Source organism: Pinus tabuliformis, chromosome 6, assembly GCF_031772625.1.
Source record: "Pinus tabuliformis cultivar Carrire ecotype Pingquan chromosome 6, CPIR1, whole genome shotgun sequence".
In the NCBI taxonomy this organism is placed as follows: Eukaryota; Viridiplantae; Streptophyta; class Pinopsida; order Pinales; family Pinaceae; genus Pinus; species Pinus tabuliformis.
This window is the reverse complement of record NC_142292.1, coordinates 1,998,097,887-1,998,242,065: the sequence shown is the minus strand read 5'-3', so window position 1 is coordinate 1,998,242,065 and position 144,179 is coordinate 1,998,097,887. Positions and strand designations below refer to the sequence as shown.

The following is a 144,179-nucleotide window of genomic DNA, read 5'->3' as shown; positions in this document are numbered from 1 at the left end:
GAGATTCCCTTTTGCACTATTAGTTACTTCAATAATCAATACATCTATTGGTCACCTATTTTTTTAATTCAATGGTAGGATTTTGGTCAAAGCTTTGCAATTGTTTTCCTTAAGGCTATTTAGAGTGGATATCCATTCAACCAATGATATTTTTTATTCTAGTCATGTAAACAACTTTCCTAGTCTGATGTTTATTAGAAATTTACTTTTCACAAGACAGACAAGTTCATTTTAGAAGCTATTATAGGCTTCATCTTCAATGATCTCATAGCTAGATATTGAACTCCCAACACCTCAGTGTTGGTCGTGACACTAGCAATGGAGAAGGGCCACAACATTTTTAGGGTACAAGTCAACAATGGGTTACAAGTGGATTACTCTTGGACATTCCTTCAAAGTCGATTAAACAAATTTTTTCATATAAATTTAGTAAAGATGTAAAATTACTTTACTAAAATATATTTTATCAAAAAAAATTTTGAATAATAATTCTTTCTTTTAATATTAACTTTAAAAAAATAACATCAAAATTCTTTAAAATCAATAATAAAATTACAAAATTACATTTTTTTAAAGATAATAAATCATAAAAGTGGTTGTTAAATTTAATCAAATTATAACCTTCTTTCCATGAGAGATTAAATAAAAATGATCTGAATGGGATCATTGCATTATTTGTTAGATATCTCAATGCTTACAGAGTGAAACAAATTGGAGGAATAAGCTTGCAGGGTCATTTTAATGGCAAATTCCAACTTTGAGAATTTGAGTCTGTTAGCACTCCATTAATTCTTAAGGCTGCGAAAGAAACCCAAAGGTAACCATAGAACCACTTTCAAGCCTAGAATCTAGCCCTTGTAAACTAAGAGAGGGATCTCTCTATTGGATTTAGATTTGTTGTAGTGGAATTTTAGGCTAGTTATTAGGTCCAGAGTTTGGTTTTTTGAAATGTTTGGTTGAAATTGCAAAGAAAGGCCATTGGGAAATGGAGTCAAGGTCTTAGGGTGATCAGATGTAGAAATATCAGAATAGATTGAAACAGGGCAAGGTAGGCAGGATGCTGGATCTTTAAATATTTGTGGAGTGAAAGGGGGGGATAGATTCAGATTTCATTGAGCATAGAGAATTTTAACATTAATTATATATTTAACCTCAGTTTGAAAAAATATAAATTTCTTATAATCCAGGACAGAGAGTGATTAAACAAGTTCAACCCTTCATCTTCTTTTAAACAATTCAGATAAGAAAACATATGAAACAAAGATATAACAACTTTAGAAAAGGAAAGATACCACCAATTAGCCTAACACATGAATCCTAGAATAGTCTTCTGTATTAATGAATTTATCACTTTCAACTCAGTGAACAACTTTACATAAAAATGTTCTTTCTTGATACAAGTCCCAACCTTTTTTTATTACAAATGAAACAATATATAGAATAAATTTCTCCTAAATTGTTACAATACTTTTGGAATAAAATCCTGAATAATAACTAAAAATAAATTAATATCTCCAATTTATCTACTGGAAATATTGAACTATTCATGTCATGCGGAAAGAGTCAATAATGCGGACAAAACCGACCTCCCTAGAAGCAAAGGCTTTCTAGTGACAAACAAGACAAATAAACACTACCTTTCTCTAAACATGCATTTAGAATACAAGTAATCAGGTGATTTTAACATACCTTTAGTCCAACGCTTTGTAGTAGTCCAGCCTCGCCGATCCGAATGAGCTCCTCCTTCTCTTCGAAACCTGCATTCACTAACAAGCCAAAAGATTAAATAGCACCTGATAAACTCATAAAATAATACATATCCATCATACAGACCAAGGAGTATATGAAACAAATCATGAATAACAATCTGTTGAGAAAAATGAGTTCATTTGTATTAAGTGGAAACAAAAGAAACCATTACAACCTGAGCCTTGGTGTTGTGCAGGTCCCTCCTAGGGTCCAGCAAGAGTTTTCCTTTACTTTGATCAGCTCACCCACTCTCCAATAAGGCTAGGAAAGGATGGGAATCTCTCCTCTCAAGCTTTACAAGGGAGTCCTAATTCCAGCAGCATCTACCCTTAGGAATGTTCAGCTTTCAACATCCCCTCCCTCTGGCCCAATGCCTGTATTTATAGTGCTCTAGAGGAAGTTATTCAGGTCCACCATCAATGGGATAAGCCCCTCTTTGGATGGGATAGCTCCCCTCTTGATGGGATAATTTCCTCTTTGATAGGGATACATGAACCATCTGGAGGCGCTCCATACACGTCAAACAAGCTTCTAGAAATGACCACAAGTAACTTTTTTGGAGTGAAACTTGCGCCTTTTGACCTTTACAGGAGTACGCACCCTCCCCTTTACAGAAAGAGCGTACAAGTACACAGGTATTGTGAACTTGGGGTGCGTACACGCAGGTAAGGCTAAGAGAAACTGCGTACCCAGAGATATATAGATTTTTAAAGACTTTCTCTCTTTCTTGGAGTTTGACATGGAGAGCAGAGGTATAAGACTTGCCAAGGAGGATAGTATGACAGTTGATGGAGCCATACTAACTGCAAAAAATCATGGTGACAAATTTTAGTGTAACAGTTCATTAAACTCTAGAATTGGTTAACTGAATGCTGGAAATTAGCAAAATGATCCTCAATCTGTTGATTTTTTGCTGCTAGGTGTCTTAGACTGATGATGTCTTCATGCCCTTGAAATATAGAGCTGCTAATTTTATTCCTTGGATTCTGGAAAGGTTGAAGTTGTCTTCACAAAACCTGCTAGTTGCCCTCTCAAATCTGATTAATTCTGCCACCTGTATCAACTCGCTGTCCATTTGAGTTTTATTTCTGTCATTTTTTGGCTTTCATCATCTTTTGAATACTTTATTATTGTCACAAAATATTTGGGGAAAAAAATATATTTTGAATAGTATTTTCCAAATATTTTGATTAATTTTATAAATGAATTCCATAATTAAAATTTCAACATATTTTCTTGACTGATTTAATAAAACATCTTTTTTTGAAATCCATGCGTTATTTTTCCTTCCCATGGATTTCCAAAAATATGTGTTGTTTTGCCTTCCTATGGATTTTTAAAAACCATTTGTTGTTTTGCCTACTTCCCCTTTTACTTTCACCTGTAACCTCATTTCACACCTGTAAATATCCTTACCTGTAATTCCTTTCACCTGCCCCAGTAAATTTATTTCACTTATACCTGTAATTCAACATTTACCTTAGCCTCCCATGCGTAAACTCTTTTCATAAATGTATGAAATATTTCATTTACATGAGTCTCATTTTACTAAACCTCCCATCCATAAAATTATTTCATAAATCTATGAAATTTTCCTTTCCTTCCATATTTTAATAAAATTTGAATTAATACAGATAGTGGTTTTTCGGGGAGGGGGTACGTAGTAAGTGGTTTAGGAGGGGACGGTCTGAAATGAAGGTGAAGAGGACAACTGTAAAATATGGTAAAAATGAGAACAACTTTTTGGACCCCCCTTTGGTTAAATGTCAGAGGGGTTGGGGGGTTCGAAATATATCAATAACAATTGATTTAACTTTGCACATATCTAGAGGCATGAAATATTAGGGTGATTTAATATTTAAGTGCAGGGTGGGGACATAAAGGTGATTTGACTTTTTGAATTTGACTTTGGCTGACACATGAAATTAAATGTGGTTCTAATGTTTTAGAAATTAGGTTGCAAAGTTATTTTTGAATTAATTTTAATAATTCAAACAAATAATTTCACACTTAGGCCTTTTTCTTTGTTTTTTGGTTTTGAGGAGTGTTTCGGGAATATTTAGTGTTCTTGGACAAACACCTAACCCTCTAGATCTAGTAGCGGATCTAGAAACAACAGACAAAGTAATCTTAACCTTTTCTATAATTAACAGATAAGACAAAAGAGAGGAGAAACCTACTTGTAGTTTTTGCTAGCTCCTTGTCTCCCTTGACTGATCTTGCTGCTCCTTTCCATACTTAAGTCGCTTGGAAAGTACCTGCACAATCACAGAAACAAAAACCCCTCAAATCATAATGATCTATTGCTTCTAAATAACATGGAATCGAAAACATGATATACATAAGAAAGCATTAACATATAACACAAGCATAAGGAAAAAGTCTTGAGAACTTTATTGATAAGAGGAAAGATTACAACCCATATGAGCTCGATCCAACGTCATCCTTCCAATTCAATCCTTCATCACCTCATGAAAAGCAAGACACTCCAACACTATTACAATAATTGCACTCAATTCTAATCTCATATCACCAACATCTCCTTACAACTCAATATTTTTTAGCCCTGATCTCTTAGATGAGTGATCTATTTATAGGTGAGTGAAGGAGGTTATGCCATCAATGGTGACAATGAATGCCTTTCTAAATTTAGAAATCAGTTCCATAGAAGAAGGGATAGGGGATTGATGTTTCCTAATTCCCTTTCTCATCCAAAGGCAAACTCAAAGGTGTAGGTGGCACTTGAGAAACTTCTAGAGGCTTCCAATGGATAAGGAATCTTCAAACCCTCATAGAAATTTGCTCAAATTCGCTCAGCATAGGCCAAAGAGGGACCAAGTGCGCTACATAGCACCCTGTCAGTGTATGGTTTGCATTGCAGCGCACCCTAATGAAGGCCTACCTGCGCTGATCTTCTTAGAGGTAGTTTTTGGATGTTTTCAGTGATGGAACTTCTTTGGAAGTACGGAATTCTGATGACTAACTTCTTTAGGGCATGTAACAACTTGTATTAGGGGTTGATGGGCCCTAATAGCATCGATCTATAAGTTGGGGTTGATGTGCCCAAATGGATCTACAATAGTTTCCCCCTAAAGCATGAAGTCGTAAATATATATGTCGAGTGAAATGCTTTGTCGCTAGGAGAGGAGGTTTTGAACTGGAAGGTGACCTACATCAATTACAATACATATATCATGATGATTTGCTTTTTCTCATGAACTAGCTGAGGGAGGCATTCCCATGCTCAACTTATAAACTTTCATTACATGTACAAATATAGTCATCTACAGATATAGACCCATGAATGGTTGACCATGAATGTAAGGCCATTGTACATTTGATTTAGTACTCCTGAAAATATCACAACGTGGATGGATGAAACCAGATTTGGGGTCTTCAATCTCTTCCAACATTTCGCTCAAGTACAAGTCGTAACCATGTGAATAGATGTTCTAAAGTCGAACATGGAAAGACATCGTCTGATTACCAACCTAATCACCGATAATGATGATGACCCTCAAGGTAGTACAGTACATTTTGCATGGTGTGAATACATGATTTGATGTTGAACACCATACAAAGTCTTTCGGTCAAAGGCCATTGATGTTAACCTATCGCGGGAAGCAAGAAACCTGCCATTGATGTATGCAAGCTTCAAGGCACTGAAGGGGTGTTTCTAAGTTAACTTCTTGAATGATGTGTTGATGTCGACAAGAAGCAACTGGTCGTAGGAGGGCCTTGATTGATCCCACATCTACGACATGAAATGAGGTAAATGATTTTGGAGATGAGAATCGACTGACGACACAAGGTTCAAGAATGGTGGCCATGAAAATGAAGGTTTACGGTATTGCAAAGGATGAGGTTTGAACTGAATGACTTCTCTTAAACATATCGGTGACACTGAGATGAATTGGTAGAGTTGACCCAAAAGAAATTAATGGATGGTATGATAGACCAACAGTGTGATAACCATCAAGCTAAATGACCCAACCCACATAGTCATGGTGATGAGGTGAAAGTGTCATGTTCAAGAGCGACTCGCTACCATAAAGTTTTCTCGACTTTTTCCCATTTTCCCCAGTCATTGTTGCCTAGTACCTCTTTATTTTTTATCAATCTTGAGGAGGATAACATATGATTGTTGTATAATTCACCCTTTGGGCGAACCCATCGCTATTTGGTGCTTTAACGAGTCTAGCGAAGGTGAAATTCGGCCTTGTCTAGATGGACAAGTTTGTTTCTATTTGATGTTTTTAACGAGTTTAACGACAAATATAACTCGGTCCTTTTCATGTTTAGAGAGTTTGAAAAGGGATGAAAAGGAAACTCCACAAGTTCTTTTTCGTAAAATAATCTCTCAAGTCTGAAAAAGCGTAAAATAATACAAGAGAGATGTCATTTCCAATCCTTTAACGAGCTAGAATAGACAAGCGCTCGACAATCTTTTCATATTTAGAGAGTCTAAAAAGAGTTTAAAGAGGACTCTATGGGGGTTTCTTTTTGTTTTTAACAAAGCTCGAAAAAGAAACAAAAGTTTGCTTTGTGGTTAAAGATGCTCAATTTACACTTAAGCACGTCGAATTCTTCTTTCAGTTGTTAGACCTGCTTAAAAACTCCATCAAAGAGGATTAAAAATACATGTTCATGGATAAAATGAATAAAAAACTAACATTTACTCGATCAATGTGCAAGTAATAAACATAAAAACAAGTTTTATTATTCATTTTCACCATTTCACTTTTACCCTTTGATTTGGTGCTCTGGAGCAGTTTTTTACCTCAAAGTTCACCAGCTGATTATGGAGGATTCTGTGGATCGTTTCTCGTGCCGTCTAGACCAAGTAGGAGCTATCCCTGTTTTCTTCCATTTCATTCCATTTATTTTCAGTTTTGAGAAAAAATGTTTTGGTTTTTGAGGCCCCTAGGGTTTCATTTTGCGCTCTCTGGATCAACGCACCCTTCCAATATCGAAAGGTGCGCTGCATTACATACACCTAGAAGATAGTATGCATTGCAGTGCACTGTCTCTAATGGTGGGGTGCAATGGGCGCAAAAACCAAATTTTGACAGTTGTTTTCTCCCAAATTTTCAACTGTTTTTTGCAAAAAATGGATCCTAATTTGTCTAATGGTTTCATTTCAGACATTCATCGGATCAAAATGGTCATTATATGGAGAGAACGAGAGCATGAAGAACAGGACATCATTTCCATAAATGATCAGGGAACTGTTGATGCCCTAAGGAACTGTGGGTTGCTGAAGTATTTTCGATTATCCAGCATGCGGCAACAAATTGAACTGTTACAGTACCTTATTCGTTCTTGGGATCCTACAGATCAGGGGTTTCATATTATGGGCAAAGTGATCCCCTTTACCATCGAGGATATTTACTTTTTTATAAGACTGTTGAGGCGAGGTGCCCCCATCTCATTATCAGGATTTACTAGAGGAGGTGAATCAGTGAGAGATTATATTCGACAGTTCTGTGGGGAAGGATCCCAACCTAGCAGAGACAGAAAGATCAATATCAGGAATGTTGAAGATTTACCATTGAGAACAATCCTTTTTACCCTCGCCAAACTGGTTGGCAGCGCAACTTTACATTTAGCAAACAGGTCATATATGCAATATGCTTTAGAGTGCTTAGAGCCAAAGGTATTCAACTGGTGTGATGTTGTTCTTTCATTGATGAGGGAACAACTGACCAAGGTAAAGAATGGAAAGACAAAAAATTTTGGTTATGGGTCTATCTTGATTTCTTTTGCCTTGGAGAGAATCCCACTCATGCAGCCACAACACATCTCACTGAGAGTACCTGGACCTAGAGACCCACGGATGCAGAGGTGGGTGGATCTTATGGCTAGGAATGCTAGCTAGTAATTGATCTGATTTTCCTCTACTTTCTTTGAGTGGTTCAACCGTCAGGAGATAGCCTTCGCAGAATATCCATATTCTGGGATGGATTTCCATGGTGATCCAGATCTGATTTTGCCAGTTGGAATGCAGTGGAGTGCTATTGGTAAATTGTTTGACCAAAATGTTTTTTCTTTTTAAAAGTTTCTACTTTTTTTGTGTTTTTTTTATTATTGCCAAGACTAAACAAACAATTTTATATGCATGCAAATGTTGGATCTATTCGACCTGTGGGACACCAACAGGAGGCATGTGCGCTAGTACAGAGAGTTGTTGGGAGGGCAGTTCTCCGAGACTTGGATTTAGCAGAGACATTGGCCGAGCTGCAGGATCACATAAAGGGTTTGACCCTCGGTATTCCAAATGTCCAGAATGAGGAGTTACCTATGCGATTGCAGTGCCACACCATTGGCATGCCGAGTCATTGGATGAGACTCCTACGCATGATAGCTACTAGGATGGAAAATCTGTCGCCAATGGAGTCACCAATTTGTTTTGGGAATATTTAGTGTTCTTGGACAAATGCCTAACCCTCTAGATATAGTAGCGGATCTAGAAACAACAGACAAAGTAATCTTAACCTTTTCTATAATCAACAGATAAAACAAAGAGAAGAGAAACCTACTTGTGGTTTGCGCTTGCTCCTTGTCTCCCTTGACTGATCTTTTTGCTCCTTTCCGTACTTAAATTGCCTAGAATGTACTTGCACAATCACAAAAACAAAAACCCGTCAAAGAATAATGATCTATTGCTTATAAATAACATGGAATCAAAAACATCATATACATATGAAAGCATTAATATGTAATACTAACACAAGCATAAGGAAAAATTCTTGAAAAACTTTATTGATAAGAGGAAAGATTACAACCCATATGAGCTCGATCCAGTGTCATCCTTCCAATTCAATCCTTCATCACCTCATGACAAGCAAGACACTCCAACACTATTACAATACTTGCACTCAATTCTAATCTCATATCACCAACATCTCCTTACAACTCAATATTTTTCAGCCTAGATCTCTTAGATGAGTGATCTATTTATAGGTGAGTGAAGGAGTTTATGCCATCAATGGTGATGATGAATGCCTTTCTAAATTTAGAAATCAGTTCCATGGAAGAAGGGATAGGGGATTGATGTTTTCTAATTCCCTTTCTCATCCAAAGGCGAACTCAAAGGTGAATGACACTCATTAAAAGCTTTTTCGGCCTCCTCATGAGTAAGGCACCTACGTAAGATTGTAATGACACCACGACGATAAAGTGTATCACCAATGATCAGATAATCTTTGGCTTGGTATCGGGTACGCCGTTGTTCAGAGCGAGAATTTAGAGTGAGAGGTATTAGGCCAAAAAGCTTGGGTCTGGAGGTAGACCAGTATATCTCCATACCATGGATCACTTGACGAGATCAGAAATAGAGACTCATCCAAGATTGATGCTTCTGATGTTAAATCATTGGAGGATGAGGGAAGATCGCAAAGTAACTCAACAAAGACAAGAGATTTCTTTGATTTAGATTTGATGAATTCCAAATCAAACTCCTGTAAGATAACTATCCATTTAGAATACTTGCCCCCCAGCAATTAACGTGACAAGATGTATGTCATAGGGTTGCAATCTCATATAATGGTAGTTTTGCGAAGGAGGATGTAATGACGAAATCTCTGCACAGCTTGAACTGCTGCCAAGGCTAACTTTTCGACATATGAATACTTACTTTCTACATCATTGAGATTATGACTCAAATAGTAAATAGGATGTTCAGTTCCACTTTCTTCTTGAACTAAAGCCATACCAATGGTTGTATCTGCAACGGTGAGATACATGCAAATGTATTTTTGATAGTTTGGGGAATACATTAATGATGCTCTAATAAGAGAATCTTTGAGAGCATAAAAAAAAGCTTGAGCAACTTGGTCCCAATGGAAGGGTACCCCTTTCTTCAATAGACGTGTATACCTTTAGCTAATTTAGCATAGTTTGGAATGAACCTCCTCAGAAAGTTTGCCTTCCCTTGAAGTCTCTGTACCTGTAACTAGTTTGAAGGTGGAGGCAAGTCAAGGATTGCCTGAACCTTAATGGGATCAAGTTGAATTCCATCTTTCGAAACTACGAATCCAAGCAATCGAATAGAGCCAACACAAAACACACATTTGTGTGGATTCAATCTTATCTTGTGGTGTCGACATTGTAAGAATATTGCTCTAAAATGTTGCGGGTGATTAGTCCATTTTCGCGAATGAGCAAATCATCAAGATAAGGTTGAACAATGTGCTTGATGTCATGGAAGGCATAATTCATCGCCCTCTGAAATGTTGCCCTTGCATTCTTCAAACCAAAAGGTAGATTTCGATAAGCAAATGTGCCCCACAGGCATATAAAAGCGGTTTTCGATTGGTACTGTGGGCGGATATTGATTTGATTGTAGCCAAAAAATCCATCCATGAATGAAAAGATTTCACATCTGGCACATTTTCCAATAATCTGGTCGATAAAAGGTGTAGGATAATTGTCCTTTGGACATGCTTGGTTTACATCCCTATAATCGACGCACACTCGAATTGTCCCTTATTTTTTCATCACTGGAACAATATTAGATACCTAATCAGTAAGAGGTACAGGGAAAATGAATCCAACACGCAAAAGTTTTTCAACCTTTGCTTTAATGGCAACAACTTTCTTAGGATGAATAGGTCGAAGCCACTTTCGCACTGGTTTGACATCAGGGTACATTTTAATCTCATGTTCAACAATACTTGAGTCAATGCCTGGAATCTCCTTATAAGACCATGCAAAGATATCTCGAAATTCGCAAAAAAGAGCACAGTAGTTATCAAGTTCCAATGGAGAATAGGATTTGCCAACATGAATGTTTTCTACAGTGTTAGGCTTGGTTGAAATGTTGATATAAATCGTTTCTTCTATGTTGGACAAATTACACTCAGAAGCTACAGTATTTACAGAATTTGACAAAAAATCAACGATCGATGGGTGTTTTAGTTCATTTGAATAATCTTCATTGTCATCTATAAGGTTGGAACGATGATGATAATCCTCCCACGGTGCCTCTCCTATCATCATTGATTGGAAGATTCCATCATCCGTAGAATGTATATGTGAAAAAGGATCTGAAGAGGTACCATATTCTAACGATCTATCTACCCATACAATTGATGAGTGCAGATTAGGGTTTGCCGCACAAGCCCAAAAAATTGATTGCTATGAGGATTCAATGGGGCTTAGCGGCAACGCCTCGCTATGACCATTAGTTTCAAAGTAGTTGGAAATCTTCGTAAAATCAGATGATGTAGAAGAAATCATGTTGCAAGTCTCCACTCTTGCCACTTCTGCCAAACCAGATGGTGACAGGAGGGCAAAAGTGCCCATTAAAGAAGGATCTTTAAGGAGACCTACTCCAATAGTTTGAAGTGACAGTGGGTTTCCGTGTATCAATGGAATGCTTCTCGTAGCCTGTGAACTATTGGCAAAGAAGACTATCTAATCAGTCACTGTGATTCCACCCTTGAAAGGGAAATTGTACGAAAGTACGTGGAAATGACAACAGCCATAGTATATACCCAAGGCCTTCCCAGTAAAATGTTGTAATCAAGGAGTTCGTCAACTACCTCAACGTCAATAGTTACTATCTTGCCCCCTAGTTTGATTTGCAGGTTACTCAAAATCCCATATGGAGTGTATGTTCTTCTATCAAATGCTTTTAATGTAGTTGGTGATCATGACAAGGGCGGTGAACCAAGTGTTTTCCAACAGCTCATGGACATAATGCAAGTAGATGACCCCTCATCAATAATAGTTTGGTGAACATTTTTATTGAGAGATTTTACTTGTATTAGGAAAGCTAATTGCGTCGGTAACTGTGGTGAATATCCCGCATGGTTAAAAACCACAAGATTTGAATCCATAGGATCTATTCCACCTATTGCTGACAATAAAGCTTGTTTCTGGGAGGGACAATTTTGCAACACCTCGAGTGTCGACATAGCGGAAGGTGATTGAGCCAGATCTTCCACTATATTATAGTTTTGAGCTGCTCGAGCACAAGGATTAAATTTTGATTTGTGCACAACTACCTTTGGTGGCTTTATCGTCAATTTAGGTACAATTGGTGGAACAACTTCTGATGAAGTTGAGGTCGAAGTACTAGGTTGATCAGTGGCCTAGTTATTCGATGACGATGGATTTCCATAATCTTTGTTCCTTGTTGACACCAAAACATCGTTTTTTGGATTTTTGATGGATAACATGAGTACTTGGGATGTGGAAGCATGATCAGTTGCAACCAAATGTGTCTCCGGGGTTGGAAACGGATCTGTCAACACTGTTGATGTGGTTGAAGTCTTTAAAAGTTTAGAGACCTTAGAGCGATGTGGACAATCTCTTGTATAATGCTCGTCATTACATATCAAACATGGATAACGAGGTTTCCTAGCCGCGGTAGGGGAATCAGATGATTTCTCAGGAGTGGAATTTTCCTGTTTCTTTTTGTTATTCTTCCCCTTTTTCTTACCTCCTGGTTGCTTTGGATTTTTGCCTTTGTCAGATGACATGACATTAATCTTAGAGGCATGAGTGTTTTCTGATGCATTTGCAGCTTGATTGGAAATGGCAAGAGTCTGACTAGATGGTCTTCCCGTTGCCTGTGTGCTTGAAGAACTGATCACACCGTCGTCGACATGAGAGTCCTTACTGAATTGTGGAGGTGGTGGAATAGTGTAAGCTGGTCTAGGTGCATTGGGAATTTTGTCATAGAGCGTGCCAGATTGTGTGTAAATCAAATCCAAGTATTGGGCACGAGCGATAACTTTCTCTTCTGTGACAACTCCACCTTTTGCCACATCCTCGGTGATTGATGGCAATAAGGACTTTATGAAACAATCAGCTAAAATCTGATCAGGAACGTAAGTCTTAACCATTCGACGATGACGTCGCCACTCATGTATATGATCTGATATATGGGTAGAGGTAGTCTATTTAAAGTTGGTCAAGAGTTATGTTCTAGTCTCGTACCTGATAGGTAACTGGAAGTGGGTCAAAAAGGTAATGGCTAAAGTGGTGAAGTTATTAAAAGAAGCTCTTGGTAATTCAATGTACCATTTAGTAGCTGGACTAGTAAGTGTTCTTTGGAAAAGACGAAGTCTGATCGAATCATCATTCAAAGTGTTGGATGAGCACCATAAATGAAAGGTCATAACATGATTCGATGCGTCTTCTCCAGGATTTCCGTTAAACTTCGGAATATCGGATGGTAATTTATGCGGAATTATCGGTAACCAAGGTACATATGCAATTGGATCATTGGTGAGCCAGTTTAAATATGGTAATTCTAAAGTTGCTACGAATGGAAACTGTCAATTCAAGTCAGGTTGAGCACACCTAGGATATGATGGAATTGCCTATGCAATAGGTATTTGCAGACCAACATAGGGCATCTACATTTGGTATGGTTGTTGGAAAAAACTAGTATAAGGTGGTTGTTGCTAACCATATTGAAATTGTGGTTGTCCATAACCTGCAAAGCCTTGTTGTCTAGGTCCTTCGTAAGCTTGATATTGACAAAAACCAGGTTAATCTTGTGAACCAAGTCGAAACTTAGGTTGGAACTGTTGAAATTGGGGTTGTTGGTATTGTGGCAGCCACGGTTGTTGAGCCAACTGTTGTTGCCCAGCAATGAAAGGTTGACCAAGTTGTGAATCAACTATACCGATGTAAGCCTGGGTCAATCAAAATAAAGGTATACTAACCTGATGTTGTTGCTAAGCTCCAAAAACAAGTTGTTGTTGTATAAGAACTTGAGAAACTTGAACCTCTTGACTTGAAACTTGTGGTTGCAAGGAAGAAGGATCAGTTTGTACCAGTTGAGATACAATAGTTTGAGCTTGTGTCTGTGGCACAGTAGTAACAGCAGGTGTAGTAGGAATATTTGACACAATTTGCATTGGTTGTGTTGGATACATAAGCCTTGGTTGAGGTGGTATTGCTAGTTGCCATTGAAAAACTCTAATTCCAGGTTGACTTGAATATTGTGGGAAATTACCATATGATTGTCCTCCGGAATAAGGAGGATACGGTGAATAAGAATATTACTCTCCATATGGTGGCAATCTAGTATTTAATGGATATATAGGTCTTTGTTGACTAGATTGCCCAGCTTGATACTGATGTGTAGGATCAAACTGTTGAGTTTCCATTAGAGAAGAACCAAGTAGAATTCTGGATGAGGACATGGGTGATGACCATGGTGTAGAAGCAACCCCTGAGTGGGTTCTATACAATGATTGGTAACCAATCGGGACGGACGATTCACCATATAGGTGCAACTCAGGTGTGGTGGAAAACATTGAAGGGGTTACAACAGAAGATTCTGCTGTAGCTGCATCAAATGATACAGTCCGAGATGTTGACAGTTTCTCAGCCATAGTTAACTAGCCCAAAAGTTGTCCTAAAGATTTGACGGGAACTTGCAAGGAAGCAGGATCAGATGAAGAAAAGTAATTAGGAGTAGTAGGATAAAGATTAAGCCCAGTTCCAAAGTGAAATGAGGTTTCAGGTGTTGTTGGGAAAAGTATCTATTCAGAACGCCCCTATCCCACTCTAAGGTGTGATAGTGCCTTAGCAAAAAACAAGGAAAACTACTTGAGTATTCTTCTTTATGAAATGTAAATGAGGAGAAAGGATGTAACTAACCTATGTCTTTCGCTAGTTTGTTGATCCAATCGCTCCTCTCTTCAATAGATCCCAGCTCCGTGCTCCCTTACCGGCCCAGCTTCACTAAATTCCTGCAAGATCACAAGAGAGAGAAACTACACGAAGATATAGATATACATTCATAAAAAGCTCAAGATCAGATTAAGCTAAACATGCAAATATAACAAAACATCATTGATACACAGCATGTAGGAGAAACTCAAATAATTTTATTGATATGATAAGAAAGTCCAAGAGGAGATACAACCAAGTGAGTTCCGATCCAGCATCTACCTCCCAGCAAAGGAATCCCTTCCTCTCCTCCAACAAAGCATAAATCACCCATTGTACTAATCTCAATCTCAAACCAACAACAATTCTCTGCAAAGTACAAAATTCCAGCCTCTGGATCTCTGGGATGAGGGATCCATATATAGATGTAAGCAGAGAGGATGAGTCAGCTTATGTTTTGACTTGTGGCTTCTCTCTGTCAGTTCTTGTTTCCACTTGGAGACTGAGAGCCTCTTACTCATCACTTGGTCAAATTCAGTGAGGCAAGTATCATTGGAGAAGATTCTGGAAGCTTCCATGGTCTTTCCACCTCGTTGAATGACTCTGCCACTTGTCATTTCCCGCTCAACGCACCTGGGTAGTGCATTCAAGTGCGTTGCAACGCACCTAGCCAGTGTATTTGGGTGCTTTGCAATGCAGGCAGCTAGTGGAGCTTCTGAATTGATCCTGATTTGACTAGTTCTGAGTGGTTTTTGGTGGAGAACTTCCGGGAGAAGCTGTCATTGGTTGACCTTGTTCCTTTAGGAGCTGTAACAACATCTTTAGGGACTTTGGATCACTTGGATTATGGACATTTCATGCTTATAGCTGTAAGGCACAAAAATGTCTATAACAGTTGCCCCCTAAAGTATGAGGCCGTTTATCGGGTGAAATGCTTTATTAGGAGGATCCGAAGTTCTTTCAATGCTGGGAGGAGACCTGTAATAAGATACAATACAATACATTATTTTTCATACTGTTTTCATGATCTAGCTGAGGCGGGCATTCCCATGCTCAGCTTTATAAATTCATTTTTATGTACATAGGACAGACAATCATCTGATGGTAGACTGATGATTCTGATGAAATCATCATCCTTTTGGTAGGATGATTATCTGTTTTGCAGTGCTGTACATGTCAATGTCTTTATTTTTCCTGAATATATATCGCAGCCCGGATGGATGAAACTAGATCCGGGGTCTTCAATCTCGTCCGATCTTCACTCTAAGTACAAGTCGATCCATGTGAGAAATGTTTTGAAGTCGAACATGGAAAGACATCGCTTGATTACCAGTCAATGATGTAAACTGTTAACAAGCGCGAGAGGAATCACCGATAATGATAATGACCCTCAAGGTATTGCAGTACAATTCACGTGGTGTGAATAAAGGACTTGGCGTCGAACACCACGCAAAATATTTCGGTCGAAGGTCATTGATGTATACCTGTTGCCGGAAGTGAGAAACTTGCCATTGAGGCATGCAAGCTTCAAAGTACTGAAGGGGGTTTTCCTAGATCAACTTCTTGGATAATGAGCTGATGTCGACAAGAAGCGATCCGTCAAAGGAGGGCCTTGATGAATCCCACATCAGTGACACGGAACGGAGCAAATGATTTTGATGGAGGTGAAAACGATCTGATGATATATGGTTCAGGGTGGCGGTCATGAAAGAATGAAGTATAATGTATGGTAGAGGATGGGACACGGTTGACTTCTCTGGATGACTTCTCTTGAACATATCGGCGACACTTATATGATGGATTGGTAGCATTTACCCCAAAGGTGGATGGTATGGCGAGACCATGGTGATGTGACTGGTGAATGAAACAACCCAACCCGACTCAGGCATGGAGTGGAAGTGTCATGTTCAAGAGCAACTTGCTACCAATAAAGGTTCTTTGAGTTTCTTCCCAATTTTTCCCCAGTCATTGCTGACCAGTACCTCTTTATTTTTGTCAAGCTTGAGGAGGATAACATATGCTTGTTCTATAATTTTCCCTTCGGGCAAACCCATCGCTATGTTTTAACGAGCCTAGCGATAGTGAAACTCGTTCTCGTCTAAAGACAAGTTTGTCACTATTAATGTTTTTAACGAGTCTAACGACAAAGATAACTCGGTCCTTTTAATTTTTAGAGAGCCTGAAAAGGTACGTAAAGTTAACTCCGGAAGTCCTTTTTCGTCATCTAATCCCTTAAGTCCGAAAAAGTATAAAACAATACAGAAGGGATGAATTTTTGATAGTTTTAATGAGCCGAACAAAACAAGCGCTCGATCTTTTTGTGCAATAATCCCTCAGGTCCAAAAAGATTAAAATCTAGAGGAGGGATAGCACTTCTGGTCGCTTTAACGAGCTGGAAGGCCAAAACTCGGCAATCTTTTCATATTTTACGAGTCAGATGAAAAGAACTTAAAGAAGACTCATCTTTTGAGGAACGAGTGATGAAATGGGTAGCAGCTGATTCCAGGTAAGGGTTGGAATTTTCCAAGCACGGCAGTGTCACAAGGATGGCTAGTGAAATCACTCTTCGCAGCTGTTCCTCAAAATGGGTAAACAATCATATGGAGGTGAATGATCGGCCAATGGAAAAGTGGAGGTGACGGTGCAAACACGACCAAGGCTTTAATGGCTGAAAAAGAAAAGGGCAGTTGTTTCACTAGTGTTATCTAATGTAGGCATCGGCTCAGCCCATTTGGTAAAATAGTCAACTACGACTATGATATACCCATGCCCCCCGGTCGAGGTGGGGTTACATGTCATCAAATCGATGCCCCATTTGGCGAATGGCCCAACAACAACTATTGGCTGTAGAGGTGCGGGTGGTCTTCTGGTTTTGCTATCAAAAATTTGACAAGCATGGCAACTTCTGACTGCGGTTATGAAATCTTTGAACATTGTTGGCCAGAAGTATCCTGCTCGTAAGATTTTTTGTGCTGTAGCATATCCAGATTGATGCCCCCCACAAGCTCCTGAATGACACTCATTCAGGGCTTTTTCGGCCTCCTCGTGGGTGAGGCACCTTCTCAGAACTGTATCGATACCATGACGGTAAAGTGTATCACCGACAATCATGTAGTCTTTTGCTTGGTATCGTATACGTTTCTGTTCAGAGTGAGAGGTGTTAGGCCTAAACTTTTGGGTTTGGAGATAAATTATTATATCTCCATACCACTCATTGCTTGTGGATATCATAAACAAATTCTCGTCCACGATTGATTCTTCGGATGTTTCATCGTTGGATGACGATGGGAGATCGCATAATAATTCTGCAAAAACTAGAGCTTTCTTTGATTTGGATTTTACGAATTCCAGATCAAACTCTTGAAGGATTGCTATCCATTTTGAATATTTGCCCCCCAGCAACTGTCGCGACAATATATAAGTCATGGGGTTGCAATCAGACAGAATGGTAGTTTTCCGAAAGAGGACATAGTGTCGAAATCTTTGTATCGCTTGAACAGCTGCAAGCGCTAGTTTTTCAACATAAGAATATTTACTTTCTGTATCATTTAAGTTTTTACTTAAATAATATATAGGGTGCTCAATTCCATCGACTTCTTGAACTAAAACCATTGCGATGGTCGTATTTGCTGCAGCTAGATATAGGTTAAAATCTCTTTGATAATCGGGGGCGTACATTAATGATGCTTTCATTAAGGAATCTTTTAAAGCATCAAAGGAAGCTTGCGCAACCTGATCCCAGACGAAGGGTACCTCCTTTTTCAAAAGACATGTATAACCTTTAGCAAGTTCGGCATAATTTGGAATGAACCTCCTCAGAAAGTTTGCTTTCCCTTGGAGTTTCTGAATCTGAAGCAAATTTGAAGGTGGAGGCAAATTTATGATTGCCTGTACCTTGCACGGGTCGAGACGAATCCCATCCTTGGAGACTACAAAGCCAAGTAAACGACCAGAACTAACGCAAAATACACATTTGTGTGGATTGAGTCGTATCTTGTAGTGTCGGCAACGTAGAAATATCGCTCTTAAATGATGCGGATGATCAGTCCGCTTTCGCGAATGAGCCGGAAGGTCGTCAAGGTATGGTTGAACGATGTTCTTGATGTCATGGAAGGCATAATTCATTGCCCTCTGAAAGGTCGCCCCTGCGTTCTTTAAACCAAAGGGTAATTTTCGATATGCGAATGTGCCCCACGGACAAATGAATGCAGTCTTTCACTGGTCCTGTGGGCAGATATTTATTTGATTATACCCGGAAAATCCATCCATGAATGAAAAGATTTCGCATCCGGCGCATTCATCAATTATCTGGTCGATGAAGGGTGTAGGGTAGTTGTCTTTCGGACAAGCTTGATTTACATCCCTATAATCGACACACACTCTAATTGTCCCTTGTTTCTTCATAACAGGGACAATATTTGATACCCAATCGGTTAGAGGAACTGGGTAGATGAAACCAGCATGGAGAAGTTTTTCAACTTCTGCCTTAATTGCAGCGGCTTTCTTGGGGTGCACCTGCCTAAGCCGTTGTCGTACCGGTTTGACATCTGGATACATCTTAATTTCGTGTTCAACGATACTCGAGTCGATGCCTGGCATTTCACTATATGACCAAGCAAAGACATCTCTGAATTCGCGAAAAAGAGCGTTATATATTTCCAGTTCTGAAGGAGAACAACATTTGCCAACATAAATATTCTCTACAACATCTGTTTTAGTCGAGATATTTATGGCTATAGTCTCTTCAATGTTGGATAAGTTTCACTCGGAATCCACCATATTTACAGTATTTGAAAGGAATTCAAAAACTGAAGGATGATAAAGGTCGTCTTGAGTATCTTCTTCATAATCCAGAAGAAGGGAACGATGGTGGCAATCATTCCATGGTGCCCCTTCAATCAACATTGATTGTACGATTCCTTCGTCGGTTCCACGCACTCGCGACCAAGGATCTGAAGGGGTACCAAATTCTCTAGACCTATCTACCCAAACGCTTGACGAGCGTTGATTTGGGTTTGCCTCCCATGCTAGAAACATTGATTGCTACAATATTTCTATTGGGCTTGGGGGCAAAACCATTGCATGATCCATGTTGATATCGTTTTCTGAAATCTTTGTGGAAGATATCATATTGCAGGTTCCTATCGACGCTACTTCCGCCAGATTGATTGGAGGTGGAAGAGCGAAAGTTCCCATTAGTATAGGATCTTTCAATAGGCCTACTCCGATATTTTGAAGCGAATGGGGGCTTCCATGGATCATGGGAATGCTTCCTGTAACTTGAGAACCATTAGGGAGGAAGTTTTGTTGGTCGACGATTGAAATCCCCCCTGAAAGGGAAATGCAATCTTTCGAAAATAGGTCGACACAACAGCTGCCATGGCATATATCCACGGTCTTCCTAGTAGGATGTTGTAATCAAGATTTCCATCGATGAATTCAACATCTATTTCTACTGTTTTTTGCCCTAGTTCAACCTTAAAGTTATTTAGGATACCATATGGGGTATATGACCTTCCGTCGAATGCTTTTAATGTCGTCGAAGATCGCGACAAGGTTGGAGATCCTAAAGTTTTCCAGCAACTCATTGACATAATACATATAGATGCCCCCTCATCAATAATTGTTCGATGAAAAGTTTTGTTGAGGGCTTTCACTTGAATAAGGAAAGCTAATTGGGCTGGTAACTGAGGATCATATCCTTTATGGTCAAAGGATACAAGATTGGAATCCTTAGGATCAACCCCACCAATGGCTGATAACAAAGCCTGCCTTTGGGATGGGCAATTTTGTAGCACCTCAAGAGTCGACATAGCGGATGGTGATTGGGCCAAATATTCCACTATGTTATAATGCTGTGCTGCTCTAGCACGGGGATTAAACGTCGACTTGTGTACTACTCCCTTTGGCGGTTTTATTGTTAATTCAGGAATGATGGGTGGTACAACTTCTGTCGAAGTTGTTGTCGAACTACTCGGTTGATCTTTATCCTTGTTGTTCGACAGCTGCGGATTTGTTATAGACATTTTTGTGCCTTACAGCTATAAGCATGAAATGTCCATAATCTATGGGATCCAAAGTCCCTAAACATGTTGTTCCTACCCCTAGAGGAACGAGGCTAACAAACCACAACAATTCACAGAAGTTCTCCACCAGAAACTGCTCAAAAACAAGTCAATTCAGGATCAATTCAGTGGCTCCACTAGCTGTCTGCGCTGAATGTCAAAGCCAACACTGGCTACCTGCGCTGAATGTCAAAGCCAACACTGGCTACCTGCGCTGAGCAAGAGTTGACATGTGGCAAGTTCATTCCACGAGGTGTCAAGACCCAGGAAGCTTCCAGAATCTTCCTCAATGACACTTGCCTCAGTGAATTCAACTGGTGATGAGTAAGAGGTTCCTAATCTCCAAGTGGAAGCAAGAACCTCCAAGTGGAATCAAGAACAGACAGAGGGAGAGGACACTAGTCAGATCTCAAGCTGACTCATCCTCTCTCCAAACATCTATATATGGATCTCTCCTCCATGAGATCCGGGGGTTGGAATTTTTTTATTGCAAAGAATTGCTGTTGGTTTGAGATTGGAATCATTGGGTGCTTAATGCTTTGAAGGGGGTGAAGATAGGAATTCCATTTGCTGGGAAGGAGATGCTGGATTGGAGCCCTCTGGGTTGTATCTCTTCCTGAACCTTGTTATTCATCAATAAAGCTATCTTGCTTTCTCCTATATACTGATGTATCTTTGATGTATGATTGCATTAGTATGTTTAGTTTATTTATAATCTTGAACTAGTTATGAATATGAATCCATGTCTTGTGTAGTCTTCTCTTCTTGTGATCTTGCAGAAACCTCTTGAAGCTGGGCGAGCGAGGAGGCAAGTAGCTGGGAACTCTCCAAGAGAAGAGAAACCAGATCGAGGGACAAACGGAAGACACCGGTTAGTCCATCCATCTCTCTTCATTCTTAATTCATAAAGGAAGAATACTAGAATAGCTGTCTCTGTTTGTTGATAAGGCACTGTCACACCTTAGGTGGATAGGATTGTCCTGCATAGGCATTTTTCCCCACAACAAATTGGCGACTCCACTGGGGAGATCTGTTTAGTCATTTTATTTGTGTCTCTATCATTGTTTGTTTCATAGACTCAACAGCAACAATCGAACTGCATCTGCTATTCTCAGATGCAAAGTAGAGAGCTGCTGCTTTGATCCAATCACTGGATTTGTCTATGATCTGAACAATGGACTCACAAATGATTTGATGATCCTTTGTGATAGATCTTAGTACTCCCTCAAAACATCCCTTTGATTGTACCTTGCTTGTTGCTTTGATTTGGCCTGAAACTGTAGATTAAATAGCAATCTGTGACCCAGAACCCAGTGAGAAACTCTCGTTTCTCCTCTACTGCAAACCTTGTGAAGAGGTTCTGCATTTCAACGTAGGTCCCGTGAAGGCTACCTGCGCTGAATGTCAAAACCCCTGTGTTGAGGTTGCGCTGATCCAGTTAGGCCTTGTGTAGCTGGGGTTCTCTGCTCTGTTTTGCCTTGTTTTGATCTCTAATTTTTGCAGCCTGTAACCAGCATAGGTACCTGTCTGATAACTCCTTTTCTCTGCTTAAATTCTGCCTCCTTTTGTAAAAAAAGACTGTGAGTGTTTTTATGTGTTTGTGGCGTCATTTACAGTTTTCCTTTGCAAGAGTGAAATAGTCATCCTGTAGCCCTTGATTCAGATCTGTTGATTGTGATCTTAGGAGAGAGTTCATTGGCTGTTTACAGTTGATTATACATTTACTCTTGCTTATTGGTTTGAGTTTGTCTCTTTTAAGTGTCGAAACAAGTATTCATTTCGAAAATCGTTAAGTGTTGTAATCTCTTCTACCCTCTCTGATTTCGAAAAAGTAAACTTGTTTGTATTTGTCATTTAAAAGCAAATTCAAAGTTGTACAAAAAGCTTTCTTTGTAGGCATCAATACTAAGAAAGCGGAAAACAAACACCTGCATTGTGCATTTGCATTTTGATAGTTTGCATGTTTGATTTAGGAAAAGTGCATTAGAGTGTGTTGATTTCTCTTTGAGAAAAGATGGTGTCTTTCTTTTCCCTTAGTAGCTAGGATTTTCAAAGTTGAAAAGATATAAAGCTTGCTTATCATCTTTAGACTGCATTTAGGAATTGTATCATACATCTCGTGGTGAACCTCAAAAGGCAAACTTCTAAAAAGATCAACCTAAAATAAATTGAATGAACTTAACAACGCTTTGCAACATAACGCACAACATAGAGGTCTAGGCTAGAGACGTGTTCCGGCGTCGTAAAGCCTGGTGACTGTCGATCTCATGGATGGTGGGTGATTCCTCCTGAGGGACGATAGCACCAGTACGGATTGTGCTCCCACGTACCATCGCGTATATATTGGGAGACCCTTATAGGCATAAAACCTTTATCCTTAGGAAGCCGTGTCGGCCGCCCTACTGATCGCAATGCACTGAACACAGCATTCAGGAAGATTGACCACCCGTACCTTAAAAAGTATTCTGCGGTTTTGTGAAAAGTTTGGCACCCCCTCTACCTAGAACTCTAGAGTAGTTCCTTTTGGCCTTTTTCAGACTCTATAACGGAAAAAGTCCATCCGAGCATTTCTCACTTCGGGCTCGTTAAAACATCGAAGGAGACTAGAGTCATCTTTAGCTTTTTCTCGACTCTTTAAAATTGAAAAAGCAAGTTGTGTCTTAAGCGTCGTTAAAATTTATTTTAAATGGAATAATCATCACCGTTCCCTCGTTGATCTTCGAAGTTAGTCTCTTTTCATCGTAAGTTCTTGTAGAATCGCTAGAAAATCTTTTGGATAGACTAGATATGTCTGAACAACCGTCGACATCCAGGACTGTGTCATCCGACACAGCAGCGACAAAGCCTCCTGCTACTACCCCAACGATGTTCGATGGTATACCATCTGTCCCTGCAAGTCATCAACAACAAGCCGAAGTCCCATAAGGGACTGCTTCGACGAAATGGTTAGTTCCTATTTCTTCATCTGGATTATCATCTGGTATTTCTTATGTTGAAACTCAACAAATTGATCCAATGTGTCTTCAAAGGTCAATATACCCTTTAAGTACTGGATTGCCACCATATGGAGGGCAGTATGCCTTTTCATTGTTCCCTCCCGGAGAACAACCATATGGGAGTTTACAACAAAGTTCAGGTCAAACTGGAATTACATCCAGCAGTTGGGTACCAATACTGCCTCAGCAACCAAGGGTTGTATATTCAATGCAACCAGTCCACCCTGTGTCGAATATTCCCACTATATCTGCTATGGTAACTGCATCGCAAGTACAAGCGCTACCTGTTGTATGTCAACCCCAACAGCCTCAGGTTGCGATACAACAGCCTCTTGTCTCAACGACTCAATCACAACCTCAGGTTAGTGCCTCCTTATCTGGAGCGACTCAGGATCAAACAAGTATTGTGACTCCTCATCTTGGTCAATCATCCAGTATTGGTCAACAGCAAATGGTTCAACAACCAGAGCTGGTTCAAACTCAACAACCCCTATTCCAGCAATCATATCAAGGACCTGAGCAACAAGTCTTTGTAAGTAATGGGCAATCGCATTATAATGGTTATGCCCATCAACCTTGTCAAAGTTGCCAGCATCAAATACATTATGCTGGTATGCAAAGACCCACTGCTCAGGCGATTCCATCTTATCCTGGGTATGCTTCACCTAACCTGAATCAACAGTTTCCCTTTGTAGCAACTCTAGAATTACCAGATCTAAACTGGCTAACGAATGATCCAATTGCTTATGCCCCTTGGTGGCCAGCGATTCCGCATAAACTTCCGTCAGGTATTCCTAAATTTAATGGAAATCCAGGTGAAGATCCGTCGAATCATGTGATGACATTTCATCTTTGGTGTTCATCAAACACCCTAAACGATGATTCGATTAGGCTTCGCCTTTTTCAGAGGACGTTAACTGGTCTAGCGGCAAAATGGTATATTGAATTGCCTAGAACTTCGTTCAACAACTTCAGTACCTTAGCCACGACTTTCTTAACCCATTTTCAATTACCGATAAGGTATGAAACGGGAACGGAACTCCTAACCAACTTCAAACAGACAACGGCCACTCACATATCTGATCATATACATGAGTGGCGACGTCGTCGTAGGATGGTAAAAACGTACGTTCCCGATCAGCTATTAGCTGAATGGTTTATCAAATCCTTACTTCCTACAATCATGGAAGATGTGGCAAAGGGGGGAGTCGTAACGGAAGAGCAAGTCATCACTCATGCGCAATATCTGGACTTGGTCTATACTCAGTCTGGCACACTCTACGACAAAATACCTGACGCCCCTAGACCGGAATTCTCAATTCCTCCTCCTCCTAAATCAAACAATGACTCTCATGCCGTCGATGGCGTGATTGGCGTGACAGACACGAAATCGACAAAGGATACATCTAAAAAGGCCCGTAAGATTTCCAGTCAAAATGCAAATGAGGAACTTCTTGCCTCGGAAGTAAATGCCGTGTCGACCGACAAGGGCAAACAACTCAAGCAACCAGGGGGCAAGAAGAAAAAGAAAGGGAGAAAAAGGAAACCCCCTGCGGGGTGTCATATATGCGATGAGGATCATTGGACGAGAGATTGTCCACATATAGCTGAAGTTAAGAAACTCTTTAAGAGTTCAAAACCCTCAGCAGTATTGACTGATCCGTTTCCAAACCCGGGAACCAAACTGGTTGCTAATCAAAATGCTTCCCGATCCCAAGTGCTTATGTTGTCTATCTCAAAGCAGCAAAATGATGCTGTGACAAGGAATAAAGATTACGGGAATCCACAGCTGTCGAATAACAAGGCTAATGAACAACCTAGTAGTTCAACGACAACTTTGACCGAAGTTGTGCCACCCATCATTCCTGAACAAATGATAAAGTCGCCAAAGGGAATAGTACACAAATCGACATTTAATCCTCGTGCAAAAATAGCACAAAATTATAATATAATAGAGGACTTGGCCCAATCGTCATCCGCTATGTCGACACTTGAGGTACCGCAAATTGCCCCTCCCAAGGGCGAGCTTTATTATCAGCAATAGGTGGGATTGGCCCAAGGGATTCCAATCTTGTGGCCTTTGATCATAAAGGATATGACCCTCAATTACCAGCTCAACCCGCTTTCCCTATTCAAGTGAAAGCCCTCAACAAAACTGTTCATCGAACAATTATTGATGAGGGGGCATCTACGTGTATTATGTCGATGATTTGCTGGAAGAATTTAGGCTCACCACCCTTGTCGAGATTGTCAACGACGTTAAAAGCATTTGATGGACGATCATACACTCCATACGGGATTTTAAGTAACTTGCAAGTTGAACTAGGGGGCAAAATAGTAGGAATTGATGTTGAAGTAATTGATGGAAACCTCGATTACAACATCCTACTGGGAAGGCCCTGGATATATTCCATGGCCGCAGTTGTGTCGACCTACTTCAGGAAGATTGCATTTCCCTTTCAAGGAGGAATTACAGTCGTCGACCAACAAACTTTCCTCCCCGACAGTTCACAAGTTACGGGAAGCATTCCAATGATCCATGGAAGCAATCATTCACTTCAAAATATTGGAGTAGGTCTCCTAAAAGACCCTGCCTTAATGGGTACTTTTGCCCTACCGCCTGCAAGTAATCTGGCAGAAGTGGCCACAGTAAAAACCTACAATATGAAATCTTCTATATCTAATGGATTCAGAAGATTCCTAAACATTTTGTCAGCGTGGATCATCGCCCTAATAGAAATACTATAAATACAGTGGGCTCCAAGGACGGTTCTAATCTCGTGTCAACCTCGTTAAAAAATGAAACAAGGAGTCATGAGGATAGTTCTTTTACTGTGTCAACCTCATTAAAAAATGAAACAATCTCCCTTCCAAATATCAAAGGTAAACCTTCATTCCAACCACCAAGTTGAATGCAATGAAGCTTGGGGGGCATGCACCTCGATTTGCGTTATTATGCTGGGGGCATGCAAACTTATATCGAGCAGTTTTAGCACACAGTTCATGCTCGTTAAAAAATAAACGCAAGATCCGAGCAGTTTTAGCGCATAGTTCATGCTCGTTAAAAAATAAACATAAGATCGAGCAAATGTTTCCACCCGCGTTTAAGCTCATTAAAAAATGAACTATCCCGGTAAATAACCACAGTGAATGTAATATCATCAGCCATTAAAGCCTTGGTCGTGTTTGCACCATCACCTCCACTTTTCCATTGGCCGATCGTTCACCTCCATATGATTGTTTACCCATTTTGAGGAACAGCTGCGAAGAGTGATTTCACTAGCCATCCTTGTGACACTGTCGTGATTGGAAAATTCCAACCTGTACCTGGAATCAGCTGCTAACCCGTTTTATCACTCGTTCCTCAAAAGACGAGTCTTCTTTAAGCTCTTTTCATCTGACTCGTAAAATATGAAAAGATTGCCGAGTTTTGGCCTTCCAGCTCGTTAAAGCGACCGGAAGAGCTATCCCTCCTCTAGATTTTAATCTTTTTGGACCTGAGGGATTATTGCACAAAAAGATCGAGCGCTTGTTTTGTTCGGCTCGTTAAAACTATCGAAAACTCATCCCTTCTGTATTGTTTTATACTTTTTCAGACTTAAGGGATTAGATGACGAAAAAGGACTTTCGGAGTTGACTTTACGTACCTTTTCAGACTCTCTAAAAATGAAAAGGACCGAGTTATCTTTGTCATTAGACTCGTTAAAAGCATTAAATAGCAACAAACTTGTCTTTAGACGAGAACGAGTTTCACTATCGCTAGGCTCGTTAAAACATAGCGATGGGCTTGCCCGAAGGACAAGTTATAGAACAAGCATATGTTATCCTCCTCAAGCTTGAAAAAAATAAAGAGGTACTGGTCAGCAATGACTGGGGAAAAATTGGGAGAAACTCAAGAAAAATTTGATGGTAGCAAGTCGCTCTTGAACATGACACTTTTCCTCCGTACCACAATCGGGTTGGGTTGTTTCATTCACTGGTCACATCACCATGGTCTCGCCATACCATCCATATTTGGGGTAATGCTACCAATCCATCGCATCAGTGTCGCCATATGTTCAAGAGAAGTCGTTCAGAAAAGTCAACCGTGTCCCATCCACTGCTGTACATTATCCTTCATCCTTTCATGACCGCCACCCTGAATCATATGTCACAGATCGTTTTCACCTCCATCAAAATCATTAGCTCCGTTCCGTGTCACTGATGTGGGATTCATTAAGGCCCTCCTTTGATGGATCGCTTCTTGTCGACATCAGCTCATTATCCAAGAAGTTGATCTAGGAACAACCCATTCAGTACTTTGAAGCTTGCATGCCTCAATGGCAAGTTTCTCACTTCCGGCGACAGGTATACATCAATGACCTTCGACCAAAAGATTTTGCGTGGTGTTCGACGCCAAGTCCTTTATTCACACCACGTGAATTGTACTGCAGTACCTTGAGGGTCATTATCATTATCGGTGATTCCTCTCGCGCTTGTTAACGGTTTACCTCATTGACCGGTAATCAAGCGATGTCTTTCCATGTTCGACTTCAGAACATTTCTCACATGGATCGACTTGTACTTAGAGTGAAGATCGAACGAGTTTGAAGACCCCGGATCTAGTTTCATCCATCCGGGCTACGATATATATTCAGGAAAGATAAAGGCATTGACATGTACATCATTGCAGCAGATAATCATCCTACCCCAAAGGATGATAATTTCATCAAAATTATTAGTCTACCACCAAACGATTGTCTGTTCTATGTACAGAAAAATGAATTTATAAAGCTGAGCATGGGAACGCCCGCCTCAGCTAGATCATGAAAGCAGTATGAAAAATAATGTATTGTATTGTATCTTATTACAGGTTTCCTCCCAGCATTGGATGAACTTCGGATCCTCCTGATAAAGCATTTCACCCGATAAACGGCCTCATACTTTAGGGGGCAACTGTTATAGACATTTTTGTGCCTTACAGCTATAAGCATGAAATGTCCATAATCTAAGGGATCCAAAGTCCCTAAACATGTTGTTCCTACCCCTAGAGGAACAAGGCTAACAAAGCACAGCAATTCACAGAAGTTCTCCACCAGAAACTGCTCAAAAACAAGTCAATTCAGGATCAATTCAGTGGCTCCACTAGCTGTCTGCGCTGAATGTCAAAGCCAACACTGGCTACCTGCGCTGAATGTCAAAGCCAACACTGGCTACTTGCGCTGAGCGAGAGTTGACATGTGGCAAGTTCATTCCACGAGGTGTCAAGACCCAGGAAGCTTCCAGAATCTTCCTCAATGACACCTGCCTAAGTGAATTCAACTGGTGATGAGTAAGAGGTTCCTAATCTCCAAGTGGAAGCAAGAACCTCCAAGTGGAATCAAGAACTGACAAAGGGAGAGGACACTAGTCAGATCTCAAGCTGACTCATCCTCTCTCCAAACATCTATATATGGATCTCTCCTCCATGAGATCCGGGGGCTAGAATTTTGTTATTGCAAAGAATTGCTGTTGGTTTAACATTGGAATCATTGGGTGCTTAATGCTTTGAAGGGGGTGAAGATAGGAATTCCATTTGCTGGGAAGGAGATGCTGGATTGGAGCCCTCTGGGTTGTATCTCTTCCTGAACCTTGTTATTCATCAATAAAGCTATCTTGTTTTCTCCTATATACTGATCTATCTTTGATGTATGATTGCATTAGTATGTTTAGTTTATTTCTAATCCTGAACTAGTTATGAATATGAATCCATGTCTTGTGTAGTGTTCTCTTCTTGTGATCTTGCAAAAACCTCTTGAAGCTGGGCAAGCGAGGAGGCAAGTAGCTGGGAACTCTCCAAGAGAAGAGAAACCGGATCGAGGGACAAACGGAAGACACCGGTTAGTCCATCCATCTCTCTTCATTCTTAATTCATAAAGGAAGAATACTAGAATAGCTGTCTCTGTTTGTTGCTAAGGCACTGTCACACCTTAGGTGGATAGGATTGTCCTGCATAGGCATTTTTCCCCACAACAGGATTCCCGTAATCTTTGTTCCTTGTCGAAATCAAAGCATCATTTTGTTGCTTCGAAATCGACAACATTAGCACTTGAGACGGAGAAGCATTTCCACTATCAACCAGATTTGTTCCTGGATTTGGAAATGGATCAGTTAACACAACTGAGGTTTTCAAACTCTTAAAGAATCTTTTAAGCTCAGCTTTGTATGGAAATTCTTTCGTCCAATGATCCTCGTCACATATCTGACACCCGAAGGGGGGTTTCCTATTTCCAGGAGGGTCTGAAGAAGTTTTTTCAGGAGATGACTCACCCTGTTTCTTCTTCTTCCCTTTGCCTTGTTTCTTCTTGCTTCCTGGTTGTTTGGTTTCTTTGCCTTTATCTGCTGATACGGCATTTACTTCCGAAGCAAGAATTTCGTCTTTTTCATTTTGATCTGAAATATTACGGGCCTTCTTAGACGTAGCCTTTTTCGATTTCGCGTTTGTCGTGCCAATCACACCATCGCCGGCGTGAGAGTCAATGTTTGATTTAGGAGGAGGAGGAATTGAGAATTCCGGTCTAGGGCCGTCAGGTATTTTGTCGTAGAGCGTGCCAGACTGAGTATAGACCAAGTCCAGATATTGCGCACGAGCGATAACTTGCTCTTCCGTTACGACTCCCCCCTTTGCCACATCTTCCGTGATGGTAGGAAGTAAAGACTTGATAAACCATTCAGCTAATAGCTGATCGGGAACGTACGTTTTTACCATCCTACGACGACATCGCCACTCATGTATATGATCAGATATGTGAGTGGCCGTTGTCTGTTTGAAGTTGGTTAAGATTTCCGTTCCCGTTTCATACCTTATCGGTAATTGAAAATGGGTTAAAAAGGTTGTGGCTAAGGTACTGAAGTTGTCGAACGAAGCTCTAGGCAATTCAATATACCATTTTGCCGCTGGACCCGTTAACGTCCTCTGAAAAAGGCGAAGCCTTATCGAATCATCGTTTAGGGTGTTTGATGAACACCATAGATGAAATGTCATCACGTGATTCGATGGATCTTCACCTGGATTTCCATTAAATTTAGGAATATCTGATGGAAGTTTGTGTGGAATTACTGGCCACCAAGGGGCGTAAGCAATTGGATCGTTTGTTAACTGGTGTAAATCAGGTAACTCTAAGGTTGCCACGAATGGTAACTGCTGATTCAGGTTAGGTGAAGCATACCCAGGATATGATGGAATTTCCTGAGCAGTTGGCCTTTGCATACCAGCATAATGTAGTTGATGCTGGTATGACTGATACGGTTGGTGGACATGACCATTGTAAAGTGGTTGATTTTGACCGTTTTGAATGTACGACTGTCCACTGTTCGCAAAGATCTGCTGCTCAGAACCTTGGTATACTTGTTGGAATTGTGGTTGTTGGTATTGCACCAGCCACGGTTGTGAAGCCATGTTCTGTTGCGCTATACTAACCGTTGGACCAAGGTGTGGGGTAATTGTACCCGTTTGGACCTGTGTCGTCCCACCAGTTGGTGATTGTGGTTGAGTCACAGGGTCAAAGGGCTGTTGCATTACAACCTGAGAAATCTGAGGTTGACATACAACAGGCAACGTTTGAACTTGTGACACTGTCACAATAGCTGGCGTAGTCGGGATGTTCGACATAGGTACACATTGTTGCATAGAATACACAACCCTTGGTTGTTGGGGTAGTATAGGTACCCAACCACTTGATGTAACTCCAGTATAACCTGAATACTGTTGTGAACTCCCGTATGGATATCCTCCTGGAGGGGATAATGAAAGGGAATACTGCCCCCCATACGGTGGTAACCCGGAACTCAAGGGGATTGTCTGCCCTTGGGGACTGGATTGCCCAAATTGACCTCCAAATGGATCAATTTGTCGAGTCTCAACATAAGAGTTGCCGGATATTATTCCGAAGGAACAAACAGGAACGGACCATACTGTCGAAATAGCCCCTGGATGGACTCTTTCTAGCGGTTGTGAGCTAGTCGGGACAGATGGTACGCCGGCAAACATTGTCGGAGTGACGGCAGGGAGTTCTGCTGTCGCTGTGTCTGTCGACACAGTCCTAGATGTTGACGGTTGTTCAGACATTTTGAGTCTATCGAAAAGATTACCTAGCGATTCTACAGGAACTTCCACTGGTGGTAGACTAACTTCTGATGTCGAAGGAAATAGAGTGACCCCGACTCCAAAATGTGTTGGAGTACTTGCTTGTGGATCTTCTACAATTTCCTCTATCGCAATCAAACTAGGTGGAAGGGGAAGACCATCAGGTCCGTAAAATATTTCTGGTTCCGAAGAAGGGGTTGAATCGACAGCGACAGATGTTTGAGGAGCAAGACTCTCCGAACTGGTTCAGTAACACAAGTGTTTGCTCTCAGACTAGGATCAGTATCACACTCCCTTTGTGGTTGTTAAACTTCTTCTGTAGAGGCAGGGTTTCCAGAAATGTTTGGAGTAACCGAAATCTCGGATGTTGTTGGAACACTTGTTCTAACTTTAATAGGAGATTTCGAACCGGTTAAACGAGTTCGCTTTGTCCGTACTGTTTTCGATTTCGGAGACAAAGACGGTTGACTCGTAAGTCTCCGCGAACGACGGGGTTTCAATTGACTTTTTTCCACGATTGCGGATTACTCGATCAACTAAAATACAAAAGGGGAAATATGTTTCTGAATTAAATGAATTTTAGACGCTTTGGACACAACTTTCTTTTTCAATTTTAAAGAGTCGAGAAAAAGCAAAAGATGACTCTAGTCTCCTTCGATTTTTAATGAGCCTGAAGTGACAAGTGCTCAGATGGACCTTTTCTGTTAAGGAGTCTGAAAAGGAATGAAAGTGACTGCTCTGGAGTTCTAGGTAGAGGGTGTGTCAAACCTTTCGCAAAACCGCAAAATACTTTTTAAGGTACGGGCGGTCAATCTTCCCGAATGCTGTGTTCAATGCATTGCGATCAGTAGGGCGGCCGACATGGCTTCCTATGGATAAAGGTTTTATGCCTATAGGGGTCTCCCAATATATACTCGACGGTACGTGGGAGCACAATCCGTACTGGCACTTATCGTCTCTCAGGAGGAATCACCCAACCATCAGTGAGGCCGACAGTCACCAGGTTTTACGACGCCGGAACACGTCTCTAGCCTAGACCTCTATGTTGTGCGTTAAGTTACAAAGCGTTGTTAAGTTCATTGAATTTATTTTAGGTTGATCTTTCTTAGAAGTTTTCCTTTTTGGATCACCACGAGATGTATATACAATTCCTAAATGCAGTCTAAAGATGATAAGCAAGCTTTTATCTCTTTTCAACAATGAAAATCCTAACTACAAGGGGAAAAGAAAGACACAATCTTTTCTCAAAGAGCATAGAGCACACTGTAAATGCACTTTTCCTAAATCAAACCATACAAACTATCAATATGAAAATGCACAAATGCATGTATTTGTTTTCACTTTCTTAATATTGATGCCTAAAAAGAAAGCTGTTGTACAAATTTGAATTCGATTTCAAGTGAAAACACAAACAAGTTTCTTTTTGAAATCAAAAGACGATTACGACACTTTATGATTTTGAAGTAAACACTTGTTTCGACACTAGAAATTCACAAATTCAAACCAAAAGACAAAAGTAAAAGTGCAATCAACTGTCAACAGCAAACAAACTTACTCCTAACATCAAAACGACACTTACGACAGGTGTAGATCTAAGGGCGACAGTATGACTAGTTTACTTTTGTAATGGGAAACTGCAAATGATGTAACAAATACACAAAAAAAAATACAGTTTCTTTTATACAACTGAGGTGGAATTAAGGCAGAGAAAAGGGGTTTTCAGATAGGTACACACACTGATAACAGGCTGCAAAAAACAGAGATAAAACTGAACACAAGGATGCAAAGAACCACAGCTGCACAGGGAAAAGGATGATTAGCGCACCTGTTGCACAGAGAAACTGAATTGCAGCGCAGGTATCCCTCTCGGGACCTGCGTTGAAATGCAGAGTCTCTTCACAGAGCTTGCGCTGAAGCAGAAACGAGAATTGTCTCTGGGTTCTGGGTCACGGTTTGCAGTTTGATCTGAGGTTTTTGGCCGGATAAAAGCTATCAATAAGGTACAATTAGAAGTATGATTTAAAGGAGGACTAAGAGCTATCACAAAGGGCAGTTAGAGCATTTGTGGATCAGCTTGTTCAGATCATAAACAGGCCCAGTGAGTGGACTAGAGTGGCAGATCTCTACTTTGCATTTGTAAATGGCAAATGCAGTTCGATTCTCCACTCCTAAATTTATGAGATGAACAACAATAGAAACACAAATAAACTAACTAGATACGTTCCCCAGCGGAGTCACCAATTTGTTGTTGGGAAAAGTATCTATTCAGAACACCCCTATCCCACTCTAAGGTGTGATAGTGCCTTAGCAACAAACAAGGAAAACTACTTGAGTATTCTTCTTTATGAAATGTAAATGAGGAGAAAGGATGTAACTAACCTGTGTCTTTCGCTAGTTTGTTGATCCAATCGCTCCTCTCTTCAATAGCTCCCAGCTCCCTGCTCCCTTACCGGCCCAGCTTCACCGAATTCCTGCAAGATCACAAGAGAGAGAAACTACACGAAGATATAGATATACATTCATAAAAAGCTCAAGATCAGATTAAGCTAAACATGCAAATATAACAAAACATCATTCATACACAGCATGTACGAGAAACTCAAATAATTTTATTGATATGATAAGAAAGTCCAAGAGAAGATACACCCAAGTGAGTTTTGATCCAGCATCTACCTCCCAGCAAAGGAATCCCTTCCTCTCCTCCAAAAAAGCATAAATCACCCAATGTACTAATCTCAATCTCAAACCAACAACAATTCTCTGCAAAGTACAAAATTCCAGCCTCTGGATCTCTGGGATGAGGGATCCATATATAGATGTAAGCAGAGAGGATGAGTCAGCTTATGTTTTGACTTGTGGCTTCTCTCTGTCAGTTCTTGCTTCCACTTGGAGACTGAGAGCCTCTTACTCATCACTTGGTCGAATTCAGTGAGGCAAGTGTCATTGGAGAAGATTCTGGAAGCTTCCATGGTCTTTCCACCTCGTTGAATGACTCTGCCACTTGTCATTTCCCGCTCAACGCACCTGGGTAGTGCATTCAAGTGCGTTGCAACGCACCTAGCCAGTGTATTTGGGTGCTTTGCAACGCAGGCAGCTAGTGGAGCTTCTGAATTGATCCTGATTTGACTAGTTCTGAGTGGTTTTTGGTGGAGAACTTCTGGGAGAAGCTGTCATTGGTTGACCTTGTTCCTTTAGGAGCTGTAACAACATCTTTAGGGACTTTGGATCCCTTGGATTATGGAAATTTCATGCTTATAGCTGTAAGGCACAAAAATGTCTATAACACCAGGTGTGGAATCTTCTACTAATTCCTCTTCTATGGCAATCAAATACGGTGGAAGAACTTGACCGTTAGGTCCGTAAAAGATTTCTGGTGTTGATGAAAGAGTAGTTTCAACAGTAACTAATTTCTGAGGGGTAACAAATTCTGAATGTTGAAATTCGAAGTCCAGATGTTCAGGTAAATGAACAACAGTTTCAAAGGGAGGTTCTTAAACAACTTCTGGTTCAGATGTAACTTCTGTTGGAACTAGGATAGATTCTGGACCAACTCCTGGTTGAGCTGTTTCAAGTTCAGAAGCACTTTCTGGTTGAACAATTTCAAGTTGAATATCAACTTGTTGTTGGAAAACTTCGGTTACTGTTACACTAGGATCAGTGTTAATGTCCTCAGGTAATTGTGAAACTTCTTCTTTAGGAACGGATGTACTAGAAAAAGTTGGAGTAACTGGAGTCTTTGTAGCCACTAAAACAAATGTTTTAGGTAACACAGATGAAGAACTAGGAGTTCTTGATGTACTAGATTCAGTTAAATGAGACCTCTTTGTCCGAATTGGTGTCACTTCGGGAGGCAAAGGCAGTTGACTCGTTGTTCTCCGCAAACGACGGGGTTTGGGTTGATTTTCCTCCACGATTGCTGATTAACTTTATCAACTTAAAATCAACTAAGGAATGAGGATGTTATTCGTGGTCAATTAATTTTTACGACACTGAAACACAACTTTGCTTTTTCATTTTTAAAGAGTCGAGAAAAAACAAAAGATGACTCTAGTCGCCTTCGATTTTTAATGAGCCTGAAAGGACAAGTGCTCAGATGATCCTTTTACTTTTAAAGAGTCGAAAGGGAATGAAAGTGACTGCTCTAGAGATTCTAGACAAGAGGGTTTACTAGAAAAATTGCAAAACTACAATATACACCTTGGTGATAAATGTAACAAAATTGACCAAGGATTTTACGTACGACAATAAATCTTCCCAAACGCTGTGTTCGGTGCGTCGCAATTGGTAAGGAAACAAAATTGACTTCCTAGGGATAAAATATTTCAACCTATTGGGGTCTCCCACTATATACTCGACAGTACATGGAGCACAAGTCTGTACTAGCACTTATCGAATCAGAGAGGAGGAATCACCCAACCTTCAGTGAAAACGAAAACCACTAGGTTTAAAGACGCCGGAACACATCTCTAGCCTAGACCTCTTGGTATTTTTCGTTAAGTTCCAATGCGTTGTTAGATTAATTGATGTTCATTTTAAGTTGATCTTTCATAGAAATTTTCCTTTGAAGTTCACCGCCTAATGTATTATGAAATTCCTAGGAATGCAACTAGAATGAGAAGCACTCTTTTCATTTAATTTCAACAATGAAAATCCTAACTATGAGGGATAGAGCATACAAGTACTTTTTGAACAAGCAACAAAGAGCACAAACTAATGCAATTCCCTAAACCATTCCTTTTAAACACACAAACTCAAGCTCTAAAATGTAAATTGCATGTATTTCTTTTTAGTTTCTCTTAATGTGAATGATGCAATAAGAAAAACTAATGCACAAACGATTCATAATTATTTTCATATAAAAATGATGATTGATGACAATTTATTTTAAAAGGGAAAGGAAGAATGTACGACACTTTCGACTTTAAAGAAATGAAGATTTTCGACACTTTAAATGAAAATAAAAATCAAATGAACAAGTAAATCAATCAATTATTTATGAAGGAAGACTTTACGACACTTCAATTTTTCGAAGAAAATGACAAATTTACAACACTTTTCTATCGATAAAACAATCGATGAAAACTACGTTTCGACAGTGAATTGCAAATGATAAAAAAATACATAAAAAGCATCTAACAATCCAGTCTAAATAGGGCGAAATTAAGGAGATGAAAAACTGATTTCAAAGACAAGACATCATTGACATTCAGTAACTCATTCAAACCACAAAAAATTGGCAAAAACTTTCATTTCCTAGACGAGAAACTAATCCTCAAGGGATCAGCACAGGAAACAGTTAGAGACAGTGTGATGAATCACACTGAACCTATGCAGGAAGTGCACTGTAGTGCACTATGTCCCTCATCAGACTGCGCTGATGACAGTAAGCAATTCTGAAGGCTATTTTGTCACAGTTTCGATTCAATTTTCAATGAAAGAGGACTGAAATCAATAAACGACCACAAGTACAGTATGTATAAATGTCTTAAGAGGATGATAAGCTACTAGGATGGACAATCTGTCCCCAGTGGAGTCACCAATTTTTTTTGGGAATATTTAGTGTTCTTGGACAAACGCCTAACCCTCTAGATCTAGTAGCAGATCTAGAAACAATAGACAAAGTAATCTTAACCTTTTCTATAATTAATAGATAAAACAAAAGAGAAGAGAAACCTACTTGTAGTTTTCGCTAGCTCCTTGTCTCCCTTGACCGATCTTGCTGCTCCTTTCCATACTTAAGTTGCTTGGAAAGTACCTACACAATCACAGAAACAAAAACCCGTCAAAGCATAATGATCTATTGCTTATAAATAACATGGAATCAAAAACATGATATACATATGAAAGCATTAATATATAACACAAGCATAAGGAAAAAGTCTTGAGAACTTTATTGATAAGAGGAAAGATTACAACCCATATGAGCTCGATCCAGTGTCATCCTTCCAATTCAATCCTTCATCACCTCATGAAAAGTAAGACACTCCAACATTATTACAATACTTGCACTCAATTATAATCTCATATCACCAACATCTCCTTACAACTCAATATTTTTCAGCCCTGATCTCTTAGATGAGTGATCTATTTATAGGTGAGTGAAGGAGGTTATGCCATCAATGGTGATAATGAATGCATTTCTAAATTTAGAAATCAGTCCCATAGAAGAAGGGATAGGGGATTGATGTTTCCTAATTCCCTTTCTCATCCAAAGGCGAACTCAAAGGTGTAGGTGGCACTTGAGAAACTTCTAGAGGCTTCCAATGGACAAGGAATTTTCAAACCCTCATGGAAATTTTCTCAAATTCGCTCAGTGCAGGCCAAAGAGGGACCAAGTGTACTACATAGCACCCTCTCAGTGTATGGTTTAGAACAGTCTTACCAATCTAATGTGAAATCTCGTCTCTCAAACTCGCGATTGACCTGCTACCTGATACTTCTGAAGAAGAAGCATGTTTCTTAGAGTTAATCCATCTGGATTAAACCCGTCGTGATGGCACAGTGGCTAACGAGGCGCATAAAAAACGCATCAAGGCACAATATGACAAAAATGTTAAGCCTCGTGTCTTCTCTGAAGGTGACCTGGTCTTGCTTTATGATCAGGATTCTGATAAACTTGGAGCGGGAAAATTTGAACCATTATGGATGGGCCCTTATATTGTTAAACATGGTTTGATGAAAGGTGCCTACGAGTTAGTGGACTATGATGGGATTCCATTGTCGCAGCCCAGAAACGGGTTGTACCTTAAATGTTACTATGCTTAGTTAAGTGTAGTAAGACTCACTGTATATATGCTTTGATTGCATTTGTGTGTGTTAGTTTCTTTTAGAGTTTTTATTTGGTTAGGTAGTCCACTTCGCATTTGTTGCAGATGTAGAACTTTTCGGAACCATTTGTTGGGTATGCCGATGGAGCTAGTTGTAGTACGCATAATTTATCTTCTGTAGCATGGGCCAATTTCGCACCAAGCGGCGACTTAGTGAGTTTTAGAGGGATATGTATTTTGAACTTCTTTGGAAGTAAGACATTCTGATGACTAACTTCTTTAGGGCATGTAACAACTTGTATTAGGGGTTGATGGGCCCTAATAGCATCGATCTGTAAGTTAGGGTTGATGTGCCCAAATGGATCTATAAGAAGGAGAAGACTTCGACTTGCTCTATCTTTTGATCTGAATGTCAGTTTGAAGCACCAGATATACCGTTGGAAATATTCTTCTGAGCACTTTACCATGAAAAAAACTTGCAACATGATATGAACAAGACTTTATATGCAAAAAATATCCCAAACATTCAGAATTGTCTTGACCACAAGACTTTAGGAATTAAATGGTTCCTTGGACAAGAAAACCTTTAGGCTATGACACCTAATGAGTCATAGGCTAAATTTTATCAATAGATTCCCCAAAATAAATAACCAGATAATCATCAATTGATCCTATAAATTATAGGACCCTAACATTGGCTCCAATGGGGATGGCATCCTCCCTGTGAGGTGCTAATAACACCATAGACTAGTAGCCTGATCCATTGGGTTGATCCCAAACCTACAACTTGTAACCTGTTATGAAACTCAAACCTTTGTACAAACTGAAAATGATACTGAATACTACAAATTGTAAACTAAATGTTGAAAAAGATGCTTGCCTAGTAAGCTTATTTATGTATAGACAATCCTATTCTAACAACTGAGAACCAAATGCTTGATTTCAAGCAATGTAAAACCTCCAATATAACCAATCAAAATGTTGATCTAATACCTGGGCTCCTTGACTATTTGTAAGAAGAATCAAAACTAGAACTTGTAAGGGCATTGGAAATTGATTGTAAGCTTGATCTTTAGAACATTAATCAGAACTCCGTAGTGAACAATTCCTCTATGTAGACAGCTATAGGATCGTGAAAGACATGAATTATTGTTTGATTTTCAAAGTATTCTGCAAATTTATCCTCATGATTTGGAAGTTCATATATGTTTTCTTTACCATCATACAGTTTCAGCTGTGAGTCATCAGATCTATTCTCAAAACAATCCTCAACCTCAATATCAAAATGCAGCACTACCACTTCTTGTTTTGGCTGACAAAGGTTCTTAAAGAAATGATTTTGACATTGTAAATTGTGGCCTTGAATTTGAACTTCTAAGGCCTGAAGATCCTTCTCAATTTGTTCAACAAACTCTGCTAAAAATATGGTCTTGGCTTCATAGCTACATTTTCATTTCTCTAGATAAATAGGAAAAAAAAATGAGAAAGCCTCATCAATTTGATCATCATCAAAATTATCCTAGTATTCCTTGAAACCTTCAATAGAGATAGGGTCTTCCACATACCCTGTCATATTGTTTAGCAAACAACCTAATCAGTGTGTAGTGGATTCACCCTGAGTGTTTTTCAATATAGATTCTTTGACAATGGAGTCTTTGGATCAAGTTGAAACTTGATTGGAGTCACCAGGTGAATGGTTCAGCCTTGTTGTGTCTAATCACTGTCCACCATCAGCAATTACATTTGAAACTTGATACTCTTTCCTGAGGATGATGAAACCATCCCCAGTATGGTTGCGAGGATGTTAGCACTCCGTAATTTCTTAAAGATGTGAAAGAAATCTAGAGTTAACCACAAACCATTTTCAAGCTTAGAAGCTAGCGCTTGTAAACTTAGAGAGGGATCTCTCTATTTGATTTATATTTGTTGTGGTGGGATTTTAGGCTAGTTATTAGGTCGAGATTTTGGTATTTTGAAATGTTTGGTTGAACCTACAAAGAAAGGCCATTGGGCAATGGAGTCAAGGTATTAGGGTGATTAGATGCAGAAATACCAGAATAGATGGAAACAGGGCAAGGTAGGCAGGTTGTTGGATCTTTGGATCTTTGTGGAGTGAAAGGGAGGAATACATTCAAATTTAATTAAACATAAATAATTTTAACATGAATTCTATATTTAATCTTAGTTTGAAAACATATAAATTACTTATAAGCCAAGACATAGTGTGATTAAACAAGTTCAACCCTTCATCTTCTTTTAAACAATTCAGATAAGAAAACATATGAAACAGAGATATACCAAGTTTAGAAAAGGAAAGACGCCACCAATTAGCCTCACACATGAATCTTGGAACAAAATTTTGTATTAATGAAATGATCACTTTCAGCTCAGTGAACAACTTTACATCAAAATGTGCTTTCTTGATACAAGTCCCAAACTTTGTTTATTACAAATGAAACAATATATAGAATAAAACTCTCCTAAACTGTTACAATAATTCTGGAATAAAATCTTGAATAATAACTAAAAATAAAATAATATCTCCAATTAATTTGCTAGAAATAGTGAACTATTCATTAACCTATGGAATTGGTTGACTGAATGCTGGAAATATGTAAAATGATCCTCAATTTGCTGAACTTCTGCTGCAAGGTGTCTTAGAATGATTAGGAGAATTTTGAGGTCTAAAATGGGTCTCCTAAGGAAATTATAAAATAATGGTGGAAATAATAAAATAAGATTACATTACATCATCAAATCTTAGAGGGGAAAAAGAAAAAATTATTTTTTCAACTCATTTTTTCAACTTATCTCCCTATGGATTTACTCAAATTTCGAGAGGGAACACTCTTTGGATGTAGAATTTGATTCCTCATCCAAGAAGTACCCATGTGGCATACTTTTAATGGACCTTTCTACACGAAAAATGAGAAATACATGAAAAACATGATTGCACTCATGTTTTTTCATGTATTTCTCATTTTTCGTGTAGCAGGGTCCACCGAAAGTATGCAACATGGGTACGCCATGGATGAGGAATTAAATTTTTCATCCAATGAGTAATCCCACTCGAAATTTGAGTAAAACCTTAGAGAGATAAGTTGAAAATGCAAGTTGAAAAAGTAGTTTTATTATTTTATTATTTTTTAATCTTTTTACTTTTTTATCCCAAAAATGGTGAATCATCCCCCATGGTTGACATCATCATCTTGAATCCTATTGTTTCTTATAAAGTTTATTTTGTTTGTACATATTTCTTAGGAGGCCCATTTTAGACCTCAAAAGTTCTCCAATGTTCATGCCCTTGAAATCTAGAGCTGCTGATTTTCTGCCTTGGATTCTGGAAAGGTTAAAGTTGTCTTCACAAAACCTGTTAGCTACCTTCTCAAATTTGATTAACTTTGCCACCTATATCAACTAGCTATCCCTTTCAGTTCTATTTCTGTCATTTTTTGACTTTCATCATCTTTTGAATACTTCATTATTGTCACAAAGTGTTTGGGGAGAAAAATATATTTTGAATAATATTTTCTAGATATTTTGATTAAACCTGAAAATGAATTTCATAATTAAAATTTCAATAGGCATTGATTTAACTTTGCACATATCTCGAGGCATGAAAGATTAGGGTGATTTAGTATTTAAGTGTAGGGTGAGGACATAAAGGTGATTTGAATTTTTGATTTTGAATTTTGACGCATGAAATTAAATGTGTTTCTAATGTTTTATACATTAGGATGCAAATTTATTTTTGAATTAATTTTAATAATTCAAACAAATAATTTCACACTTAGGCCTTTTTCTTTCTTTTTTGTGGTTTTGAGGAACAAACTTCAACTTGCTCTATCTTTTGATCTAGATGTCAATTTGAAGCACCAAATATACCATTGGAAAGCTGCTTCTGAGCAATTTACAATGAAAACACCTGTAACATGATCTGAACTAGACTTTATATGCAAACAATCTCCCAAATATTCAGACTTGTCTTGACCACATTACTTCAAGAACTAAATGGCTCCTTGGACAAGCAAACCTTTAGGTTATGACACCTAGTGATTCATAGGCTAAAATTTATCAACAGATTCCCCAAACTGAATAACCAGATAATCATCAATTGATCTTATAAATTATAGGACCCTAACAAAGCCAAAAAAAAATTAGAGCCATTTTGAGGCATTGAATAACATCTTTCGAGGGACAAAATTTTCCCTCTTTAACTCTATAAAATGGGTTATTGATCTGAAACTCTAAGCCTTTCCAATTGTGTGAGGATCATGTCAATCAAAGCTCATATGCAAATTTATGAATCTCGTAGGTTGACCTACATTATTGAGCACCATGACATAAGCGGACATCACATAAACCCTCATTACTAATGGTAATGAGGGTAGCCACGTGTGCAATTCAAGAAGCCTAGAATGTCGAAAACCATAATTGTACTTGAGGGTTGAGGGAGTCAAATCTTATCACTAATTATTGAACTATGTTAAATACAAAACCACTAGGAGTAGGAGTTCCATTGTATGCTATTTTATTTTGTTCCATAGTTGAGTAGAAAAATAGGAGTCGAGAATTAAAGAGAAAAACATGGAAGGTTAAGGCTATATAGTATCCCTATTGTCCATCGATAATAGGAAACTCCGTGGAGACTCAACTTGTCCCTTCGTGCTTGCATATTTCATGGTTATCTCCCATGAGGGTTTCCTAAGGTAAAAATTGTATCTAATGTGGATGGTGTGTGTGTGTGTGTGTTTATTTTTTGTTTGTTTCTCACATTTAAGCTATTTCATTAATTTAAGAATAAAACTAGCTATTAAAGAATCTATGATCGAAAGGAAAATTAGCCTTCACAGTATATATTTTAGTTATTTTATCATATATAATTTGATGAACTATTCTAATGGAATATCTATGATAATTTACATATCATTTGGTATCATAGCATGTTTCATAAAGGTATTATGAGGGAATTTGTAGGTATTTCGGAATCATTTTAAGAAGAAAGTTGTAGAACCCCAGCCATGACCAACAAGTCTATTCATAAAGACCTTGAAGTCTTGATAAAAGAGATATTTGTGAGGTTGGAAGTGCAAGTCACTGAAATCAATTGGAATATGAACCTCCTCATAATGACTCTAGAAAGAAAACTTGGACCGTTTGGAGAGGATGGATACTCTAACTCAAAGGTAATATCAAAGGGGAAATTGGGAGATCAAGAAGGCCTAGAAAAGGACTCAGAGAAGTTCCCAAGAAAGGGTAGTTGAGTTCAAATGTCGTTAACCCTTCATAGTCCCCATTCAAGTTGGAAAAAAAATTGGACATAAATCCATACCAAAGTGAGATCAACATAGTAAAAGTGGATCATTGGTTGTATACATTAGAATTTTATTTCAAATGTTCACTATATAAATGAAGAGAAAAAGATTTTATTTTCTAGACTAAAGTTAGAGGGACATGCTTTAACCTAGTGGGAGAGCCATATAAAATAAATTAGATTGGAGGGTGATCTTCTAGTAACTAGGTGGGAGGAATTCAAAACCCACATTAAGTCCCAATTTTACTCTATTAGGTATGTAGAGGACCAATGGATCCGCTGGCACTACTTTAAGTAGAGGCAAGGGAAATATGTATAGGATTATACCACATAGTTTAGAAAGATGGTCATCATGATGGGTATCTCCCCTAAGAACTTGGATGTACTTCTCAAGTATCTTAGGGGTCTACATATCCATTTATGAATTCAAGTTATGTTTTTCAGGCCAAGGATAGTGGATGAGGCATGCATATGGACATAATATCGAGAAAACATAGGCCACAAGATAGGACTTGACCAAGATGGATTTAAAATATGGACACCATTATCTTAGAGTCAGAGAAGAAGACATATAGAATACCATCTTCAAAACAAGGAAAGGATTGTATGAATGGTTTTTTATGCCATTTGGTTTATGCAATGCAACATCTATGTTTATAAAACTTATGAATGATGTATTATGCCAGGCTAATTTAGATGTATAAATTAGGACATAATATTTATATCAATTCATGTGTTCATAAAATTAGAAGAACAATACAATATGTAGAGATATAGGCTAGATTGGTTTTCATGTCTAAATTAAGTACTAAAGTTAGCTAATGAAGGTCAAGCTCTAGAATTCTATTTTAACAAAATTTAAAGGGCTAAGCTAAGAAAGCATGAAAAAAAACTTAATCTAATCACACTGCTTGAAATGTAAAGAACACACACTTGAATCATGAACACTTTGGATTGAACATACCTCTCACATATTTCATAGTCTTCTATGCAATCATGTTCAAGAATGTCAAGTTTTCACACTCAAATGTTTGTAAATGACTGAAATTGAAACAATGATAAAAGGGGTTTTGGTTTAATAGATTGGTAATTCACTAGAGCTTCTCTTGTTGATAGAAGTAAGTGGACACTCTGGTAGTCATTTAGTCAATCTAATAGAATTTAACCCAATACCAATTGAAAATATGAGAATGCATTACGACCTTCTCCATTTATGAGAGTGAAAATGGTGGTCACTCATAGTCTTCTACTCATCTTCTTAACTAATATGTACCCAAATCATTTATCTACTTTAAGGAAGAAATAAATGACTGAAAGCAATGAACTATGGTGCTAATGAATATAATTCTAAGTGAAAATTTGTCAAAAGGGTTGGGGGCTTTTCCACAGAGAAGAGTGATGAATGGCACTCCTGGTGCTTTGCTCAACCTTGTCAATTAGATTATTCTCATAAGAAAAAACTACCTTGTGATAAATAAAGCTCATAAATCATACTTAAAATCGACAAATGTAAACAACCATATAAACTATAGACAATAGTATGGCAGTGAATATACTAGTGAGCTCACACAAGTATAAACGAGAAATTAAAATTATATAAGAGTATGAACATAAAAGAGCATATATACATAGGTCATACTAACATATACTAAATGAATGAACAACACATGGAACACATTGCACAAGCTTTGGTTTTTGTGGGCCCTCCACACCTCAACAAGCACACTAGTTTTTCTACTAGAAGTTGAAAATCAAAACAACATCATATATTAAGTAAAATAAGCTTAGATAAAGCTCCAAAATATTGAAGTATTGACTACAAAGATAATTCTCTAAGTATTCTAATTATAAAATCTAAATCTCCCTTCTTGAAATGGAGAAGGAATTCTAATTTATACATAACTTTGTTTTGAGAATAAGATAAGAGGCTAATCAATTCATATCCACATACTTCTCAGGTGGTTAAAATAATTTACTAATAATTAGAAGATAACTATTTCTAAATATCTTCTCATAAATATATCCAAGATATTTGATAACAAATCTTCCATGATTTTTCTTTATCCAAGATGCTTGAGTAATCATCCCAAATCCATTATAAATCTCCAAATATTGAAGAAGAATTTGAATTTGAGCGTCAATACTAAAATTTAGCATTGTTGGAATCCCCAATTTTACATATACACATATCCAAACTCACCCATATTTCAAGTATAAGTTAGAATATATTATTTTTCTAATATTTAGTCATAAAGTCACTTAAATACCAAATAAAGTGCATTGGAAAATATTAAGCCTAACCCCACATATAAAGATTAAAATGGAATAAAACACGGTTATGGAAAATCAGAAAAAGGATTAAAATTCATAGGAAAGGTAATTATGAAACTATGCCAAAAAGGATGTGAAAAGATGAAAATGATGAGACTCAAGTATGAAAGCAAGTTATGTTTGTGATGTTAATGAATGTGGATGAGGAATGTGTATATGCATAGTATCTAGAAATCATCAGCCACGAGAAAGGATTTCACCAAGATGGATCTAAAATCAAGATGCCAATAGGTTTAAGTCAAAGAAGAAGACATCTAGAATACCATCTTCAAAACTTGGAAAGGATTGTATGAATGGTTTTCCATGCCATTTGGTTCATGGAATGAAACATATATGTTTATAACACTGATGAATTATGTATTGCACCCATATCTGAATTCATTTGTTATAGTCTATTTGGAGAATATACTATTTTTTAATGCTAATTTGGAGGAGCATATCTCACATCTTATGCAGGTGTCAAATACTTTGAAGAAGCACTAGCTACTAGCTAACCTTAACAAATGTGAGTTTTCCTAATAGTCTTTGGTGTATTTGGGGTATGCAATTAGTGAAGGGGAGCTTAAGATAGATCCTGCAAAGATGCATATCGTCATTAAGTGGTCAATTCCTACAAATTTCTCTGAAGTTAGGATTTCGTTTGGGGCAACACAATACCTACAAAAGTTCATAGCTTCATTTTCAACAATAACTACACCATTCCAAGCCATAATAGTGGGTGGAAAAGGTTTGCAATGGGGGAAGAATAAACCAAAATATTTTGATGAAATGAAAAGACAAACAAAGCAAGAACTAGTTCTCACATTACCAAACTTGCACAAGCCTTTGGAAGTGGGTTTCCATGGGAACAATCTTGATGCAAGGAAGAAGGCTTGTATGCTATAATTATGGAGTATTTCATGGGGAAATTATCAACTACCCTACCTATGACAACTATGCCCTATTAAAAGTTGTTAAAAAGTGGAAAAAATATTTTATGGGCAAGGAGACCATTATCTACATAAATCATTAACCATTATAATATCTTTAGACCCATAGTAAGTTACAATAGACCATAAATTACAAGTGGATGTGGTTCTTGTAGTAGTTTCATATTGTCATCAAGTACAATAAGGGAAACAAAAATAGGTTGAAAAACATGCTTCCAAGGCCACCCACATCCAAAATTATACCTTTGGGAACTTTGATGGACATGGATCCTTTCACCCATGATGTACATAGAGAGACATACAAAAAAGATGAGGAATTCAAGGAGGTGGTTCAATAGCTAGAGGTCTAGAGTCATGTTGAGGATGGTGACAAAAAAGTACCTATCATCTACTGATTGGTTTACCTCACAAGCTATACAAGCTTTGTATTTTTAAAGGTTATTAATTGTAGCTTATTAGGTAGGCTCACACCTCCAACTTTATAGGATGTTTTGGTGTTGGTAAGTTAGTTTCGAACTTATAGACGTACATGTACTAGTCTATAATATACGAAGATGCAACAAAGTACTCTAGAGGATATACTTTGTTGTATTAACAAGCCTAGTAATAAGAAACAAGGTATATACCATCCCTTATTGGTACCCACTAGACCTTGGGAAAGCATTTCCATAGATTTTGTGGGAGGTTTACTAACAAACATGAAGGCACATGGCTACCTACTTGTGGTAATTGAAAGTTTTAGAATATGTGCATTCTTATGTCTTGTAAAAAGACCATCAAAAGACAAGAAGTAGCGAACTTGTTCTTTAATAGGTCTGGGTGCACTTTGGGGTTTCACAGATAGGCACTAGATTTCTCAGTACATTTTGCATTATGTTATGTGAGAAGATGAACTTGAAGTTAAACTACATGTATTGGTTTAGCCACAAGTTTCCCAAATTCTAGAGTTTAAATCTTAAGGGCAATATCCAATTGCAAACGAGATTCCTATCAGGGTTAGATTTTGCAAAAATTTCTATAGATCTGTAGAATTTTTGCTGATTTCATAGAAACAACTACTAATTATGCAGAAATTGTGCAATAACCTCTACACACACCTAGAAGCAAAGAACATGGGCCAAGAAAGTACATAAATGAAAATAACATCAATCACACTTCAATTAAACACAATGTGAAAATCAATTCTATTGATCCTAATCTAATGAAAAGTTAAAGAGACATATAGTGCAAGAAAGAAACACATATATAAATTATTAGAAAGGAAATGTATGTAGGACCTCACTTCATGTGGTCCCAACTTAGGGTTTGGCTTGCGCCTAATACTCAAATTTATGTAGACAAGCTCAACATATCAAGTGTGCATCCATCGGAATTTTCATTATCAAGAAAAATTATAATAGAGTTTAGTAGTGACGTGCCTGTTGTCGCTCTGTATTTTTGAGGTTGAGGGAGTAAACACATAGGAAAACATCAGAACCACTTTGGAAGCTAGGATCTAGCCCTGCCAGCTTTAGAGAGGGATCTCTCTGTTTAATTTAGCTTTCTTTTAGTGTAAATTTTAGGCTAGTTATGATTGTACTTTTTTGTTTTGTTTGAAAGGTTTGGTTGATTTGAGTGTTATAATTCCATTGGGCTATGGTGTCTCTAAATTAAACTAGATTTTGCATCAATTTTTAGAGAAGTTCTCACAGGGCAAGCTAGGTTGCACTATTTGGATCTTTTTAGAATTTAAATGGATGGTGGAATAATAGAAGTGTAAGGTTCCGTAGAAATTAAGGAGCAATTAAGAATTCCTTAATTTGACTTCAGCATAAAACATGAAAATTACCAACAACCAAAATAGGGTGCTCTAAGTAACAAATCCTATTTATCACAATTTATATTAAGTAATTAAGATATTTTTGGCTTATAGGGGCTTGACGCAGGTTCAGAAGAGTTATTTAGCCAAACAAATCCCACAGCTATCGGCCCTTTCGGCCACAGCCCACAGAGTGTGGACTGAGGTCTCACCTGAGGTAGCAGGGGAGGGTGTTGGAACCAGGTTTCGACACCCTTGGGATGTCTTAATGTGGTATGGAGGTTACGTGCACCGTTCCGTGGCTTCGCGCCACTCTGCTTCGTGCAGATCCAGACCAAAATTACTCCTTAATACTTATTAATGCCCTGTTTATAGATTTAATCTATTTTTTATGGTATTTAAGCAAACATTTACCAGAATTAACCAGTTCGCATACTTATAACATATACAAATTCACATATATTCATATCATAAGCATACGCGCATAGATCAAATAGTTATATTAACCATACATTATCCAGATCCGCAATAATTCAGTTTTAACACAGAATTTCAGAATCAACTTATCTTTATTCAATTTCTTCACCAATACATCCAGATCTGTCTTGTGCACTCAGTTGCAGGGGTCTGCGCACACAACTGTGGACTCTTCCAGGCCTCTGCGCACACAGCTGCAGAGCCTCTATCCACTACCCAATACCCTCGACTCAGACTTACAGACGCTTCAATACTTTTCTTCTCACAAACCCATTACATATTAGATCCAAGATTACATATCCACGATATAGCTACCCCTAACCATAGAGCCTCGCTCTATTTATGGCGGGCTGACTCAACTTACATTCCTTCACATCATCTTTGGGTGGACAACCCTTTGACTTGACTTATTATAATTAGCACTCTGCACATTCCGCGGAGCCTTTACCCTATCTCTATCCAAAATTTCGGGCCTTGTGCCCCATGACCATTATGCGGGGCTTCTACTACCCAACAGTCCCCCAACACAATCATCGTGACTCATCTCGAGTCACTCAGTTGGTGCGGGAATCTTCGCGCGGAGGTCGGTCAGCAACTTCTGCATGTCATGTGTCCCTTCAACAAATTCTGTTGCGAGCCTTTGTACCTGTTCCAAGTGAGCTGCTGATGCATCCCTATCACTTGTAGTTGCTTGCTCGGTATCACATACTACCTGCATATGTGCTAACTTGCCTTCAATAGTTGTAGAGATGCTAAACGCTTCATCGAGCCAGGGCTGGATGCGTTCTTTAAGTACTGCCTCCTATTGCCACACCGTGTCAACTTGGGCCTTGAGAGCCTGGGCCTCCTTCATTTTGGCCAACCGCTGTGTGATAGCGACCATTTGTGCAGCCCCTCAAGCGGTGTCATAGGCCTGCTGTAACTCACGTGCCTCGGTTTCCACTTGCTGTATGGTTGGGTCCTCTTGGAGGGATGTGAGCATAATGAGAGATTGATCTAGTAGTCCCAAGCATTCGCGGACAACGCTCCTCATTGTTTCCAATCCGGCTTGAATTTCACCACGGCACCGTTCTCGTTCTGTTGGAGGTGTGGGTGGCTGTGCCTTGAGGTAGAGCTCTGCAATTTGTAACGTTAGTTCCCCCTGGGCTCTTGTGGCCTCCTCTTGGGTCGTACAAAATCCAGCTGCCATGTGCTAGATCTTGGTAGCTGTTGGGAGGTCTTCGAGGATGGCTAGCTCCAGTACCGTGCTACACGCCTCCATCATAGCTTGTTCTACTTCTTGGTACTGTGCGGCCAAGTCATCATGCTAGAGAGTGACCTGTTCTAACTTTGCCTTCTGCTCTATCAAGGTGTGGAAGGCGTGACCTTCCCTGGCACGAAGCTCATTAGTTACCCCCTCTTGTAGTTGGTATAGTATTTCCTTGGAAAGGGCGGCCAAATTTAATCCCCAACTACGTTCTTCGCCTGCGGCTTCGGCTAGGACAATGCCTGCTGGAAACGGTAGGGTGTTCGGTGTGTGCGTGCATACCATCTGCTCGGTGGCAGCTGTATCTTCTGTTGGCTGTAGGGTGACCCTACCCGGGGGTCACACCTGTAATTCCTGCAACTGTGCTTGGATCTCCCCCAACACAGTTGTCTGTTCGGTGATTAGCTCAGTCAACGCACTGGTGGGAACATTGCTTGCTGGCTGGCTGTTGTTAATGAATTCTTTTTCCAGAGCCTTCGCTGTTTTGGACTTTTTTCGTGTGGCCGGTGATTTCTTACCGCGCGACCACTTAAGATGGTCCTGCGTCTCCGTTTCCTGTTGCGAGTCCTATTCCAAGTCCATTTCCTGATCTTCCTGGTTCTCTTCTGTTGTCGGGCTCTTGGTAGCCTCCTGCTGCGAAGCGGCCTGTTGTTCCTAACATGTTTTTTCTGCCAATTGAGTGAGTCGCTGCTGGCGTTCCTTCTTCTGCTGTTGTGCTGCCATCCTGTCAAGAATGGCCTTTTCTGGGGTGCGCCATTCTAGAGGCCATGCTGCTAATACCACGTAAATGGCATCATCTGTTGCAATGAATGGAAGTGTGACCCATGATCACTTTGGATCCTTTTGTGCCCGGATATACAAGTGATGCATGTCCGCTTTGAACTCGACCATGCTTTGGAAATTATTGTAGATCGTGGGGGACATCTGCGGTCTTCAAGCAATCCGTGTCTGTATATTCCCTTCCATGGAGGTCCAAAAAGCCTGGATTTCAGAAACCCTTGTTGCATCCTTTGTAGCCCAGAGCAAAATATACGCACTGCTTCGGGTAGGCTATCTTCAATGCTGGGAAACTGGCTCTCCTATGGTAGTTCGCCTGTAACCAGAAGGATTGATAAGAGCAACCATGCATAATGAAATGTCTTACCTTTGTCCTGTGCTTCTTGACAATTGGTCAGAAATTCGTTGCATAAAAACTGTGCCTAATTGAACTGAACCCCTTCGGCGCACTGCCTCGCCAGCGCAATGACAGGAGCTGGCACCTCATCTGCGCGACACTTCCTCATGAGTTTACTAGCTAGTAGCTGAGTGGTGACTCGTACTGCGCGGTCGTTGATGCTTGCTATGACATACCCACGCTTTCCTTTTTCCAGCTGGTATTTCGCCTTCATTGTTTCAGCGAGGCCTACCTCGCTACTTGTTCCTGCTATGTCTATGGGGTTGTTCCCTTTAAGTGGCAGGTGCGTAATTCGGTGGATTAAGTCGGTTGTGATCAGAATCGGCTCTTCCAACCAGAGATATCCATCATGTATGAGACAGAGCAGCTGTCGGATCACAAATATGGTGATGGTCATGCGGTGATAGTGAGGTATCCACCTGAGATTTAGTAATCCCACCTTCTCCACACCTAGTAACCACTTCTACGGCAATAACTTGTCTTCGGCCAATTCGGGGAACTTTTCACTGTCTGCAAGGTCCCAATCTTCGAACTTGATGCTTGGAACGTGCCCCATCGGCAACCCTTCGAACCTTATTTCATCCGGAAGAAGCGGGATCTGGAGCGTAGTCTTTGCAGCGTCCAAGTCCTTCGGTATCTTGGTCGTCCCAGTCCATGGAGAAATATATGAAGGTAGTGACGGAAGTTGGAATGCAACGTCTTCTTCCTCAGCTTGTGCGTCGATCTGATCAATCAGGGCTTGCAAATTGTCATCATCCTCAGCAGGTTCGGTGGTGACTGCTTTGCCTTTGTCAATTGCTAACCACTTGTTAAATCTTGGTGAGGCCCGAATTGTTCCTACCATCTGCTTGTTCTTCCTGGGTCACGGTGTGCGTGGAGACTTTGGAACTTTGGGAACCTCAGTCACGTCCTTGGGCTCTTCCTGATTTAGTTCCAGTTCCTCCGTGAACCGTGCTTGGGTTTTGGCCATGGTACTCATGGGGTGCCTAGTAGTTGAGTACTCGCTGCTCTTCACTAGTTCAAAGTGCCAATATTCCAATGCCATCCACAGATTATGAGATTTGAAAAAATCCCTTCCCTCCTTTTCTAGTTTATTAGTGGCATTTAGTCGGCAGATCTTTGTGTATCTAGTCTAGAACTCTCGTCTTAATGTCCTGCTGCCCGCTCCTCTCTGACGTAACCTAACTTTCTTGTCATGAATAATGTTGCTAACAATCATCTTTCGACTTCTCCCCGCAGTAGCGTAATCCTTCGAGTGCAACTACGATATTTTGGACTGAATGACTTGGTAGAGAATATTTTTGTCGTGTCGGCTTCCTGCAAACTTGTTTATAGTCCCACGACTTCTTTCAACTGCTTGGGGTGCTGAGACTGTAGTTTCTACTGCTAGTCAGGTGTTTGCACCTTTGGTACGATTTCTCAACTTCCCTGCTAACCCGGGCTGCGAGCACCTCTCGAGCGTCTGGGTAGTCATTCTGTCGGTAAGTGCCATTATGGGGGTTGTGTTCTTCCGTAAGTGTGGGTGCAGCCATGATAGCAGGGTCACAACTCGTTCTTGTGCTGCGGGATACCCGACTTGGCCTAATCTCTTTATGTGCAGACTGGCACGGCTTTCGTGGGCACCGCGACATGCTACTCTGCTGAATCCGTCCCTTCTTAGTGCACTTTGCTTCCTTGGCCGTACCCATAGTTTATTGATGTTGCGGGGCCTGCAGCTACCCTATCTTTTCTAGGCTCCCTTCTATCATCTATTACAGGCCCATCGAACCCACGGTATCTGCAACTTCCCATTGGGTTGTTTTATCGGGCGGCCGCTATGAGTGCTTCTCCCTGATTCCCTACTGACCTTGGCGCCGACTACTGGCGAACCAGTTTGTTGTGGTGGCTTTGGGCTACTAATTCTAAGCTGGTTGGGTGTCTGCACATCATACACTGCAGCCTATGTTGGCGAGGGATGCTTACCTTGTTTCACTCTCCCATTCGTGTGCGCACCTGCCTCCGACATCCGCGCCATTTCCTTCACATCTTTGGAACTGCACCCTTTCCTGAAGCAATGGTTGCGCGTGGTGCCTCCACAGATACTTCTGGTGGGTTTGTTCTCCCCTTTGTCGATTCATACTGATCAGCTGGCTGCTCCTTTTCCCCTATTGTCACCATCCTGTTACAATTTAGTGTGGTTACTTCATGCAGTCGGTTCTACCATCGTTCAATCTCTTCATCTGAGTCCAATGTGCAAGAACTATCACAGTCCCATGAGAGTCTACCGTTCGCTGTTGGATTTACCCTGTCCTGATCTTGCACTGTAATCTGGTAGATATAGTCCAATTCACCATCACTATCTTCGTCGCGCACTGGCTCAGTATAGCGTGCCCCTTCAGCTGGATCCAACGGAACCACTATGCGGAGAGATTTCTTTTCGAATATCATTTTTCGTTTCTTGAGGTTGATGACTCCATTCATATCCATTGCCCAATCTATCCCTAACAATGCAGGATATGGGTTACTATCATCCACAATTTCTATGACCTCAAAATCGATTTGTGTGCTAGCACCATCGATGTCTACTGTAACCCCGTGCAGTCTTCCCATGGGCAGGATCTTTTGTTGGTTAGCCATCCATAACTGGATCGGGGACCATTGTAGTGTGGGCCTACCCATGTGCTCCCAAGTCTGTTTCGGTAGGACATTCGCGTCAGACCCCAAATCCAAAATGACCTGGTCCATCTCATAGTCTCCAATCTGGACAGTCAATCGCATTTCCCACCCAGTGCGCAAAGCATGTTTGCCTAACTTCCGAACCATTCATGGTTCGTCCACTCCCACGCATCGAGTTATCAATTCTTGCAGTCCCTTCACCACTTTAGCATCCCTGAGTAACTTCATGCATGTTTCCAAGAAGGTGGTTAGCATAGAAGTATCCTTCTCTGGTCCGAATTGATCCTTACTGTCTGAAGTAGAAGCTTCCGCGAAGTTCTTCTTGGCTTCCATAAAGGTTTCCTTCACACGCTCCAAGTCAAATTCTGGTTGTTTTGAGGGGGCCTTATGGACCCATGTATCCGCCTCTAGCTGCTTCCCCTTATCTTCCCCTGTAGCAGCGCCACTTCTAAGCATCATATTTACGTTAGGATCTTCCATGCGTGGTTCAGCCTTCATCATTTGTACGTTCTAAGTAGGGTTAGCCAGAAGCACCCCCTTTTCCCGCATCTGAGCAATTAGCGTGGGGAAATCGACTGCTTCGTGATCAAATTAGTAACAGTAAGGGCAACAGGCTTTGGTAGGGTTCGTGAAATCACACGCGTAATGCCCCGGTCCTCCACAATTATAGAAAATTAATTGTCCTCGTCCCTGTCCAGGTCCCATTCCCCTGCGGCCCCATTCTTGTCCTTGGTATCCTCCCCGCACGAGTGGTGTAGCGGGATCCTATCTGCATGCCTCCATCTACATCCTATAAGCAGGTTTTCGATCGATCAACATCTCGTTCTTTCATCGTGGCCCACCATCCTACAAAAGTTACAAAATAATTGTTGAGGGGGGGTTGTCTTAGGTTCAGCAATAGATGACAATTATCCGTGGCATGCTTTCCTCCCACCTGACAGATTGCACACTAGAGTGTGGGTGCCATGCTTGGCCTAGCCTGTAGCTCTGGTCGCAATGATATTGGTCCCCCTGCTGCCACATAGTTCATGAAGATCGAACAGTGGTCCTTATCGTGGCCCTGGCCCTTACATTTGATACACCACACCTCTTCTCGTACTTCTGTCCGAGGCGCCTGCCCTTGTTTCAAACTTCACATTTCTAGACATAGGTTTTGTATTTGCACTTGGATTTGCTGTACTCCCAACCCTGGATCCTGTATTGGGGTTTCGTGCAACCGCATTGCTGTCTCCAACGCTTCAGCTTGGGTTGAGATCTTTTGTTGTGACAGAGCCATCCTCAGATATGGTGTTAATGACGCGACAAACCAAGTGCAGTGTTGTGCATCTGACAGTGTCATGTTTGCCTCGTGGATGGTGCTTTTCAATCTCTGATCCAGATCCCACGGGGTTTCACCAGGCAACATTACAATTTCCTTGAACCCAATAACCAATTGTGCTTCTGACTTTGGTCGACCAAATTCCTTGTTTAGTGCCTCCTGGATTACTGCTATTCCCTCATTTGGATGATCACTTGAGTATTTCATGTACCAGGTCAACGCGTGGTCCTGCAGCGTGCTAACTAAGGTAGCCTTCTTGATGTTATCATCTGTGATGCCTTGAGTGTCCCATACAGACTTTATCACAAACCAGAACCGGCCTGGTTCCTCATTTCCTACACCCTTAAATATCGGCAGCTCGACTGCACTTGCCATACCAACTTTTGGTGGTGGAGGAGGTGGGGTTGGTGTCAATGTGGATGGGTTTGATGTAGGTGAAGCTTGTGGTGGCGTGCACGGAGGTGGTATCAGTGGGAAGCACTTCATAATCAATCAGACTGCACTTCTCGGTGAGAACCTTGCAAGCTCTTCCTCGCTACTCTCTACCCCTCCCGTTCTTTAGTAACCTCTTCTGCTCCACATTACTCTAGACATCAATAGACATGCATAATCTATTTTTCACACAAAAGCATCTTAATCCAAGTATTCAATGATTTGATATACTTACCCTGTAGTCCTTGGAGAAATCGCCTTTCCACTTCACTATAACTCATAGTTGTATCTATTGCGAACTCAGTGATAAATCCTCCTATTACCTGATCCAGCCAATGATCTACTACGCGTGCGATTTTATCCTCGGTGGCTTCTAGCTTGTGCACTAGTTCTGGGGTCCACACAATAGGCTGATCTAATTTGCACCTTCCCACACTATCAGCTAACCTCGCGATCCACTCATATAGCTCTATAGGAAATGTCGCGAAGAAGATCTTGTGGATATCTGTGTATATATAGCGGTCCAACCAATCTTCCTCCAATATCTGCATGTTTCTATTTTCCTGAACCGCAAACTTGTGGAGCTTCAAATCCCACCACTCTTCAAGCTCTTTCTTTGTAGGGTTCCAGTGTTCCAACATCAGACACCCCTTAGGCAGATCCCGGTCCCGGAAACGGAACCATTTGTTGGCTTATAGGGGCTTGACCCATGTTCGGAAGAGTTATTTAGCCAAAAAAATCTCGTAGCTACCAGCCCTTTCGGCAACAGCCCGTGGAACGCGGATTGAGGTCTCACCCGATGTAGCAGGGGAGGGTGCTGGAAGCAGGTTTCCGCATCCTTGGGATGTCTTGATGTTGTATGGAGGTTACGCGCACCGTTTCGTGGCTTCGGGCATTTCCTGACCCAAAATACTCATTAATACTTATTAATGCATTGTTTATAGATTTAATCTACTTTTTATGGTCTTTAAACAAACATTTATCAGAATTAACCAGTTCGCGTACTTAGAACATATACAGATTCACATATATTCATATCATAAGCATACACACATAGATAAAAAAGTTATATTAACCATACATTAGCTAGATCTGTAATAATTCAGTTTTAACACAAAATTTCAGAATCAACTTATCTTTATTCAATTTCTTCACCAATACATCCAGATCCGTCCTGCACACTCAGCTGCAGGGGTCTACGCACACAGCTGCGGACTCTTCCAAGCCTCTGTGTACACAGCTGTAGAGCCTCTATCCACTACGCAATACCCTCCACTCGGACTTACAGATGCTTCAAGACTTTTCTTCTCACAAACCCATTACATATCAGATCCAAGATTACATATCAACGAACTAGCTACCCCTAACCATAGAGCCTTGCTCTATTTATACATTTCCATGGTCTACGGACCATGGGTGGGCTGACTCAACTTACATTCCTTTACATCATCTTTGGGCGGACAACCATTTGACTTGACTTATTATAATTCATGCTCCGCACATTCCACGGAGTCTTTACCCTATCTCTATCCAAAATTTCAGGCTTTGTGCCCCATGACCATTACGCAGGGCTTCTGCTACCCAACAAATATGCACGATAATAGAGAAAGAAAAACAATGTTTAAACAGATAAAGAAAAGGAACACATCACACTTTGGTACACCACATGAATCCTATCAAAGGTTCTTGTATTATTGATGCTCCAGTGCTTTGAAAATTACAATATGCAGAAGAAATTAGATTTAGAAATCAACCCTTAATACTTCAAAAAGTGAAGCATTTATAATGAAAATTACAAAAATCCTTTACAAAATCATTGTCAAACCGATAGTGTATTATTAACTTAATTAGAAATAATATGATCTAATCCTAGCATACAAATAGGCCACGTAGGCAATTGAAAGGAAAGGTGGCCCTGTTTTAATGGTTTCGGTTGCTGAGTCAACCCAAAACTATGCTGCGTTGCTGAACCAATCGTCATGCTGGCTGCTGCACTGGTAATTGTTTTACTGTTTCTGAATTATCCTTCAATCCAGTAAATCGACCAATTATTCCCATCTCTTTTCATCTGGTATAGTCAATTTTGTTACCCTGGGGTAAATTTCACCTGCCTCTGTTTATTTGGAAAAAGTTGGCTTCACAGTAAAAATGTGTTTTACCTCATTCGGTACATAGAAATCATTTGACATGGTTTCCAAAAACGCCTTTGCTATCATACTACCCTTAATCCCATTGAACTTGATGCTTCTTTTGTCCATTTATTTCATCTTTAGGATATAGTCTTCCTAAGTGATTAATTTTTCATTTATTACATAAATGTTGGGCAATCCCTTTTGGATCAATGCTTCAATTTTGTTAGTGAACCTGTTTACTTGCAGCTCCAAGGTTTCACATATTTCTTCCAACTGATCAATAGGTTCCTCTTTATCAATACTTTCTTGACTTCTAGAATGGTGGCAGTTCTATCAATGATCCCTACTTCTTCAAGTTCATACTTGGACTTTGAGTTCAAGAACTTGATAATGTTGGAGCCTTCTGTGGGCATCTCTCCCAACTTCTCTCTTCCCTGCACAATAGTTTCTGTAGCCTTTTCTATCAGCTCTTTCTACTCAAATATGATTTGGATAGAAGGCCAAATCTCATTCATAGAGTCTAGTATATTCATCCAAATGGTTTCCTTGGCTTGGGCCAAGGTCTGACTAATTGTAGTGTCTCTCTCTACCTTCTGCAACTTCTCCAACAATCTCTAGGATTTTTGCATTTCAGTAACCTGAGAAGCTTCAAATTTGGCCTTTTACACTTCTAAAGATTTGAGTTGGCCCTGCAGAGTCTCAATTTTCTTTGACTGGAGTGACATGTTCTCCAGTGCCTTTGTTACTTGTTCAACACTCACCGTCTGAGTGGAAGAAGTCGCTGCAGTGGTTGTTCATGTTGCTGGAAGCTGAGAAATGGGTATGGCATCTAGGGGGACAATGATCATATTCTAGCTCTCTTCTTTCTCCTTTATCACTTTATCCATTTTTGCATCCATCTACCTAATCTGTATATTCTTCTCTATGATTGGCTTCATCATGTCTGCTTTTTTTGCTTCACTTTCTTCAATATCCTTGGTCAATGGGTCCTCAGTGGCTGGCTACTTGAGATGCTTTCTCAAGGTTGCAATGTCTAGGTTCTTCTTTTTAATAATCTCCTCAGCAACATTAACATCTTTGGGATCATATCCTATCTTAACCACCAAGTCTTCCAAAGACTTGATCCTGTTATCTTTGGCTAAGGAGGACACTTTCTCCATCTTCAATTGTGATTGAACATTGACAAATGAAAATTGCAATTTCGATAGTGACATAGCAGTGTTAGTCAAAGTGGAGGATATCATTTCACCAGTTTTCTTGTGCATCTACATTTGATCAATGGGATGTATGTCTTTAGTGCTAAATTCAAAACTAGTGCTCTTGTAGTCGGCTACTGATTTTGGCTGTGGAATTTGGGCCTCAAGAAAGGCCATCTGCATTTTTCCATGCTCTGTGTCAAAGACTAACAACAACCTACTCTGTGAGCTGGAGGTATGCTTCCAGAATTGATTATAAGTACTATTTTTTAGAATCTCATTTCTGAGCTTAATCTCCCTGTACCTATCAAAAACTATCTTCTCCTTTTCTGTTTGGACATTCTGTGATTCTAGCTCAGTTTCCTTGTGACCTTGTGAAGATGAAGGTCCAGTAGGAGATGTTGTGAATTTGCTAGTTGCAGGTGGTGAATCTATGATTATGATGGCAACCTGCTCCTCAGTCTCTTTGTCCAACTCTACTCTAGGAGTTAACTTTGTTCTCTTCCTGTAGCTGATCCTGAACTCTTTAGCTTCACTCCCAATTGTTGATGAAGATCCTTCCTCCCTCTGTATTTTGCTTGATTTTTCTTGAGGAGTAGGAGTCTGAAAACTGGAAGTGGAAAAGAGCTATTCTTCAGCTTCCTGCAAAGTGTTTTTTTTCCATTCCAGCTGATTGGCATATTGCTCTATTTCTAGCCTTGAAGTATGAATGTAAGGAGTGCTTTTATTCTCCACTCTGAGCTTTGAAATGATGCCACAGGGGTCATAAGACCATGTAAAGCTCAAACTTAACTTCATTTCTTTAACCATCTTGTCTGCTTCTTCACCTGCTATTCTTGTGTTACATACAAAAGGGCCTACTTGTGTCTTGATTCTGAACTGTGATTTCTTCTTGGCTACTATAAAATGGATGTCATCCGAATTCAACATTTTTCGAATATACTCCAAGGAAAAAATCCTAATTGGGAGGTATTTGTGGAGTTTATAGGGTGCCAATTCATAACCATACACCCTGATTTCTGTGTAATTTTGGTATAAATACCAATCCCCAGTCTTTTCCTGATCTGTCAGGTGCAAAATTCTCTTGATTTCCTCACTGATCTTCGGTTGAATTTCACTATTAAGAATGTTCATTACTGGGTGAACAAAATCTTCAATGAACTGCTTATAAGAGAACTCTTGTTGTTCTTTCATGACCAATGAGGACCAAAACATCACCGACTGTTGGTTTCCTAAATCATCAAGCTTCTGCAATGCAAAATTAAATTTGTCTGCCTGATAGTAGAGGAACATATAAATCAAAATGGAGGTGTAATTGAGCCCCTGTTCCATGGGAAACTTTATGAACTATTCATGAATACTGTCAGCCAAGAATTGATTGAAATTGAACACCAAGGAGGGCTTGCTGTCTATGGAAAATATGGAGAGGACTCCTAAAATGGGCTCATCTACCCACTGATCAGAATAATAACCTAAAATGTAGGAAATCATGGATATAATTTGCTTGGCCTAATCAGGGAAGATGGAGGAAGGATATGGAGGATTCGTTTTAGAAAATTGGGCATTCTCGGGCAAGAATATCTCAAATATTCTGGCTCTGGTGGTGAAATCTAGCTTCTAATAAAACTGGGTGAGGGTTTCTAAGGAGAAATGAGTATTATTTTCCACAGTGGGAGCCAACATCATTTGGTCAATGGATTGGGTAGTAATTGTGAAAAGAATGTCACCTGTAGGGGCAATGACAACTCTTTGAGCAGGGACATAACATGCTTGACACCTTTTGGTAAACTCTGGGGCTTGGAATGTCAGGGGGAAAATGTAACGGGGGAGGTTGGACTCCCAGAGCCCAATTTCATCGGTCTTATCTGCATGTTTATCTTCTAACCAGCAATATAACTCAAGAAAATCATAGTCACATTGGGCTTCATTAATCCTGTAATCCCTATCGGCTAAAGGTATATGATCTAAATCTACAGAAGGGGGAATCAAAGGATTAACAAGATTATCTTGAGTCTTTGTCTTCAGAGGCATGACTGTAAGAATCTAAGAACAAGAGGAATTTACAAAAGAGCTTATTGATGAAAGTGCTTGAGTAACAAATTGTTAGGTAAAATAAATAGGGAATTGTTAGGTTTCTGTCGTGGTCTAGTCGCGGAATAGATCTGATAGTAATCGCTGTCGAAAAATTTCAATAACAGATTACAAACAGTAAAAAGAAAGAGAGTGATAGGATCAACAGTAAAGAAAGGAGATTGATGGGTTCAGCAGGTTTTAAACGTCGGGAAGGTCCCGTTCAAAATGGCGCGGGACCGTTAGTTTTCGAATGGTTACCTGGGAGAATCAAATTAATGGGAACTATTATTTTTTGGGATGGCATTCAATAGGCCAATGGTTATACAATGTGGCTGGAGGAGAGTGGTGGAGTAGTTGTGGTGGGGCGTGGTAAAGCGGGCAAGGGAAAGGTGGTTTTCAGAGGGGGTAACTGGCAGTATATGTGGTGAGCTCCAGTATTGTAGCAATAATGCTACAACTCCTGGGGCTTCCTGTCTCTCATTTTATCAACCCGGTAGTTCGTACAAACTTGGAAGCGACGGTGCTATATGCACAAGTACTAGCTCTTGTCGCAGCTGTCACTTGGTCAGCTGGCACAAGTCCGCTAGGGCTCAAGCCAACTTCTATAGGCTCTCAGAAGAAGCTTGCTAATTGATGGACGAAAGCTATTCTCAAAGGAAAACTACTCTACTTGACAAAATGGACTGAAAGCAAATCAAAGCATGTAAACCTAGGAAACCCTAATTTAACTAGTCTAACCTCTACAATGCAAGAAATGTGAATGAAACTTCTACCAATGCTGCTGTTACCTCTAATAAGTGCAAATGCATGGATCTAAACTACTTGCATCATGAAAGATATGTTTTTGTATTTTTTCCCTTAAGTGTGTGGAATGATTGTGATTTTGTGCTAACTAGGGTTTGATTGTGCAGATGGGATGGAGAAGGAAGGAAAGCGTGGGACAGGTTGGGGAGGCTAGGAGAGGTCCCTAGGGATCCTTAGCATCCATCCACAGAGGTTCCTCGCATTCAGAAGCTCGGCAACCGAGTGAGTGGCCTCCTACAGGAAGTCTGCAGGGGATCCTACAGGATACTCTGGTTTCTACAGGATGTCTACAAACGGCTACAGGATGACCTACCGTGAGTGTTTGGCGTGATGGAGGAGTGATGAAATGGTAGGGGGAGATGTGTAAGGTAGGAATGAGGCTGGTGATGGCTGTAGAAGTGGAGGAATAGGATAGGGAGTGAATGTAGGGAGTAGGTTGGAAGATGGAGGGCTAGGTCAATGAAAGGGCTAGAGAATGGAAGTACGTGAGGAGTGAAAGACTTTGGGAGACAACAGAGTGGAGCAGAGGTCAAAGATGTGTTTGCATGTGTGATCAAGATGGAGGACGAAGTAATGGAATGAGAGAAAGCAGTGTAAATGGAACAAATGCTTGTGACTATCACCAAACCGAAAATGCATTAACTTAGACTACCTGTGCTTATAAATTCAATGAACAGCAATCTAAACGCGAAGGAGAATGTGCATGAAGCTGTGGTAAAGGAGTGTGGTGCAGGTGTGAATCATGTGGAAGAATCTAACATAACGTGACTGTGTTTGCAGCAATCATGGAACAAAGAAATGCGTATTTTTGGTGGCTAGTCATGGACTGCACTCCAATCCCAGATGAGACGGCAGTGAGCCTTAAAAACCTTTTTGTTGGAGCTCCAATCGATTATATCTATCCTCTGCTACACTAAGAAAGTGGAAACAAATTCATCATAAGCAACTCCTATCTAACTCATGAAAAAGACCAACTTAACAACCTGTAATTCGAATTGCATGTGCAAATGAAAAGCTCAAAGTGCTGAAATGAAATGGAAACAACACTACAGCAGAGGGGACCTATGGCTCTCAGGTTGGGCCCTAACCTGAGAGCTATAGTCTCCTTAAGAAAACTCAGAACTAGATCAGAATCTGTCTTCTTTATTCATAATCTGATATCATGCCAAATTGGCTTACAAAAAGGAACAAAAACTGGGCTGTGCTCGAAAATTACAATAGCAAGACGAGAGTTTCAACAACCTATCCAAGGCTAAGGCCTCTACACTTATACAAAAACGATGATCCAACAAGTGTCCTTGATTTTAGGAGCTCGGCTGTCCAACTAGAGTTTAACTGCTGATCCTGTAGGACGGTCATAACTGCTGTTCCTGTAGAGCAGTTTAAAACTGTTGTTCCTGTAGAACAGCTGGCTGCTTCTAAGCTCGGAGGGGAGATGGATTGGAGCTCAGAGTTCTTGGTGGGAATCACGAGGAATGTCCCCAAGACCGTGGACATCCTCTCCTAAAAGTCAACAGTGCCACCTCATTGTCTCCTTGTCTCCTTTTTCGTTGTCTTTTGCTCCCTTTTAATGCCAAAACCTGGAATCACAATGCATTAGTCACGTAGATAGAGTGCCTACCCTTCTTCCTACAAACAACATGAATAAACTAAGAAATGCATGCATAAGCAATAAAAAATGAATGGTTTGAGCAAGTAGAATAGGCCAAAATGAGCCCAAATTGTACCAAAATTGGGGCTCATCATCACCCCCCAGCTGAACCATTTGCTCATCCTTGAGCAACTTAGTCAAGATCCTCATCCTTCATGGCTTTCACTGCTCCCCTTACATCCCAAGCTTCTGTGGTGATGTCTTCTTGGTCGATATGAAACCCTGTTGTGTTTTCCACTTTTTCCCATTGTGCCTGGTCATCCTTTCCTGTACTTCCTTCAACCAATCCTAGCAGCAATGGAGGGCTGAGTTTAAGGCCAATCCAGCTGGCCTGAATTCTTTGCACAGATTTCCTGTAAGGGTCCACTCTTGCCAATGCTTCCCTCATTCTGGTCGGGGTATGGTATTCCCGGATCTTCAAACTATGTGCCAAGGCATGCCACCTACGTGCACAAGCCTGGGCAACAGTTTCTCCCAATAATCTGTCCATGTCTTCAAAGTGGGCTATTGCTTGGGCTTGCTGGTCCATAAATTTCAAGGAAGCTGTGGGATCATTGGATAACTGTTGGCGGGCTGAGATGAGGGCAACCGGATCCTCTGGTTCTGCCCGAATGTACAGTGGCTCACTCACTTCTCGGCTCATGACCGATTTTTCTTCAGTGGCTCTCTGATCCTCATGATTCAGCCATGAAGCAAAAGCCATCAACTGCAGATCGCCCAAGGCGATATTGGGATCCCAAGAGACTTCATTGGGCAAAACTAGATTGTGGATGTAGAATTCTGCTAGCTTGGCTTTGTCCTCTGCTGAGCTAGTATTGCATATTTCAGCAAATTGCTGTGGGTTATGGATTTGCTCAATACCTCTTTGTGCTAGTGTGTTTATCTGGAACTGTAGCCACTGATCCTTTAAGTATAACCCATAAGACTTTGCAGGATGTCTGCACTGTAGGGCCTCCATGGCCCAACTGGCCATGCAAGCCAATTGTGTTTCCTTTTGTTGCAGCTGTTCCTTTAAGGCTTGCACTTCAATTCTTATCTGCTGTTCTTCTTCCTGTAGAAGTGTCTTTGGCCCTTCAAGATTGGTGGTCAGCTCCTTCTTGCCTTCTTGTCCATTTGTGATGCCCTTGGAGGATGTTTCTGCCCCTGCCTTGAGTTCTTGTAGCTGCAACCTTAACTTCTGGTTTTCTTCCTGTAGAAGTGCTTGCTGGCAACTAGCCACATGTTTGGCCATGGTGAACTCGCTCCTGACCTCCCTGAGCTGATCTTGTATAGGGCCTATGTCCCCCACCCCCTTTGATTTGGCAATTTGCATCCATGTATGGGAGCGGACTCTTTCTTTCTCTAATTCAAAGAATAGGGGTACAGTAAATTTTTGTGGGATGACCTTGCCCGCCTCCAAGAAGGTATAATATGAATTCAGATTGGGCGAAGGGCTAGGTTCGGGTATATGTTCTCTTGCTGTTTCTTCAGGTAGTTCTGCCTCATCCGCCCTTGGTGATGAGGGTCCTCCTTCTTCTCCTTGTTCGGTTTCCTGTAGTCGAGCCAAGGTATCCTGTAGGACGTTTTCAGCTTCCTGTAGCCTGGTTTTCTCGTCCAACAGGTCCACTCTGTCTTGCCATGTGCTCTTCTTCGGGCTTCCCTTTTCATAGGTAACTGTGACCTTTGAGGGGGATTTTTCCTTGGGCGAAGCAGGGGTGTCCTCAATGACAATTGGGCTGCTGGACTGCTGCTGTGGTTTCCCTGTTTTTATCCGAACACTTCTCCGTGCTTTGAAGTAGAGAGGAGGGTCCCTCTTCCTCTTTCCTTTTGGCTTAGGTGGCGTACTGAGGCCAGCTAATACAGCCGCTGCCTCTCTGGCTAAAACATCCACCTTCTGCTTCTCAGATTTTGGTTTTGCATGGCTTCCTGTAGAAGCCTGTTTTTGCACTTTTGTGCTTCCTGTAGAAGCTGTTATCGGGATTCCTGTAGAAGCCTTGGTTTTTGCTTTTGGGCTTCTTGTAGAAGCCTACTTCTCACTAATCTTCGTGCCTCCTGTAGAAGCTCGCTTCTCCTTTCCTGTAGTGGTAGGTGTCTTTACTTTTACTTGCTTTGCTGCAGGGGTTTGATTCTTTTGTTTGCTTGTGAGTGCTGAAGAGGTAATTGGGCTGACATGGCCTGCCCCAACTTTGTCTCTTCTGCTTTTTGACCTTATTTCTCTTGCTGACAGGATGGGGGAGTCAGCTTTTTCTTCAGCCTTCTTTTCCTCAGCCACCGCTTCCTTGTCTTCAGTGCTGGAGGAGCCACTATCTTCGATCAACATTTTAATGTCCCCATCTCGTGTTAGATTCCTAAACGATTCCCAGGAGAGGGGAACTTTATATGAGTGCAGTGCATCCTCCACAAGCAATTTTATTAACCCATGATGGGCTATCTGATCAGGGATGCCCTGTCTTAGCTTTGTAGCACACTCCATTAGGGACTGCAGGAGATAATAAGGGATGCTTAGTTTTTGCTCTACAGGAAGGTCAATTCCGTGCCTTAACTCAGTGAGGAGCCGGAAGTGATATGCATACACGATACTGAACCGACCTTCACAAGTAATATATTTCATAATGTGCAAACTGACTTCGTTCCATGGTGGTGACAGGCTGGTCCTCCTCACCCCGTTTTTATCCTCAGAGAATTCTTCCTCAGGTGGGAAGAACTCCTTCTTGGCTTGCTGACTCTGCTTCCGCTCTTCATTATCCCACGGCAGACCCATGGGCAGTTCTGTGATTCGACTTATATGCTCTGGGGTGAGTTTGAGGCTGAGACCTCTGAAGCTTACTGTGGCCAGTGTCTGGGACTTAGGCTGTAGAGCCTGCAAGAATTCCTCGGCTACTTCATCATCGTAGCCCTGTAGTTTATCACAAAAAGGCATCCATTGTGCTCTAGTGAAGAGCTCAACCACTGCCGGGTTTCTCCTTAATGTATTTGAATCAGTGGGCTCTCGCCTGATAAACCCACCAGGCATGATGAACACAGTGGTTTTGACCAAAGGCTATAGATACAAAGGAAATTCGGTCTTATAGACAGAGCATGCAATGAATTCATAGACCACAATCTAATTATACTGCTATCCTGTAGAAGCGATAGTATAGGCATGGAAATCCAATATTTTTTTATGACCAGACTGTGAATAATGACCTTGCCACCTTTTAAAGCCAATTGCGGAAGGAGTTTCAGGGTTACCTCTTTTCTGCCACCTTTTCTTACGTGAAGACTTCACCTTCCTGTAGAGCTGCGTTCCTGTAGAAACTGCTTCCTGTAGGACTGCGTTCCTGTAGAAACTGTTCCTGTAGGAGCAGTGCGTAGGCTTCGGGGAGAACGGCAATTGGACTGCGGTTGAGGTGCGCTTCACTGGTGTTCAGTCGGCCGAAAGCTTGGCGTATCAACATGCAGAGGTATTCAGAAGAGTTACTCAAGTTTTGAAGTGGAGGTGGATGGATATACGTGCACAATCTAGCCGATTAGATTTTGAATCGGTGCAGCTCGTGGCACGGAGGGTGAGCTGTCCCCGCCGAACCGTTGGGTGACGTCACCCATCATCCGCCTGCACATTCAGTTGCTGCCGCATTCATTCCCATAGATCTGCCACCGCCCTTTTCAGTTAAACTCGTTTCTCGGTTGACGGGACTGATCTTCACGTGCGTGCTGCGTGTTCCCTTTGTCGTAGCTGCCACCCATCATCTGACTATCCCTTCACTAGCCAACGTGGCCAGTCAACTGGCCTTACGGCCGCTCAACCATTCATTTCTACGCCATGCAAACAAATCAAAGTAATACTCATGCGATTTGATGGAAGGAAGGATTAGAACACTTACCTGCGCGCGTCTGCACATGATTTCCAGTTTTTGGACGACGGATCTACCTGTTGCCTGTGGCTTACACAGTCCCGGAGGCTCGTGGTTACAGGATGCTAGCGCTGTAGTGGACGCTCTGGTTGCATGCGCCCGTGTGTTGTTTGCAGATGGCTGGGCGATGAATGGTATCCACTCCTGCAGGTTTGACTGCTACAAGATTCCCGCGGGGTGCCTTGTAACAGTCTCACCTCCTTGGGTGCATGCTACTTGACAATGGAGATGACCTGCTAATCGCGCTCCTGAAGCTTCTGATGCTTGACATGGACATGGTATGAGCTCTCGTTGTTCATTTTTCTCTGACAACTAATTTTTCCACGAGAACTCATTGATCTGGTTTGCTGGTGCAGGGATCTTAGTTGCATGGTGACGAGGATGGTGGAGCAAGGTATCAACGTCGTGCATGGGCCCAAAAGAGGCTTGCATGCGTCCACACCAACCCGTAGTCATCAGACCTGCTCATGAAACGCATTCTGGCTCGTTCTGAGCTTCTACAGGAAGTTTCCCGTAGAAGTACAGAGCTTCCTGTAGACAGGCAGCTCTTCCTGTAGAAATTTGCACCTTCCTGTAGAAAATCTGTGCCTTCCTGTAGAAAGACAGCAGTTTCCTGTAGAAGATTCAAACCATGATAAAATTGCACATACCTTGAAAAACATAAGCGTTCTTGGAGGAGGAGCTTGTGAGGTGTCCTGGCTGCATGAGAAGGACCTTTGACTTTGACTTGAGAGGCTTCCTCTCCTCCATAGAACACCTGCAATCTGCATGCAAATTCCACATAATGACTTATTGATCTTGTTTTTTCTTTTTGTTTTTTTTCTTTTTTGAAAGATAGCAGGGGCGCCTCAATGAGGTTTTCACCCTTATTGCCTGCCTTGGGCGCCTCCAAGGGAGGTTTTCACCCAAAGATCTTATTCCCTTTTATTTTCTCTTTTTTCCAACCCATTGACCGCCTCATGGAGGTTTTCAATCAATGAGCCAATCTAAGGCGCCTCCGAGGAGGTTTTCACCTTAGATTTCTATTTTCCTCTTTTTTCATTTTTTTTCCTTTTTTTTCTCTTTTCTTTTCTTTTTTTTTTCTACCCTACCCTACTTGAAAAACAAAATCATTCTCAAGTATAAGAATACTTCCAATGGAGCCATGTGCACATCGAGATTAGAGAAAAAACGATGTGAAGGCTTGAAATGCATGCTTTGATAGGTATCCAGATCTCAGAGACCAAATGATCTGATCTTGAAGGGATCAAACAAAGCTGAGGAAGAAAGTACCGCTGCAACTTAGTGACCTTCTGAAACCATATCTCAATATAGCTTTGATATGCTTGGTCATCTTGCTGATTTGGATCATTCTTCATGTCACTTTCTATCATGACTTTCTCATCTTCCTCTTTTTGCTGATCTTTCTCTTGAGTACATGGAGGATTTAATGGTAACCATGAGGGATCTTTCTTTATCTCTTCTTCTGATGTCTTATCTTTATCAGGTGCAGCCCATGGTTCTTTGATCTCCTCTTTTGAATCTTCTTTTGCTGGATGTGATCCTTCAATGCTTTCAAGATGATCTCTTTTTTGCAATGCTTTTCCTGAGCTTTGGTGAACATCATTGAGCTCAAGAGGAGTCATTTGCACATGTTGTGCCTCAGCTTTGCAATTGGGTTGAGCTGCTCCATGGTAGGGTTTTGGAAATGGTGGTAAGGGTGGTTGAGTGGAGGTGTGAAATGGAGATGGAGATGGATGGCATTGTGGTTGGGTAGGCATTTGGGGTTGCCTTGGTGGAGGAGGAGGCGATGGTTGTGGATGAGCAGGTGGTGGAGGAAAATGAGCGGGATGAGAGTTGTACTGGGGCCTCCACTCCTGATAAGGTGCATCCCACTGAGGCTGTGGCTGAGCATAAGAGTGAAATGAATGAGCAACTGGTTGGGCATAATATGGATCTGTGAAGGAACAAGGAGAATATGACCAAGGAGGAGGTGTAGACCAGGAAGGATGAGCAGGGGGATCCCAAGAAGGCATGAAAGTGGCTTGATAAGGGTCATAATAGGTCTCGGGTATCCCTTACATCTCCTGCTGGTAAGATCTAGGTCCATGTGGCCTCCTTTGGTTCATATAATAGAGTGATTCAGTGGCTCCCTTGGCTCTTTGATATGCAGCTTTGATTCTGGGCAAGGAAGGGCACTGATCTGTAGGATGGTATTCTTCACATACAAAACACACTTCTAGGGAGTGCATTGGACATTCGTTCCTAGGATGCTTTTTAAGGCACCTAGGACAAAAAATGACCAAAGCCCTCTTGGCTTCTTCTTGCTTCTTTTGGATCCGCAAGGTATCCAGTTGCATGGCAAGAAACTGCCTCATATCTCTCTTGAAATCTTTGATCTGATTTTCAAATTCATCCTTGGACAAGATGTTGCTCTCAACATTTCTGCTTGTAGCCATTTGCTTCAGAGGAATGTTTCTTCTTCTTCTCCCCTAGAGGTTCTTCAGATATGTCTTGATGTCCACCCAGGGGTCCTTTCATCACAGCCATCGAAGAAGAACGTTGGCTGTGTGAAGCAGTGGGGGTGTTGTGCAATCATTTTTCTAACTTATCTCTACTCCTACAAGGCATGAAATAGATTGAACTGCAACTAACTACCTTGCGAAATTGAAATGAAAGCAGGAAAGGACTACTCTATTTTGCTCAAATGAAATTGCAAGAATGAAATGCTAGTTTATGCTTGCGGAATTGAAATGCTAATCTACGCTTGCAGAATTGAAATGTGGAATTGAAAGGCTATTCTAGGAAACTAGGAAATGCTAATCTATGAAAGCAGGAAATGCTAATCTACGGAAGCAGGAAATGCTAATCTAGGAAAGCAAGAAAGGCTAATCTACTTTTGCATAAATGAAATTGCATAATGGAAATGAAATAAACTACTTAGAAGAAGGTTGTAGTAGAAAATAGAAGAATAGCAACAATCACCAATACTCTGCCGCTTCCCCGGCAACGGCGCCAAAAAGATGGTGAGCTCCAGTATTGTAGCAATAATGCTACAACTCCTGGGGCTTCCTGTCTCTCATTTTATCAACCCGGTAGTTCGTACAAACTTGGAAGCGACGGTGCTATATGCACAAGTACTAGCTCTTGTCGCAGCTGTCACTTGGTCAGCTGGCACAAGTCCGCTAGGGCTCAAGCCAACTTCTATAGGCTCTCAGAAGAAGCTTGCTAATTGATGGACGAAAGCTATTCTCAAAGGAAAACTACTCTACTTGACAAAATGGACTGAAAGCAAATCAAAGCATGTAAACCTAGGAAACCCTAATTTAACTAGTCTAACCTCTACAATGCAAGAAATGTGAATGAAACTTCTACCAATGCTGCTGTTACCTCTAATAAGTGCAAATGCATGGATCTAAACTACTTGCATCATGAAATATATGTTTTTGTATTTTTTCCCTTAAGTGTGTGGAATGATTGTGATTTTGTGCTAACTAGGGTTTGATTGTGCAGATGGGATGGAGAAGGAAGGAAAGCATGGGACAGGTTGGGGAGGCTAGGAGAGGTCCCTAGGGATCCTTAGCATCCATCCACAGAGGTTCCTCGCATTCAGAAGCTCAACAACCGAGTGAGTGGCCTCCTACAGGAAGTCTGCAGGGGATCCTACAGGATACTCTGGTTTCTACAGGATGTCTACAAACGGCTACAGGATGACCCACCGTGAGTGTTTGGCGTGATGGAGGAGTGATGAAATGGTAGGGGGAGATGTGTAAGGTAGGAATGAGGCTGGTGATGGCTGTAGAAGTGGAGGAATAGGATAGGGAGTGAATGTAGGGAGTAGGTTGGAAGATGGAGGGCTAGGTCAATGAAAGGGCTAGAGAATGGAAGTACGTGAGGAGTGAAAGACTTTGGGAGACAACAGAGCGGAGCAGAGGTCAAAGATGTGTTTACATGTGTCATCAAGATGGCGGACGAAGTAATGGAATGAGAGAAAGCAGTGTAAATGGAACAAATGCTTGTGACTATCACCAAACCGAAAATGCATTAACTTAGACTACCTGTGCTTATAAATTCAATGAACAGCAATCTAAACGCGAAGGAGAATGTGCATGAAGCTGTGGTAAAGGAGTGTGGTGCAGGTGTGAATCATGTGGAAGCATCTAACATAACGTGACTGTGTTTGCAGCAATCAAGGAACAAAGAAATGCGTATTTTTGGTGGCTAGTCATGGACTGCACTCCAATCCCAGATGAGACGGCAGTGAGCCTTAACAACCTTTTTGTTGGAGCTCCAATCGATTATATCTATCCTCTGCTACACTAAGCAAGTGGAAACAAATTCATCATAAGCAACTCCTATCTAACTCATGAAAAAGACCAACTTAACAACCTGTAATTCGAATTGCATGTGCAAATGAAAAGCTCAAAGTGCTGAAATGAAATGCAAACAACACTACAGCAGAGGGGACCTATGGCTCTCAGGTTGGGCCCTAACCTGAGAGCTATAGTCTCCTTAAGAAAACTCAGAACTAGATCAAAATCTGCCTTCTTTATTCATAATCTGATATCATGCCAAATTGGCTTACAAAAAGGAACAAAAACTAGGCTGTGCTCGAAAATTACAATAGCAAGACGAGAGTTTAAACAACCTATCCAAGGCTAAGGCCTCTACACTTATACAAAAACGATGATCCAACAAGTGCCCTTGATTTTAGGAGCTCGGCTGTCCAACTAGAGTTTAACTGCTGATCCTGTAGGACGGTCATAACTGCTGTTCCTGTAGAGCAGTTTATAACTGCTGTTCCTGTAGAACAGCTAGCTGCTTCTAAGCTCGGAGTTCTTGGTGGGAATCACGAGGAATGTCCCCAAGACTGTGGACATCCTCTCCTAAAAGTCAGCAGTGCCACCTCATTGTCTCCTTGTCTCCTTTTTCGTTGTCTTTTGCTCCCTTTTAATGCCAAAACCTGGAATCACAATGCATTAGTCACGTAGATAGAGTGCCTACCCTTCTTCCTACAAACAACATGAATAAACTAAGAAATGCATGCATAAGCAATAAAAAATGAATGGTTTGAGCAAGTAGAATAGGCCAAAATGAGCCCAAATTGTACCAAAATTGGGGCTCATCATCACCCCCCAGTTGAACCATTTGCTCATCCTTGAGAAACTTAGTCAAGATCCTCATCCTTCATGGCTTTCACTGCTCCCCTTACATCCCAAGCTTCTATGGTGATGTCTTCTTGGTCGATATGAAACCCTGCTGTGTTTTCCACTTTTTCCCATTGTGCCTGGTCATCCTTTCCTGTACTTCCTTCAACCAATCCTAGCAGCAATGGAGGGCTGAGTTTAAGGCCTTTCCAGCTGGCCTGAAGTCTTTGCACGGATTTCTTGTAAGGGTCCACTCTTGCCAATGCTTCCCTCATTCTGGTTGGGGTATGGTATTCCCGGATCTTCAAACTATGTGCCAAGGCATGCCACCTACGTGCACAAGCCTGGGCAGCAGTTTCTCCCAATAATCTGTCCATGTCTTCAAAGTGGGCTATTGCTTGGGCTTGCTGGTCCATAAATTTCAAGGAAGCTGTGGGATCATTGGATAACTGTTGGCGGGCTGAGATGAGGGCAACCGGATCCTCTGGTTCTGCCCGAATGTACAGTGGCTCACTCACTTCTCGGCTCATGACCGATTTTTCTTCAGTGGCTCTCTGATCCTCATGATTCAGCCATGAAGCAAAAGCCATCAACTGCAGATCGCCCAAGGCGATATTGGGATCCCAAGAGACTTCATTGGGCAAAACTAGATTGTGGATGTAGAATTCTGCTAGCTTGGCTTTGTCCTCTGCTGAGCTAGTATTGCATATTTCAGCAAATTGCTGTGGGTTATGGATTTGCTCAATACCTCTTTGTGCTAGTGTGTTTATCTGGAACTGTAGCCACTGATCCTTTAAGTATAACCCATAAGACTTTGCAGGATGTCTGCACTGCAGGGCCTCCATGGCCCAACTGGCCATGCAAGCCAATTGTGTTTCCTTTTGTTGCAGCTGTTCCTTTAAGGCTTGCACTTCAATTCTTATCTGCGGTTCTTCTTCCTGTAGAAGTGTCTTTAGCCCTTCAAGATTGGTGGTCAGCTCCTTCTTGCCTTCTTGTCCATTTGTGATGCCCTTGGAGGATGTTTCTGCCCCTGCCTTGATTTCTTGTAGCTGCAACCTTAACTTCTGGTTTTCTTCCTGTAGAAGTGCCTGTTGGCAACTAGCCACATGTTTGGCCATGGTGAACTCGCTCCTGACCTCCCTGAGCTGATCTTGTAGAGGGCCTATGTCCCCCACCCCCTTTGATTTGGCAATTTGCATCCATGTATGGGAGCGGACTCTTTCTTTCTCTAATTCAAAGAATAGGGGTATAGTAAATTTTTGTGGGATGACCTTGCCCGCCTCCAAGAAGGCATAATATGAATTCAGATTGGGCGAAGGGCTAGGTTCGGGTATATGTTCTCTTGCTGTTTCTTCAGGTAGTTCTACCTCATCCGCCCTTGGTAATGAGGGTCCTCCTTCTTCTCTTTGTTTGGTTTCCTGTAGTTGAGCCAAGGTATCCTGTAGGACGTTTTCAGCTTCCTGTAGCCTGGTTTTCTCGTCCAACAGGTCCACTCGGTCTTGCCATGTGCTCTTCTTCGGGCTTCCCTTTTCGTAGGTAACTGTGACCTTTGAGGGGGATTTTTCCTTGGGCGAAGCAGGGGTGTCCTCAATGACAATTGGGCTGCTGGACTGCTGCTGTGGTTTCCCTGTTTTTATCCGAACACTTCTCCATGCTTTGAAGTAGAGAGGAGGGTCCCTCTTCCTCTTTCCTTTTGGCTTAGGTGGCGTACTGAGGCCAGCTAATACAGCCGCTGCCTCTCTGGCTAAAACATCCACCTTCTGCTTCTCAGATTTTGGTTTTGCATGGCTTCTTGTAGAAGCCTGTTTTTGCACTTTTGTGCTTCCTGTAGAAGCTGTTATCGGGCTTCCTGTAGAAGCCTTTGTTTTTGCTTTTGGGCTTCCTGTAGAAACCTGCTTCTCACTGATCTTCGTGCCTCCTGTAGAAGCTCGCTTCTCCTTTCCTGTAGTGGTAGGTGTCTTTACTTTTACTTGCTTTGCTGCAGGGGTTTGATCCTTTTGTTTGCTTCTGAGTGCTGAAGAGGTAATTGGGCTGACATGGCCTGCCCCAACTTTGTCTCTTCTGCTTTTTGACCTTATTTCTCTTGCTGACAGGATGGGGGAGTCAGCGTTTTCTTCAGCCTTCTTTTCCTCAGCCACCGCTTCCTTGTCTTCAGTGCTGGAGGAGACACTATCTTCGATCAACATTTTAATGTCCCCATCTCGTGTTAGATTCCTAAACGATTCCCAGGAGAGGGGAACTTTATATGAGTGCAGTGCATCCTCCACAAGCAATTTTATTAACCCATGATGGGCTATCTGATCAGGGATGCCCTGTCTTAGCTTTGTAGCACACTCCATTAGGGACTGCAGGAGATAATAAGGGATGCTTAGTTTTTGCTCTACAGGAAGGTCAATTCCGTGCCTTAACTCAGTGAGGAGCCGGAAGTGATATGCATACACGATACTGAACCGGCCTTCACAAGTAATATATTTCATAATGTGCAAACTGACTTCATTCCATGGTGGTGACAGGCTGGTCCTCCTCACCCCGTTTTTATCCTCAGAGAATTCTTCCTCAGGTGGGAAGAACTCCTTCTTGGCTTGCTGACTCTGCTTCCGCTCTTCTTTATCCCACGGCAGACCCATGGGCAGTTCTGTGATTCGACTTATATGCTCTGGGGTGAGTTTGAGGCTGAGACCTCTGAAGCTTACTGTGGCCAGTGTCTGGGACTTAGGCTGCAGAGCCTGCAAGAATTCCTCAGCTACTTCATCATCGTAGCCCTGTAGTTTATCACAAAAAGGCATCCATTGTGCTCTAGTGAAGAGCTCAACCACTGCCGGGTTTCTCCTTAATGTAGAATCAGTGGGTTCTCGCCTGATAAACCCACCAGGCATGATGAACACAGTGGTTTTGACCAAAGGCGGTAGATACAAAGGAAATTCGGTCTTATAGACAGAGCATGCAATGAATTCACAGACCACAGTCTAATTATACTGCTATCCTGTAGAAGCGATAGTATAGGCACGGCAATCCAATATTTTTTTATGACCAGACTGTGAATAATGACCTTGCCGCCTTTGAAAGCCAATTGTGGAAGGAGTTTCAGGGTTACCTCTTTTCTGCCACCTTTTCTTACGTGAAGACTTCACCTTCCTGTAGAGCTGCGTTCCTGTAGAAACTGCTTCCTGTAGGACTGTGTTCCTGTAGAAACTGTTCCTGTAGGAGCAGTGCGCAGGCTTCGGGGAGAACGACAATTGGACTGCGGTTGAGGTGCGCTTCACTGGTGTTCAGTCGGCTGGAAGCTTGGCGTATCAACATGCAGAGGTATTCAGAAGAGTTACTCAAGTTTTGAAGTGGAGGTGGATGGATATACGTGCACAATCTAGCCGATTAGATTTTGAATCGGCGCAGCTCGTGGCGCGGAGGGTGAGCTGTCCCTGCCGAACCGTTGGGTGACGTCACCCATCATTCGCCTGCACATTCACTTGCTGCCACATTCATTCCCACAGATCTGCCACCGCCCTTTTCGGTTAAACTCGTTTCTCGGTTGACGGGACTGATCTTCATGTGCGTGCTGCGTGTTCCTTTGTCGTGGCTGCCACCCATCATCTGCTTATCCCTTCACTAGCCAACGTGGCTAGTCAACTGGCCTTACGGCCGCTCAACCATTCATTTCTACGCCATGCAAACAAATCAAAGTAATACTCATGCGATTTGATGGAAGGAAGGATTAGAACACTTACCTGCGCGCGTCTGCACATGATTTCCAGTTTTTGGACGACGAATCTACCTGCTGCCTGTGGCTTACACAGTCCCGGAGGCTCGTGGTTACAGGATGCTAGCGCTGTAGTGGACGTTCTGGTTGCATGCGCCCGTGTGTTGTTTGCAGATGGCTGGGCGATGAATGGTATCCACTCCTGCAGGTTTGACTGCTACAGGATTCCCGCGGGGTGCCTTGTAACAGTCTCACCTCCTTGGGTGCATGCTACTTGACAATGGAGATGACCTGCTAATCGCGCTCCCGAAGCTTCTGATGCTTGACATGGACATGGTATGAGCTCTCGTTGTTCATTTTTCTCTGACAACTGAGTTTTCCACGAGAACTCATTGATCTGGTTTGCTGGTGCAGGGATCTTAGTTGCATGGTGACGAGGATGGTGGAGCAAGGTATCAACGTCGTGCATGGGCCCAAAAGAGGCTTGCATGCGTCCACACCAACCCGTAGTCATCAGACCTGCTCATGAAACGCATTCTGGCTCGTTTCAAGCTTCTACAGGAAGTTTCCTGTAGAAGTACAGAGCTTCCTGTAGACAGGAAGCTCTTCCTGTAGAAATTTGCACCTTCCTGTAGAAAATCTGTGCCTTCCTGTAGAAAGACAGCAGTTTCCTGTAGAAGATTCAAACCATGATAAAATTGCACATACCTTGAAAAACGCAAGCGTTCTTAGAGGAGGAGCTTGTGAGGTGTCCTGGCTGCATGAGAAGGACCTTTGACTTTGACTTGAGAGGCTTCCTCTCCTCCATAGAACACCTGCAATCTGCATGCAAATTCCACATAATGACTTATTGATCTTGTTTTTTCTTTTTCTTTTTTTTTCTTTTTTGAAAGATCGCAGGGGCGCCTCAATGAGGTTTTCACCCTTATTGTCTGCCTTGGGCGCCTCCAAGGGAGGTTTTCACCCAAAGATCTTATTCCCTTTTATTTTCTCTTTTTTCCAACCCATTGACCGCCTCATGGAGGTTTCAATCAATGAGCCAATCTAAGGCGCCTCCGAGGAGGTTTTCACCTTAGATTTCTATTTTCCTCTTTTTTCATTTTTTTTCCTTTTTTTTCTCGTTTTTTTTCTTTTTTTTTTCTACCCTACCCTACTTGAAAAACAAAATCATTCTCAAGTATAAGAATACTTCCAATGGAGCCATGTGCACATCGAGATTAGAGAAAAAACGATGTGAAGGCTTGAAATGCATGCTTTGATAGGTATCCAGATCTCAGAGACCAAATGATCTGATCTTGAAGGGATCAAACAAAGCTGAGGAAGAAAGTACCGCTGCAACTTAGTGACCTTCTGAAACCATATCTCAATATAGCTTTGATATCCTTGGTCATCTTGCTGATTTGGATCATTCTTCATGTCACTTTCTATCATGACTTTCTCATCTTCCTCTTTTTGCTGATCTTTCTCTTGAGTACATGGAGGATTTAATGGTAACCATGAGGGATCTTTCTTTATCTCTTCTTCTGATGTCTTATCTTTATCAGGTGCAGCCCATGGTTCTTTGATCTCCTCTTTTGAATCTTCTTTTGCTGGATGTGATCCTTCAATGCTTTCAAGATGATCTCTTTTTTGCAATGCTTTTCCTAAGCTTTGGTGAACATCATTGAGCTTAAGAGGAGTCATTTGCACATGTTGTGCCTCAGCTTTGCAATTGGGTTGAGCTGCTCCATGGTAGGGTTTTGGAAATGGTGGTAAGGGTGGTTGAGTGGAGGTGTGAAATGGAGATGGAGATGGATGGCATTGTGGTTGGGTAGGCATTTGGGGTTGCCTTGGTGGAGGAAGAGGCGATGGTTGTGGATGAGCAGGTGGTGGAGGAAAATGAGCGGGATGAGAGTTGTACTGGGGCCTCCACTCCTGATAAGGTGCATCCCACTGAGGCTGTGGCTGAGCATAAGAGTGAAATGAATGAGCAACTGGTTGGGCATAATATGGATCTGTGAAGGAACAAGGAGAATATGACCAAGGAGGAGGTGTAGACCAGGAAGGATGAGCACGGGGATCCCAAGAAGGCATGAAAGTGGCTTGATAAGGGTCATAATAGGTCTCGGGTATCCCTTGCATCTCCTGTTGGTAAGATCTAGGTCCATGTGGCCTCCTTTGGTTCATATAATAGAGTGATTCAGTGGCTCCCTTGGCTCTTTGATATGCAGCTTTGATTTTGGGCAAGGAAGGGCACTGATCTGTAGGATGGTATTCTTCACATACAAAACACACTTCTAGGGAGTGCATTGGACATTCGTTCCTAGGATGCTTTTTAAGGCACCTAGGACAAAAAATGACCAAAGCCCTCTTGGCTTCTTCTTGCTTCTTTTGGATCTGCAAGGTATCCAGTTGCATGGCAAGAAACTGCCTCATATCTCTCTTGAAATCTTTGATCTGATTTTCAAATTCATCCTTGGACAAGATGTTGCTCTCAACATTTCTGCTTGTAGCCATTTGCTTCAGAGGAATGTTTCTTCTTCTTCTCCCCTAGAGGTTCTTCAGATATGTCTTGATGTCCACCCAGGGGTCCTTTCATCACAGCCATCGAAGAAGAACGTTGGCTGTGTGAAGCAGTGGGGGTGTTGTGCAATCATTTTTCTAACTTATCTCTACTCCTACAAGGCATGAAATAGATTGAACTGCAACTAACTACCTTGCGAAATTGAAATGAAAGCAGGAAAGGTCTACTCTATTTTGCTCAAATGAAATTGCAAGAATGAAATGCTAGTTTATGCTTGCGGAATTGAAATGCTAATCTACACTTGCAGAATTGAAATGCGGAATTGAAAGGCTATTCTAGGAAAGCAGGAAATGCTAATCTATGAAACATTATGTCCCATCTAAATTTCTAAGAAAAATTCATTATGCCCTTTGAAAGCATAAATTCCATAAGATCCCATCCATAAATTGTCAAATTTTCCATGCTTCCCTCTGTCTTTTCTTCTGCAATCCCACTTTATGACTTTATCACCCAAGGTGAAATCATCTTCTTTTGTCCTTCTGTCAAAAACTTTATTGATATTCTCATGGATGACCTGAGCCTTATTGTAAACTTCTTCCTTGTATTGCTGCAATTGGATTGTTTGATCAATTCTTCTTTGAATGTCATTTGGATCAACCTGCAATTCTTGAATTAACTTCATGGCTGGAACCCCCAAAGAGGATGGAAAGACAACATCCATTCCATAAAACAATTGGTATGGTGACATGCCAATTGATTTCTTTGTGGTGATCCTATCAGCCCAAAGTGCATTTATCAACTTCTTGTGCCATGACTTTTTGTTGTCTACTAATAGCTTCTTAATAATATTTACCAGACTTTTATTTGAAGATTCAACCAACCCATTACCCTGTGGGTAATAAGTAGTTGAATGCCCCAAAGTGATATGGTATTTGTTACATAAATCTATCATTTTCTTAGACCTAAAACCTGCAACATTGTCTGTAATAAGCTTATTTGGACAGCCAAATCTAGACAAGATATTGGTTTCTAAGAATTTGATGATAATAACATCTGTGGCTAGTCTAGAAGGAGTGGCCTCAATCCATTTGGTGAAGTAGTCAGTAGCGGTAAGGATCCATTTATTTTGAGCACAGGATGGTGGATGGATTTCTCCAATAAAATCCAATCCCCACTGTTGGAAAGGGATTTCAACAGATATGGTCTTCAAAGGTAGAGGCAAAAGCTTTATTTTCCCCTCAAAGATTTGACATTTGTGGAAAGAGGTTACCTTCTTATGAACATTTGGGAAAAGTGTAGGCCAGTAAAAACTAACTCTAAGGATCTTATTGGTAGTGGTTTTCCAATACAGATGGCCACCATAGTCACCTTCATGGAATTCCTGCATTGTTGTTTCTGCATTATCTCTCAATAGACACTTTAGTATAATACCACCAACATCTTTCCAATATAAAACATTTTCTATGATGCAAAATTGAACTACTTTTAGCTTCAGAAATCTAGCCTTTGTCTTTGTTAGACCAGGAGGAGCATTTAAATTAAATGAAACATAAATAAGGGCTGCATACCAGGGTGAGGTCATGGAAGCCTCATCTAGTTGTGGAGTCGCATGTTCCTCTTGACCATCCAATTATATTAAAATTAGATTCAGCCATCAGTTTGGCTAATCCTTGTCCTTTGATAAGCTTGGTTGGCTTGATTTCCATATCATATTCCAGAATGATGGAAATCCATTTGCCTCTTTTTCCATCTGGTCCATTCTGTGTCAAAATATCTTTAACTACAACATTTGGTACATAAGAAATTATGTGAGAATGAAGGATATATACTATGAGATATTTAATTGCTTTCATCAATGCAAAAACCCATTTTTCCATTATATTATACTTGAGTGCAGCATCCCTCAAGGCCTTGCTAAAGAAAGCAATGGGTTGTTCAAATCCTTCATCATTTTTCTGCAAAAGGACAACTGCAACAGTATGTTTAGAAGAAAATGAAAAATTATGAAATCCTTAGTGAAATATGTAATGGTAAGGACTGGTGCTTTTGTTAATGCTTGTTTAACTTGGTCAAATGATTTCCTAGCTTCAATTTCCCATTTGATTTCAGAATCTCATTTTAGCATGTTTGTTATCTTTCTGAGAAGTTCTGCAAGGTTAGGGATAAATCTTATCAGGAAGTTTATTCTACAAATAAATGATTGAAGTTCCTTAATGTTTCTTGGATGATTTATTTTTAGAATAGCTTCAATCCTTTTAGGATTAATTTTAATACCTTCCTTAGATATGATATGAGCAAGAAGTTTTCCCTCTTCAAGGCCAAACACTGTTTTCCTAGGATTTAGTGAAATACAAAACCTTCTACATTTTTCAAATACTCTTCTCAGATGTAACAAATGTTCTTCATCAGTTTTAGAATATATAGTTATGTCATCTAGATATATCTCGATAAATCTGCCAATTTCATCTGCAAAAGCGATATCCATTGCTCTTTGAAATGTGGCTCCAACATTCATTAATCCAAAAGGCATCTTCACATACATGAAGGTACCCCATGGAGTAGTAAAGGCTATTTTATCTTGATCCTCTGGATGGACTAGGACCTAATTATAACCTGAGAAACCATCTAATAAAGAAATCCTAGAAGATCCAACTACCTTTTTTAGAATATGATCCATTTTAGGTAAAGGATAATTGTCCTTTAGGGAGACTTTGTTAAGGTTTCTAAAATATATGCACAATATAATTTCAGTTCTTTTCTTCCTAGTTCAAACAATATTGGAAACCCATTTAGAATACCTAAGAGGAACTATGATTTTAGAGTCATACATTCTTTTGATTTCCTTCTCAATTAAAGGCATCAGAACTAGATTTATTCTTCAAAGTTTTTGTTTAAATGGTTTTCGATCTTCTTTAATTGGAATTTTGTGTTGTATAATTTCAATATCATATGTTGTAAGATCTTCATAGCTCCAGGCAAAAACATCACTAAATTCCTTGAATAAAGCAATGCCCTTTTGTTTTTCAGCAGTTGGGATTGATTTAGACAGTTTTATGATTTTGTGGTCTTTTTCAGTACCTAAATTACATTCTTCAACTGTCATTCCTGTGGGCTCAATCTTAGGCTTTTTAGCCACATCATTGAAATCAAATAATTCTTCTAATGGAACTAGACCTCTAGGAAAAACATTATCTTTTAGCTGGAGTGTTTCAAATTCTTCCTTTTCAGGGTCTATCTCAAGCAATTCAAATTTATTTACAACTTTATCTATAAGTATCTTTACATATGAGTTATCTAATTGACTTTCGAGATTAGAATGTACAAAAATTTGACTATCTACTACAAATTTCAAATCAATACTATCATCTTGAAATTCATGTTTGGATTGCAGAAAAATTTCAATCTATTTATCATTTCCAAACACCTGCCAATACCTCATGTTATCTGGTACAACTGGTAGATGTTTAACCTCTAGTACATATTCTTGATTAGGATAAGGCATTTTACAAGAGCTGGCTGAAAAACCCAGATTACATGGAATGATATTTTGTTTTCTAGGAATTGCAGAAAGGTCATATTCAATAAAACTTTCTACAAAATCAAGCACGACATTTCTGTATGCTCTCATCCTAGGATGTTGGGCTGAATATTCTCCTTTAATTTGTTTTATAATTAATTCAACATCCCCTTGAATGGAGATTCTTTTGGCACCTAGTTTTTTCAACAACTGCAATCCTAATTGTTGACGGTGCTGGATTCGCCAACATCAAGGGATCACCCCGGTATGAAGTCTTGATGCAGGAGCATTCATCCAAGAGAAAATCATTGTAATTAAGTAGACATAGGGGGTCCTGTAGCCTTAGAGAAGTAGTTTCCTAAGTCTCAAGTTAATGCAATATTTAGGCCTTTAAGTGATTTAATTAGATAATGGAGGAAATCGTAAGTGCTCTCGATTAAATGAGAAGATGAGTGAAAATAATGACAAAAGAGCCTAAAATCAATTAGGACTCTTAGAACATTTCATGATTCGAGGAACTAAGGAGAGACTTTAGGAATTAATTAATTAGAAATGGACATAATGGACAGAGGATTTAGGAGTCGGTTCAATAGATATAGGAGTCAAACCAGGATATTTCAACAGAACTCCTGGCATATATCTAAGCCTATGGGCAGAGTCAGGGGGAAGAGGCCACTGACATTGAAAAATAGGCCTCTGTGAGACCGAGAAGTCTCAAATGTAATCCTTACTTTTATATTAATATATGTAGATGTTTGTTCCTGATTGTGTCATAGTATTGAAGAGTATTTCATGGATGATTTGCTGTGAATTAGTAGGCTCGATAATAGGTTGCAGGCGGAATTCTAAAGGATGAAAAGGAACAGAGTGATTAAGAGGAATTACAATGGGTCATTGAATCCAATTGATTAACAGAGTAAAGCTTTGAAGATGTAGCGAAGTGAAGGTTCGCAGAGGAGAGAAGTTGAGCAGAAGCGGAAGAATGAAACCTGAGGAAATAAACCAAGACCCATAGAAATATGCTAAGAAGATGGCGAAACCATAAGTAAAGAGGAGAGCAAAGAAGCGAAGAGGAGTCGCGCAGCAGAAATAGCGAGGGACGGGAGTTTTGAAGAAATTCGATCACTAAGGAAAATCGAAGAAATAGTAGAAACAAACCAAGTGGAAGGAAGAATGGAAGAGTTAATAACCGACACTCAGTAGCTGTTAGATCTTAGAAGATCAACGGTCTAGATCGTATTGCATTGACGGAGTTCTTTTTGGAGATATTAGAATCGACCTTGAAACAATGCGATTGCGATCTTACGATTAATCGTCAACCGTCGGATCGTGAATAAAGATCGACGGTCGCGATTAAATTGCTAATTGCAAATCGGAAAGTCAGAAGATCAGCAGACAGGGAATGGCGATGAGCGATATAGTGATCCGCTGATAGCTACAAAGTGCTAGCCGGCGATTGACGATCGCGTCATTCAGAGTTTGGAGGAGGAACTTTGCAGTGGTGGACTTGACGATATATAGATTCGGGTCTATATATTTTAAATTCCGGAATATATGTGTGTGGTGGGCTTTTCCTTTGTATTCCCGTATTTCTTATATTTCCTGATAATATGAATGGACCTGGGTTTTGATGTAAAAGAGCTTATATATGGGTTCCGATAGTTGCATATCGGAAGAAGAAGGGGTGATGAGCTATATACGTATAACCCGTGGAAGGAGCGATGGCCGATTGCGATGGAGGTAGCCTCGGGGTCTATGCAGAGGCCATATAAAGTCGGAAAAAGGTATGTTTATAGTTATTTCCTTTGTTAAAAGGTTATAACAGGAAAAGAGCGTTAATAGTGTATTCATATGTTAAACCATACGTAACCAATGTTTAAAGGGGGATGGTTATATATATGTGAATTATGGGTTATATAAAGGTTCTGAAGGGTTTCTTAAGTCCCGATAAGAAGGATTAATGAAAAGACTTTAATCAAAGTCTTATACAAAGGCTCGAGGGTTGATATAGTCCCGATAGGAGGTTTAGGTGGGGTGATTGGTTCCGATAACAAAGGAACTATGGAAAAAAGGCCTTAACCATGTATGGTTTTGAAGATTTGACTCCATTGTAGAGTTAAATACCCGTGACAGTTCTGTTTGTGCATATTAATGAATACTGTAGGTATGTGCGGGTTTTTACCCTGCACCATTAGTGGTATTAAAGCAGGTTTGTAATAAGAGCAGATTTGTAGCCAGAGAAGAATTGAAATAAGAGCGAGGAAAGATTTCTATAAAAGGAAGTTTTCACACAGAAGAAGGTCAAGTGCATAAGTTAATTGATGAATGATAGAGAATATAGTAGAAGACTATAAGGGGAACTTTTGAAGCTCTTGGGAGACTGTAGCAGTTCCAGTAGAGGCTTGGAGTAGACAGAAATAGATGAAAGAGAAAGCAAGATTGCTTAATGCAAGTTCTGAAGGAAAGAGGACTTGGAAACAAAACAGAGGGCAATCCATTCAAAGTATAGGTGGAATGGTGAAACAAGATCATGCTGGGATCTTGAAGGAGAGGTAATATGTTATGTTTTGTTTTAAATTGAGAATGTGTGTTTTTATACTAATGCACAGGTGATAGAAAGAGAAAATGTGAGAGGAGAACCAGATGTGCTATCAAAAGCAGAGTAAGGAAAACACTCTGAAGAAAAGTGGCAATGAACGTGAAGAATCCAACAAGAGATTGGATAGAGAGGACAACTGAAGTGTTCTCAAGAGAGAGTGAGAGATTGCAGAAGCCTAGAAGGAGCAAAGGTGTTACTCAAGAGGAGATTCCAGATAGAGGACCCGTGCTTACCAAAATACTAAGTGAGGAGAGCTTAGTGAGGTAAGATTGCAGCGAGGAGGACTAGTTGTTGCATAGGCTTGTTGCAGATGAGTGAGGAGCTCATGAAGAAATAGGAGAAGAAGATGACTACTGATAGTCATAGTAGAGATTCAAAGAGAAGCCACAGCAAAATAAATATGAAGAAAGAGGATGCCAAAGTAGATGGAAAGAGGATGAGTCAAGAGGAAATTGACAAAGAGATTGCAGAGTTAAAAGAACAAATCAATGCATTAAGGAGGATACTTGAAGAAGACCAGAGACTAGGTTGGGTCTTGAGGAAGAAGCCAGTAAGATGGCATAAGTTGCAGAGAAGGCTACAACAAAAGCAAGTGAAGTGGCTAATGGGGAAACTTAAAGAAGCTGAGTTAAAAATGGAAGAGTACATTTGTGAACCAGAACAGGGAGAAACTGAAGATGAAGACTTGAAGACTGAAACTTGAAGTGAGGCGAAAAGGTTTGATGGTTTTAAATATGAAAATTTGTGTATGTTTGCAGGTGAAACATGTAAAGAAGGACAATTTGTTGATATTGTCATAAAAGAGAAAGAAGACAAGTAGAATCTAAATTTTGTTCTAGAAGAAGATGAGATAGATAGGTCTCATATGCATTTGGAGAAAGATATCAAGCAACCAAGTGAAGGGCTTGAAGAGATTGAAGAGGAAACCATCGAAGAATTTCTGAATCATATGAAGGATTTATAACAGCAAGGAGATATGATGGCTGAAGCATCCAGTGAGACCACAAGGTCTTATGTTTTTAAAACTGATAATTTGTATATTATGGCAAGTATTGCAGGAGGAAAGAAGCTTTTTGAAGATATCTTCAAAGGAGATGAAGATCTAGAAATAAAAGGTGACAAAGAAAACTTCCCAGAAGAGGAGGAATTTGACTGCATACAAAAGGAAAAGTCTAAGGATGAGTCTAAAGAAGCTGTCATAGAGATGAAGAATCAGGATCTTATTCTGATGAAGAATGAAGGGATACTGTCTCAGAAAGGTAATCAAATGAGTTTGATTAATGTTATTGATGAAAAACAAATACAAGAGAATGTTAATGCAAATGGTGAGACAAGGATAACTCTTGGAGGAGGTAAACAACAAGAGATTAAAGGCAAACTTGAAGAAGAGACTATGTTAGCTGAAAACATAGTAAAGGATCATCAATTCACCATGATGATATGCACAGTGGAAATAGCCATGGAAGTTGTTGAGATAGTCAGTAAGGAAGAAGGGCATCTACTGAAGGATGTTAAGGAGGAAGAAGTCTATGCAAAAGACTTAGCAAAGGGAGAAAGAACACTAATAAAGGAGTGTTATGAAGAGGATGAGCAATCTGTTGGAGCTGTCAAAAATATGGAGAAGTATCTTTCAGAAGATAAAAAATATGAAGTAAAGGAGGATGAAGAATGTCTCTTAAATGAGAGAAACAGTGACTTATTGGAGCAAAAGGAACTTAACAATGCATGGATGTGTGAAGATGTGACAACACAGAAACAAGTTATTGTGAAAGAAGGAGATGAAATTCAGTTTGAAGAGCTGATATGTGAAGCAAAAGTTGAGACTGTTGAACGTTATGATTTCCAAACTAATAATTTGTGTATAAATGCAGGAAACATAAGTGATGATGAAATACTTATGAAGTGTCACAAAGAGATTGCATTGTTGGAATATTTTCTAAGAAAGTTAGAGTATGACAGTGTGATTACAAAGGAAGGAGTTCACTATGGTGAACAAGAGAAGGAAGGCATCATTAGGACAGATGGTGTGGAAGAGAGACTAATGGACAGTCTCATGAGTTCTTTTGAGAATTCAAAACAACATACTGATGTGCTAATAGAGGGGAAAGAAATAGAGAAGCAAACTGAATTTTTGTCAAAAGAAGATAAGGCACAAAAGCCTTATGTTTTTTATTTTAACAAGTGTTTTGTGAATGCAGGTTTAGTTGCAGATGCTGGAGGAGATTTGGCACAGGTGAAAAACCAAATAAAGATGAGAGAAGAAGATTCTATGGAAGAATTCAATCCATGGAACAAAGATGTTAAATTGCTGGAGAGAGTGTTGAATAGTCATGATTTAGTCATGAAAGAGGGTAAGGATGATAGGGAGGCAATTAGCATAGGAGTCACAACAAGCGTTGAAGCAAGAGAAAGCAAACCAAAAGTTGGAGCAAGAAAAGAAAATGTCAGCATAAGAGTCAGCAAATCAACCAAGGCAAAAGATGAAGTAAGTAAAATAAACCAGCAGCTACAAAGAGAAAGTAACCAACAACAGATTGAAGAACTAGTGGATAGTAGCAACAACCTGAAGCAAAGAGAAGGAGGCAGAAATATGAAGCAGAATATGAACCAGTCCAAAGATGTACTGGAGACAGAGATTGAAGAAATGTGGGAGCTGATGATGAAGCAGTCCAAATGGAGGAAAATGATAGAAACAGGAAGAAAGATCAATCAGAACTTGAATATGATTGACAAGAAGAAGAAGATGGAGCAAAAGACAACAAAAGTACAGCAGCAACAAGGGAACAAAGCATGTGGATAGTTACAGAACAAAGTGTGGAATCTAGGAAGACCAAGACCAGAAGACACGTGATCAGGAGATCATGAATATTTTCTACTTTGGGAGTCTGATGTAGGAGCATTCATCCAAGAGAAAATCATTGTAATTAAGTAGACATAGGGGGTCATGTAGCTTTAGAGAAGTAGTTTCCTAAGTCTCAAGTTAATGCAATATTTAGGCCTTTAAGTGATTTAATTAGATAATGGAGGAAATTGTAAGTGCTCTCGATTAAATGAGAACATGAGTGGAAATAATGACAAAAGAGCCTAAAATCAATTAGGACTCTTAAAACAGTTCATGATTCGAGGAACTAAGGAGAGACTTTAGTAATTAATTAATTAGAAGTGGACATAATGGATAGAGGATTTAGGAGTCAGTTCCGTAGATAGAGTTGAACCAGGACAGTTCAACATAACTCCTGGCATATATGTAAGCCTACTGGCAGAGTCAGGGGGAAGAGGCCACTGACATTGAAAAATAGGCATGTGTGAGACCGAGAAGTCTCGAATGTAATCCTTGCTTTTATATTAATATATGTAGATGTTTGTTCTTGACTGTGTTAGAGTATTGAAGAGTATTTCATGGATGATTTACTATGAATTCGTAGGCTTGGTAATAGGTTTCAGGCGGAATTCTGAAGGACGTAGAGGAACGGAGTGATTTAGAGGAATCACAATGGGTCATTGAATCCAATTGATGAATAGAGTAAAGCTCTGAAGAAGTAGCGAAGTGAAGGTTCGCAAAGGAGAGAAGTTGAGCAGAAGCAGAAGAATGAAACCTGAGGAAATAAGCCAAAACCCATAGAGATACGATGAGAAGATGGCCAAACCATAGGTAAAGAGGAGAGCAGAGAAGTGAAGAGGATTCAAGTAGCGAAAACAGTGAGGCACGTGAGTTTTGAAGAAACTCAATGACTAAGGAAAATCGAAGAAATAGCAGAAACAAACCAAGTGGAAGGAAGAATGGAAGAGTTAAGAACCCATGCTTAGTAGCCGTTAGATCTCAGAAGATCAACGGTCGATATCGTATCGCATCGGTGGAGTTATTTTTGGAGATATTAGAATCGGACTTGAAACAATGTGATTGTGATCTTGCGATTAATCGTCAACCATTGGATCATGAATAAAGATCGACGGTCATGATTAAATCACTGATCACAAATCAGCAAGTCAGAAGATCAACAGACAGGGAATGGCGATGAGCGATATAGTGATCCGCTGATAGTGATAAAGCTCTACTCAGCGATCAGCGATCACGTCAAGCGGAGTTCGGAGGAGGAACTTTACAATGGCGGACCTGACAATATATAGATTTGGGTATATATATTTTAAAGTCTGGAATATATGTGTGTGGTGGGCTTTTCCTTTGTATCCCTACATTTCTTATATTTCCCGATAATATGAATGGACCAGGGTTTTGATGTAAAAGAGCTTATATATGGGTTCCGATAGTCGCATATCGAAAGAAGAAGGGGTGTTGAGGTATATACATATAACCCGTGGAAGGAGTGATGGCCAATTGCGATGGAGGTAGCCTTGAGGTCTGTGAAGAGGCCGTATAAAGTCGGAAAAAGGTATGTTTATAGTTATTTCCTTTGTTAAAAGGTTATAATAGGAAAAGAGCGTTGACAGTGTATTCATATGTTAAACAATACATAACCAATGTTTAAATGGGGATGGTTATATATATGTGAATTATGGTTTATGTAAAGGTTCTGAAGGGTTTCTTAAGGCCCGATAAGAAAGATTAATGAAAAGACTTTAATCAAAGTATTATACAAAGGCTTGAGGGTTGATATAGTCACAATAGGAGGTTTAGGCAGGGTGATTGGTTCCGATAACAAAGGAACTATGGCAAAAGGGCCTTAACCATGTATGGTTTTGAAGATTTGACTCCATTGCAGAGTTAAATACCTAGGATAGTTGTGTTTGTGCATATTAATGCATACTGTGGGTATGTGCAGGTTTTTACTCTCCACCAAGTCTCAACTAGACCTCACATCGTTTGGTGTGGGAGTCCCATCTGGTACGATGGCCCGATTTCCATTATTTTAAGGATTTGCCTCAACTCTTGCTTGTCAGCACAGGAGAGTGGTTTTCTTTGTCTTTGAGAAGTGAGATTCGCGTGCTTGGTGAGTGTAAGTATCACTTGTGTCAATGGTTATTTCACTGTCGAGGGAGAGGGTGAGAGTGAGTTCCAGGTCGATTGGGAGCAGTCCCAACACTACTAGGAACACACAACACAATAGGACATACACAAATTTTGGCGGAGTAGTCCACATGGATGTGATAATCACAACACACAAGGGAAGATAACAAGTATAACACTCAGCGGATTAGTCCACACGAGTGCAAGGGTAGTTTACACCAAGTTCGATGTGAAAGGTCTATCTGATGTGTAGGAGAATAGTCTACATAGGCAAGACAACGTTAACAACATATACAACACATTCCCATTAAGAGATTATGCATTACAACAAGTGAAATAGTAAAAATGTAGAACACAGGTTAAAGCAACATGCATCACAAGTGTTAAAGATTTGTCTTACAACAGTTACATTACATATGTGAAAACGTGCTAGCCTAGTAGCAGGCTTCTCAATTAAGTAAAAGTTCCAAGACACCTCGTTACACAATACATCACTAACCCCGTGTGAGAGGCATTGGAGCCACTAATTACTCCTCAAAGGAAAGATTACAGACTCTCTTAGCTATGTGGGAGGAGTTGAGGTGAAAAGTCTTCTTCATGTACAAATGAGGGGGTATTTATAACCAAGGGTGAAAAATGACCCTTGTGGCTGTTCGACTACCATCATGATTGTTTGGCTTCCATGACTTTTCAACTTTACATGACTCTTTGTACAACAAGTGGGTCTCTTGGACATCCACATTACATTACATTGATTGACAACATAGCCCATAGTGGATATGTGGGTGACATGACTCATGACATGACTCAACATGACAGTGTCAGTACATTTGTGCTGCTACTAGAGTGCATGTTAAGCTACAGTGTTGTTGGGTGATGGATGTCTTCATGGTGTACCATAGCTTCACCTTTGCATGGAAAAGTGTGGAGAGTCTTCGATGGTATTTGGTTCGCTTGGTGATGCTTAGGCATGTTGCTCCTTGGTTTCATGTTGGAAGGCTTAACAGGCTCATCTGTTCGTGAAAGGTGCATGTTCATCTGTTCGTTTGTTTTTGAGAACATCTCGCATGTTTTCTTATCCATCCTTCCGCAAACATATATTTACATGATCATCCATTCACGAGCACATCTCTTCGCATGCATTGTTTGTTCGTCCATTGGTGAACCTGTCCTTTTGCATGTTCTCCCTTCGTTCATCCCATTCGTTGTCTTGCCATGTTTGTTGGTGTACCTATACCTGCAGTCATTCATGACGAGACCACATCAAATCCAAAACCTCCTAGTCTACCGTGACACATGATCATTTCAAATGTAGGTGACCGATAGACGCAGTAAGGTTGTGAAGTGAGATGATGGCTCTGGGCAATGCTGATGAAAACTATGGAAGAGTCACTGAGTGATGAAGATGGGAAATCCAACTCAACAATGACTATCTGTGAGATTTGGCTCAGCTAGAAGGCAAAATTTCACAAATTTTGGGAGGGACAGTCTAGGCTGCAAGAAGGCAAGGTAGGCAGGATCTGTGCAGTTTCCGGAATGAAGGGGCAGCAGGGGCTGGAAGGCCAAATTTGTGCAATTTTGTGGAGGAACAGGTCGGGCTGCAAGGAGGAACAATAAACAGAGATTGCACAGTTTTGGGGAGGAACTACATGGGGTCACTGGAAGCCAAAACTGTGCAATTCTCAGAGGGAACTGGAAGTTAGCTGCTGGGGTCACTGGCAACCAAAACTGCACAATTGCTAGAGGGAACTAGAAGTTAGCTGATGGGTCACAGGTAGTAGAAACTGCATAATTCCTAGATGGAACTAGCCGTCTGCTGCAAGGAACTGCTGGCAGAGGAAACTACACTGAGGCTGGGAGTCCAGCCGACTGATCATCTCTGCCCAATTTCAAATCTAAGCAAACTGTTGGGTAGTAGAAGGTCTGCTCATGAAAACTGCGCAATTTCTTAGATGAGTAGCTCGTCGATTGATGGGATGACTGACTAGGAAAACTGCACAATTTTGTGAGGGAGATAGGGACAGGCACTTGGTGTATGTCTAGCATGTCTGCACAATTTCCTCAGTCATCTAAGCGAGTAAGGTCAGTAGTCTCTACGCAATTTGAGGGGAGTCAGTCTCAAGGTGACTACCGGGTCTGACTGTCCGGGTGGTCAATATGAAAGTGGATTGAATTGCTTATGGGTAGCGCAACTTGAAAAAACTTTCTTGATGATTTTGCGTTGTTCTGGTTGACAGTCGATCGAGTCGATGGCAGGGTGATGGTTTAGCTGTAAGAGGGGAGTCTGGCCATTAGAAATTCAACAAAAATGACTAAGTGTGTGAATGATCGAAAGATGCATAGGTGATCATGCAAACACACACTCTCATAACTCGATGATGAAACGAATCAAGCCATCCAGACACGCATGTTCAACATGAATGACTGACGGTGCAAGTGATGAGTGCGACACTCATGATTGACCGTTCATTGATCGAGATGACACTTGCGTGATAATGAATGTGACTCCATGTGCGAGTGCAACAGATGATTTCATAGAGAACACAACAAGCACATAGGAAGCGAAGACTTTGGGCATAACCAAAACATGGTAACAAGCATGACTTAGACACCAACATGTAGAAACTTGAATGAAATGAACACGCAAGGCGGATGCAAGGACTCACATGAGCTCACGGAGTGAAACCGAGTGTGTGTAGTCATCAAGTGAAGCTCTCAAGGGAGGCTCCGAAATTAGGTGCAGGCCAAAATTTTGGAGGGTGGTTCTAGCCACTACAACACTTGGTGACACACTAGTAGAACTCCAACTTCTTTGTTTCAGTTCATTGCTAGCATAGGGCCTTGGTCTTTCAGGGAGTATTTTTTGGGTGTGGAGCCTGATTATCTTCTTTATTCAGAGGTATCACCACATTGGACCCCAGATTGTAATGTGGCGGCAACACTGCCTATAATATTTGCACTGCAAGGGGCGTCCAGGGGGGGTGGCTGCGATCTTTGGGAGCCCCCCCAGTAGGGGATCAGGGGCAACGCCCTTGAAGCTAAAAATAGATGTAAAATTTCCTTGTAAAATGTTGTAATTTCATAGTCAATCTGGGCCATTCATTAGGCGGAGATATGACAGTAGAAGTTATGTTTAATTTAGGGTTTTTTTCCCTAGAAGGCAACCCCTCGCTATATATGAGGGAAATGTATTGCGTCTATGTATATCTATATTCTGAGTGAGAAAGAGGGAGGAGGTTGTGTGAGAGTGAAGAGGGTATTACAATGGATCTGCTATAGGTTGTATCTCTTCAATTTTTTAGATAATATAAAAGGAAGGACTGGCTGTTTCCCAATGGACGTTGCCCAAATTGGGTGAACCGTGTATATTTGTGCCTCTCTTGTTTTATGTGTTTTCCTATGTTTCTATTTATGCAATATATTTTATGTGTTCCATTACTCTGTAATATATAATTTTATAACAAGTAGTATCAGAGCCAAAGGTCTATTTGGCTGATAAACTCGTAGGAGAGAAGGGTTCCTAGTTCGAGTGGGAGCAATGGCGGAAGATGGTAGGTTTAGGGTCGAAAAATTTAATGGCCAAAACTACCAGCTATGGAAGATGCAGATGGAAGATTATATGTATCAGAAAGATTTGTACCTACCATTGAATGGAAAGACAAATAAGTCGACGAGTATGACAGACACAAAATGGGATATTCTCGACAGAAAGGAGCTTGGAACAATACAGCTGGGCCTAGTGGCGTCTGTAGCCTTTAATATTTCAAAGGAAATGACAACAGAGGGTTTAATGTCGGCATTGGCCAAACTATATGAAAAACCCTTGGCCTCAAATAAGGTATTTCTTATGAAGTGTTTATTTAACATGAAGATGTTAGAAGATGGATCTATTGCTGATCATTTAGATGAATTTAATACAATTACCAGTCAGCTAAGTTCTGTAGGGGTAACTTTTGATTATGAAGTTAGGGCTATGTTATTTCTATGCTCATTGCCATAAATTTAGAATGGTTTAGTTAGGGCCATTAGTAACTCTGTCTTTGGATCTAGTATTTTAAAGTTTGATGATGTTGTCGGTGCAATCCTTAGTGAGAAAATTCGACGGAAGAGCTCTAGTGAGACATCAGGTAATGCTTTAACTGCAGAAACTAAGGGAAGAAAAATGGAAAGAGGAAAGAGCCCGGGATATCATAGTGAGTCAAGGAAAGTAGATCGAAGTCCAGATCGGGGATAGTGTGCTGGAAATGCGGGAATAAAGGACACCTGAAGAAGGACTACAAGTCTCAGAAGGGAAAAGAAGGAGACGTGCATCAAGAAAACAATCATGAAGCAAATGTGACACGTGATGTGTTGCAATATGCTTTGATTCTTTCATTAGAAAATATTATTGATAACTGGGTGGTAGATTTAGGGGCCTCATTCCATGCCACACTTGATAGGAAACATTTTCATGATTATGTTCAAGTGGATTTTGGACAGGTTCGATTGGGTGATGATAAACCTTGTAAAATCATTGGAATGGGTACAATTTTCATAAAACAATGGAATGGAAATCAATGGCTATTGAAGGAGGTAAGGCATGTTCCAGATTTGAAGAAAAATCTAATTTCAACAGGGCATTTGGGAGGTGAAGGTTGTGTGACTACTTTTACAGAGAAAATCTGGAAAGTCAATAAAGGATCCCTGGTAATAGCAAAAGGAGAAAAGGTTGGTACATTGAATTTATGCAATTGTATTTCTAATTCCGTTAATGCTTTAACCTCTACAGGAGAAGATACGACATTGTGGCGTCATAGGCTTGGGCACATGAGTGAGAAGGGGATGTAGATTCTTCACTCAAGAAATTTGTTGCCAGGTTTGAAGCATGTTGATTTAAAATTCTGTTAGAATTGTGTTTATGGAAAACAGAAGAGAGTAAGATTCCTCAGAGTTGGGAAAAAAAGAAGAGCGAAAAATTAGAGCTTGTGCATACAGATGTATGGGGACCTGCTTAGGTATCATCTCTCAGTGGCTCTCGTTATTATGTTACTTTTATTGATAATGCAACCAAAAAAACCTGGATTTATTGTATTCAAAATAAATCTGATGTATTTGATACTTTCAAGAAATGGAAAGCTTTGGTTGAAAATGAGACAGGAAAAAGGTTGAAGTGTCTCAGATTAGACAATGGAGGTGAATATTGCAGCAAAGAGTTTGATAGGTACTGTTCAGAGAATGGAATTTGCAGAGAGAAGATAGTTCCAAGAACACCACAAGAAAATGGCGTTTTAGAAAGGATGAATAGGACAATCATGGAGCGTGCAAGGTGCATGAGATTGCATGTAGGATTGCCTTTACAATTTTGGGCAGATGCTATAAATACTGCTTTTTATATAATAAATAGAGGGCCTTCAATTTCCCTGGATGGTGGTATTCTAGAGGAGGCATGGACAGGTAAAAAGGTAAACTACTCATTTTTAAAGACTTTTGGTTGTGAAGCCTTTGTCCACATTAATAAAGAAAATAGAACAAAGCTTGAGGCAAAAAAAATAAAAATATACCTTTATTGGATATGGTGTTAATGATTTTGGTTATCGCTTTTATGATTATGAAAAACACAAAATCATTAGAAGAAAATATGTCATATTCAATGAAAAGGTTTTGTATAAGGATTAGCTACAGGAAAAGAAACGGGAAAAAGAAAACTACACAATGCCTTATGAGATCACAAAAAAAGTGAAGGTGCTTGAAAATCATAATGAGCAACAACCAGAACAACAACAACAACCAAAACAACAACAAGGACCTAAAACGCTTGAAAGTGGTGTTAGAAGATCTACCAGGATAAGTAGACCCCCTAAACGATACTCTCCTTCATTATATTATGTATTGTTGACTGATTCTGGTGAACCAGAATGCTATGAAGAAGTACTGTAGGTAGAAACGAGGAAGAAGTGGGAGCAAGCCATGAAAGAAGAGATGGACTCCTTAGCACATAACCAGACTTGGGACTTAATCAAGTTTCCTGCAGGTAAAACAACATTGCAGAATAAATGGGTTTACCAGTTGAAGGAAGAAGATGGAGGTAGAAAAAGGTATAAATTTAGACTTGTGGTAAAGGGGTTTTCACAGAAAAAGGGTATAGATTTTGATGAGATATTTTCTCCTGTTGTTAAAATGAATTCAATAAGAACTATTTTAAGTCTAGTAGCAGCTAAAGGTTTGCATCTTGAGCAGTTAGATGTAAAGACAACCTTTCTCCATGGGGATTTGGAGGAAGAGATATATATGCAGTAGCCTGATCTGGATTTAAATAGGAACACAAAAAATTACAGAGATAACCATAAATACAGATATGCAATGGAAATAATACTTCATTTCATTAATGTAAAATACTGAAATATGCTTACAAACAGAAATGAAAATAAACCAGCTAGGGCGATGGTAGCTTATCTCTAAGAAGAAATGTGGCAGCTACATGCCTTTGAACTGGCTTACAATGAGGCTCAAGGGCCTTTTTATTATTGAACAATAAGAGCAAACCCTAAACATCCAAAACCCTAACCCGAGGAGATGTAACACCAAGAGTTTATGGGCCTCATTGGGGTGAGTTGGACAACCAACATCCCGGGGTCGCGACTTGGTCATATTATCTCCATTTGATGGACATCATAACCCATTGGAAAGATCTCTCTGAGAACTACAACAGAAGAGATGATTTTATATACCGAATCATTGGCGGTAGATTTCTAAAAAATTGTTGTTTAGGGCCTCAAAACGGCTCTGGAAGTTTAGGACCCGAAAAACTGCTAAAAATAGTAAACTGTGCTACAATTACGGAAACTGAAAAACTGAAAGAGATAATTGTGGGAGTCCAAGTGGGATAGGTGGGTGGCCACCAACATCCACCTGGATCATTCCTCCCCCCTTAGGAAGCAATGGTCCCCATTGTGTTGAGTTCCTCCATCTACTTAACTTGGTCCCTGGTGGCTTGTTCTACAATCTCGGATGTGTCCAGTAATGGTGGGAAGCATGGTCGAGGGCGGTACACATTGAACACTTGGCGTAGGCGAAGGAATAGAGGAATGTTGTGCTCCAAAGCATTGTCTCCCACAGCCTTGGTAATGCTGTAAGGACCATGGCGGAGTGGGCTGAGCTTCTGATGGGTTCTGGTAAGGCGTAGTTTCTGCCGATGCAGCCAGACTTTTTTGCCCACCTGAAACTTGTGTGGTACCTCTGTGGGTGAGGAGAAGCTATTACTGTGTTCTTTCATGACCATATCCCTATGTTGTTATTGCTGCTGCGTGGAGGAACCCTTCGCGGGGCTAATGGATGTGGTGACAATATTCCCCTTACTTTGGGAGCGAACTAGACAGAAAATGAATTTCCTAGCCTGGGAGATGAGCTAGCTGCATTTCTTAACAGTGATCAAAGAGATGGTGGTGCGTGGGGCTACCTCCGGTATCCTGTATAATGAATTACCTAAATAAATAATAACAGCGTAAGGCCTTCACTCATACACAACATATTGCCTCCACAAGTATGGCTAGCCTAATAATACATCACAAACATACAGAGGTGTAACATCACACAATACCTCGTCTATGAAGGGTTTGATGCTGTAGGTAAGGCGACACTGCTGGCGAAATTGGAGATTTCATCCTTGGTGAAGCCACCTGATATTGTATGGTTGCGGGTGTGGTCTAGTCGGTAGGACCAACTGCTTCAAGACTTCTCCTGAAATGAGGTTCTTTTGGCTGCCACTTGTTAGTGCTCAGAATGCACCTCAAGACTGAGAAGCGACAATTCTGAGGTAACCATAGACCAAGCTTTCGATCTGGCATCTAGCCCTGCCAGACCAGAGAGGGCTCTCTCTTTGCCAACAAAATGTGGCTGCGATAAGTGAATCTTAGGCTAGCTATGAGGTGTGGGGATTTGATTTAAAAGTTGTGGGTTGAAGACATTAAGAGAGGGGACCATTGGGATATGGATTCGAAGCTAGTTTCTGCCAGCAGAATTGGGGCAAAGTAAGTGCAATTTTCAGCCAGATAAAAGATTGGAAATGCGAGAAGAATAGGGGAGAAAGCCCACTGCCCTTCAGGCATCAATCAGGGGATGGATCTACAGTAGTAGCGTTAGAAGATAGACAAACACAGAGTTACTCAACAGAGCATCTAATAGAGGATGGATTCTGCAAAGAAAATAACTACATTTAACAAAAAAACCATTGTGAAGGGAGCATCATGTGTAGATGGGTTCCTAACACGTCTCTTAGATAATGTTGTAACAAGAAATAGTAGAAAAAACAAAATATGTAAGTGAGTCTACAGGAAAAACATATTGAACATTAAACACCATTTGGATCCTAGATCTAAAGGGTAGAAAATTGCTTCATTAAAATAATATTCAAGAAAAACTTTACACAGTTCTAAGTAGCCTCTCTCTGCTACAAAAATCGAACCCTAACATCTTCAAAAATCACCCTATATATACCTTATTACATATTAATTATGATTTCCTAAACATAGGAATCAAAATAATTAAAACTAAAAAGAAAACCAAATATGTGTTGCAGTCCTATAACATAAATTAAATTATAACTAAATAATCTAATTAAATCTCATCAAAAATAAGAGCAATTGGTTTGCTACCACAAGTTGAATTTCCTGCCGAAGTTTGTTTGGAATCATCACTGGAAATCTGGAATGTTTTAATAGTTTTTGATTTCAAACCTACAAACTCTGCCACCTGTCCATTGGAATATTTGAACGCTTCCATCTATCCCCTTCAAAAACTCAACGCTGCTGATTTCATGGCTGAGACACTTGCCATCTATAATATGTGTTCATTTGTCGGACTACATGGATGGGGTGGTTGTAACCATCAATCAAATGGTTGGTGTTTGATGAGTGGTGAGCGATGAGAATTTACAGTGATTTGTTTAACACTCTTCCAGATGAAATATTTGGTAGAACCATCTTTTGTAGTGTAGGCGATGTATATATACAGGTCCACCATATGAAACCTTTTATTTGCACAAATTTGCTTCCAAACGACAAGGTCATCGCTACAAGTACAAAATGACATGTATATAGGGGCAGTGGTTTCAAACTAAAACTAAATGCTCATTGACTGAACCTTTACCTCAATCATTTGATCATCTTGAATCTTGATCCTAGTTGCACAGAGTATCCCAAGAAATTTGTCAATGCCCTCTACATTATGTCCTTGAAGAACTAAAGCTGAGTTTTGTCAAGGAACCCTGTCACGATTCAAATTTTCACCTACAAGCATGGGTCCTGAACTAACTGATCTAGGTGGATGTTGGTGGCCACCCACCTATCCCATTTGGACCCCCACAACTGTCTCTTTCAGTTTTTCAGTTTCCTTAATTATAGCACAATTTACTATTTTTAGCAGTTTTTCGGGTCCTAAACTTCCGGAGCCGTTTTGAGGCCCTAAATGACGTTTTTTGGGAAATCCACTGCCAGTGATTTTTTTAATGAAAATCATCTTTTCCATTGTAGTCCTCGGAGAGATCTTTCCAACGGGTTATCATGCGCGTCAAACGGAGATAATACGACCAATTCGCGACCCCGGGAAGTTGGCTATCCAACTCACCCCAAAACGGGGCCCACAATTTGGCGTTTCATCTTCTAGGGTTATGTTTTGGAATGTGAAGGGTTTTCCATTGTTTCTCAATAATAAATAGGCCTTCGAGCCTCATTGTAAAGGGAGTTCGGAACAGTTCAGAGGCATGTAGCCGACACATCTCTTCTCAGAGATAAGCTACCATCGCCCTAGCTGGGTTATTTCTATTTCTATTTGTAAGCATATTTCAGTATTTCCCATTAATGAAATGAAGAATTATTTCTACTGCATATCTGTCTTTATGGTTATCTCTATATTTTATTGCGTTCCTGTTTAAATCCAGATCAGTGGTATCAGAGCGGTCTGATTTTTCTCTGTTTTTCTTTGCGGTCTGCTAGATGGGTATTTTTATGTTCATGAATTTTCAAGTTGGGAAAACATTGTTTTCGCTCTTCGCAAAGCAGCTCCCCACGTCAAGGACTGGTGGGAAACATACTGCGAGCAAAAGCATGAAAGTACGGGCTCACTGTTTTCAGCCACCCCCACTTAGAATGACTTCCGGGATGCCATCAAGGAGCAGTACTACCCTGTCAAAGGCTATGAGGACAAATACATCAAATGGAGCACACTGCGGCAGGGATGAGACCAAGATGTGCCAGATTTCACAAATATTTTTCATACCCTTCGCACATAGTTGGGTATCAAAGATTCTGAGCTGCATCTGGTACTCAAATACCGCAACTTCCTACACAGATACTTCCAGGAAGAGATGGAGTTCTTGAACATCTCCTCACTCGGCACAGCATACCGATACGCTGTCAAAATCGAGCAAAAGTTCAAATAGAAGAAGCGAGACTTTGGATCTGCAAATCCGAAACCCAAAGGACAAAGCCAAGGCGGGGTGACCCAAGACAACCCCTCGAAGCTGCAAGAAAAGAACAACACCACGAAGCTGAAGAAGGACACAGGAAAGTGGTGTGAGTTCCACAAGAGTCCCACTCATAACACAAGTGAGTGTCGGACCAAGCAGTCGCTGGTGGCCGAGTTGAAGGCTTCCGAATCAGATGCATGTTCCGACTCTGAGCCAGAACCCGACAAGGGGGATGGCAAAGGGAAGCAAATCATTGATGCGGATCCTAGTGCCATTGTTGCCACTGCCAAGATCCAGAAGAATGAGCCCGAAGAGCCAGAGGAGGGGGAACGTCTTTTCCTCTCACAGATGTGGGTGAAGGGCTCGCCAGCTACAATTCATTGTCGACAGTGGCAGCCAAAAGAACCTCGTTTCAGCAGAGGTCATGAAGCAGTTGGGCCTACCAACTACACCACACCCACAGCCATACAGTATCGGGTGGCTTCACGAAGGACGAGATCTCAAAGTTCGCCAGTAGTGCCGCCTTCCCTACAGCATCAAACCCTTCACAGACGAGGTATTGTGTGATGTTACACCTCTAGATGTTTGTGATGTACTATTAGGCCAACCATACTTGTGGAGGCGACATGCTGTGTATGAGTCAAGGCCTCGCGTTGTCATTATTTCTTTGGATAATTCATTATACAGTATACCGGAGGTAGCCCCACCTACCGCCACCTCTTTGATCACTGCCAAGAAAAGTAACAATCTCATCTCCCAGACCAGGAAATTCACTTTCTGTCTGGTTCGCTCCCAAAGAAAGGGGATGATGGTTGCTACATCCATGACCCCTGCGAAGGGTTCCTCCACGCAGCAGCAGCAGCAAAGGGATACAGTCATGAAATAACACAGGAACAACTTCTCCTCACCCACAGGGGTACCACACAAGTTTCAAGTGGGTGACAAAGTTTGGTTGCCTCTGCAGAGAGAACGCCTTACCAGAACCCGTCAGAAACTCAGACCACTTCGACATGGTCCTTACACCAGTAACAAGGCTACGGGCAACAATGATTTGAAGTACAACATTCCTCCATTTCTTCGCTTGCACCGAGTGTTCAATGTGGATCATCGCCGACCATGCTCCCCACCATTTCTGGACAAATCAGAGATTGCAGAACAGCTCACCAGAGACCCAGCTCAGCAGAAGCTTCCTCATCTCAGGGAGGAACTCAACGCAATGGGGACCATTGCTTCCTGAGGGGGGAGGAATGATCCAGGTGGATGTTGGTGGCCACCCACCTATCCCATTTGGACCCCCACAACTGTCTCTTTCAGTTTTTCAGTTTCCTTAATTATAGCACAATTTACTATTTTTAGCAGTTTTTCGGGTCCTAAACTTCTGGAGCCGTTTTGAGGCCCTAAACGACGTTTTTTGGAAAATCCACCGCTAGCGATTTTTTTGATAAAAAAATGTCTTTTCCGTCGTAGTCCTCGAAGATATCTTTCCAACGGGTTATCATGCGCATCAAACGGAGATAATACGACCAATTCGTGACCCCGGGAAGTTGGCTGTCCAACTCACCCCAAAACGGGGCCCACAATTTGGCGTTTCATCTTCTAGGGTTAGGTTTTGGAATGTGAAGGGTTTTCCATTGTTTCTCAATAATAAATAGGCCTTCGAGCCTCATTGTAAAGGGAGTTCGAAACAGTTCAGAGGCATCTAGCCGACACATCTCTTCTCAGAGATAAGCTACCATCGCCCTAGCTGGGTTATTTCTATTTCTATTTGTAAGCATATTTTAGTTTTTCCCATTAATGAAATGAAGTATTATTTTTGCTGCATATCTGCCTTTATGGTTATCTCTATATTTTATTGCGTTCCTGTTTAAATCCGGATCAGTGGTATTAGAGCGGTCTTCTTTTTCTCTGTTTTTCTTTGCATATCCCCAACGAGGTCGAGATATAAGGAGTTAGGGCTTGAATTGGTCGAACCTTTGCAAGACCAGCCTCGCAAATCTCGACGACCTCCCATGGTGGATGAGAAGAAAGATGAGGGGGCAAGAGATCCTATCAGAATCTTGCTCGAAGAAGCCCTCGAGCAGAAAAGGAATGCGATGATGGATAGCTTTGCGCAGATCCTTCAGGGGCTACCCAGAGGCGACGCATCGGCTTCCAATAGCTACTCTGGAAACACCACACCGTTTAAGGTACAAGTTAATTTTGAAATCCCCATCTTCAAGGGTCAAATAGACGCAGATGTCGTAGATAAATGGTTAAATCTGCTAGATGGGTATTTTTTTGTTCATGAATTTTCAAGTCGGGAAAAGATTGTTTTCGCTCTTCTCAAAGTAGCCCCGCACGTCAAGGATTGGTGGGAAACATACTGCGAGCAGAAGGATGAAAGTACGGGCTCACTGTTTTCAGCCACCCCCACTTGGAATGACTTCCGGGATGCCATCAAGGAGCAGTACTACCCTGTCAAAAGCTATGAGGACAAATACATCAAATGGACCACACTGCGGCAGGGACGAGACCAAGATGTGCCAGAGTTCACAAATATTTTTCATACCCTTCGCACACAGTTGGGTATCAAAGATTCTGAGCTGCATCTTGTACTCAAATACCGCGACTGCCTACACAGATACATCCAGGAAGAGATGGAGTTCTTGAACATCTCCTCAATCGGCATAGCATACCGATACGCTGTCAAAATCGAGCAAAAGTTCAAACAGAAGAAGCGAGACTTTGGATCTGCAAATCCGAAGCCCAAAGGACAAAGCCAAGGCACGGTGACCCAAGACAACCCCTCGAAGCTGCAAGAAAAGAACAACACCACGAAGCCGAAGAAGGACACAGGGAAGTGGTGTGAGTTCCACAAGAGTCCCACTCATAACACAAGTGAGTGTCAGACCAAGCAGTCACTGGTGGCCGAGTTGAAGGCTTTCGAATCAGATGCATGTTCTGACTCTGAGCCAGAACCCGACAAGAGGGATGGCAAAGGGAAGCAAATCATTGATGCGGATCCTAGTGCCACTGTTGCCACTGCCAAGATCTAGAAGAATGAGCCCGAAGAGCCAGAGGAGGGGGAACGTCTTTTCCACTCACAGATGTGGGTGAAGGGTTCGCCACTGCAATTCGTTGTCGACAGTGGCAGCCAAAAGAACCTCGTTTCAGCAGAGGTCGTGAAGCAGTTGGGCCTACCAACTACACCACACCCACAGCCATACAGTATCAGGTGGCTTCATGAAGGACGAGATCTCAAAGTTCGCCAGAAGTGCTGCCTTCCCTACAGCATCAAGCCCTTCAGAGATGAGGTATTGTGTGATGTTACACCTCTGGATGTTTGTGATGTACTATTAGGCCAGCCATACTTGTGGAGGCGACATGCTGTGTATGAGTCAAGGCCTCGCGTTGTCATTATTTCTTTGGATAATTCATTATACATGATACCGGAGGTAGCCCCACCTACCGCCACCTCTTTGATCACTGCCAAGAAAAGTAACAATCTCATCTCCCAGACCAGGAAATTCACTTTCTGTCTGGTTCGCTCCCAAAGTAAGGGGATGATGGTTGCTACATCCATGACCCCTGCGAAGGGTTCCTCCACGCAGTAGCAGCAACAAAGGGATACAGTCATGAAAGAACACAGGAACAACTTCTCCTCACCCACAGGGGTACCACACAAGTTTCAAGTGGGCGACAAAGTTTGGTTGCCTCTTCACAGATAATGCCTTACCAGAACCCATCAGAAACTCAGACCACTTCGACATGGTCCTTACACCAGTAACAAGGCTATGGGCAACAATGATTTGAAGCACAACATTCCTCCATTTCTTCGCTTGCACAGAGTGTTCAATGTGGACCGTCGCCGACCATGCTCCCCACCATTTCTGGACAAATCAGAGATTGCAGAACAGCTCACCAGAGACCCAGCTCAGCAGAAGCTTCCTCATCTCAGGGAGGAACTCAACGCAATGAGGACCATTGCTTCCTAAGGGGGGAGGAATGATCCAGCTAGATGTTGGTGGCCACCCACCTATCCCATTTGGACCCCCACAACTATCTCTTTCAGTTTTTCAGTTTCCTTAATTATAGCACAATTTACTATTTTTAGCAGTTTTTCGGGTCCTAAACTTCCCGAGCCGTTTTGAGGCCCTAAATGATGTTTTTTGGGAAATCCACTGGCAGCAATTTTTTTGATAAAAACCATCTTTTTTGTCGTATTCCTCGGAGAGATCTTTCCAACGGGCTATCATGCGCGTCAAACGGAGATAATACGACCAATTCGAGACCCCGGGAAGTTGGCTGTCCAACTCACCCCAAAACGGGGCCCACAATTTGGCGTTTCATCTTCTAGGGTTAGGTTTTGGAATGTGAATGGTTTTCCATTGTTTCTCAATAATAAATAGGCCTTTGAGCCTCATTGTAAAGGGAGTTCGGAACAATTCAGAGGCATGTAACCGACACATCTTTTCTCAGAGATAAGCTACCATCGCCCTAGCTAAGTTATTTCTATTTCTATTTGTAAGCATATTTCAGTATTTCCCATTAATGAAATGAAGTATTATTTCTGATGCATATCTATCTTTATCGTTATCTCTATATTTTATTGTGTTCCTATTTAAATCCGGACCAGTGGTATCAGAGCGGTCTGCTTTTTCTCTGTTTTTCTTTGCATGTCCCCAACGAGGTCGGGATATAAGGAGTTAGGGCTTGAATTGGTCGAACCTTTGCAAGACCAGCCTCACAAATCTCGACGACCTCCCATGGTGGATGAGAAGAAAGACGAGGGGGCAGGAGATCCTATCAGAATCTTGCTTGAAGAAGCCCTCGAGCGGCAAAGGAACGCGATGATGGACAACTTTGCGTAGATCCTTCAGCGGCTACCCAGAGGCGACGCATCGGCTTCCAATAGCTACTCTGGAAACGCCACACCGTTTAAGGTACAAGTTAATTTTGAAATCCCCATCTTCAAGGGTCAAATAGATGTAGATGCCGTACATAAATAGTTAAATCTGCTAGATGGGTATTTTTCTGTTCATGAATTTTCAAGTCGGGAAAAGATTGTTTTCGCTCTTCTCAAAGCAGCCCCGCACGTCAAGGACTGGTGGGAAACATATTGTGAGCAGAAGGATGAAAGTACGGGCTCACTGTTTTCAGCCACCCCCACTTGGAATGACTTCTGGGATGCCATCAAGGGTGCAGTACTACCCTGTCAAAAGCTATGAGGACAAATACATCAAATGGACCACACTGCGGCAGGGATGAGACCAAGATGTGCCAGAGTTCACAAATATTTTTCATACCCTTCGTACACAGTTGGTTATCAAAGATTCTGAGCTTCATTTGGTACTCAAATACCGCGGCTGCCTACACAGATACATCCAGGAAGAGATGGAGTTCTTGAACATCTCCTCACTCGGCACAGCATACTGATACGCTTTCAAAATCGAGCAAAAGTTCAAACAGAAGAAGCGAGACTTTGGATCTGCAAATCCGAAGCCCAAAGGACAAAGCCAAGGCGGGGTGACCCAAGACAACCCCTCGAAGCTGCAAGAAAAGAAAAACACCACGAAGCCGAAGAAGGACACAGGAAAGTGGTGTGAGTTCCACAAGAGTCCCACTCATAACACAAGTGAGTGTCAGACCAAGCAGTCGTTGGTGGCCGAGTTGAAGGCTTCTGAATCCGTTGCATGTTCCGACTTTGAGCCAGAACCCGACAAGGGGGATGGCAAAGGGAAGCAAATTATTGATGCGGATGATAGTGCCACTGTTGCCACTGCCAAGATCCAGAAGAATGAGCCCGAAGAGTCAGAGGAGGGGGAATGTATTTTCCACTCACAGATGTGGGTGAAGGGTTTGCCACTGCAATTCATTGTCGACAGTGGCAGCCAAAAGAACCTCGTTTCAGCAGAGGTCGTGAAGCAGTTGGGCCTACCAACTACACCACACCCACAGCCATACAGTATCGGGTGGCTTCACGAAGGACGAGATCTCAAAGTTCGCCAGCAGTGTCGCCTTCCCTACATCATCAAGCCCTTCATAGACGAGGTATTGTGTGGTGTTACACCTCTGGATGTTTGTGATGTACTATTAGGCCAGCCATACTTGTGGAGGCGACATGCTGTGTATGAGTCAAGGCCTCGCGTTGTCATTATTTCTTTGGATAATTCATTATATAGGATACTGGAGGTAGCCCCACCTACCGCCACCTCTTTGATCACTGCCAAGAAAAGCAACAAGTTCATCTCCCAGACCAGGAAATTCACTTTCTGTCTGGTTCGCTCCCAAAGTAAGGGGATGATGGTTGCTACATCCATGACCCTTGCGAAGGGTTCCTCCACGCAGCAGCAGTAGCAAAGGGATACAGTCATGAAAGAACACAGGAACAACTTCTCCTCACCCACAGGGGTACCACATAAGTTTCAAGTGGGCGACAAAGTTTGGTTGCCTCTGCAGAGAGAACGCCTTACCAGAACCCATCAAAAAATCAGACCACTTCGACATGGTCCTTACACTAATTACAAGGCTACGGGCAACAATGATTTGAAGCACAACATTCCTCCATTTCTTCGCTTGCACCGAGTGTTCAATGTGGACCATCACCGACCATGCTCCCCACCATTTCTGGACAAATCAGAGATTGCAGAACAGCTCACCAGAGACCCAGCTCAGCAGAAGCTTCCTCATCTCAAGGAGGAACACAACGCAATGCGGACCATTGCTTCCTAAGGGGGGAGGAATGATCCAGGTGGATGTTGGTGGCCACCCACCTATCCCATTTGGACCCCCACAACTGTCTCTTTCAATTTTTCAGTTTCCTTAATTATAACACAATTTACTATTTTTAGCAGTTTTTCGGGTCCTAAACTTCCGGAGCTGTTTTGAGGCCCTAAACGACGTTTTTTGGGAAATCCACCGCCAGCGATTTTTTTGATAAAAATCGTCTTTTCCGTCGTAGTCCTCTGAGAGATATTTCTAACGGGCTATCATGCGCGTCAAACGGAGATAATATGACCAATTCGCGACCCCGGGAAGTTGGCTGTCCAACTCACCCCAAAACGGGGCCCACAATTTGGCGTTTCATCTTCTAGGGTTAGGTTTTGGAATGTGAAGGGTTTTCCATTGTTTCTCAATAATAAATAGGCCTTCGAGCCTCATTGTAAAGGGAGTTCGGAACTGTTCAGAGGCATGTAGCCGACACATATCTTCTCAGAGATAAGCTACCATCGCCCTAGCTGGGTTATTTCTATTTCTATTTGTAAGCATATTTCAGTATTTCCCATTAATGAAATGAAGTATTATTTCCGCTGCATATCTGTCTTTATGGTTATCTCTATATTTTATTGCGTTCCTGTTTAAATTCGGATCAGTGGTATCAGAGCGGTCTGCTTTTTCTCTGTTTTTCTTTGCATGTCCCCAACGAGGTCAGGATATAAGGAGTTAGGGCTTGAATTGATCGAACCTTTGCAAGACCAGCCTCGCAAATCTCGACGACCTCCCATGGTGGATGAGAAGAAAGACGAGGGGGCAGGAGATCCTATCAGAATCTTGCTCCAAGAAGCCCTCAAGTGGCAAAGGAACGCGATGATGGACAACTTTGCGCAGATCCTTCAGCGGCTTCCCAGAGGCGACGCATCGTCTTCTAATAGCTACTCTGGAAACGCCACACCATTTAAGGTACAAGTTAATTTTGAAATCCCCATCTTCGAGTGTCAAATAGACGCAGATGTCGTAGATAAATGGTTAAATCTGCTAGATTGGTATTTTTCTGTTCATGAATTTTCAAGTTGGGAAAAGATTGTTTTCGCTCTTCTCAAAGCAGCCCCCCACGTCAAGGACTGGTGGGAAACATACTGTGAGCAGAAGGATGAAAGTACGGGCTCACTGTTTTCAGCCACCCCCACTTGGAATGACTTCCGGGATGCCATCAAGGAGCAGTACTACCCTATCAAAAGCTATGAGGACAAATACATCAAATGGACCACACTGCGGCAGGGACGAGACCAAGATGTGCCAGAGTTCACAAATATTTTTCATACCCTTCGCACACAGTTGGGTATCAAAGATTCTGAGCTGCATTCGGTACTCAAATACCGCGGCTGCCTACACAGATACATCCAGGAAGAGATGGAGTTCTTGAACATCTCCTCACTCAGCACAGCATATCGATACACTGTCAAAATCGAGCAAAATTTCAAACAGAAGAAGCGAGACTTTGGATCTGCAAATCCGAAGCCCAAAGGACAAAGCCAAGGCGGGGTGACCCAAGAAAACCCCTCGAAGCTCCAAGAAAAGAACAAGACCACGAAGCTGAAGAAGGACACAGGAAAGTGGTGTGAGTTCCACAAGAGTCCGACTCATAACACAAGTGAGTGTCAGACCAAGCAGTCGCTGGTGGCCGAGTTGAAGGCTTCCGAATCAGATGCATGTTCCGACTCTGAGCCAAAACCCGACAAGGGGGATGGCAAAGGGAAGCAAATAATTGATGTGGATCCTAGTGCCACTGTTGCCACTGCCAAGATACAGAAGAATGAGCCCGAAGAGTTAGAGGAGGGGGAACGTCTTTTCCACTCACATATGTGGGTGAAGGGTTCACCGCTGCAATTCATTATCGACAGTGGCAGCCAAAAGAACCTCGTTTCAGCAGAGGTCGTGAAGCAGTTGGGCCTGCCAACTACACCACACCCACAACCATACAGTATCGGGTGGCTTCACGAAGGACGAGATCTCAAAGTTCGCCAGCAGTGCTGCCTTCCCTACAACATCAAGCCCTTCACAGACGAGGTATTGTGTTATGTTACACCTCTGGATGTTTGTGATGTACTATTAGGCCAACTATACTTGTGGAGGCGACATGATGTGTATGAGTCAAGGCCTCGCGCTGTATTATTTCTTTGGATAATTCATTATACAGGATACCGGAGGTAGCCCCACCTACCGCCACCTCTTTGATCACTGCCAAGAAAAGCAACAAGCTCATCTCCCAGACCAGGAAATTCACTTTCTGTCTGGTTCGCTCCTAAAGTAAGGGAATGATGGTTGCTACATCCATGACCCCTGTGAAAGGTTCCTCCACGCAGCAGCAGCAACAAAGGGATACAGTCATGAAAGAACACAAGAACAACTTCTCCTCACCCACAGGGGTACCACACAAGTCTCAAGTGGGCGACAAAGTTTGGTTGCCTCTGCAGAGAGAACGCCTTACCAGAACCCATCAGAAACTCAGACCACTTCGACATGGTCCTTACACCAGTAAAAAGGCTACGGGAAACAATGATTTGAAGCACAACATTCCTCCATTTCTTCTCTTGCACCGAGTGTTCAATGTGGACCGTCGCCGACCATGCTCCCCACCATTTCTAGACAAATCAGAGACTACAGAACAGCTCACCAGAGACCCAGCTCAACAAAAGCTTCCTCATCTCAGGGAGAAACTCAACGCAATGGGGACCATTGCTTCCTAAGGGGGGAGGAATGATCCAGGTGGATGTTGGTGGCCACCCTATCCCATTTGGACCCCCACAACTGTCTCTTTCAGTTTTTCAGTTTCCTTAATTATAGCACAATTTACTATTTTTAGCAGTTTTTCGGGTCCTAAACTTCCGGAGCCGTTTTGAGGCCCTAAACGACGTTTTTTGGAAAATCCACTGCCAGCGATTTTTTTTAATAAAAATCATCTTTTCCGTCGTAGTCCTCGGAGAGATCTTTCCAACGGGCTATCATGCGCGTCAAACGGAGATAATACGACCAATTCACGACCCCGGGAAGTTGGTTGTCCAATTCACCCCAAAACAGGGCCCACAATTTTGCGTCTCATCTTCTAGGGTTAGGTTTTGGAATGTGAAGGGTTTTCCATTGTTTCTCAATAATAAATAGGTATTTGAGCCTCATTGTAAATGGAGTTCGGAACTGTTCAGAGGTATGTAGCCGACACATCTCTTCTCAGAGATAAGCTACCATCACCCTAGCTGGGTTATTTCTATTTCTATTTGTAAGAATATTTCAGTATTTCCCATTAATGAAATGAAGTATTATTTCCGCTGCATATCTGCCTTGATGGTTATCTCTATATTTTATTGCGTTCCTGTTTAAATCCGGATCACTGGAAGTCTGCATCTCAATCTCACTCTGACCATTCCCATTACAATTGGTTACTCCATTGTGATTTATCTCATTATTGGATCTGCTAGCGTAGCTACCTTGATAAATGGCCTGATGATTATCTTCACTTGAGCATATAGTGCTTCGATCACAAATTCTTACAGTTGAGTCATAAGTTACTACACCAAGCCTTCTTTTCCTCTTCACTTCTTTTCCCCACCCTTCAATTGTTTTTCTGATTCTGGGTGGTATCAACACTGCCTTGTAATATGTTCCGATATGAGTGACAAGTGCATAAAGTGGTAAGGTACTATAGCTACAAAGGAACTATCCAGCGAATCCTAATATCAAACGTATGTAGACATGCAGATGTTGATGGAGAAAAAAAGATTCATAACAAAACTGCCACCAAAACCAAAAGAAAGAAGTCAATTCGAATGCATTCTAAAAAGGAATGGAATGTATCAATGATAAAAGCAACTCTGGTCTGTCGAACCAAAAGTGTTCATCTCGGGACCTCAGTTTTGGCCTTGCAAAAGATCTTGACATTCCTGCATTCTCTAAGATGAGTGTTGCGATCACAAGCTATAGGTTTGCTCCAACAAGAAGTACAAGGATGAAAGGAATAAGGGAAATCCAGAAGTACAAGTTTGATCCATTTATATTCAATAGCATAAACGCGATAAAAACGCCCCACAGTTGTGCGCTGATACCAACGATTTCTTTAGATTCTTCCTCCATAGAACTAATCATATGACTATGGAAATCATATCTTGATGTCAAGTTATGATTTGTTATGAAGCCCATTCAAAGCATTAGATAATCATCCCATGCCACAAATTCACCAAACTTCCGAAAGAAACATGTCACCCAGACCAAGATTCTATTTCTGCTCAAGAAATTTGACGTGCCAACTTGTACCAGTGTTGATTGTTGCCTAATTGTTAATTCCTTCGTACTCTCTGTGATCTCTTGCATTGTAATGGGTTACATAGGATGTCGCTGATGGGCGATGCCTCCCAATGCTGGGTCCTACACACAGCGCCAAAGGGCTAAGCGCAGCGCCACACTCCAAAATCATAGCGCAGTGTAAATTTACACTATGGAAATCCCCAGATGCGCAACGCCACAGTCCAGAAGTGTAGCGCCACTTCTGAACGTGCAACACCATCTCCTTATATTAGCTTGGCTTGATTTTTAACTTGTGTGTGTTGTGGATGCAGGGCACATGGAATTTGGTGTTGAGCTGGGCCTTCAACAATACTTCCATGGGACCAATACCCTTATTAGTTTTCCATAGTTGTTTCAATAATTGCTTTCTCCTCATCTCTAACAACTCGTAATAGGCATAAGTGCATTTTACAGTAGCAAGGATAGGATGAGACCAATTTACTGTTGAACGTGAGAGATGCTCTCACAAGACCACCATGGAGCATAAACCTCGACAGAGCGCCCTTGTCTTTTCAAAGAAGGGTAAAAGCGGTGCTCCCCAATAATATCTGGATGCTTCAGCCTTGAGTGCTTATGCACAAATTCTATCATTGGCAAAATTGGCACTACGAAACCATCCAAAACCTCTAGCGCTACGAAATAACCCAGCTGCATGAAAATAAACCTAAATCAATTTTGAAAGTGGAAACATTGCCGATGTAGTCATGTAAGATGAAAGAGATCTTCACTGGTGAATTTGTACATGAAACTTGGCTAATTGGCTTACAATTTTTGTTAGGACAGGTTTCAATCTATGATTCCTTTTCAAGTCCTATCTTATCATTTAATTCCAATTTCAAGTCAGGCATGCCTGAGAGAAAACATTTCATAAGGATTTTTCCGATAACATCACATCGAGCAAACAAATAGCCAAATCTTTATATTCACGACCAATCCTCATACATACTAACGTGAAGAGCACATGGTGTCCTTATTTCAGGGGAAATGCCCTTGAATTTGTGGCAACATTTTGTCATTTGATTTTCTGATTTTTGACAAACTATACTTGAGAACTGTGAATAACTTACAAAGAGAATACTTTGTTTCTCTGTGAACCATGATACTAGTAGCTGTAAACCTTTCACCAGCTATATCACTGTCTGCAATGTACAGTGACCTCTGCATAGATTCATGGATATCTCTTTCCATCAAAGTAGAGGAACAAGCTCGCCATATGTTGAGATGAGAATTAGTAGCACGACAATAGACCTCAAATGCTATGTTCTCTCCTTATCTATCACAATCCCACCACTGACATCTCCTAGCTTCCTCAAGATCATTAAACACATGAACTGTTGCACGGGAAGAACTTTGAGTCAATCATTCATTTGGTCATATCTTCTGAACCAGGAGCCGGTTTTGGGAGTATGATATACCGTTGGAAAGCTCTTTCCGAGCTTCTTCTGATGGACACACTTATGACATGTTTTGCACTGAAGATAATGTGCAAAACATCTTTGAAATCCAGACATAGTAAGAGCCCATTTTGATCCCTGGTGACAGGCTGCGAAGACTGGAACTAACATTGGCCTTATTGGGGATAGCAGCTCCCTAGAGGTGTCAAGAACACCATAGAACAAGTGCCTCATCCATTGGGAAATATGGTCACAAACAACTTCAAACCTTAACAACCTATACCAACCCAAAAACATACACATACTACAACCTGTACATAAACAAATACCGAAAACTGAAATGTTGCCTTGGGCAGCTTATTTATGCACAAACCTACCCTACTTTGCATCAAAATCAATAGATAAAGTGATTTTGTAATGCAAAATCAACCAATCAAGTAACTGTGACAAGGATGCTGCTTGGAAGTGCTTGAACCAGGACACAACTGGAAATGTTGACAGCCATACATGCACAAAATGAGTGTGGCTGTGTAAAAGGAAATCTGGTTTATCATTCAAATTGAATTTTTTTTCCATGTATGCTGCAATAGGATCAAAGAAACCAGGCTCTGTTTTCTACCCTAACTCCTCAATACATGCTTCCAACTGCAAATTATTAATGCAAACATCCAAGGGAAACCTTACCTTTCCTTCCTTCTATTGGAAAAGGTCTCCAAAGAATGGGACTTGACAGTCCAGATCCTGGGACTGTATTTGGGTATCCAATTCAGTTAGATCTTCTTCAATTTTGATGGCAAACTCTTGCAAAAAATTGAGCTTAACTTCATGGCTACATCGATAAGACTTCAAATAAGAAGAAAGAGATGAAGCAAAATTTGCATCTACCTCATCATTTGTGCACATATCTTCCCATTCTCTAAAGCCTTGAATAGAGGGCACCTCTATTTTGAATTCTTCCTCTTTCTCCATCCATGTTTCAAGAAAGATACACCAAAAATCTGCAAATGACTTAATAGATCTGATAGGAAAACCTTTAATCCATCTTCTACATTTTCCTTGAAACGAATCAAAGAACAATCTGATGAAGACATCTTCCTTTTTTACTCTAAGAATTTTCACAAATGTTTTAAAATTTTCTATATGTTCAAAAGTCAAAGTCAGATCTTCCCCACTGAATTTAGGGCCATTGCTCAAAATATATGCATCCTTTGGTAATTGATTAGGAAAACTAGGAAGATTAGAAAAATCAATACATGAATACCTTGAACAAATAGAAACAACATCTGAGTCCTTCATTTAGCCAGTGGAGCCACCATCAATACTTTGAAACTCGAGATCTCGAACAGTGGAGTCGCCAGGTAGATGATTTCAGCCTTCATATGTGTCTGATCGCTGCCCACCATCAGCAACCAGATCTGCAACTTGAATGATCTTTCCCGGAGAAGGTCTGTCACCTCGTCCCCGGTAGTGGCACCAATATGTTAGCACTCAGAATGCACCTCAAGGCTGAGAAGAGGCAATTCTGAGGTAACCACAGACCAAGCTTTCAATCTAGCATCTAGCCCTACCAGACCAGAGAGGGCTCTCTTTGCCAACAATACGTGGCTGCGATAAGTGAATCTTAGGCTAGCTATGAGGTGCAGGGATTTGATTTAAAAGTTGTGGGTTGAAAACAACAAGAGAAGGGACCATTGGGATATGCATTCGAAGCTAGTTTCCACCGGAAGACTTGGGGCAAAGTAAGTGCAATGTTCAGCCAGATAAAGGATTGCAAATGCAAGAAGAATAAGGGAGAAAGCTCGCTGCCCTGAAGGCATCAATCAGGGGATGGATCTACAGTAGTAGCGTTAGAAGATAGAAAAACACAGGGTTACTCAACAGAGCATCTAACAGAGGATGGATTCTGCAAAGACAACCACTACATTTAACAACAAAACCATTGTGAAAGGAGCATCGTGTGTAGATGGGTTCCTAACATGTCTCTTAGATAATGTTGTAACAAGAAATAGTAGGAAAAACAAAATATGTAAGTGAGTCTACAGGAAAAGCATACTGAACATTAAACACCATTTGGATCCTAGATCTAAAGGGCAGAAAATTGCTTCATTAAAATAATATTCAAGAAAAACTTTACACAGTTCCAAGCAGCCTCTCTCTGCTGCAAAAATCGAACCCTTACATCTTCAAAAATCACCCTATATATACCTTATTACATATTAATTATGATTTCCTAAACATAGGAATCAAAATAATTAAAACTAAAAAGAAAACCAAATATGTGCTGCGGTCCTATAACATAAATTAAATTATAACTAAATAATCTAATTAAATCTCATAAAAAAGAAGAGTAATTGGTTTGCTACCACAAGTTGAATTTCCTGCCGAAGTTTGTTTGGAATCATCACTGGAAATTTGGAATGTTTTAATAGTTTTTTATTTCAAACTTACAAACTCTGCCACCTATCCATTGGAATATTTGAACGCTTCCATCTATCCCCTTGAAAAGCTTAGTGCTACTAATTTCATGGCTGAGACACTCGCCATCTATAATATGTGTTCATTTGTCGGACTGCATGGATGGGGTTGTTGTAACCATCAATCAAATGGTTGGTGTTTGATGAGAGGTGAGCGATGAGAGTTTACAGTGATTTGTTTAACACTCTTCCAAATGAAATGTTTGGTAGAACCATCTTTTGTAGTGTAGGCGATGTATATATACAGGTCCACCATATGAAACCTTTTATTTGCACAAATTTGCTTCCAAACGACAAGGTCATCGCTACAAGTACAAAATGACATGTATATAGGGGCAGTAGTTTCAAACTAAAAACTAAATTCTCATTGATTGCACCTTCACTTCAATCATTTGATCATATTGAATCTTGATCCTAGCTGGGCAGAGTATCCCAAGAAATTTTTTAATGCCCTCTACATGATGTCCTTGAAGAACTAAAGCTGAGTTTTGTCAAGGAACCCTGTCACGATTCAAATTTTCACCTACAACCATGGGTCCTGCACTGTCAGTCTGCATCTCAATCTCACTCTGACCATTCCCATTACAATTGGTTACTCCATTGTGATTTATCTCATTAGTGGATCTGCCAGCGTAGCTGCCTTGACAAATGGCCTGATGATTATCTTCACTTGAGCATACGGTGCTCCGATCACAACTTCTTACAGTTGAGTCATCAGTCACCGCACCAAGCCTTCTTTTCCTCTTCGCTTCTTTCCCCCACCCTTCAATTGTTTTTCTGATTCTGGGTGGTATCAATGCTGCCTTGTAATATGTTCCCATCTGAGTGACAAGTGCATAAAGTGGTAAGGTACTATAGCTACAAAGGAACTGTCCAGCGAATCCTAATATCAGATGTATGTAGACATGCAGATGTTGACGGAGAAAACAAGAGTCATAACTAAACTGCCACCAAAACCAAAAGAAAGAAGTCAATTCGAATGCATTCTAATGAAAGAATGAAATGTATCAATGCTAAAAGTCACTCTGGTCTGTTGAACCAAAAGAGTTCATCTCGGGGCCTCAGTTTTGGCCCTACAAAAGATCTAGACATTCCTGCATTGTCTAGGATGAGTGTTGCGATCACATGCTGCAGCTTTGCTCCAACAAGAAGTACAAGGATGAAAGGAATAAGGGAAATCCAAAAGCACAAGTTTGATCCATTTATATTCAATAGCATAAACGTGATAAAAAATCCCCACAGTTGTGTGCTAATACCAACGATTTCTTTAGATTCTTCCTCCATAGAACTGATCATATAACTATGGAAATCATATCTTGATGTCAAGTTATGATTTGTTATGAAGCCCATTGTAAGTGTTAGATAATCGTCTCATGCCATAGATTCACCAAACTGCCGAAAGAAACATGTCACCTAGACCAAGATTTTGTTTTTGCTCAAGAAGTTTGACATGCCAACTTGTACCAGTGTTGATTGTCGCCTAATTGTTAATTCCTTCGTAATCTCTGTGATCTCTTGCATTGTAATGGGTTTCATAGGATGTCGCTGATGGGCGATGCCTCCCAATGATGGGTCCTACATGTAGCGCCAAAGGGCTAAGCGCAATGCCACACTCCAAAATCGTAGCGTAGTGCAAATTTACACTGTGGAAATACCCAGACGTGCAGTGCCATAGTCCAGAAGCGCAACGCAACTTCTAAATGCGCAACACCATCTCCTTAGATTGGCTTGGCTTGATTTTTAACTTGTGTGTGATGTGGATGCAGGGTGAATGGAATTTGGAGCTGAGCTGGGCCTTCAACAATACTTCCATGGGACCAATACCCTTATTAGTTTTCCATAGTTGTTTCAATAATTGATTTCTCCTCATCTCTAACAACTCGTAACAGGCATCAGTGCATTTACAGTAGCAAGGATAGGATGAGACCAATTTACTATTAAACATGAGAGATTCTCTCACAAGACCACCATGGAGCATAAACCTCGACAGAGAGCCCTTGTCCTTTCAAAGAAGGTTAAAAGTGTTGCTCCCCAATAATATTAGGATGCTTCAGCCTTGAGTGCTTATGCACAAATTCTGTCATTGGCAAAACTAGCACTACGAAACCATCCAAAACCTCTAGCACTACGAAATAACCCAGCTGCATGAAAATAAACTTGAATCGATTTTGAAAGTGGAAACATTGCCGATATAGTCATGTAAGATGAAAGAGATCTTCACTGGTGAATTTGTGCATGAAATTTGGCTAATTGGCTTGCTATTTTTGTTAGGACGGGTTTCAATATGTGATTCCTTTTTAAGTCCTATCTTATCATTTAATTCCAATTTCAGGTTAGGCATGCATGAGAGAAAACATTTCATAAGGATTTTTCTGATAACATCACATCAATCAAACTAATAGCCAAGTATTTATATTCACCACCAATCCTCAAACATACTTACGTGAAGAGCACATGGTGTCCTTATTTCAGCGGAAATGCCCTTGAATTTGTGGCAACATTCTGTCATTTGGTTTTCTGATTTTTGACAAAATGTACTTGAGAACTGTGAATAACTTACAAGGAGAATACTCTGTTTCTCTGTAAACCATGAGACCAGTAGCTATAAACCTTTCACCAACTATATCGCTGTCTGCAATGTACAGTGCCCTCTGCACAAATTCATGGATATCTCTTTCAATCAAAGCAGAGAAACGAGCTCGCCATATGTTGAGATGAGGATTAGCAGCATGATAATAGACCTCAAATGCTATGTTCTCTCCTTCTCTATCACAATCCCACCACCGACATCTCCTAGCTTCCTCAAGATCATTAAACACATGAACTGATGCACGGGGAGACCGTTGAGTCAATCATTCATTTGGTCATATCTTCTGAACCAGGAGCCGGTTTTGGGAGTGTGATATACCATTGGAAAGCTCTTTCCATATTTCTTCTGATGGACACAATTATGACATGTTTTGCACTGAATATCATGTGCAAAACATCTCTGAAAACCAGACATAGTAAGAGCCCATTTTGATCCCTGGTGATAGGCTGCGAAGACTAGAACTAACACCATTGTCTACAATGAATTGCAGCGATGAACCCTTCACCCACATCTGTGAGTGGAAAAGATTCTCCCCCTCCTCTAGATCTTCAAGCTCATTCTTCTCGATCTTGGTGGTGACAACAGTGGCACTAGGCTTCGCATCAATGATCTGCTTCCCTTTTCCATCCCCTTGTCGGGTTCTGACTCAGGATCAGAACATGCATCTGATTCGGAAGCCTATAGTTCGGCCACCAGTGACTGGCTAGTCCAACACTCACTTGTGTTGTGAGTGGGGCTCTTATGGAACTCACACCACTTTCCTGTGTCCTTCTTCGACTTCGTGGTGTTGTTCTTTTCTTATGGCTTCGACAGGTTGTCTTGGGTCACCCCGCCTTGGCTTTGTCCTTTGGTCTTCAGATTCGTAGATATAAAGTCTCGCTTCTTCTGTTTGAACTTTTTCTCAATTTTAACAGCATATCGGTACGCCATGCCGAGCTAGGAGATGTTCAGGAACTCCATCTCTTCCTGGATGTATCTGTGTAGGCGACTGCGGCATTTGAGTACAAGATGTAGCTCAGAATCTTTGATACCCAACTATGTGTGAAGGGTATGAAAAATGTTGGTGAACTCCAGCACATCTTGGTCCCTCCCCTGCCACAACGTGGTCCACTTTATGTATTTGTCCTCATAGCTTTTGATAGGGTAATACTGCTCCTTAAGTCGGTGTGGCTGAGAACAGTGAGCCCATACTTTCATCCTTCTGCTCACAGTAAGTTTCCCACCAGTCCTTAACGTGGGGGGCTACTTTGAGAAGAGCGAAAATAATCTTTTCCCGACTGGAAAAATCATGAACAGAAAAATACCCATCTAACAGATTTAACCATTTATCTATGACATCTGCGTCTATCTAAGCCTTGAATATGGAGATTTCAAAATTAACCTGTACCTTAAAGGGTGTGTCGTTTCCAAAGTAGCTGTTGGAAGCTGATGCGTCGCCTATGGGTAGCCGCTGAAGGATCTGAGCAAAGCTGTCCATCATCGCGTTCCTTTGTCGCTCAAGGGCTTCTTCGAGCAATATTTTGATAGGATCTCCTACCCCGTCGTCTTTCTTTTCATCCACCATGGGAGGCCGTCGGGATTTTTGAGGCTGGTCTTGTAAAGGTTCGACCAGTTCAAGCCCTAATTCCTTATATCCCGACCTCGGTTGGGACATGCAAAGAAAAATAAAGAAAAAGTAGACCACTCTGATACCACTGATCCAGATTTAAATAGGAACGAAACAAATTACAGAGATAACCATAAATACATATATGTAACAGAAATAATACTTCATTTCATTAATGTAAAACACTGAAATATGCTTACAAACAGAAATGGAAATAAACCAGCTAGGGCGATGGTAGCTTATCTCTGAGAAGAGATGTGGCGGCTACATGCCTTTGAACTGCCTTACAATGAGGCTCAAGGGCCTTTTTATTATTGAACAATAAGATCAAACCCTAAACAACCAAAACCCTAACCCGAGGAGATGTAACACCAAGAGTTTATGGGCCCCGTTGGGGTGAGTTGGACAACCAACTTCTCGGGGTCGTGACTTGGTCATATTATCTCCGTTTGACACGCATGATAACCTGTAAAGATCTCTCCAAGGACTACGACGAAAAAGACAATTTTGTACAGAAAATGATTGGTAGTAGATTTCCAAAAAAACGTCATTTATGGCCTCAAAACGGCTCCGGAAGTTTAGGACGCGAAAAACTGCTAAAAAACGTAAACTGTGCTACAATTACGGAAATTGAAAAACTGAAAGAGATAGTTGTGGGTGTTCATGTGGGATAGGTGGGTGGCTACCAACATCCACTTAGATCACAGCCACAAGGATATGAGGTAAAAGGGAAGGAGAAACTAGTGTGCAGGTCGAAAAAGAGCTTGTATGGCTTAAAACAGGCTCCAAGGTAGTGGTATCTAAAATTTGACAGGTTTATGTCTGAACAAGGTTATACTAGATGTCACTCTGATCATTGTGTTTATCTCAAAAGACAAAATGATGGCAGCTATATTATATTTTTATTGTATATAGATGACATGCTTGTTGCAGGTTATAACATGTAGGAAATAAATGTGCTCAAAAGAAAATTGGAAAACTCATTTGCAATGAAGGATTTGGGTTCTGCAAAACAAATCCTTGGTATGAGAATAACTAGAGACAGGAAGAATAAAAAATTAACATTGTCTTGGAGTGAGTACATAGAAAAGGTGTTGAAAAGATTTAATATGCAGAATGCAAAACCAGTTAGTATACCTTTGGCTAGCCATTTCAAACTAAGTAAGGAAATGTGTCCCGAAACTCAGGAAGAAATGGATTATATGTCTAAAGTTCCATATGCATCAACAGTTGGAAGATTAATGTATGCAATGGTCTGCACAAGGCTTGATATTGCACATGCAGTGGGAATTGTAAGCAGTTACATGAATGATACAGGAAAAGAACATTGGATGGTGGTGAATTGGATTCTCAGGTATTTGAGAGGTACCACAAATCAAGCATTATGCCTTGGTGGTTCAAAAATTACTCTACAAGGATATGTTGATGTAGATATGGCGGGTGATATAGATAATAGTAGGAGCACAACAGGGTATGTGTTTACTGTAGGTGGAACAACTGTCAGTTGGGTTTCAAAACTACAAAGTGTTGTTGCACTCTCAAGAATGGAAGCAGAGTATGTTGCTGCTATAGAGGCTAGTAAAGAAATGATTTGGTTACAAAGGTTTCTGGATGAATTAGGTAAGAAGCAAGAATTGGGCAGGTTATACAGTGACACCTAGAGTGCCATACATCTTGCAAACAACTTTGCATTTCATCCAAGACTAAACATATACATCTCAAGTACCATTTCATATGGTCAACATTGGAAGATGGACAGTTGAAGCTGGAAAAGATACACACTAGCCAAAATCCTGCAGATATGTTAACAAAAGTTGTAACCAGGGAGAAACTGAGATTTTTCTCAGTTTCAATTGGTCTTCAAGTATGATGATGAAGATGAGAAACAACCAGGTCCAAAGTGGAGTCATTGTCCAGCAAATGAAGCAGCAGTGGAGTTGCTATAATCAGTCTCCAAGTGGGAGATTGTTGGGTGTGGAGCCTGATTATCTTCTTTATTCAGAGGTATCACTGCATTGGACCCCAGTTCATAATGTGGCGGCAACACCGCCCATAATATTTGTGCTGCAAGGGGGGTCCAGGGGGGGCGACTGTGATCTTTGGGAGCCCCCCCTGGTGGGGGATTGGGGGCAGCGCCCCCGAAGCTAAAAATAGATGTAAAATTGCCTTGTAAAATGTTGTAATTTCGTAGTCAATCTGGGCCGTTCATTAAGCAGAGATTTGACGGTAGAAGTTATGTTTAATTTAGGGCTTTTTTCCCTAGAAGGCAACCCCTTGCTATATATGAGGGAATTATATTGCATCTATGCATATCTGTATTTGGGTGAGAAAGAGAGAGGAGATTGTGTGAGAGTGAAGAGGGTATTACAACGGATTTGCTATAGGTTGTATCTCTTCAATTTGCTGGATAATATAAAAGGAAGGACTGGCTATTTCTCCATGGATGTAGCCCAAATTGGGTGAACCACGTATATTTGTGTCTCTCTTGTTTTATGTGTTTTTATGTGTTTATATTTCTGCAATATATTTTATGTTATCCATTACTTTGTAATATATAATTTTATAGTAGTATTGAATCATTGTGTGGGTTACTTCAGCTTCCCCACTTACCCCATGGACATACATGGGCCACCCTTTGACAACTCAATTAAACAAAATCAAAAGTTCAGCTTGATCTCAGTGTTTCTAATTTGGGAAGGATAGTTTAGCTTGCGAGTTGAAGATTTTCAGAGTATAAATTTTCATCTCTAGTGTTGCTTTGCTGCCAGTAGGCCTGGACAGTACCCCGATGGAGTCACACAGGAACACACACATTGCTCCACTGCCAGGGAGTTTGGACAGTACACTGGTGGAGTTGCATGCTTCACCTCTCTATGCAAGAAGCCTTTCTCTTCTTTCACCTTTGTATTTTTCAATAGGAATGTGCATAGGCACTTATTTATTTTTGGGGCAGAATATGGATCCCGACTTATTGAGAGCATAAGAGGTTGTTCCTTCAGAGAATCATGTACGACCTTTAACATAGGTTTTCTCATTTATATTTTCCCCTTCTCTGTTTCTACTAGTTAGATGAGATTGAACACACAAAGTAGAAGGATGAGTATAGGCATGGGGCTTCCCAGTGTGTACATAGGTTCATGGTTGGACCAAAAATTCCCTTACAGACGGTTCGTATTTTCCATCAGGACTTCATCAACCGAAGGTTATAACCAAGCATAAAGAAGACAGACACAAGACTGGGCAAGTGCTGTAGTGTCACAAGTCTCTTCAAATTTCAGCCACATACCCTATTCAAAAGCCAGAACGTAGTAGTTGGAAACACTTATTTCCAGAAACAAAAATAGTAATATACCAAGAAAACAAAACAAATGTAAAAAAAAATAGTAAGCAAAGCAAAAAAAATGAAAACAACAACAAGCAAGCAAAGCAACCAAGTTAGCAAGAAAACAATCATGCAAATCAAAAAGCAAAGATAAACAAAAAAGAAAACACTACTCCTACTCCTACATTAAATGGTCGGGATTACATGAAATGAAATTTCCAACGAAGCCACCGTAGGCATAATCGACTTGCAGTCACAAAGATACAAGCGATTAAAACAGATAAAAAATAGTGTGCAACAGAAAATGAAAAAACTTTCACACGAGAGAGAAGGTCTTTCCTGTGGGTGGAAGAATGTGTCACAACCACCAAACACACATGCTTACATCTTCGGTGACTACCATTTTTAAACAAACCTCAGAGGCCTCCTGTAAGTGTGTGTTGTTTTGCACCAAGTTTCTCAGCGAGTGAGAGGAAGGACTGAAGCTTGTTACCTACAACATGACTTGCTAAGTAAGATTGTTCTATCCATTCAGCGATTGGATCATAAAATCCATGATGGCTATTCTGAAAGATTCATGATCTTTGAGTAGACGGATTCTTGATTCGAGAGAGGGGATCACGATGGGAATATGATATGGATAGATAGATCTGGTCATTCTCATCAGTCATGTCAAGACAGTGAGGGCCTTCCATAGCCATCAGTGCAGGCCGAAGTGCCTCACTTGCTTGACAAAAGTCTAAGAAGAAAGATGTTACATGGTGAAGATCATAGTGCACGAAGCGACTGTCATTGGATGTATTGTTGGGAAAATGATAAACTACATGACAACCACCCAAGATAGAAGAGAAATCAGACCAGTCGGTCAAGATGCCAGATTCCCAGTTTGACATGAACAAAGAAACCTTTTGAACAATTGTACGAACGCTTTGAATGAGGGAACCAAGTTCGTTGTGTGCTAGGCATGATAGAACACCCACCTGCAACTGGTGAAAAAGTGCACATGCATCATGGTCATCACAAAAATGTAGAAAGGATGCCAGCACTGTGAATGTGTGAAACCAGTTGGGGTGTGGTGAAATGAGAGTAACTTGATTCACGCGATAGGTTGTGCACTCGTCATCACATAGGGAGATTGCTGGTGTGATGAGTGGGCAGATTTGATGTGCAAAATTTGTAGAAAGACCAAAGTGTTAATTGTGAGAGAGAATATCTGATAAGTGTGATTTCGGATAGAGATGATCAACTTCAGTGTCCCATGATTACATGAGGGATGGACACTCCCACCCGAATTAGATGTAAGAGAGGTGCATGAAGATAGACATGTTGTAGCGAACTCATGGATTCGATAACTAGAGAAAATCTAAAGTTTTGAAATATCATACCCAAAACAGTAAATATTCTTTACACGGGGATCCACGTTGAGTGAAACCATGTAGATAGATGGATTGTGCATGAGAAATGAGACCTGATTTGGTTTAAAGGGCTTACTAGAGTCACGAGGTCCTGACATAACCATTAACACACATTGAAGTGCCTCGAATCCTTGACATGTCCCGAAACTTTCCAGAATTAAAAAATTGCATTTTGGATGTGAAACAGATCATGCATGGCTTGAGGATGGTTGTTGTTACTGATTTCAAAACTTCTCTTAGGATGACAACCATCTCTTTCACAGGGTTTGTCAAAATTTTCAGCAAGCTGTCTTCATGCAACACACAAGATGATGATGGGTGGGAAGAGTCCTGTGTGTTGAAACTATTTTCATCATGGACAACCTCATTTCCTTGTGTCAATCGAGGAGATAACTTAGAATATGAAGAAGCAAGAGAATGTGGAGTGTCTCTGACACATGTTGATGCATTGTGAATGATAGGACACACAGGCAAGTGAGGTGTAGAGGAAGCTTCGATATGGATGTCTGCTTTGACTGGTGCGCATTCCAGATCTGAGTTAGAGTGTACATGAGATGACAATAGATCATATGATGTGCTTGGGTGTTCATCAAAACATACGGAAGCATGGGAGTGATGACAACCCAAGACTGGAGGTTGATCGAAATAATTGATTGTGCATGATGTTTCACCAAGATTCGCAGATCAAGGATTGACCAAGAATGGGAGCTCAACGTTTTGAGAGGAATTGATTGTGTCTTCACTGTCTTACTCCTCCACCTGTATGATGAGACTGCCTTGCACATGACTGCAACTTGAGCCAGCAGCTCAAGAATCAAGAGAGTGCGCACAGCTAGCTTATGAAGTAGATCGCTCAAGTGAGTCATGGTGTAAGGAGTCATGGCTTGTAGATGATGGAGGATGGCAGAGATGCAGATTAGACTCAAGACTTGGGTTAGGAATGGTGATGTCCTCTTACGGAATGGAGGGATGAGTTTTCGCCATAGGATTTCCTAACCATTCTAGAATTTCCTCCGTTGGGGTGGGAGACAGCTGAGCAGATGGATTGGGAACATGTTGCGCAAATTTCTCAGCTTTGCAACTACTGCGAGGGGGAACCCTCTTTGAGACATGAGGTGTCTCATGATCTGCAAGAGTTGAGGAAGAAGGGAAATTAGGAGGTTCACCGTTTCGGGAGACATGAAACAAGCGTTTCAGCTCTTGGCTCATGAAGTCAAGGTCCACAAATTCCTCAAGAATTTCATGACGTAGGTGAAGAAAGCAGGTAGAAAAGCCCTCAACTTATTTGTCAGGCTTCATTATTAAATGAGAGATTCTTTCATAGACATATTGGTGGTCACACTCATCGAAGGCTTGATGGAGCTCCTTGAAGAAAATGAGAAGGGAATGGATGGAAGTAGGTGGAAGGGTATGACACCACTGATTAGCACGACCTTCAAGGGTGAGGAAGAAGAGTATGCAAACAAGCTCATCACTATCGATTTCATGAGATTCACAAAAATGAAGAAAATCATAAATGTGCTCAGTTATGGACATTCTGTCCTCACCGTCAAAGTTTAACAAGGACAAGTGATCGAGAATCTCATCAGGGATTGATAACTGATTAAGGGAGAAATGAGAGAAATACCCCGAAAGCACGAATTGTGTATTATTCATTGGGTAAGAGATTCAACCTAGATGTAGGGGCTCAACATGTCATTTGAACCTCCTTGTAACGCCAAAATGTTGACAGTGCTAGATCCGCCAACATTAGGGGATCACCTCGATATGAAGTCCCAACTAGACTTCACACCATTTGGTGTGGGAGTCCCATCTGATACGATGGCCTAGTTGCCATTATCTTAAGGCTTTTCCTCAACTCTTGTTTGTCAACACATGAGAGTGGTTTGCTTTGTCTTCGAGAAGTGAGGTTCGTGTGCCTGGTGAGTGTAAGTGTCACTTGTGTCAATGGTTCTTTCACTGTCAAGGGAGAGGGTGAGAGTGAGTTCCAGGTCGATTGGGAGTAGTCCCAACACTGCTAGGAACACACAACACAACAAGACATACACAACTTCTGGCGGAGTAGTCCACACACATGCAGAAGCCACGACACACAAGGGAAGATAACACGTATAACACTCAGCGGATTAGTCCACATGAGTGCAATGGTAGTTTACAACAAGTTCCATGTGAAAGGTCTGTCTGATGTCCAGGAGAGTAGTCTACATGGGCGAGACAACGTTAAAAACATATAAAACACATTCCCATTAACATATTATGCATTAAAAAAAGTGAAATAGTTCAAATCTAGAACATAGGTTAGAGAAACATGCATCACAAGTGTTAAATATTAGTCTTACAACAGTTACAATACATGTGTGAAAACATGCTGGCCTGGTAGCAGGCTTCTGAATTAAGTAAAAGTTCCAAGACACATCGTTACACCATACATCACTAACCCCATGTGAGAGGCATTGGAGCCACTAATTACTCCTCAAAGGAAAGATTACAGACTCTCTTGGCTATGTGGGAGGAGTTGAGGTGAAAATTCTTCTTCATGTACAAATGAGGGGTTATTTATAGCCAAGGGTGAAAACTGACCCTTGTGGCTATTCGACTACCCTCATGACCATTTGACTTCCAGAATTTTTGACTTTAGATGACTCTTTGTAAAACAAGTGGGTCTCTTGGACATCCACGTTACATTACATTGATTGACAACATAGCCCATAGTGGATATGTGGGTGACATGACTCATGACATGAATCAACATGACAGTGCTGGTACATTCGTGCTGTTGCTGGAGTGCATGTCGAGCTACAGTGTTGTTGGGTGATGGATGTCTTCATGGTGTATCACAACTTCACCTCTACATGGCAAAGTGCACAGAGTCTTCGATGGTCTTTGGTTTGCTTGATGATGCTTAGGAATTTTACTCCTTGGTTGCAGGTTGGAAAGCTTGACAGGCTCATCTATTCGTGAAAGGTGCATGTTCGTCTGTTTGTTCGTTTGTGAGAACATCTTGCATGTTTTCTCGTCCGTCCTTCTGTGAACATATATTTGCATGATCATCTGTTTGTGAGCACATCTCTTTGCATGCATCTTTCATTCATCCATTAGTGAACCTATCATTTTGCGTGTGCTCCTTTCGCTCATCCAATTCGTCATCTTTCCATGTTTGTTGGTGTACATATACCTGTAGTCACTCATGACGAGACGACATCAAATCCAAAACCTCTTAGTCTACCATGAGACATGATAATTTTGGATGCAGGTGACCGGCAGAGGCAACAAGGTTGTGAAGCAGGATGATGGCTCTGGACGCTACTGATGAAAACTATGCAAGAGTCACTAAGTGATGAGGATGGGAAATCCAAGTCGACAGTGACTGTTTGCGAGGTCTGGCTCGGCTAGAAGGAAAATTTGTACAAATTTTGGGAGGGACAATCCGGGTTGCAGGAAGGAAAGTTAGGCAGGATCTGTGTAGTTTTTGGAACGAGCAGGCCGTAGGGGCTGGAAGGCCAAATTTGTGCAATTTTCTAGAGGAATAGGTCAGGTTGCAAGGAGGCCCAGTAGCCAGAGATTTCCCAATTTTGGGGAGGAACTCCGTGGGGTCACTAGAAGCCAAAACTACGCAATTCTCATAGGGAACTAGAAGTTGGCTTCTGGGGTCACTGGCAGCCAAAAATGTGCAATTCCTAGAGGGAAATGGAAGTTGGCTGTTGGGTCACTGGCAGCAAAAACTGCATAATTCCTAGAGGGAACTAGTATTTTGCTACTAGGAGCTACTGGCACAGAAAACTGCATTGAGGATGGGAGACTGGCCTGCTGATCATCTCTGTGAAATTTCTGAGCTGAGCAAACTGCTGGGCAGTAGAAGGTCTGCTCATGAAAACTACGTAATTTCTTTAATGAGCAGCCAGTTGACTACTGGGATGACTGACTGGGAAAGCTGCACAATTTTCTGAGGGAGATAGGGATAAGCACTTGGTGTTTGTCCAGCCTATCTATGAAATTTCTTTAGTTAGCTGAGCGGGTAGGTTCAGTGGCCTCTGTGCAAATTTTTGAGGGGAGTCAGTCCCGGGGTGATTACTGGGTCTGACTGTCCGGGTGGTCAGTATGAAAGTTGATTAAATTGCTTGCGGGTGGCGCAACTTGAAAAGACTTGCTTGATGCTTTTGTGTTGTTCTGGTTGAAAATCGATCGAGTCGATGATGGGGTGATGGTCCGACAGTCAGAGGGGAGTCTGGTCGTTAGAACTTCAACAAAAATGATGAAGTGTGTGAACAATCAAAAGATGCATAGGTGATACTGATCATGCAAACACACACTTTCATGACTTGACGACGAAACGAATCAAACCATCCAGAAACATATGTTCAACATGAAGGACCGACGGTGCAAGTGACAAGCGTGACACTGTTGATTGACTGTTCATTGATCGATATGACACTTGCTCAACAGTGAATGTGACTCCATGTGTGAGTCTGACAGATGATTTCATAGTGAACATAACAAGCACGTACGAAGCGAAGACTTTGAGCATAATGAGAACATGGTCACAAGCATGACTTATACACTAGCATGCATAAACTTAAATGAAATGAACAAGCAAGGTGGATGCAAGGATTCACACGAGCTCACGGAGTGAACTCGAGTGTATGCAGTCATCAAGTGAAACTCTCAAGGGAGACTCCGAATTAGGTGCAGGGAAAAATTTTGGAGGGTGGTTGTAGCCGCTACAACACTAATATAAGGGCTTCATATTATTCTATGCTATTGGTACATTGAAAATTAAGCCTGTACGAGTGACCCTCAACATGATTATTTCCTATGTTCACCACCCAAATTGCTGCTCCAGAACCATCTTTGCTACAAGATCCATCAAAACTCATGTTCCAAAGAGGTTCAGGAGGAGTATTTAGGTTTGCTATTTGTGTTTGGGTTGGGTCTGTTCTATAAATTTCAGTTTCAACATTGATCAACTAAGTGTTGATATCTCCATCATTGTAAAGAATGAAAGATTCCAAATCTGAGTGAACAGAATAAAGAGGATAGTTGTGAGGTTTCTCTTGACTACTCACCAGGAATTTCATCAAGGTTTCCTTATATAACTTTCTTTGCTGCCAAAAAACTGGTATGGTGGCAAGGGTCATATCCATTTGTCAGGTTCCTTGTAATTTTTCTCCCCATGAGCGTGACAACAACATGCCATACTTAGGGGTAATATCTATAACCACTATATCCATTACCAAACTTTTAGCTGGGATTTGTCCTAAAGTAACACACAGGTCTTTGATGAGACCTAGACATCTTACTTTACTGGAATAAAAAGAGTATAAGTATTTATAAGGTTTGGCAATGTCAGGTCCCAATTTCTCCATAACATCTTTAGGAATTAAGTTGTGGGAAGCTCCTGAATCCAACATAGCAATATGGAGGATTTTAGCAAGAATATTTAGGCTAACATAGAATGGAGGAACACCCCCATCCTATGGTTTTACCTAAACTTTCAGACCAAATAAGAGTTCAGGCTAGTCATCATTCATATTTATAGAGTCAGTGGTCTCCCCTATGTTTAAAGCTTTCATTACTTGGGGTATGTACATGTTTTTGTTCGTTAACTCTGTGAGAAGAGTAGGGATTTAAAATTTTCTAATTCATTCTCAATGTTGAACGACATTTGAATCTTAATAAAGTTGGGAAGTTTAGATTGATCTGTGTTTTGCTTTGTTATAGGTTCTTTTTGTTGACTGGTGGTTGGGATATTTGTTCGAGTAGTTTTAGAAACGCTATCAACTATCTTCTTGACATGGATTTCTTAACTAGAACTATCCACAGTTTTCTTAGGAAGATTGTCTGCGGTTTTCCTAAGTTCAAGTTCAGAGGATTTTTTAGTAGGATTATCTGATTTTTTGGTGTTGAGAGTGTCTGGATTCTTTTTGATCCTAAGGTTATACTGCCTATGGAATTCCATTATGACATTTTCAAACCCTTGTTTATATTCATCTGATTCCTCAAAGTTTAGTTTAGTTTGAGTTGGGAGAAAAAGTTCTTGCTCCTCTTGAGTGAGGAAAATTGTTTCATCATCATTTATCCCCATCAAATTTATTTGATTATCATCCAAATCTTCAACAATATTCCCCTCATCATCTGTGTAATTTTCCTGAAAAGGAGGCCAAACCTACTGGTCTGGACCCTTTTGTTCTCTTTGTTTAATTTGGGGAACATTCCTTCTAAAGTTTTGGTTTCTATTTTGAGGAGCATTTTGGTTCTCTCTCACTTGAGTTTGGTCATTGATGTTTACTCTTTGCATCATTTGATTTACTACCCTCACTAAGTTATCAATTTTATGATCAATAGCAGAAGTATAAGGCTCTTCTTTTATGGTAACCTTGCGTTCAGATTTTAATTTGGCCTTCTTGGCTAAGATGTTAGCTTCAACTTTAATAGCATTAGCTTGCATTTCTTCCAAATTTGTCGGGTCTCTCTCTCTAAGTTGATATTCCATGTCTACATAAAAACCATAAGGAAAATAGATTAAAGCCAGGCCAGGGGAGGGTTTGATGTCTTGTGGAATGACATTGTAAATAGTATTAAACCGTTCACAGTTTTATTCCACACTTTTATTTGTTTTTTTGTTTGTTTGTTTTTTTTTTTCTTGGTTTTTTTGTTTGTTTTTTTGTTTTTGTTTGTTTTTTTGTTTTTTTTTATTTTTTGTTTGTTTTGTTTGTTTTGTTTGTTTTTTGTTTTTTGTTTTGTTTTTGTTTTTGTTTTTTCTTTTTTGTTTTTGTTTTTTGTTTTTTGTTTTGTTTTGTTTTTTGTTTGTTTTTTTTGTTTTTGTTTTTGTTTTTGTTTTTGGATTTTTCTTGATCTCCCATCTAGCTAAAAAAGTTTGATGTAATGCATCAAGGTTGGCTATACTTCTAGCAGGTAAACTCCTAAACCATGTTTTGACATCACCTCCTAAACTTTGAGGAACCAATCTCATTTTGACATTGGCTTCATCTACTTCTTGAAGGTCAATGATCCGAATGGAAAATGGCATAAACCCATGGTACTCATCCACCCATATTATTCATCGACCCATGGAATTTACCCATGGTATTGTAAATGGCATCCACCCATGGTATTGTAAAATCCACCCATGGTATTCATTCACCCATGGAATTGACCCGTGGTATTATAACTGAAAAATACTATAAGTAACAAGTCACATTTTGTAAAAGAACATATTGCCCGCCACAATGTAGCCTTTACAGTTCAGAGGCATGTAGCCACACATCTATTCTCAGAGATAAGCTACCATCGCCCTAGCTAGTTTATTTCCATTTCTGGTTGTAAGCATATTTCAGTATTTTCCATTAATGAAATGAAGCATTATTTCTACCGCATCTTTTTGTATATGGTTATCTCGGTATTTTGTGGCGTTCCTGTTTAAATCCAGATCAGTCGGTTTTAAAAAAAAATTCTTTGTGGTGTTGCTTTTTGGCCATTCTCCTATTTTTCTTCTGGCATCTCAAGTTTTCAGATCTTGGGGGTCTCTCTACCCCAAGATCCATTTCAATCTTTTATATGTTGGGGGCCTCCACCCAAGAACCGGATCAGTGGTATCAGAGCAGGTTACAATTCCATGGGAATGAGGGTTTCATGCATATTTCAGTCTCAATTTTTTTGTAGGAATTTTTTTGGGCGGCGACTTTTCAGATCAGATTTGAAACATTTGGTACAAAATTTACAAAAACAAATACCAGAACTGGATTCCTTGTGAAAAATCACCCAATTTCAAAAACAAAATGGGTCGAATCGGAGTCCAGATGTGGGAGATATCGCTGATTTAAAATCAGCTATTTTATCAGAATTTTTGTGACGGCGGAACTGTTGCAGTGCGAATTTGAGATCTCAGAGTGTCTAGATAAGGATTCCCAGCTCATGGGAAGATGAAAAATGATCCCTCTACTTCTAAAAATAGGTTATAATAAATATTCTAAGTTATATTGGCCGAGTTATGTCCATTTTAATTCTGGAGTAGCATTCGGAGTGGGTTCCCATTGGAGACGTGCCCTCCCACCCCACTTTAGTAGGCACCTGCTTCACATTCATCAGTTTCAACATAGCAGCATTCGGCTTGGGTTATTTGGAGACGTGCCCTCCCACCCCAAGCTATGTAGGCACCTGCTACTTCATCAACAACCAACATCATGGTTATGGGTCAACCGCATAAAATCCTTGTCATCGAAGCCCATTTGCTAGGCCGCACACTGTCAGAATCACAGTTGGTCACTAGCATTACAGGGTATCTCTATCCTTGGATCTTCGTTTATCAGGGTTTTGGGTTAACCACATAAACCCTTATCTTCAGTGGCTCTTCATATTCAACAAAGTCTTTGCAGGATGGAAGTTTACGCAATTAGGACCATTGCTTCTGAAGGAGGGAGGAATGATCCGAATGGAAAATGGCATCAACCCATGGTACTCATCCACCCATATTATTCATCGACCCATGGAATTTACCCATGGTATTGTAAATGGCATCCGCCCGTGATATTGTAAAATCCACCCATGGTATTCATTCACCCATGGAATTGACCCGTGGTATTGTAACTGAAAAATACTATAAGTAACAAGTCACATTTTGTAAAAGGACAGATTGTCCGCCACAATGTAGCCTTTACAGTTCAGAGGCATGTAGCCACACATCTCTTCTCAGAGATAAGCTACCATCGCCCTCGTTGGTTTATTTCCATTTTTGGTTGCAAGCATATTTCAGTATTTTCCATTAATGAAATGAAGCATTATTTCTACTGCATCTTTTTATATATGGTTATCTCGATATTTTGTGGCGTTCCTGTTTAAATCTAGATTAGTCGATTTTAAAAAAAAGTTTCTTTGTGGTGTTGCTTTTTGGGCATTCTCCTCTTTTTCTTCTGGCATCTCAAGTTTTTAGATCTTGGGAGTCTCTCTACCCCAAGATCCATTTCAATCTTTTAGATCTTGGGGGCCTCCTCCCAAGATCCGGATCAGTCAAACACATAATTCATTCTATCCACATGTTGCTGAGAAGTATAAGAACCAGTGTTATCAAAGGTCACAATTTTAGATTGGTAATCTCTAGGCATAGCATTTAGCTAGACTGGTAACACCAAAGGTGCATACCTACCTACCATAACTGGTTTGGAAGATTGACTGGAAGATGGACCTGATGTAGGTGTAGTTGTGATAACTACATGGATAGTAGGAATAACAGTTTGAGATATCACAAGTGAGGAAGTTGAGACTATGAAATGAGTAGGACTGGGAGGTTGTAGATGAACAGACTGGGAATATTGGGTAGACAAAGAGGCTGTTGCAACTGTTAAAGCAGAAAAATTAATAGATTGTTGAATATAAGATTCTTTAATAGCTTGGTCCAAAACTAAAACTAGACCTTGTAATTTGTCAAATTGTTGTAGGGATTCAAGATCGGGATCTGTTTCAAGAAGCTGGGTTTAGGGTATATATACCTAATTATTAGCCTAATTACAAACAATATGATCTAATCTTGGTAGACAAATAGGAAATGTAGGCAGCTGAAAGGAAAGGTGACCCTGTTTTGATGGTTTCGGTTGCTGAGTCAACCCGAAACTATGTTGTGTTGCTTAACTGACCGTCGTACAGGCTGCTGCACTGGAAATTGTTTTACTGTTTCTGAATTATCCGTCAATCCAGTAAATCGACCAATTATTCCCATCTCTTTTCATCTAGTATTTTCAATTTTGTTACCATCAGTAAATTTCATCTACCTCTGTGTATTTGGTAAAGTTGGCTTCATAGTAAAAATGTGTTTTACCTCATTCTGTACATAGAAATCATTTGACATGGTTTCCAAAAATGCTTTTGTTGTCATACTGTCGTTAATACCACTGAACTTGATTATGCTTCTAGTTGTTTCTTTCATCTTTAGGATATAGTCTTCCTGAGTGATTAATTTGTCATTTATTACATAAATGATGGGCAGTCCCTTTTGGATCAATGCTTCAATTCTGTTAGTGAACCTATTTACTTGTAGCTCCAAGGTTTCACATCTTTCTTCCAACTAATCAATAAGGTTCCTCTTTGTAAAGACTTTCTTGACTTCTAGAATGGTAGCAGTTCTATCACTGATCCCTACTTCTTCAAGCTCGTACTTGGAATTTGAGTTCAAGAACCTAATAATGTTGGAGGCTTCTATGGGCATCTCTTCCAGCTTCTCTCTTCCTTGCATAATAGTTTTTGTAGCCTTTTCTGTCATCTCTTTCTGCTCAAATATGATTTGGACAGAACACTAAATCTCATTTATAAAGTCTAGTATATTCATCTAAATGGTTTTCTTGGCTTGGGACAAGGTCTAAGAAATTGAAGTGTCTCTCTCTACCTTCCGCAACTTCTCCAACAGTCTTTGGGATTTCTGCATTTTAGTAACCCAAGCAACTTCAGTTTTGGCCTTTTGCACTTCTAAAGCTTTGAGTTGGCCCTGCAAAGTCTCAATTTCCTTTGACTGGAATGACATGTTCTCCAGTGTCTTTGTTACTTGTTCAATGCTCACATTTTGATTGGAAGAAGTGGCTGCAGCGTTTGTTCCTGTTGCCGGAAGCTAAGAAATGGGTATGGCATCCAGGGGGACAATGACCATCTTCTGGCTCTCTTCTTTCTCCTTTATCATTTTCTCCATTTCTACCTCCATCTGCCTAATCTGTATATTATTCTCTATGATCAGCTTCATCATGTCTGCTTTCTGTGCTTCACTTTCTTCGATATCCTTGGTCAATGGGTCCTTTGTGGCTCGCAACTTGAGTTGCTTTCTCAAGGCTGCAATGTCCAGGTTCTTCTTTTTAATAATCTCCTCAACAACATTAACATCTTTGGGATCATATCCTATGTTAACCACTAAGTCTTCCAAAGACTTGATCCTGTTATATTTGGCTAAGGGGGACACTTTCTCCATCTTCAACTGTGATTGAACATTGGCAAATGAAACCTACATTTTACATAGTGACATAGCAGTGTTAGTCAAAGTGGAGGATATTATTTCACTAGTTTGCTTGTGCATCTCCATTTGATCAATGGGATGTATGTTTTTAGTGTTGAATTCAAAAGTAGTTCTCTTGTAGTTGACTGCTGATTTTGGCTGTGGAATTTGGGCCTCAAGAAAGGCCATCTGCATTTTCCCATGCTCTGTGTCAAAGACTAACAACAACCTACTCTATGAGCTGGAGGTCTGCTTCCAGAATTGATTATTTGTTCTCTTCTTGTCACTAATCTTGAACTCTTTAGCTTCACTCCTAGTTGTTGATGAAGATCCTTCCTCCCTCTTTCTTTTGTTTGATTTTTCCTGAGGAGTAGGAGTCTGCAAACTAGAAGTGGAAAAGAGTTGTTCTTCAGCTTCATGCAAAGTGTTTTCTATCCATTCCAGTTGATTGGCATACTGCTCTATTTCTCGCCTTGAATTATGAACGTAAGGAGTTTTTTTATTCTCCACTCTGAGCTTTGAAATGATGCCATAAGGGTCATAAGCCCATGTAAAGATCAAACTAAACTTCATTTCTTTAAGCATCTTGTTTGCTTCTTCACTTGTTGTTCTTGTGTTACATAAAAACGGGTCCACATGTGTCTTTATTATGAACTATGATTTCTTCTTAGCTACTACAAAACAAATGTCATCCGAATTCAACATCTGTCCAATATACTCTAGGGAAAAAATCCTCATTGGGAGGTATTTGGGGAGTTTATAGGGTGCCAATTCACAACCATAAACCTAATTTCTATGTAATTTTTGTATAAATACCAATCCCCAGTCTTTGCTTGATTTGTCAGGTGAAAAATTCTCTTTATTTCCTCACTGATCCTCAGTTGAATTGCACTGTTAAGAATGTTCATGGATGGGCAAACAAAATATTCAATGCACTGCTTATAAGAGAACTCATGTTGTTCTTTCATGACCAATGAGGCACAAAAGATCACCAGTTGCTAGTTTCTTACATCATCAAGCTTCCACAATGCAAAATTTAATGTTTCTGCATGATAGTAGAGGAACATATAAATCAAAATGGAGGTGTAATTGAACACTTTTTTTGTGGGAAAATTTATGAATTGTTCATGAATACTGTCAGCCAAGAATTGACTGAAATTGAACACCAAGGAGGACTTGCTGTTTATGGAAAATATGGAGAGGAATCCTAAAATTGGCTCATCTACCCACTGCTTAGAATAATGACCCAAAATGTAGCAAATCATGGATATAATTTGCTTCCCCCAATCAGGGAAGATGGAGGATTCTTTTTAGGCAATTAGGCATTCTCGGGTAAGAAAATCTCAAATATTATGGCTTTGGTGGAGAAATCCAGCTTCTGATAAAGCTGGGTGAGGGCTTCTAAGGAGAAAGGAGTATTATTTTCCACAGTGAGAGCCAACATCATTTGGTCAATGGATTGGATAGTAATTGTGAAGAGAATGTAGCCTATAGGGGCAACGATAGCTCTTTGAGAAGGAACATATCATGATTGACACCTTCTGGTAAACTCTGGGGCTTGGAATGTCAGGGGTAAAATGTAATGGGGGAGGCTAGACTCCCAGAGCCCAGTTTCATCAGTCTTATATGCATTTTTATCTTCTAACCAACAATATAACTCAAGAAAATCACAGTCACATTGGGCTTCATTAATCCTGTAATCCCTATCGGCTAAAGGTATATGATCTAAATCTATAGAAGGGGGAAATAAAGGATTAACAGGCTTATCTTGAGTGTTAGTATTCAGAGGTATGACTGTAAGAATCTGAGAACAAGAGTATTTTATAAAAGAGCTTACCAGGGTAAGTGCTTGAGTAACAAGCTATCATGTAAAAGAAACAGGGAACTGTCAGGTTTCTGTCGTGTTCTGGTTGCGGAATAGCTCTGAGAGTGATCGATGTTGAAAAATGTCAATAAGAGATGACAAACAGTAAAAAGAAAGAGAGCAATTGGATGAGAAGTAAAGAAAGGAGAGTGATGGGTTTAGCAGGTTTTAAATGTCGAGAAGGTCCGGTTGAAAATGACGTGGGACCATTAGTTTTTGAACAGTTACCCAGGAGAATAAAATTAATGGCAAACGGTTATTTCCTAGGAGGGCATTCAATAAGCCAATGGTTATACAACGTGGTGGGAGGAGAGTGGTGGAGGAGCGGTGGTGGGGCGTGGTAGAGCGGGGGAGGGAAAGGTGGTTTTCAGAGGGGGTAGCACGCGGTATATGGTTTTGGTGAGGAGGGGTACGAAATCACGAGAGGGTGACACGTAGGGGATGGGGCCCAGAGGGATAAACAACTTTTCGGACCCCCCCGACAGTAAAGGAAATATGGAGAGGGGGGGTCGAAGGTGGATGAGGCCCGTGGATGAGGAGTGGGAGTGGATCCCGAGGCTTTCAAACTATTGTACTTTAACCATAATACGACAACCAAGATTTTTTCCGTATGCGCTATTTAACTTTTTCTTTCCTGACTTAGGATAAATTTAAAAATAGACATATGAAAGTACTTTATTCCCATAGCGCACATATTTTCCCTTTAGCCTATGATCAAAACTTTGGATAAAAATGATATAGGAAAATATTTACAAAATATCTAATCTACCTACCCTTAGCTAAACTACAATTTTTTATTTTTCAAAAGGGTGCACTTAAACTAGCAAACCCACTTTATTTTATTTTATACAAAATGAAAAACCATCTAACCTATCCCTTATTTCTCCAATTGTTCCAGATTAAACAGTTGAATCAATGTCATTTTCTACCTGACTACTGATTTACCCAGATTAAACTGTTGGGCAAATCTTTATTCTCTAACCTAATTTACAAAAATTGAAAGGAGTTTAATCATGATTACACTGTATGATTAAACTAAAAACTAATGGTTGTGGCATTTTGAACAAGCTGCACACAACCTTTATTTTAACAATAATGAAGAAATCTAACTATCAGTAGTGGTACTTAAACTTGCAACACTTTCAGTATAATTCTTTTTTTTTTTTCTTTCTTTTGGCGGGGTTTAATCTTTTCTTCTTTTTCTCTTTGTTTTTCTTATTTATACCCTCTTTTCATTTTTTATTCTATTTTTTCTTCTATTTGGAAATCATTGGAAAATTGACAAGTATTTACAAAATAAGATTCCTGAGATACAAACTCAATTACCTTGAGATCCTATAAATTATAGGACCCTAACAGTGCCAGTGCAAGCTCATACATACATACTTATAGATGATAGGGTAATATTTGTCCCAATGACTAATTAAGGTTATAAGCTACATTATCCAGAAAATTCACCCTGATTTCGAAAACAAGACTAGACACATTTACCTATGAAATACTATATTGATCCTCAATGACACACCTGACAGTTGTGAGCCGAAAAACCTTTACTATTAATACACTGAACCATAAGACATGAAATCCCTCTTCTGGTCTTTAGAAAGGATCTAGGAGATAACTGAACCATATAATTGGCTCATGAGAAACAACTAAAGTATACTTGTAACTGAGATTCCAATGTCCTTGAAAGATGATCATTCGATTTTCCTTTCTAATAGTGTTATGTTGATTCGAATATGCTAACTGTTCCCTGAATAGGTGTATGCATTTATTAACCATCTGTGTGTATCAGATAATATAGATCAGTGCCTCGTAATTATTCAAAACATATGCCTATAGTATCAAGTCACTCTTCAACTACTCTCTAGTTTTAATATTTAACACAATATACAAAACTAACAAACATGTATCATACCTTAGAAGCATGTATTAAATATATATGATCAAAGGTGTTTTATAAAGGAAAAGAGAGAAAAATGGTCAAAATAAGAGGAATCATTTTGTAGCAAAAACGATCCATTTTCTATTGAAAATATTAGCGAGAAAAGAGTTCTTTGATTTGTGTCTTAATCATAGGAGCTAGAACGAGTTACTTCTTGTGCATGACTCGAGTTCCTAAAAATTAGGAGATACCCTATAAATTAGGATGGGTTCTTATAATTTAGGAATCAGTCCCTAAAAATTAGGATGAATTAGGATGTGGTTAACTGATGTGTTGAAATTTAAAGTTGTAACATCCCCAGGTTAAAAGTTCATGTAATAAAGTTAATAAAGGCAAAAATAAGACCAAGGTCATGGGACACATATTCCAGGTTGAATGTTGAGAAAAAACATAGCGATGGGGATCACTTGTGATTAATCAATGGTTATGGAAATTGGCAAAGGTAAAGTGGCATTAATTGGCATTTATTTATGAAAATAGTGGAAAATAGGAGAAAAGGAAGGTGAAAGGTGACAAAACTGCATGTGAGGAAAATTGAAGCAAAAGATAAAGGAAAATAAAGAAAATAGAGACCTCAATGATAAAAAGGCTTATGAAGACAAATTCACATCCCTTTCTTAGTTTTATCTTGGAGCCCTGTTCTATTCTCTCTCTCTCATACTCTTACACACTTAGAGTATTATTGGAGCACTCTTGGAGGATTTTAGCATGTAACATTGGATTTTTAGAAAGAAGGCAAAGGAAAGCAGGAAAGCATAAGGGAACATGTGGATCGGTTGCTATAGCGGGATCTCCTTGCAGGTAACAAGCTGCATGTATGATCTCCTTGTTGATTTACGGATGCATGATATATGCATGTTGTTATTTGGTTATGATATGTCATTGGCATGGAGGATTTCCTAGATTGACATTAGTTTTAGCTTTGCCTTTCCATTTCCTAGATAACCATGGTGTTGTGGGTTTTCTATTTTATTGTTTTATAGTTGATGCTCATAATTCCTTATGGCTATGGGTTGGAACAAATTCTCAAGAGCTCTAGAAAAACATGGGTTGAGTTACTAGTCCTGGAGCCTTGGTTGGACAAATTCTCTGGAGCCCTTGGTGGGTTGAGTTACTAGTCCTAGAGTTGGGTTGAAAAAATGCTATAGAGCCCTAAAAGGTTGTGGGTTGAGTTACTAGTTCTTGGAGCCCTAGACAGCAGGGTAGAGACCGTTCTGGTTGGTGTTAGTTATGTTTGACCATGAGGTGGAATCATTGGTTGAGGGTTGAGGTGGTTTGGCCTCTAGAAGCCTTGGTTTGGTTTATTCCACAAGGTCCCACATCCATGCTTGGAATATGGCGCGGGGGTGATTGGCTAAAAGAGATATTTGGTTCAACCCAATCTATGGTCGGATGGTACATAGATGTCCATGGCTTGGTTGGCTTTTGCATTTGTTAACAAGAGATCTTTTCATATTGTATCCTATGAGTACTTATAATTGAGATGATGTGGAATTGATGGCTATTCTATTATGGTTTATATGTTTTTCATTCACTAGTTATATGTTGGTTATATGATGTATATTAGCTATGGCTGTTGATGTGTTTTGATTTGTTAATGAATGGTTAAATAATGCATGAGCTAAAAAATGTTATTGCAGCTATTGTGAGAGGAGATTAGACCTTATTGGTGATTCTCAGATAAGTATCAGAGCCCTATGTTCAGATATGAATTCATGACTTGTATATTACAGGTTCTCCACATGTTTGATGAAATGGCTGTCATGGTTAGGCCTAGATAGGTAAAGTATTTGATTAATTTTTGTATGAATTTATTTTTGTTGATGTCAATTATCATTCTGGAAAGTCTCACTGAGTACTAGGAAACGATCTAGAGGCCGAACTGGAATTTAGGCTCAAAATTCAGGATTTCACCCTCTGAACTAGACAAATTGGGTTGCAACTGCATGGATGCAGTGTTATGCATGTGGTTGGTGACTCCCAACTTCATGGAGGCCTTGTTGTGGGTGCGGTTGTGGGCCCAAGGATGAGAAATAGAGGTCTAGCTCAGGGTTTTGCCACCTAGAGTGGTTGGTTAGCCTTTGAGTGTCCTATAGCTGCTGTAGGATGTAGTGAGTTATCAATTTGTCATCATTCGTCAGCCCCACTTCCTTAATTGGATTTAGAAGGTCAAGTTATGTCATAGTAACTCCTTCTCTCATGTTTACCCTAACAAGTTGGTGAAATTGGGTAGATGTGGGAGGGGTGGTTACATATTGGTACCAAAGCTCCCAAGTTCAAGCACTTGGACTAGTTTGGTGGAATTTGTTTGTCATGCATGCATGTCCATTGTTTATGTGCCCGTTATGCATGCATTGTCATAGTCATTGTTGAAGTTTTGTCGCCATGTAGAAGTTGATGATGTTGATATGGAGGTGATTGATATGTTGATTTCTTTATATATACATATGTTGTGCTAATCCAGATTGATTTTGCAGATGAGATAACCTCCCATGAACTTCACTGAGGTATGTTGACTATGCTTATATTTGGTTATCTCACATGGTATGTTTACAAGAAGTAGAGGATGAAATATGGCAAAAAAATGGTTGACTATGTCAATTCACATGATTCTCCCTATAGATAAGATGAAAAACATGGTGATGAATACTTGATATTTATGTTTGGAAATTACTGAGAAGGGGCAGGGGGTGTGAATAAGTAATTTTAAACTTCAAATTTTTCTCCACTTAAATTTCTTCTTATGCACCTTGTGATTTTTATATATGCTCAATTATTAATGGTTTCTTTTTGTAGTTACCAAAGATAAATATTTGCAGATATGCTTATTTAGAATCAAGAGCATTCACACAATATTTAATAAACAACACATGAAGACACTAGATATAAGTGGAAACCCATAAGGGAGAAAACCACGAACTTTTGGTTGAAAATGATGTGTAGGAAAACTCCTTCCCAATTACATCAATTTTTTGCAGACTCCATCCTACCAGAGGCTTCTACCCCAAGGAATCTTCAACTCCCACAAAGGTTTCTACAGGATACCACCAACAGGAGGCTCCTACCTTAACATGATACAACCTGTTCTTTATCAAGCTACAACTTGAAAGGAGGCTACAATCTCCCAATCACAATATAAAGTCAAGTTTTCTAGTTGAAAGGAGACTGCAATCTCCTAATCTCCTTCTCTTCTACAATTTTTTTCCTCTTCTACTGCTGCTCATGAACCCTCTCATACAAACTTATTAACTCCAAAAAGTCCTTTATTTTCATTCAAAAATGTATAATTTATAAGCATGGATTATTGGCTATTTGTATTCTCTACAAGAATATGAAATGATGCATTGTCTCTTGGTATTCTAAAATTGTTCACAACCTCTCTCTTCATTTTTAGATTTGAAAAATAGAATTTCTAATATAAAATAGAGCTGAAATAAGATAACACAATAATAATGATTATAAGAGACAAATCAAATTTGTATTGGCTACATTTTTCAAGTTTCTACCATACTATTTTCTTGTTTAATGAAATCATATGTTTTCCAGCTTTTGTCTTAATATATCATGTCTCATTTTTCATCAATGATAACCAATCAATAATGTTTAGCCTTCACACTAATTATCATAGCCTTTTCACTTCATGTCACTTTTAGCCTTTGATCCAATAAACCTTGTAACAATGGAATTCAACAAAAAATTATGTTAGCACAATCAACATTAATCAATCAGCCATGACCATTTGACATCAATACCAACACTACCAACAATATTCCCCTAACATAGCATATACATTGAGAAATTTGAAAGTAAAGATCAGAAGTTGTAAGATGGATAATGATAAGATCATTCAGTCACAGGAAATACTTTCTTGGGCATATGAAAAGCAAGCAGAGGTTAATGTAGTAATTCTTTAGAGTCTATCAGAATTGTAGACACATGGACTACTTAGGATTAGTCATGGAAAGGAGGAAAGGACCAATGGGACATATGGTAGTAAGTATCAATCATGATATAATTTTGATAGGGATGACACAGTTAGAGATGGTAGGTTATTGGATACACCTGACAAGAGGGGTAATTATCATGGGTTCTATTCTAGTTCTTGTTCAGAGAGACAACATCGTCATCACTGTCACCATCCATATAGGAGGAGTGAGAAGCACTACTTACTAGACGAGTTTAAGAAAGCAAAGCCTCCTACATTTGATGGAGAAATGAAGAAGTCATAGGATGCAGACACTTGGTCCCTTGGGATGAATAAGCTATTCTGATTGCATGATTACTCAAATAATATGAAAGCCGAGATAACTACTTTTAGTGTTAAACGAAAAGCAGACATTTGGTGGGAAGATGTGAAGAATTTCAGAGGAATTCGGGAACATGAGTTGACTTGGAGTGAGTTCGAGAGACATTTTTAGGAAGAAATATCTCTCTGAGAGATACTATGATTACAGGGTGAAGGAATTTTATGAGTTTAAGATGGGATCTATGACTAATGAAGAATATACTAGTAGATTCATGGAGTTGTTAAGGTATCTGCCTTACCTTAAGGAGGAGAAAGCAAAGATTCAAAGATTCCTTAGTGGGTTGTTGGTATCATTCAAAGAAAAGATTGAGTTTGATGATACTAGATTGTTAGAGGAAGCCATAACACAGTTGAAGGACTGTTACAAGAAATCAAAGCGCAATATTGAATCTAAACATGATTGGAAAGGTAATGAAAATATTAAAGGAAAGTGGGTTAATAAGAGAGGAAAATCGTAGGATATAGATGTAAAGGAGAAAAGAACACTGCACAAGAATTTCAATGCAGCTAACAAAGGATAGGGGTTTTAGTCTGAGGAGTGGAACAAGGGTGATGGAAGGAAGCCTTTACAGTGTTGGACTTGTGGCAAGGATCATCGCAAGAGAGACTTTCCATAACATCAGGGTGGTAGGATGCAAATTTACAATGCTCAAGAGGAACAAACAGTTGGGGATGTTGGATAGAGTATTCCATAT

At 40.6% G+C, this 144,179-nt stretch overlaps 2 pseudogenes; both read right to left on the bottom strand.

Annotated features, from left to right (window-relative positions):
- Window positions 1–52,448: 52,448 nt before the first annotated feature.
- On the bottom strand, window positions 52,449–111,629 carry LOC149267253 (MLO-like protein 11 pseudogene; annotated as a pseudogene).
- A 4,332-nt stretch (window positions 111,630–115,961) lies between these two features.
- On the bottom strand, window positions 115,962–116,991 carry LOC149267252 (MLO-like protein 11 pseudogene; annotated as a pseudogene).
- Window positions 116,992–144,179: the final 27,188 nt, after the last annotated feature.